Below are 144,179 nucleotides of genomic sequence, written 5' to 3'. Positions count from 1 at the left end.
TCCAACTATACAGCAGGTGTCAGGGTCCGGATCTTATCCACGATCTCCTGTATACCTGGCGAGAGAGTTAACATATCCTAGCCACCATGATGAGAGAGAGAGGCATGCAAACTCCAACTATACAGCAGGTGTCAGGGTCGGGATCTTATCCACGATCTCCTGTATACCTGGCGAGAGAGTTAACATCTCCTAGCCACCATGATGAGAGAGAGAGAGAGACGCAAACTCCAAATATACAGCAGCGGGCGTCAGGGTTTGGTTCTAATCCACAACCCCCTGTATACCTAGCGAGGTAGTCAACATCTCACCAAGCTCTACGCCACGGATCCTCGACTCCCACCAGCATGGTTGGCTACGTGCGGTTCCGAAAGAAGTTCAACATGCATACTGGAGACATAACAAGCATTGCTTTTTAAACATCTGAGCATGCATAAGAGCCGGCCATATTATCAGCATTGAACAATACGATTGGACAACAAGAGGATATCACTGCATATCATGGTCCCCCCCCCCCCCGATGTGTGACCACGGTGACGTGTCTGTCTAAAGCGTGGCTGTTAACAATGCAATCCCGCCCGCTGTTCTTACCGCAGGCAAATTTATTTAGGGAGATTTTCACCAGCCGAGCCATGAAAGGAATTCCTTGTCAGAGTCGGTGCACATCCAGCGAGCGATCTGACAGTGCGACTTTGTCCTCTGATATATGGGTAACATTGAGGAGCAAATGAGCGCCATGGCTTGTCGAGAACAAACGTTGTCCTTCGTAGCTGCGTAACACCGCTTAGAATTTACAACAAAAGGCCTTTATTTCCCACAGTAGGGAGTCCCGCACTCCACTGCACTGGCCTGCGCTGTCAGTTCCATAAAACATAAATTATCTACCAAGCAAAGTCTGGGTTTTGCAAACGGAAAGAACAAGGCATATCGCCATACGAAGCCCCACTCTATTGTTAGGTTCTGAATATATGTGTGTGTGTTTAAAGGGTCAGGCTCATGGCAAAAGTCAGAGGAGTTCCCTGGTCAAGCTCACGTGGGGCGATGCCAATCTTGTGTTGGAGGCCTCAGCAAGTGTTGGAAATTCCACAATCCCACGGCGGTTGTAAAGTCAGTCCGTATTACAACAGCTGTTGACGACCCCCCAAAGCAACACTCATTTTGTCAACAACCCAGAAGCATGGAATGACTGGGAACCCTGACCACAGCATCGCTTAGCTCCATGAATTTGGCAAAATTTTACGGACCGCCTGGTCAGCTCTTGGCATTATTCACCGAACATAATTACTTCTCTATAAACAGTGGAGGTCATCGGTTTATTATTGCAGTGCAGTTTCCACTCAACCCATCATCTCTCCTGGATTGATGAAATGAAATGAGTATCACTTGAGATAAGTCAGGAGAGGTGATCATATGGAGAAAGTGATCCCTGACATGAAACCGTGGAATTTCCACAACAAACTTGGGACCATAAATGCTACCCCGATGAAAGTAACACTTTTAATCACGAACCAACGTAGATTAGGAATAGTCGTAAAAACATTTTACATTTGGCCTATATCCAAATGTGGGGCGAATGTTGCATCATCAAAAGTAACTGTTAACCCCCTGGGGAAATTGCTTTTTAGAGTGAAAAATAAAACACTTCTAAAACATTAGGAAATGAAAATGACGATGCTTAATTCGCAAGATTAAAGCATTGCGAATGTGCCATGAAGATCACAAGAGATCTACACTCAAGAGCAATCTTGTACATGGGATACAAAAACCCAATTATCTCCCTGCTGGTTCGATTTCTGAGGCAGATTCATCAGCTGAAATTTTGAGACCTTCAAGTCCTTCCCAGTGATAGGATTTTAAATAGATATATTTTTAATTAATCTCGTGCATTTACAATTGAGTTTCAGAATTAATGGGGTCACGGTGTGTGTGTGTGAGGGGTAAGAATGGTGCAGTTGTTAGCATGCTGCATGATGAGTTCAATTCCAGGGTGCGGACATCACCAACCTAAATTGACCAGCGTGGTGAAGTATGGTCAAACAACCCCCATGACTGACGCCGAGTGAAGATGCCTTTAATCAGCCGTCAATGCTGACCAAGTGCCTTATTGTTGCATTATAATACAATCGCTGATTTACCAAGGAAAGCCTCACTGAGTCTCAATACTTGTTTTTGCAGGAGGGCCCTGCCAAGTTTTCGCAGGAGGAGGGGCTGTTGCTGTTGTACTCCCAACTGAGTTGCAGGCGATTTTTCAGCATTGGGATGTTTTGGCCAATACGAGTTACACCACGTGATATCGTAAAGGTGGAAGGAGATCGGGCAACCTGCAGCAGGAATCGCAAACAGACCTGGGGAGAGCATTCAAACTGGACGCGGAAAGGTGCCTGAGTCAGGCATCGAACCCAGGTACTTCTTCCTGTGAGGTACAAGTGTCAGCACACTGTGTCACCCTGCCCCCCCCCCCCCCTCCCCAAATGATGAGCACACTGAGATGTGGATATCGCTATCCCTGACAGCCAACGGCTCAGTGAGCATTCGTGTCAAATTCATTAAAACTCTCCACTTGAATGGGCTGACTGCTTGTTGTGTTTGGCGGCCTGCTAACGACTTGTTGTCACTCACTTGTTACACATTGGTTTGGCACAAGGTGCCAATGTTGACAACTGACCGTGCATTGCTGAGGATTGCCAGTATTACATTTATACACCACTCCTAAATGGCACAACCAATAGTTTGTGATTGATTTGGAAATGCAAATTCTAGCAAAATTCTTGATGAGGTAAAGTCAAGAATGTTATACTCAGGGTTTTACTTTGCAAAGTAATGTTAGAAATTTTAACTAATCCTCAGGGTCAAACACATTGTGACTCTTGTCAAGAAGGGATCGCTTTCATCCAGCAGTGGAGATATATCAATGGCCGATGATGATATGGGTAAGATGCAGCATTGAGCTTTGGGCATTGATTATCTCCACGGGTAACCTTGGGCCAATTCCACATTCCTCGGGAAAGATCTCATTTTTACCGTACAATGACCACAGGTGACATCCCACGATATGATACTGTCCTCACTTCATTGATCCTTGGGCTGAGTTAAACTTCCTCTCAAATCAAAACTCACCAGAGTCCAATGGTCAGCCAACTTACGCTAACCACAGCAACACCTGAGCAGATGGTTTGTCGTACATTGTATCAAATTATCAGTGTCAAGTGTACAAATGCGAGCCCTGCGCAACCACTTTCTCATGCCACTGCTTTGTGGGAAGGCCTTCAGTGACTCTTTGACAAACTCTTCCACTACTTTGTGAGAAGGCCTTCAGTGACTCTTTGACAAACTCTTCCACTACTTTGTGAGAAGGCCTTCAGGGACTCTTTGACAAACTCATCCACTACTTTGTGAGAAGGCCTTCAGTGACTCTTTGACAAACTGTTCCACTACTTTGTGAGAAGGCCTTCAGGGACTCTTTGACAAACTCTTCCACTACTTTGTGAGACGGCCTTCAGTGACTCTTTGACAAACTCTTCCACTACTTTGTGGGAAGGCCTTCAGGGACTCTTTGACAAACTCTTCCACTACTTTGTGAGAAGGCCTTCAGTGACTCTTTGACAAAATCTTCCACTACTTTGTGGGAAGGCCTTCAGGGACTCTTTGACAAACTCTTCCACTACTTTTTGAGAAGGCCTTCAGTGACTCTTTGACAATCTCTTCCACTACTTTGTGGGAAGGCCTTCAGTGACTCTTTGACAAACTCTTCCACTACTTTGTGAGAAGGCCTTCAGAGACTCTTTGACAAACTCTTCCACTACTTTGTGAGAAGGCCTTCAGTGACTCTTTGACAAACTCTTCCACTACTTTGTGGGAAGGCCTTCAGGGACTCTTTGACAAACTCTTCCACTACTTTGTGAGAAGGCCTTCAGTGACTCTTTGACAATCTCTTCCACTACTTTGTGGGAAGGCCTTCAGTGACTCTTTGACAAACTCTTCCACTACTTTGTGAGAAGGCCTTCAGTGACTCTTTGACAAACTCTTCCACTACTTTGTGAGAAGGCCTTCAGGGACTCTTTGACAAACTCATCCACTACTTTGTGAGAAGGCCTTCAGTGACTCTTTGACAAACTCATCCACTACTTTGTGAGAAGGCCTTCAGTGACTCTTTGACAAACTCTTCCACTACTTTGTGGGAAGGCCTTCAGGGACTCTTTGACAAACTCTTCCACTACTTTGTGAGAAGGCCTTCAGTGACTCTTTGACAATCTCTTCCACTATTTTGTGGGAAGGCCTTCAGTGACTCTTTGACAAACTCTTCCACTACTTTGTGAGAAGGCCTTCAGAGACTCTTTGACAAACTCTTCCACTACTTTGTGAGAAGGCCTTCAGGGACCCTTTGACAAACTCATCCACTACTTTGTGAGAAGGCCTTCAGTGACTCTTTGACAAACTCATCCACTACTTTGTGAGAAGGCCTTCAGTGACTCTTTGACAAACTGTTCCACTACTTTGTGAGAAGGCCTTCAGGGACTCTTTGACAAACTCTTCCACTACTTTGTGAGAAGGCCTTCAGTGACTCTTTGACAATCTCTTCCACTACTTTGTGGGAAGGCCTTCAGTGACTCTTTGACAAACTCTTCCACTACTTTGTGAGAAGGCCTTCAGAGACTCTTTGACAAACTCTTCCACTACTTTGTGAGAAGGCCTTCAGGGACTCTTTGACAAACTCATCCACTACTTTGTGAGAAGGCCTTCAGTGACTCTTTGACAAACTCATCCACTACTTTGTGAGAAGGCCTTCAGTGACTCTTTGACAAACTGTTCCACTACTTTGTGAGAAGGCCTTCAGGGACTCTTTGACAAACTCTTCCACTACTTTGTGAGAAGGCCTTCAGTGACTCTTTGACAAACTTGTCCACTACTTTGTGGGAAGGCCTTCAGGGACTCTTTGACAAACTCTTCCACTACTTTGTGAGAAGGCCTTCAGTGACTCTTTGACAAACTCTTCCACTACTTTGTGGGAAGGCCTTCAGGGACTCTTTGACAAACTCTTCCACTACTTTTTGAGAAGGCCTTCAGTGACTCTTTGACAATCTCTTCCACTACTTTGTGGGAAGGCCTTCAGTGACTCTTTGACAAACTCTTCCACTACTTTGTGAGAAGGCCTTCAGAGACTCTTTGACAAACTCTTCCACTACTTTGTAAGAAGGCCTTCAGTGACTCTTTCACAAACTCTTCCACTACTTTGTGGGAAGGCCTTCAGGGACTCTTTGACAAACTCTTCCACTACTTTGTGAGAAGGCCTTCAGTGACTCTTTGACAATCTCTTCCACTACTTTGTGGGAAGGCCTTCAGTGACTCTTTGACAAACTCTTCCACTACTTTGTGAGAAGGCCTTCAGAGACTCTTTGACAAACTCTTCCTACTACTTTGTGAGAAGTCCTTCAGTGACTCTTTGACAAACTCTTCCACTACTTTTTGTGAAGGCCTTCAGTGACTCTTTGACAAACTCTTCCACTACTTTGTGAGAAGGCCTTCAGTGACTCTTTGACAATCTATTCCACTACTTTGTGGGAAGGCCTTCAGTGACTCTTTGAAAAACTCTTCCACTACTTTGTGAGAAGGCCTTCAGTGACTCTTTGACAAACTCTTCCACTACTTTGTGAGAAGGCCTTCAGTGACTCTTTGACAATCTCTTCCACTACTTTGTGGGAAGGCCTTCAGTGACTCTTTAACAAACTCTTCCACTACTTTGTGAGAAGGCCTTCAGTGACTCTTTGACAAACTCTTCCAATACTTTGTGGCAAGGCCTTCAGTGACTCTTTGACAAACTCTTCCACTACTTTGTGACAAGGCCTCCAGTGACTCTTTGACAAACTCTTCCACTACTTTGTGAGAAGGCCTTCAGGGACTCTTTGACAAACTCTTCCACTACTTTGTGGCAAGGCCTTCAGTGACTCTTTGACAAACTCTTCCACTACTTTGTGAGAAGTCCTTCAGTGACTCTTTGACAAACTCTTCCACTACTTTGTGAGAAGGCCTTCAGGGACTCTTTGACAAACTCTTCCACTACTTTGTGGCAAGGCCTTCAGTGACTCTTTGACAAACTCTTCCACTACTTTGTGGGAAGGCCTTCAGTGACTCTTTGACAAACTCTTCCACTACTTTGTGAGAAGGCCTTCAGTGACTCTTTGACAAACTCTTCCACTACTTTGTGAGAAGGCCTTCAGTGACTCTTTGCCAAACTCTTCCACTACTTTGTGGGAGGTCTTCAGGGACTCTTTGACAAACTCTTCCACTACTTTGTGAGAAGGCCTTCAGTGACTCTTTGCCAAACTCTTCCACTACTTTGTGGGAGGTCTTCAGGGACTCTTTGACAAACTCTTCCACTACTTTGTGAGAAGTCCTCTAGGGACAATTTGACAAACTCTTTCACTACTTTGTGAGAAGGCCTTCAGTGACTCTTTGACAAACTCTTCCACTACTTTGTGAGAAGGCCTTCAGTGACTCTTTGACAAACTCTTCCACTACTTTGTGAGAAGTCCTCTAGGGACTCTTTGACAAACTCTTCCACTACATTGTGAGAAGGCCTTCAGTGACTCTTTGACAAACTCTTCCACTACTTTGTAAGAAGGCCTTCAGTGACTCTTTGACAAACTCTTCCACTACTTTGTGAGAAGTCCTCTAGGGACTCTTTGACAAACTCTTCCACTACATTGTGAGAAGGCCTTCAGTGACTCTTTGACAAACTCTTCCACTACTTTGTAAGAAGGCCTTCAGTGACTCTTTGACAAACTCTTCCACTACTTTGTGGGAAGGCCTTCAGAGACTCTTTGACAAACTCTTCCACTACTTTGTGAGAAGGCCTTCAGTGACTCTTTGACAAACTCTTCCACTACTTTGTGGGAAGGCCTTCAGGGACTCTTTGACAAACTCTTCCACTACTTTGTGAGAAGGCCTTCAGTGACTCTTTGACAATCTCTTCCACTACTTTGTGGGAAGGCCTTCAGTGACTCTTTGACAAACTCTTCCACTACTTTGTGAGAAGGCCTTCAGAGACTCTTTGACAAACTCTTCCACTACTTTGTGAGAAGTCCTTCAGTGACTCTTTGACAAACTCTTCCACTACTTTTTGTGAAGGCCTTCAGTGACTCTTTGACAAACTCTTCCACTACTTTGTGAGAAGGCCTTCAGTGACTCTTTGACAATCTATTCCACTACTTTGTGGGAAGGCCTTCAGTGACTCTTTGAAAAACTCTTCCACTACTTTGTGAGAAGGCCTTCAGTGACTCTTTGACAAACTCTTCCACTACTTTGTTAGAAGGCCTTCAGTGACTCTTTGACAATCTCTTCCACTACTTTGTGGGAAGGCCTTCAGTGACTCTTTGACAAACTCTTCCACTACTTTGTGAGAAGGCCTTCAGTGATTCTTTGACAAACTCTTCCACTACTTTGTGGCAAGGCCTTCAGTGACTCTTTGACAAACTCTTCCACTACTTTGTGACAAGGCCTCCAGTGACTCTTTGACAAACTCTTCCACTACTTTGTGAGAAGGCCTTCAGGGACTCTTTGACAAACTCTTCCACTACTTTGTGGCAAGGCCTTCAGTGACTCTTTGACAAACTCTTCCACTACTTTGTGAGAAGTCCTTCAGTGACTCTTTGACAAACTCTTCCACTACTTTGTGAGAAGGCCTTCAGGGACTCTTTGACAAACTCTTCCACTACTTTGTGGCAAGGCCTTCAGTGACTCTTTGACAAACTCTTCCACTACTTTGTGGGAAGGCCTTCAGTGACTCTTTGACAAACTCTTCCACTACTTTGTGAGAAGGCCTTCAGTGACTCTTTGACAAACTCTTCCACTACTTTGTGAGAAGGCCTTCAGTGACTCTTTGACAAACTCTTCCACTACTTTGTGGGAGGTCTTCAGGGACTCTTTGACAAACTCTTCCACTACTTTGTGAGAAGTTCTCTAGGGACAATTTGACAAACTCTTTCACTACTTTGTGAGAAGGCCTTCAGTGACTCTTTGACAAACTCTTCCACTACTTTGTGAGAAGGCCTTCAGTGACTCTTTGACAAACTCTTCCACTACTTTGTGAGAAGTCCTCTAGGGACTCTTTGACAAACTCTTCCACTACATTGTCAGAAGGCCTTCAGTGACTCTTTGACAAACTCTTCCACTACTTTGTAAGAAGGCCTTCAGTGACTCTTTGACAAACTCTTCCACTACTTTGTGGGAAGGCCTTCAGTGACTCTTTGACAAACTCTTCCACTACTTTGTGGGAAGGCCTTCAGGGACCCTTTGGCAAACTCTTCTCCTGGCGAAAACTAAAGAAGAGGGAGCAGAGCCATCGCTCAGGGCAAAGGCGAATAGGGGCGACCGCCCCGGACCTCGCGCTTTGGGGGGCTACCCACCCTTCGGTTTAGTTTGAAGGCATCGGGGGGGGGGGCCCACACGGTGTGAGTCGCCCCTTCTGGACGGCCCTGAGAGAGAGTACCCTCACTTTACACCACCACACGTGACCTGCCGATCGACTGACTGTGGTGAAGCCGTCGCTGTACTGCTGCTGGGTGGACAGAGATGCGTGTGGTGGGAGGAGCGAATTTAAGAAACTCGTCCCGGTCTTTACACTGCCACGCCGGGAGATTGAATCGGCGGTCTCTGGATTGTGAGTTCAACGTGTCATCCATTTACACCCGAGTAACATTCCAGTAGTGTATATGTATAATCAAAAAATTATGCGGTTAATGTCTACCTATAGTTTGAATGACTGATATACGAGTGCCCTACGAAACACGTACCAGCTGATCAAGTATTAAACTTCTGCGCCAAGAGTGTATAGGTTCTGAAAAAGGTTATAGAAACGCGGATTTATTTCACATTCGGCGTGTGTGTATGTATGTGTGTGTGTATATATATATATGTCTGTGGTGAATGAACACACTGTTATACTTTTCACATTTACAGACAAGCCTAATTTCTTAGCCAATAAACTGGCTGTGAAATTAATCACGTAAAAATTTGCAAATATTTTTTGCTTACTCAGAATATTTTTTTTTTGGTACGCGCGCAAAAAAATAAAAACACGGCTCAAAAAACCCACGCATGGCACAGACACGCACACACACAACGTCTCTTTGGTGTTTTATTAATGCTGAAAATCCCAAACGACACGTTAAATTACGGTGTTCGAGCTGAGCAGATGTTTGTGTTAACATAGAGCCAGTTGAGTTTCGCTTGAACAGGGAAAAAAAAACATTCAGACGAGAAGTCTGCAACAGCGCCGTTTGTGAGCAGCGGCCTTTTGTGATTTTTTTTTATACCGTGCAGGTTTTTTGCGCATCCCTGCACTTGCTCCTGCTGTCATGCACCTTGAATTAGTTTCCCGTAACGTTTCTTTCAACTTAATTCATTCACTTTTCTTTTTAACTTCACGAAAATACTGCATGACGTTTGCAAGTTGAGAAAAAAGCTAAGTGGGATTAGATTTTGTTTGGTTTGTTTATTATGAAGGTAAACCATTACAGAATATTTTCATTGAGAAAATAGAAAGGAGGAAATGTCCTAAACAAATGTGTACCTTTTAAAGCATTCTCAGAGTGGAAAGTTAAAATTTAAAAATATTTTAAAATCGCTTCACTCCCGTGAATTATTTACAATATTTTTGTAGGCAACAGAAAGAAAAACACATCTCGAGTATTTTTGCCAGAATGTTAAAACCACGTTTCAAAACCAACGAATTTTTTTTAACAAATATATATTCGACAAAACAAAAATACAGAGAAAAGTAATAAATACAAAAAAAATTATGCCCGCTTGGGTAAAGTAAACAACTCATAAGTTCAGGAAAGAAAGGGATAGAACAAGCACTGCAGATGTCATCCATGAGACTCTTTCGTGATGGGTAGGGCACGTGGGGCAGCTGAGTGACACAAGCACTCGCGTGGCAGTCAGAGGTCGATGACCCAATGGGTGGTGGCGAGGCTGGAGGAGCCACAGCCGGTGTGGTTGAGCGTCACGCAGAGAGGTGTCCTACACCGCCGGGCGTTAACCAGAACGAATAACCGCGTTCACGCATTTTGCGAACACCGCAGGCACTCGCCTCCACGTGGATCCTACGTCCCGAAGTGTCAGAGTGAAAAGGTGCGGCTCTTCACCAGCTCAACTGGCCACTTTTACCATGGATAGGTGTTTCTTTTTTTTACATGAACAGTAATAAAGTATGATAACAGCTGTCGGTCTTATTTAGTAATTTGTTATCTTATTCTTGGTTCTTTCGGTAAAGTCACGTAGAAGGGAAATAATAAAATAATAAAAATATCATTTATAATAAAACAATAAAATTCTCACCGGTGAGAATTTTATTGTTTTATATTTTTATTATTTTATTGTTTCCCTTCTACGTGACTTTACCGAAAGAACCAAGAATATGAATCCCTGCAGTCACGAAAGCTTTGCATAAAAATTTGTTATCTTGTTTAGTCATTTGTTGTCGTACTATTTAGCAATTTGGTCAGCTCGAAAGATTGCGTATTGCGATATTTCCCCGAACGCTGCAAGTTTGCTCTAAAGCAGCCTCTTTTACCAGCAACATTGGCTTGCTAATTGTGTTTTAACAGTTTTAGGTTCAGATGCAACATCAATCAATCTTTATTTTACGTGACAATTTCGCCCTCGATAAAGTCGGCATGAGTGCACGGCAGAACAGGAGCGGTGCAGGGGCCACAGAGCAACCGACATGAGAGGATTAAACTGGCCACGGCCTCGGCGTTTGACACCGGCTGAGCAACGTAAATTACAACCGTGAACAAAATAAAGTTCAACCGTGGTGAACGAATCGCGTAAAAAGGTACGTAGTACATACATACAAACAAACGCATGAAATAAATCGCGATTAAAGAAACTGTTTTTTTGTTTTTTTGAGATTTTACGGGAAGGCAAGTTTGAATTGGATGTGTCTTGCATAGATTCTTTTCAACAGTCTGTTGTCCTGTGTCGAGATTTGGTCTGCGGTGAGGAGTGTCCAATCGCCACCGCATCTATCGTGCAGAGCCCGGAGCAGCAGTGAGCACCTCCCAGGGTACATTTGCTCCAGCCCTGGGCACTTAGATTCTTTCAAAGCATGGTAGTAGTAGTAGTAATAATAATAATCATAAATGACATATTTCATGTGCCCCTCCACGATGTGTATACGACGAGATGGATTGAATAAAGACATCCTTGGAAACACAGCAAAAAAAACAAGATATTTTCCACTGCACGCTACACAATTCATATAAATTGTACTCTATTTGACATTGATCGGAAAAGTATTCTCGTGTATTAATAAGGGAAATAAGACGGGTGGAACTCGAAATGCCGTCTCGTAAAATAAGCGTATTAATACACCAGCAGTAAAAGTGCTTTCAGCTTGTTGAATATTTTATCTGACATGTACAGGTGCAGCATAGCTTCCTTTTTAATGTAATGGATGTACTTTTTTATTAACCTGATTTAATTGAAATGTAAAAGGTAAGACTTGCACGCCACAATGTTTTAATAACATACATTTCGCTTATTTTTCACTTACACATGTCAACGGCGACTGTCTTACAAATAGAACGACCCCCTGCCATAGTAATGTGGAATATATTGCACTGGCTCACTGCGGCCAATGGAGATGAGCAATATCCATTGATTGTTTGGGTATGAATGCCCTTTGTCTTCGTTTTTTGTTTGGAATGATTGAATCAACATTCAGATTATTAATTTTAAATCCCTCTTAAAATGCAATTCCTCGCACGGTATTGTTCTAAATCGATTGCAACAATCGTGGACAGCGGCTCACCAGAGTCCAGCGGAGTGAGCGAGCCCACGAGAACGATCGTGGACTGATGCGATGAAGTTCGTGCTCAGGAGGGAGATGGATCGTGACATCGCGTGATGATGAAGCATGTGGTTATGGAGTTGGGGAGGTTTTCATCCATCAGTGGATAGACAGTGGCTACTGCTGCTGATGATTACGATGATGATGTTGATGATGATGAATCGTGGGAATCACGGGAACAGGTCTCCTCGGCTCGGGGCAGCAGCAGAGGCCACAAACCACCGCCACAACGCACAACACCGACAAAGCTGCAGGAAATAAGTCAAATTACTCCCGGGAGCAGGGATCAATGGAGAATATTGTTCAAATAAATGTTATAACTGCGGCACGCACGCACGTGGGTGTATACCGATGCAAACGTTGCCTCGTTTCATTTTTCTTAACGAGTATGTATTTTCCCATTTCTCGTTAAGCGGTTCAAGCAGCACTCCACCTATCTTCAGTGCCGGATTATCCTAGTAGCACAAGTAGCATTTGCTACGGGCCCCGCATTTTCAAGGGCCCCGCGCTAAATGCTTTCAAGCTATCAATTGCGGTTCAGTGATTCTGCACTTGCTCTATTACTATAGTACTATACCGCCTTCAACTTTTATGAACGACTGGATGTTTTACGGTTAGCGATTTGTCGTATTATCTGGCTGTATAGAAAATGAAAAATACAATTACTTTACTATGCAAGTAAAAAAATTGTGTTTTAATATTTACGTGTTTTTTTAAGGCCCCTTCATAACATATGCTACAGGCCCCGCACGAGCTTAATTCAGCACCGCCTATCTTGCACATTTTTTGTTTTAAATTAGCCGCTTTTCCGCTTGCGTTGCTCGCTCCCAAGTAATGTTACAATGAAAACGTTGAACACGTGCGCGAGAATAACGCCAAAATAAAACAAACAAAAAGGCCCACACCATTCAATAGTACACATAATTTCAGAGTATTAAATTATGCGCATATATATGCAACAACAACAAAAAAAAAACTCGACGACAAATCCTAGCCCCGGTTTTTTTTTGTACGTGGCTGCGCGAACAATAGTTACTGTGTGTGTGTGTGGTTTTTTTTGTGTGTTGCAAACGGAATGTGATTTGGTGCAATGGAGATGGGGGAGGGGGGCACAATTGTGCGTACTCATACGAGTTGTGCAGAATTTTCAAAATTGCATTCACGCGGCGGTGCATTCCTCGGTCGTTGGCGGCCAGTCACGCGTCGTGCGGGCACTTTTCCCCAAAACTGATTTCCCAACAACGATGGATTTTGTTGCGCGTCGAAGGAGCAAAAAATGCCCCGATGATGGTCGTGCAAGTGTCGACGATTCAAAACAAAATGAAATCAACGGACGCATTTAACGGCGATGAGATGGACGGTGAAAAGGTTGCTCAACACCTTTGCGGAAAACGCTGCGTAAATGACGTGCGCATGAGGCCAAGGCTTCGGGCAACGGTTCCTGTTCAGAGCGGAAAGACGCCAGGAAAGGTGACTTACAGCTGCAGAGTAAAATAATTTACAGCGGTGGTGTCTTGCAATTCTAAGTTTAACTGTAGCCCTTCAAGATTGCTGTAAACTTCGAAAGCGTGGTGGAAATTCCACATTTTGATGGCGGCATTCGGTCTTTAGCGGACAAATGCTGAGAGAAACATTGGGCAATTGTTGTCGAACGTTGATAAAAGCCACAACGATTGCTGCCAATATACAGTACTTTGCGTTATTGTTTCATTGAAACATCGCTCTTTAATAGTTTGAATAAGATTCTAGTCATGCTTTTGAATCCAATACGTATCATGATTGGTGTCATCTTTGGATTTCTAGCAATATTTAACACCTACCAACATCATACCAAGGTCAAGAGGTCATCAGTCAATTGCGTTAATGCCACCACTGCTTGCCATGGCTTCCTTCCTTCTGCTGGATCACGTCGCTGTTGCACAGCTGACTCCTGATCCCCCAGGCCTGCCGTGACGGCGTCTCGCCATCTGGCGTCGGGCCTCCCCCGAGGAGACCGACCTGTGGGTGAAACTCGGTAGGCTGCCCACCTCCACCCTGCCCAGGTGCCCCCATCACATCCTCCTACTGTTCACCTCGACGATGCTTGATTGCTACATCCTAGTTGATGCCCCCAACGTGTTCATTGAAATTCCCTCCGTGCCATCAGACATGGCTCCGGGTCGCCGTGCGTGTGTGCGTCCGTCGGGCTGATTTGTATACATCAAGATAATGAAAGGCATGTTGGGATTCATCCATCCATTCGTTTTATGTATGTTGAACTTCTTTCGCACCGTACGTAGCCAATCGTGCTAATCGGAGGTGCGGGGGAAGGACAACAAACTAAATACAATACAAAATGCAATTCTAAAGAAATTCGTTTTCAATGTAGATTTTAAAGTGCATAGCTCCAATGGCTTCCTAATATCGGAAGGAAGAGCATTCCAGACTGCCGCAGAAGCGCATCTGAAAGCGCCACGCGATGTGGTGACCACCGCCTTTGTTCGATGGCCAGCAGCCAAAAGCCGCCGCTGCGAGGATGACCGAAGTCCACGTGATGGTTCATGCTTCCTGACGAGATCAGCGAGGTGTCGTGGCTCATTTGCGACAAGCACTTTGCGTGTAGTGAGTGCGACCTTCGAATGCATTCGTTATTTCATTCATTCATTCATCCATCCATTCATTGCATTCACACAGCGAAAGCAAAAAGTGTTTGTGAGACAGGCGTCTGAAAGAAAGGGGATGCGTTCAGTTGTGTCGAGCGTGGAAAGCCCAGCCGTGACACCACGCGAAGCACCCCGACCCTTCGCCACGAACGGTTTGTCACTTTCAATTAAAGCCGGCGGAACATTTTGCGAGGTGACAGGGTCTGGACAGTGGCGTCATTGTGTTTGGCACGTGGTCTAACGAGGCCGTGTTCGTGGCGAGCGACGTGCCTGGTGCACAGTGCTCACTGGTGTTACACACGCGCACACGCGCACGCACGCACGCACGCGCGCACGCACGCGCGCAATGCACATGTGGGGAGCGTTAGAATGTTTTTCCTACAACATCAGCTCAATTCATTTATTCATTACGAAGGTTAATCTATTGCAGAAGCATATTTTTGTTTCTAGTCGCTCCCAAAGTCACTTTGGTAAACAACGCGAGTATGAGCTCGTGTGTTTGTGTGTGTGCAATGACTGTTGGATGTGTCAACACGGGCATGTGTGTGTGTGTGTGGACTGCGGTGATCATGGATATATAACGGAGTGTTATGTAACCGGGTGTGCATTTTCATATGTTAACCAATATCCATGTTTTTCGCTGCAACATCATAATAATAATAACAACGGCGAGAAAATGTCACAGCAAATTAAGGTGTGCCTTGCAGAGGCATTACATCCCTTGACATGGAAATGTAAAAGTCAAACGTCAGCGTGTCTCGGTGCCGAAACTCTTCCCGTTGGCAGCCCTTGAGGCCCAGTGTCGGCGGGGGAGGGGGTGAGGGGGTGAGGGGGGAAGGGGGTGAGGGGGGGGTTCCATGTTCTCATCGTATGGGTCAGTCACGCCGTACGAACAGCCACAACGTCGACCCCTTTAAGAATTCACGGAGGTCGCCGATTCAGCACCCTACCGCGGCAGTTGAAACAATCGAGGGTCAAAGTTCTTAAGTCTCCCCCCTCCCCTCCATCCAACGCCTCTGTTCACACAGTAGTACAAATGAGTATGTTGCAGATAATCGATCGGCAGGTCACGTGATGGTGGAGTAAAGCGTGGATACTCTCACCTCTTTCTGAATATTTGGCCACTGTGGAAGCAGAGGTCACAATACCCTCGAGAGAGGGTTCTCTGGAGATCAGAATCTTTATTTAGACTGGAGGAATCCGATGAGCTATGAAGCTCTTTTTCACAGATGTCCAGATCCCTCTATTGGACGGAGGACCCCCACATGGGATCGAACTTGGACCCTTCCTGGCTGAGAGTCGAGCGCTCGAAAACTACCGCGCGACCACCACCTGTAACGCCCGGCAGAAAACATCAACGCGCGATCATAAATCGAATTGTCAGAAAAGGCTGCCGACCCAGGTGCAAAGAGCAATCGTGGGGCATTTGGCCTGCCGAGTGAAATATTCCTTCCCCCGATTTATGCACTTGAGCTGCTTTCCCCCAGGGAAGCGCCACAGGTGAACCAGAGAGGGGGGTGCAGGGGGGGGGGGCATGACTCAACGCGCCGCTGTGGGAACGCAGTCCTCCCACCCCCCGGTGCCTCGCTGTGGCGGGGAGCCCTCGTCGGGGGCTTGGAGGTGAGGGCTATCAATCAGCCCTCCTCCTCAACCTCAGCCTCCGATAATGGAGCAATTACCATTCCGCAATTAGTCAAGCAAGGAAAACAAAATAAAACGGGGCCATTACTCATTGCGCTCTTGCGAACCGGGGGCCGCTTTTAGAATCCCCATTTTTTTTTGTTTGGTGGTTGTGTTACCTTGTTTCGCTTGTGTTTGTTTGTCCACGACGGTCTCTCGGAAAGACGAGCGTCGTCGCTTGAGTGACTTCCTTCGGCCATCGCTACGATTACATACCATGAATGGTTCACGCGAAGCGACTCACCCCAGCAACACGTGCTCTTGGCCAAGCCAGGCTGCGCTCATTTAGATCCAATATAGGAATCACCTCCCCAGACCAAAATAACACCAGACGTAACTTTTGAGTTTGTTTGTTTGTAATCCGTGGAACATCCGTCGGTTGGCGCTGTGGGTGCATGTCCATGCCGCTTTGTCAATGCAGTTGCTGGGATTGAGTGCCTCCCCACGCCTGTGTGAAGGGTGTTCAACCATACTTCACCACTCTGGTCAGTGCGACTTAGTGTAGATGGGAAGGAAAGCAGGGCAATGGATGTTGGTGCACTGCCCTCTACTGCCCACAGCGCCTATCACACCTGTGTTGGGCACTTGGTGACTACCCATCCGAGCACTATCCAGGCTGAATTCTGCTTATTTCCGAGATATGCATTCTGGGTGATTTGGTCAGGGGCTGCTTATTTACGGGTGGATATATGGAAGGGGGGCAGGTTACTGAGACAAAATAAAATGAGCGGCACCCAGAGGTGGTCTTCCGCTTTCATTGAGCAAACTTGAAGAGCAACATTTCAAGGTCAATGTCCCGATATGGCCACGTGGAGGATCCCTGAAGTGTCGGTTGTGTGACATGGAGCCACGTGGTTTGCTCTGTATTGTCTGTGTGGTCAGCCCGTGAGTCTCGACACCGCCGTCTTCCCCACGCAGTCTCCCGCCGCTCGCCCATTCTTTCTTTGCCGAGAGTCGTGATGTCTCTTTTGAGCGCTCGCCTCTTTTTTCGCGGGATAATTGCACGGCGCGTTGCGAGAACGGCGAGCCACGTTGTCGACGATGGTCTCAGCACTCCCGCGACAATTCCAAAAATGTCCCCAGCCGGCCGATTCGTCGTCAGTGCACGACGCCGCCCACGTGGCCACGTAATATTCAGCTGTCGACAAGATAGTAATCAAAGTCGATGCCTTGGCAGCGGTCTTCATCGGATGTTGGATGAGGAAGATGGACATCTTCACGCGGCACGACGGTACGCCATCGATGTGGTGACGGGGCCGCTGATCGATGCGCCTCCCGGTCCAAGCAAAGGTGACGTTCTCAAGTCAAACGGCACTTGCTGATGTGTTCACCAATAAACGAAGGGAAAACCTAGAGCAGGGTAATAGAGGGAACCAAAGCCGCTGTACTTAAACTCAAGTATTCACGGTTGCAACATTTTTTTTTCTTTTAGCAGGTAAGGCCACACTGAGCTGTATAGCTCTTGTTTCAGAAGCGGCCTGGTTATCACAAATGATAGCTCAACGGAGTGGCTTATCACGTGGACATTTATAGCAGCCAAATACTCTAAACAGGCGTACATGGTCGGGATCGAACCCACAACCTCCTGCATACCAGGCGAGGGAGTTAACATCTCACCACCATGGCGCCCCTTCATGACACCACACTTTGCCCACCCCTTCCTTTCTTCACGCTCAATATTTTACCTTCACCTCCACTCTCAAGGTGTCCCACCATCTGACTTTAAGAGTTACGATAATAGGGATACATTTGTGCAGCGCTCTGACACACGTGACACTACTGGGTATTCAATTAATTAGGCACGTGGTCTCACCCGGTTAAGTCAACGGTGACGATTGAAATTAATTCAGAAAGCCATAACTACGTATGTAGTACTCAAAAACAAAGGGTTCATATGAAAGTGTCTGCATGCTCGCGAAAGCATTTGTATCAGTGGCAATGAGCCTTGCGCTTGAAATTCACAATCCCATGGCAGGAGCTAGACTTATCAGTTGAAACAACCACTGTTGATTTGCATATAAATTTGGAACTTATTTTTATCAAGCCCCAAAGGAGTGATTGGCTGAGTTGACCCTTGACTGGAATTTAAACTCAGAAGCACTTTACCACAGCAGCACACCCGGCTGCTACAAATTTACTGCGTGCATACACTACCGCATAAATTATTACTTTCGTACTGATTTACAAACTACCAACGGTTAAGCCTACACAGTTGGCAGCGGAATTTGGGAATGACGCCTATGCACTGGTGCTGCCAGAGGCCAACCGAGCGTACACACGTGGGGCTTAAATCTACAGGAATAGCGATCTACAGGAATAATATCTCGGCCAGCAAGATTCGGCATTAGAGGGCCTTATTTGCAACGACAAAATCGCGAGAGAAAATTAAATTCAGTCTGACTAGGTGGTGCAGTGGCAGAGTGATCGCCTCACAATCAGAAGGTCATGAGTTACATTCCCGGTTCGAGGTCAACTTGGGCCCGTCATACCCCTGCGGTGTTCTGCTGCCTTGGCGAGTTTCTCAAATCCCTCTGCGTGTCTCCACCCAACAGCAGCATTCATGGGAACACCGCCAGTTCGTCGATTAACAGGTCGCGCGTGGTAGTGGAGGCCCTTACGGAAATGCAGCGCGGTGAGCAAAAACAATGCAGGGCTGCATCTTTTCCACCTTGAGTGCCCACTTGATGGGCAGTCAAGACGGGGTTTGTCCTGTGGAGAATATGATTCACGCCATAGGAATGTGCTAGGCACGCGACCGGATCGGGGTCACTGACAGAGATGAGAAGCTACCTCGCGCTTTCTTGGGGTATGCGAACACGTTCACATTTTAACGAATACAGTCCTGTATATGGTACGAATAACCAGCAACAGAGTCGCGCTCTTTAACAGGGAAGCCGCCAAAATGATCGGAAACGTAATTCACTCGTTCATTTACCGTCCTTCAGCACTTCCAGCTGGAGAAACTTTGTAGGAATAACTTCAAAGCAAAAAAAATGTAAAAAAAATATCCCAACATTTTGGAGAACTCACATTAAAATAATCTGGGATTTAGTGTGTTGTCCTTCCCCAGCACCTCCGATGAGCACGGTTGGCTACGTACGGTGTGAAAGAAGTTCAACCTACATCCAATTTCAGTTTACTGTACCTTCTAGAACATCGCTACAATGCACGGCAGTCACTCCGTTATTATTGTTTATATCAGATACCATTCAACCATTCACGGCTATTAATCTGTTTTTGGAAGCATGGCCATGAATCCATGCAGAGCCTCCCACTCTTCCTCTCTCCGTCCGTCTGTCTGATGCAAATTGCATGGGAATGCAGTAGCCCCAATGCCCCTTAATTTAAGAAGGTATTCCCAATCCCATCGGGGACGCATTGTGTCTTTGGGAATGTAAAGGCGAGCCCCTCGAAGTCGTCGGCATGTTTTGTTCATGATTAGTTAGCGGCTAATTGTTTGTTGTTATTAATGCTACATTTTGAGTTATGGCTATGGAACACAACGAGACTGACTCCTGCGAATGATATCGCAGGAATCCCTTAACAAAGCCACTGCACAGCAGATGGCACACTTTGGTCGAAATTATTGTTCTAAGGAATGTTGCTACGTGCAGTAATTATACTCAGTCCCAGGTTTCCTTTGCAAAATAATAAAAACAAAATATAAAAGAAAGAACATGAAATTCAGTAAGTGGAGTGAATGGTAAAAACTGTTAATGGTACATCTGGACTAAATCAATCAGTGTCATTGTGTTTGAGTTGAATTCTAATTGCTGCTATTATTTCATACTTATTAACATGTGTTCTAAATGAGTTGCCCTTTTCAGATTAACAATGGTTGGCTAAGCTGGCTATAAAACACAATGTGCAGCTGTATAGCAATTATTCCGTGGTACAATCTATGAAATAATTAGAATCAAACTCACGGCTCCATTTCTTGCCCAAACCCCCCTCCCCCCAAGCGTGTAAAACGCCGTGCACGCGCGTCGGATAACAAAGTAATGCACTTCGACAAAAAAAAGCCGTTGAAGTCAATGTCATTATATGCCCTCTATTTAAACAGGTGAGGGACCACTGCGTTCATTGTACAGGTGACCCAGGAAACAATAGTTGCTTGAGGGCCATTCGTTCATTCAATCATTCGATTGTTCATAAAACAGGTGGATGCAAAAGGAGCAGCCCTGCAACCCCTGGCTCACGCCACTGCTGCCGGAAAGGCCTCGACTAGATGGAGCTCTCAGAGAGAGCCCCTCTAGATGGTGTTTTGGCCTATTCTTCCACTCTGGCCAGAAATCTTGAAAGAGGTGGGAAATACCCACATTTTTCCCCACCACACGTGACTGGCGATTGGCTAATTGTGATGTACCCTATAATTGTTTGTTGTTATTAATGCTACATTTTGAGTTATGGCTATGGAACACAACGAGACTGACTCCTGCGAATGATATCGCAGGAATCCCTTAACAAAGCCACTGTTCCCTATAGATTGCGTAAATATATAAATTGTTGTGTCGTTAAAACCCGCCACCAACCGACACAGCCAACTCGTAATGGGTTGTCACGTGACACATTCACATATTTACGCGATCTAACCCTAAAAAAAACCTTCTCATAGATGATATTGGTCGCGAAAGCCGAATACGTGTTATACCGTGTGATGTGAACACATTTATAAAGCTGGGCGGACAGAGGAGAGAGAGGAGAACGGGGGGCTTTAAAGAAACTTGCGTCGTCGCTTTAACTGCCATGCCAGGGGAATGAAGTGGGAAAACCTCTGAAGTGAAAGTCCAGCCTGCTAACTCTCACGACCACATCACCATCCATGTCATTCGCAGATCTGTGATTGATCGAAATCCAGTATGTACGCATGTGTGTTGAACTTCTTTCTTCCACTATACGTAGCCAACCGTGTTAATCGGAGGTGCAGTGGGAAGGACAACACACTAAACACGTTAGAACATACTCTTTGTTTTTTTACGGTAAAATCACGTAGGTAAAATAAAATAAATTAAAATAAAAGAAAACAATTGAAGATACAACTCAATTTGTATCTGCGGTGACTGCTATATCGGGGAGACAAAACGATATATTTCTGAGCGAATTCGCGAGCACAAATCAGATTTTAAACACGGCAGAACGAATTCGTCGGCCGTGGCTGATCATTGTCTCAACGCAGCGGGTTCTCATGACATTGTTTTCTCCGATACCAAAGTACTATGCAAAACTCCCGGTTATCACCAAAGATTTGTCCATGAAGCCATCCAGATTTACAAACATAGACACAACTTCAACCGAGAGGATGGTTTTAAATTAAGCAACCACTGGAAAGATGTCATAAACCAAGTCAAAACTTCAGCTACCTTATAAGAGCACAGCATATTCTTTCCGAACTTTTTCATTTTTGTTTCCATTTTTCCATTGCCCCCGTGCAGTGACCCACCGCATCCACCGCACCCTCAACATAACAAAAGACGGATTAACTTAGCTCCGCACAACATCAATGTCCCCTACTTGGCTCCCCCCCCCCCCCCCCCCTTTTAAGCTCGAGGCTCTCAGAGCCTCCCCACTTGAGGCAGCGATCTTGCTGTGACTGTTCCACCTGAAGACGGAAGCTTGTGTTGCCTCCGAAACGTCGTGATTTAATTGTTTTCTTTTATTTTAATTTATTTTATTTTACCTACGTGACTTTACCGAAAAAGCGAAAGAGTATTCATCCTTGCAGTCACGAAAGCTTCAAATCTAGAACGTTAAAACAGTTATACGGAAATGAGTTTTCAATCTAGATGATGGCTAAAAAGTGCATAGCTCCAGTGGCTTACTAATATCTGAAAGAAGAGCGTTCCAGACGGTCCCAAAAGCGCATCTGAAAGCTCCGCGCGTCGCTGTGACCACCGCCTTTGTCCGATGCTGTTAGAACACTCCACTCCTTCGCGTCAATTCAAATCCTGGTCCGAGTCTACTCGACTCATCTATTGGGATCAATAAAATCAGTGCGAGGGGTAGGTTGGTCCCTGACATGGCAATGTGGAATTTCCGTCACTACCTCGGGGTTGAGCGTGTTTTGTTGGTGACTGCTGAACACGTCTTCGGTCAACTTATCCCGAGTGTGCATCCTGTCCACTACAGTGGACTGCTGAGACATATAGGACTGCTGAGACCTATAGGACTGCTGAGACCTATAGGACTGCTGAGACCTATAGGACTGATCAGACCTATAGGACTGCTCAGACCTATAGGACTGATCAGACCTATAGGACTGATCAGACCCACAGGACTGCTCAGACCTATAGGACTGCTCAGACCTATAGGACTGCTGAGACCTATAGGACTCCTCAGACCTATAGGACTACTCAGACCTATAGGACTGCTCAGACCTATAGGACTGCTCAGACCTATAGGACTGCTGAGACCCACAGGACTGCTCAGACCTATAGGACTGCTCAGACCTATAGGACTGCTGAGACCTATAGGACTGCTGAGACCTATAGGACTGATCAGACCTATAGGACTGCTCAGACCTATAGGACTGCTGAGACCTATAGGACTCATCTTCTTTGGTTCTTTCGGTAAAGTCACGTAGAATGAGAATACAATAATAAATTGATAAAATAAAATAACACAATAATATTCTCACGACGTTTCGGCCACAACACAAGCGGCCTTCATCAGGTGAAGGGACGAGACTGTCTGGTAGGACAGCGCTGGAGTGACCAGACAGTCTCGTCCCTTCACCTGATGAAGGCCGCTTGTGTTGTGGCCGAAACGTCGTGAGAATATTATTGTGTTATTTTATTTTATCAATTTATTATTTTATTCTCATTCTACGTGACTTTACCGAAAGAACCAAAGAAGATGAATCGTTGCAGTCACGAAAGCTTTAAATCGAAACCTATAGAACTGCTCGGACCCACAGGACTGCTCAGACCCACAGGACTGCTCAGACCTATAGAACTGCTCAGACCTATAGGACTGCTGAGACCTATAGGAATGCTCAGACCTATAGGACTGCTCAGACATATAGGACTGCCGAGACCTATAGGTCTGCTCAGACCTATAGGGCTGCTGAGACTCACAGGACTGCTCAGACCTATAGGACTGCTGAGACCTATAGAACTGCTCAGACCTATAGGACTGCTGAGACCCACTGGACTGCTGAGACCTATGGGACTGCTCAGACCTATAGGACTGCTGAGACCCAGAGGACTGCTGAGACCTATAGGACTGCTCAGAACTATAGGACTGCTCAGACCTATAGGACTAATCAAACCTATAGGTGGGGGTGGGGTGGGGGGGAAGATTGCGTTGCCCCTTGGCTGTGGTTTTCCCGAAGTCGCTAGCGGAGGAGTCGGCGTGCCAGAGACTTTTTATTTTGTTGTCGCGAGCGAGACGCCACGGCGCCTACTCCGACGCGGGGGCGGCGTTGACTTCACGCTCGCTCAGCCTCCTGACTAGCGCAAAGGTGTAGCGCACAACACCTGTCCATGGTTAATTGTGTTTGTCCAGGTGTAGGGCACAACACCTGTCCATGGTTAATTGTGTTTGTCCAGGTGTAGCGCACAACACCTGTCCATGGTTAATTGTGTTTGTCCAGGTGTAGGGCACAACACCTGTCCATGGTTAATTGTGTTTGTCCAGGTGTAGCGCACAACACCTGTCCATGGTTAATTGTGTTTGTCCAGGTGTAGGGCACAACACCTGTCCATGGTTAATTGTGTTTGTCCAGGTGTAGGGCACAACACCTGTCCATGTCGCATTGTGTTTGTCCAGGTGTAGCGCACAACACCTGTTCATGTTTCATTGTGTTTGTCCAGGTGTAGGGCACAACACCTGTCCATGTCTCATTGTGTTTGTCCAGGTGTAGGGCACAACACCTGTTCATGTCACATTGTGTTTGTCCAGGTGTAGGGCACAACACCTGTTCATGTCGCATTGTGTTTGTCCAGGTGTAGCCCACAACACCTGTCCATGTCGCATTGTGTTTGTCCAGGTGTCACGCACAACACCTGTTCATGTTTCATTGTGTTTGTTCAGGTGTAGGGCACAACACCTGTCCATGTCGCATTGTGTTTGTCCAGGTGTAGCGCACAACACCTGTCCATGGTTAATTGTGTTTGTCCAGGTGTAGCGCACAACACCTGTCCATGGTTAATTGTGTTTGTCCAGGTGTAGGGCACAACACCTGTCCATGTCGCATTGTGTTTGTCCAGGTGTAGCGCACAACACCTGTCCATGGTTAATTGTGTTTGTCCAGGTGTAGCGCACAACACCTGTCCATGGTTAATTGTGTTTGTCCAGGTGTAGCGCACAACACCTGTCCATGGTTAATTGTGTTTGTCCAGGTGTAGTGCACAACACCTGTCCATGGTTAATTGTGTTTGTCCAGGTGTAGGGCACAACACCTGTCCATGTTGCATTGTGTTTGTCCAGGTGTAGCGCACAACACCTGTCCATGGTTAATTGTGTTTGTCCAGGTGTAGCGCACAACACCTGTCAATGTTTCATTGTGTTTATCCAGGTGTAGCGCACAACACCTGTTCATGTTTCATTGTGTTTGTCCAGGTGTAGGGCACAACACCTGTCCATGTCGCATTGTGTTTGTCCAGGTGTAGGGCACAACATCTGTCCATGTTGCATTGTGTTTGTCCAGGTGTAGCGCACAACACCTGTCCATGGTTAATTGTGTTTGTCCAGGTGTAGGGCACAACACCTGTCCATGGTTAATTGTGTTTGTCCAGGTGTAGGGCACAACACCTGTCCATGGTTAATTGTGTTTGTCCAGGTGTAGCGCACAACACCTGTCCATGGTTAATTGTGTTTGTCCAGGTGTAGCGCACAACACCTGTCCATGTCGCATTGTGTTTGTCCAGGTGCAGGGCACAACACCTGTCCATGTCGCATTGTGTTTGTCCAGGTGTAGGGCACAACACCTGTTCATGTTTCATTGTGTTTGTCCAGGTGTCACGCACAACACCTGTTCATGTTTCATTGTGTTTGTCCAGGTGTCACGCACAACACCTGTTCATGTTTCATTGTGTTTGTCCAGGTGTAGGGCACAACTCCTGTCCATGTCGCATTGTGTTTGCCCAGGTGTAGCCCACAACACGTGTCCATGTCGCATTGTGTTTGTCCAGGTGTCGGGCACAACAGCTGTCCATGTCTCATTGTGTTTGCCCAGGTGTAGCCCACAACACGTGTCCATGTCGCATTGTGTTTGCCCAGGTGTAGCCCACAACACCTGTCCATGTCGCATTGTGTTTGTCCAGGTGTAGGGCACAGCACCTATCCATATCGCATTGTGTTTGTCCAGGTGTAGCCCACAACACCTGTCCATGTCGCATTGTGTTTGTCCAGGTGTAGGGCACAACACCTGTTCATGTTGCATTGTGTTTGTCCAGGTGTAGTGACCAATGTGTGTTTGTATGTCTCCCACCCCCCCCTTTCTTTCTCTCTGGTACGAAGTGTGTTTGTCTTGTCGAAGCGGACTTATGGTCCCAAGCGTCTGCACGCCTGTGTTATCCTGGGTTTAATAAACAAACTTTGAGTAATCATAATGAACTGGCAGCGCTATTTCTCTACGTCCTCACTTTGCGATCAATACATCTTTTTTTTTTTACAAAATAACGTTTTACCCTTCCAAATTTTGTTCCTATTTGTGCTATCGGTGTCATGTCACGTGGTGAAAAAATTTCCATTCCTCATTTGAGCAGAGAGGCTATTTGTCTTAACTTGGCTAAACGGAGCATTCTCCCTGAATCGCATGAAACATAAGTCCCCAGAGAACCTCTACGCAAGACCAGGGGATAGCAGTTAAACTTTCTACGACTTGTGTATTTGCTCTACTACCTCCTCCGAGCACAGTTTGGGAGTCTCACAAACACAATAAAAAACACACATTACCTCTATAATTCTAATCATTCATATCCATATTTCCATTACAATGTTGTCATTCTGATTATAATTAACACCGAAACACTGCACGTCACAGACAGACGCCGTCGCCTAATTGTGCGCCATGTGATTTGACACAATAAGTCACGCAATTGGAATGCTGTGTTTTTCTTAAGGCATTTAATTTCCATTAGTATCCTTCCATTTCATTACGCAGACATGGAAAATGCCCAACAGTTAAACGTTCAAAAACAGATCTATTTTTTTTTGTTCAGCTCAACTGCAAATGCAGTTAAATACTCCCGTTTCTCTATCTGGCCAAGCGCTGCTGTGGTTAAAACCTCGTCTGGGTTCACTCCTTTTGTTGGTTCCAGACCACAAGATATGGTTCACGAGCCCCGGACCACTTGCCGGTACCAACGAAGGTGGCACAACTTTCGTTATTGCAATTTCTATATCTGGCCAATAACAGTGAATTTTACGCGATAATCGTTTGGTATGAATGGAATAACAAATAATTAGCCTCGTAAATAAAATCAGCGTGACTAAAGTCGTAACATATTCTGCACCCGCCCATGGACTAATAGCCTGAGTACCTCTTTGTTGGATGTCATCAGTAGTTGTTGTTTGGAGGGTTACCCCAGCCATAGAAATGTGGAATTTACTATTGCTGGCTCAGGGCTGAAAGTGGGAGGTTCGTACCGCCTCACGTTCGTTTGAGCGCGATGACAGACAGTCACCCTTCCTGCTTTCCTGACTCTCGAAACCAAATGCCGCGGGCAATCCGTTGCCAATGTGCAAAAGACCAGGTTTGAATTCACAGCGGTAGTCCTGGCTCTTAACGGCCCATGAAAGCCCAGTAAATGTTATTGGGCACTTACCAAGAATGTGAGACAGCCGTTCAAACAGCCCAGAGAGCCATTCCAAAACACACGGGCATGAACACAATTTCCACTAAGCCACCGTGAACCTCAAGCAAAGCACTGGCATAGACCATTGCGGAATATTTTCCATTTTCTGTAAATTCGCTTGTCTGCTAATCCAGTCGCTGTTCCGCTTAATGTCTTTCCTACAGGATACATAAAAAAATATCCACGGAGTTGTCAAAGGCAGGGCCTTATTTATCTTCAGTAAGATTACCAACTTCTCCTTCATAGACATATTTACACCTATGCTGATTGGTAAAAAAATAATTTGACTATTGAGAAGCATGTGGCTTTGGAAATCATTCGTCAAAAACAAAAACACAGCTATTTCATTAGTTGCTCAAACAAACATGTGGCACTGCTAATCTCTGCTGCAGGCCCTGAACTGGCGTTGGAAAGTCTTCGATATTATGTTTAGGGGGGGGAGTCTCTCTATGAAATAACTACCGTTGACTTTCCATAAAGCGGTACCTATTTTATCTGAAGTATGATTGGCTTTCCCAGGATTCGAACCTATAACCTTCAGGCCGTGAGTTGAGCACTCAAAGCACAGTGACACCGAGCGTTACGTAGCATTGCTCCTCTGAGCCAAGCAATGCACTGTCATTGAGACGTTTCACGGCATCTACGCACACGACCCAGGTCTGTGGTTCCACTTCAAATATAAACCGCTTGCAAGGACCAACTATTATTTGCAGACATTCATTATGTTAAAGTGTTATTGAGCAGTACAGCTCCACTCTGTCTCCATACTCAAATGCTCTTAAGGCACTGAGCCAAAGACCTGCAAGTCCACTTTGCCGGAGTGGAAGTGACCTTGCTCGAGAACGATGATAACATTCACACTTTAAAGTGATGCAGATTCACACCTTTTTTTAAAACGCACCTCAGTTGCCGTTTGTACTCCTCGTGACAGACCCACAAATTTGTCAGTTTAGGTGTTTTGCATTGGCGTTCAGATATTTTCTTCCGATGTTGTGTTCTTCTACACAGCGCTTTGTCAACCCACTGATGGATGAAGAGTTCCCAAATGTCGTGCCGGTCACGGCGTTGTTTGACCATACTTCACCGCGCTGGTCGGTGCTGGTTTGTGAAAAATCGATCATTCGAGCCAATAAATAAAGCAATTTATCCGTCTATCTGACATCGAGCATCGGCTCTCAGTGTGAGGATTTAGTCACAAAATTTGGATCCGATACCAGAGGGGATTTAGAGGATGTGGACACACGATCTTGTTGTTGTGGGAAGACGGATCCTTGCATGATGTCAGATGTACACCTGGATTATCACTTAGAGGTCATGCCCCAATGTCATATGTGGCTTATTTGTAAATGATACATTTCTAAATAACAAACCTGCAACAATGTAATGTGAAGTGCAGCCCTTTGTATATCCACTGCTGGATGAAGGCCTCTCCCCCCCCCCCCACCCATGTCTTGTCGGTCAAGGGAACCATACTTCACCACGCTGGTCAGTGTGGCTTGTAGAAGTGAGAGGTGCTCAGGACCGGGAACGCTTCAGATGTCACTCACGCACTGACGTTAGCTGAACTCAGGTGACCTCCTGGTTCAATGTGCGGCGTGCTGACCATCGCGTGCGCAGTCACCGCTGGGACCAAATTCGTGAATCATATCACTGCATGAAATTAAACCACCTCCATTCGTTTACACTCTGCAATTACAATCGTACGTTCGGTGTAATGTCATGACACGCATAAACTTTTATTAGGCCGGCGAGCAGTGTAATAACCACCCCGTGTCAGAGAACAGCAACTGAAGATGACTTCACAGGACTGCTTCTGCATGCCACTACACCTCGTAAATGCCCCCACAAAATGTTTTTGACGCATGGCAATAAAACCAAAATAACAATTCCTCTGTGCGCGAACCGGCCAAATAATGTGATCAGTCACACTTATCCAGATGGATTATTTTTTGTTTGTTTGTGAGGTCATTGGTGGCTGGACTGAGACCATCAACCCACTGCAGTCGCGGAGCTGTTTAATCGCTCGTGGCTGAAACCCCAGCGTAGAACCGATGATTTTAGCGGATCCGACTCAGGGAACTGACATCGTAATATGAGCGCCCCCCACCCACCCTGCCCCCCACGACTCCCCAGCAGCCACCTCAAAGAAAAAAAAAACATCTTCGTAAAATGAATTCCCCCAACACATTCTCATTCCAGAAATACACACGGCAGACTACAGGTTCAGCAGACAATCCCGTGGCGCCACTTAAAACTATATTCTACTGCTTCGGCAACAGCAAGCAATGCGTTGGAGACTCTACTTTTCTTTTCTTTTTAAATGCGCCGTACACATTCCAACGCAATGACTGCCCAAACATCCCCATTATCGTCTGCCTGCCTTCAAATGACGGGGACAAAGGCGGTATCTGTGTAATGGGGCGACGCGAAATATTATTCATTTCCTTAAACGGGATAATTTAACTTTCCGTTTTTTTTTTCACCGTGCCTAAAATCTCAGCTAATATTTATCAAGTGAGTAATCTCATAACAGATGTGATGCGTTTTGCAGAGAAAGGCACCTAAATGAGAATCAGACTTTCCAGACCTGTGTTTTGTAAAGGGATTTGCCATTGCCAATGCAGATGCCAGAGTTTTCCATCTGTGAAACATGCGAATTGTGTTTTAAAGATGCTCGAAGGAAACTTGAGAGCTCAGAGAAAAATCTAATAAGTGCTAACCGTGTAGCGAGCCTGAAACCTCCACTATATTACAGCATTAATATACAAATCAAAAACTAACGTTTCAATTTGAGTCAAGGTACAATGTGGGCTCTCTCCAATTCTGCAAAGGCCAAAGTGAGGAGGAAACAAATCGCTCACCACACGATCTGAAGTAAATGAGTGAGTGAGTGAGTGAATGAGTGAGTGAATGAGTGAGTGAGTGAATGCATGAGTGAATGAATGAGTGAATAAATGAGTGAGTGAATGAGTGAGTGAATGAATAAATTAGTGAATGAATGAGTGAATGAATTAGTGAATAAGTGAGTGAATGAATGAGTGAGTGAATGGGTGAGTGAATGGGTGAATGAATGAGTGAATGAATGAGTGAGTGAATGAATGAGTGAATGAATGAGTGAGTGAGTGAATTAATGAGTGAATGGGTTAATTAATGAGTGAGTGAATGAATAAATTAGTGAATTAATGAGTGAGGGAATGAATCAGTGAATGAATGAGTGAATGAATTAGTGAATGAGTGAACGAATGAGTGAATGAGTGGCTCGCCGTTGTGATGCAGGCTGCGTGGCGTTGCTGTGACGCGTAACTTTGAGCGTTGCCCCGTGTAGCGAGAGGTCGATTTTCATCTGCAATTTTATTCAGGCACTTCACTGCGCGCTGTCTTGGTGTGGCATGGGACTGTTGTTGCTGTTGTTGTTTTGCTGCTTTGCCCCAAGCTTGCATTTAGCGTTGAAACATCAGCAGGAATGTCTGTATTTACGCAATTTGGAATTACATTCTGTATTAGCTTTATTTATTTAGTTTTCGTGACATTTTCGCTATGTTGCATTCCTCTCGTTTTTTTTTCTTCCAGGCATTGTTTGTTGTTGTAACTTGCTGCCCCACCATTACTGGTCAGCTGTAAAAGAGAAAGAAAAAAAGCTTTAGAGCTCATAGGATTCCTCCAGTACGAATAGAGAGTCTGATTCTGACGTTGAGCGTGGTGTCCGACGTTTCGGCCCATGTGCTCGGGAGCTTGTTCCTGCAAAGGCGCCTGACACCGGGACACGTGTGACGCACGTGCCGAACAACGTGTGGCGCACCCCGAAATCACATTGCATAGCCGTGCAGCACAGCGGCGAAAACCGACGCAGCAAAACCAAAAAGGGCACGAGTTCAAATTCCAGCCAGGGGTCGACAGAGTTCAACATCAGTCTGGCGTAGATAAAACATTTGTCACATATTGGAAAGGCATCAAGAGATTGGGGGAAATGGGCCCCTGGCATAGAAATGTGGAATTTTTACCCCTGCATGACGTTCGCCAGCGCCAAGTGAGAACTCTGCTGCAGTGTTCTTGTTTGAGCGTGGAGAGAATTTAAAGGTTTGGCAACTCTCCTTTGCGCAGGCATTGGTGGCTATCAGAATCGGCAACTTCATACTGGAGGAATCCAATGGGCTATGAAGAAGCTCTCTTCCACAGACGTCCAGTAGGCTAGGCTGAGACCATCGACTCAGCACACGAGAGAACAACCAACGAAAGTCTCTGCTGGTTGTCCACGTTTAAATACAGGATCTCAGTGGTGCTGACTTATATACCCGGGCACGTTAAGAAGTACGGCTGTGAATCACAAACGTGTAACATTATAGGCTATATGGTGCCGATGGTGCTATATTGTCTACAATAGCTCATTTGAAGTCTTTAAAGATCTTCATACGAAGAAACTGACAAAACCCCGTGCAAACCTGTAGGTAAGTCACTAAGAGACATGTTTCCACTCAGCCACTCCTGACAATGAGAATAAGCAAGAGCACATGGCAGTGCCTTTAACGAGCTCTCTGTAAACTTTGTGAAACGTTACTGCTATTATCTTTGGCCCAAGGTGTATATGTGTGTTTTTTCTCACTCTCTCTCTAAGCTATGTCATTATTTATTCCAAACAATAATGCCCTTGTGAAAGTGTCTCCAAACTCCAATGAATGTGTTGCATCGGCCTTTCTGAGCCAGCGGTGGAAATTCCACGTGTTAGTGGCAGGGACGATCTGTACCGTACCATCATCGGGACTATCACACGGAAAAACTACTAATTTTCTAGTTGGAGATTATATCATGATTCAATTATACAAGGATTATTCTTAATACGATTTTAAACATGTAACGCACACCAGAAGAGAGAATGACTCAGAGCCGCGGGGAACCACAGCCAAAGTGGGAACCCATGTACACAGTGTGCGGTATACCTTTAGATGCACTTACTATTGGAAGCCATGTACACAATTTATGGTATACTTATTGATACACTTACTTTTGGAACCCATAGCCAAAGAAAAGAGGGAATGCTCCCATAAGGATATCCACAGTGGAGGCAGAGCGATGCAATGAGCAGTCCATGACATAGGGCGATGGCTTGGGAGGCCTTCATTCAGCAGTAGATTGATCATGGCTGATGTTGATGATGACGGCACTCCATTGGATTTAGTTCCACAATTTGTGCGAGTTGAATCACTGACGTCACTGATACAGTAACTACGGTCACATATCATACTTCAATGCCCACAATTTCAAAATAGGATTTTAGTTTCGTTATGAGCATAGATTTCACTATATTTGTTGCTAAATGTTAAGTTTGCGGTTCATCATCATTATCAACAGCCTTGACCAATCACTGCTGGTTAGAGGCACTCCGCATCTGAATGCTTCAAGTTTCCTTCCTTTGCTGCCATTCCATCACCACCTCTCAGCCATCGGCCGTCACCCTTCCTAGCGGTGTCACTGTCTAGCGGTGTCTCTGTCTAGCGGTGTCTCTGTCTAGCGGTGTCTCTGTCTAGTGGTGTCTCTGTCTAGCGGTGTCTCTGTCTAGCGGTGTCTCTGTCTAGCGGTGTCTCTGTCTAGCGGTGTCTCTTTCTAGCGGTGTCTCTGTCTAGCGGTGTCTCTGTCTAGCGGTGTCTCTGTCTAGCGGTGTCTCTGTCTAGCGGTGTCTCTTTGTAGCGGTGTCTCTGTCTAGCGGTGTCTCTGTCTAACGGTGTCTCTTTCTAGCGGTGTCTCTGTCTAGCGGTGTCTGTCTAGCGGTGTCACTGTCTAGTGGTGTCTCTGTCTAGCGGTGTCTCTGTCTAGCGGTGTCTCTGTCTAGCGGTGTCTCTGTCTAGCGGTGTCTCTGTCTAGCGATGTCTCTGTCTAGCGGTGTCACTGTCTAGCGGTGTCTCTGTATAGCGGTGTCTCTTTCTACCAGTGTCTCTGTCTAGCGGTGTCTCTGTCTAGCGGTGTCTCTGTCTAGCGGTGTCTCTGTCTAGCGGTGTCTCTGTCTAGCGGTGTCTCTGTCTAGCGGTGTCTCTTTGTAGCGGTGTCTCTGTCTAGCGGTGTCTCTGTCTAGCGGTGTCACTGTCTAGCGGTGTCTCTGTCTAGCGGTGTCTCTGTCTAGCGGTGTCTCTGTCTAGCGGTGTCTCTGTCTAGCGGTGTCTCTTCCTAGCGGTGTCTCTTCCTAGCGGTGTCTGTTTCTAGCCGTGTCTCTGTCTAGCGGTGTCCCTTCCTAGTGGTGTCTCTGTCTAGCGGTGCCTCTGTCTAGCGGTGTCTCTGTCTAGCGGTGTCTCTGTCTAGCGGTGTCTCTGTCTAGCGGTGTCTCTGTCTAGCGGTGTCTCTGTCTAGCGGTGTCTCTGTCTAGCGGTGTCTCTTTGTAGTGGTGTCTCTGTCTAGCGGTGTCTCTGTCTAGCGGTGTCTCTGTATAGCGGTGTCTCTTTCTAGCGGTGTCTCTGTATAGCGGTGTCTCTGTATAGCGGTGTCTCTGTCTAGCGGTGTCTCTTTGTAGCGGTGTCTCTTTGTAGCGGTGTCTCTTTGTAGCGGTGTCTCTCTCATTTGAGGCCAAGTCGAGTTTCAGATAATCATCACTGGGTGTTGGCCGTGAGCGGGATTCGAATTCGGGTCGGCGGGTTCGTAGCGCAGCGTAGCGCTAACCGCCACACCACCGCTCCCCACACGTGCGCAGACACGCGTCCACATAAGCCGTGAATGTGAATAACTAAAATTACGCATGCAGTGTAAGAAGCAGCGGGAGACACGGAGCACAACGCCGCGTTGAGCGAGCGGCCTGCCATTCCCCGTGTGATGTCCACACGAACGCACGAAGCCTCTCGACGGCTTCGCGTCCCCCGCTCGGCTCCGACAGTGCAGCCCCCATGACAGAGCGTCTCTTCAGCCATTTGTAGACTGCAGCTTCCTGCCACGTTCACATCTTGCTTCAATAACCGCTGCGAACGTCATGGGCCAAGTGACTTTCATTTTGACAGATCGGGAACATTACGGAGGGCTGGTGTCAGAAACACAAACGTAACGTGCAGACAACAGATTCGGCCTGCCGGAGAGCTTTTCTATTTTTTTTTTTCCGATGAAGCGTCAAGCGCCGTGCTGGCTACGGGGTTTGGTGGTCGAAGGCTTTGGCTGTGTCGGAGCGCTGAGCCGGTGAGGTTTAAAGGTATGGGCTGGGTGCGAATCCCTATGTGAATAAACCCGCTGCTCTGGACCCTGCCAAGTGGGACTGTGGCTCGGAAGGCTGAGAGCTCAAATCCCAGTCGGCGGTGGTCTCGGGCCGAATCATTCCTCGGGGACCAATAAAATTCGTCACACTCTGTGAGGAGTGAAGATGGATCTCGTGTTCAGAGTCGGTGGGAAAGCATTGCTCACAATTGAAAGTGGAATGGTGGTCACTTAAAGAGGTCTTAGAGGTAGCTCTGTAACATCCACTTCTGTGGGCTATTCACGAACACAAAGGGTTGCACTGCTCCGTGAGAGATCCGACTGCATTCTTCGTAGCACAGTGAGAATGAAACTGGGAGCATTTACTGCCAATGAAAGAAGAAACACGTTGAATGATTGAGCTATGGCGGGCCACCCTTTATGACACCATCGAGCGCCGAGCAAGAGAAGCCGATTGAATCGACTCCAGCAGCAGTTATGCGGTGTGGTTCTCCGAAGGCATTCCCTGACGCGATGTGATGCTCTGCCGATTGAAGACGTTCCAGAATGACATTTATGCAATAGGACTGCGATCACACAACAGGGAGATATTTGGATGCGTTGTGGTCTCGTAGCGCAGGAGGCCAAGGCGGTGGCTGTGTCAGGGCAGAACGCCAGCACCGTTGGGTTCCTCGGTTTAAAGTCAAGTCAGCTGTCAATAGATTTCAATAAAATCAAGTTACAATGTGGAGTTAGTTGGTGGTCTAGGTCAGATCGCCAGGGTCTACACAGCTACAGTGAGGGAAAAAAAGTATTTGATCCCCTGCTGATTTTGTACGTTTGCCCACTGACAAAGAAATGATCAGTCTATAATTTTAATGGTAGGTTTATTTGAACAGTGAGAGACAGAATAACAACAAGAAAACCCAGAAAAAACGCACGTCAAAAATGTTATAAATTTATTTGCATTTCAATGAGGGAAAAAAGTATTTGACCCCTCTGCAAAACATGACTTAGTACTTGGTGGCAAAACCCTTGTTGGCAATCACAGAGGTCAGACGTTTCTTGTAGTTGGCCACCAGGTTTGCACACATCTCAGGAGGGATTTTGTCCCACTCCTCATTGCAGATCTTCTCCAAGTCATTAAGGTTTCGAGGCTGACGTTTGGCAACTCGAACCTTCAGCTCCCTCCACAGATTTTCTAAGGGATCAAGGTCTGGAGACTGGCTAGGCCACTCCAGGACCTTAATGTGTTTTTTCTTGAGCCACTCCTTTGTTGCCTTGGCCGTGTGTTTTGGGTTATTGTCATGCTGGAATACCCATCCACGACCCATTTTCAATGCCCTGGCTGAGGGAAGGAGGTTCTCACCCAAGATTTGACGGTACATGGCCCCATCCATCGTCCCTTTGATGCGGTGAAGTTGTCCTGTCCCCTTGGCAGAAAAACATAATGTTTTTCTGCTAAGGGGACAAAGCATACTGTTTCCAATTCCATCTTTGACGGTGGGGATGGTGTTCTTGGAGTCATAGGCAGCATTCCTCCTCCACCAAACACGGTGAGTTGAGTTGATGCCAAAGAGCTCCATTTTGGTCTCATCTGACCACAAAACTTTCACCCAGTTGTCCTATAAATTATTCAGATGTTCAATGGCAAACTTCAGACGGACATGTATATGTGCTTTCTTGAGCAGGGGGACCTTGCGGGCGCTGCAGGTTTTCAGTCCTTCACGGCGTAGTGTGTTACCAATTGTTTTCTTGGTGACTATGGTCCCAGCTGCCTTGAGTAATTCACAAGATCCTCCCGTGTAGTTCTGGGCTGATTCCTCACCGTTATCATGATCATTGCAACTCCACGAGGTGAGATCTTGCATGGAGCCCCAGGCCAAGGGAGATTGACAGTTCGTTTATGTTTCTTCCATTTGCGAATGATCGCACCAACTGTTGTCACCTTCTCACCGAGTTGATTGGCAATGGGTTTGTAGCCCATTCCAACCTTGTGTAGGTCTACAATCTTGTCCCTGACATCCTTGGAGACCTCTTTGGTCTTGGCCATGGTGGAGAGTTTGGAACCTGATTGATTGCTTCTGTGGACAGGTGTCTTTTATACAGGTAACAAGCTGAGATTAGGAGCACTCCCTTTAAGAGTGTGCTCCTAAACTCAGCTCGTTACCTGTATAAAAGACACCTGGGAGCTAAAAATCTTTCTGATTGAGAGGGGGTCAAATACTTATTTCCCTCATTAAAATGCAAATAAATTTATAACATTTTTGACATGCGTTTTTCTGGATTTTCTTGTTGTTATTCTGTCTCTCACTGTTCAAATAAACTTACCATTAAAATTATAGACTGATCATTTCTTTGTCAGTGGGCAAACGTACAAATCAGCAGGGGATCAACTACTTTTTTCCCTCACTGTATCACCTAATGGCTATAAAATGTGGCTCTGGTGAATGTTACCGATTGTTCAACATTGCTATATTTGAAAGGCGGATCCTTTGACAAATAACAGCAATTGTTACACTGCACTGTAGCTGTTTTCCCCAAAACAAATGTGTCCGTAGTGTCCAAGCATCGCTCGGCGTGGCTTTTGAAAAGCAAAGCAGGCAACTGCTTTGTAGTCCCAACTATTTGAAGATAGTTTGTTCGACGTCGTTAACAGGAGTGGTCGTTTGGAAGGGTTCTGCTGCACTGTTTTTAACCTTTCCATTGTTGATGTTTAAAACGCAGACAACATCCGCCCATCGAGTTCCAGGTGTGTTGGTGTGAGCAGAGCTTTGGAAGATTGCTTAAATTTGTTGATTCAGGTCGGGAGAAAACGTGTTTTTTTATTGTAATTATGATGAGTAAAATATGCTTTGCATCATGTATATGTTATTAATAGAATTATAGTTATTAAAACAATTGTTTTATTGCTATTACTACAGGTAAATATTGTTAATTTTACGTATAATCATCATAGAAAATAGGAAATGTTGGCTCAAATTATATCTATAAATATATATGTATTTAATTTATTTATTCAAGTATGATAAATGTGTTATGTTCAGAGCTGGCAAAAGTGAAGACTGGGGGATTGAGTAGCAGGGTGGTGTTGTGGTGGTTTGGACTACAGCGGTGCCTCTTCGTCCCTCTCGCAGAGTTACGGCAGCGACCCAGGAGAGCACTTTTCAATGGAGTCTTGCCGTCACATGGCTAGGGTTGCCAACTCTTACTGAAGCTATTCCGGGAGACGTATTGTTTCCCACTGCTTTTCGTGTTTAGTTTGCTGTGTGTGTCCCCCCACCCCCCCCCCCCCCCCACAACTCCTATTAGCACGGTTGGCTACGTACGGTAAGAAAGAATTTCAACACGCACGCATAAACGTGGGATTCCGCGACCAATATTGTCCATAATAAAACAAATTTGGGTTAAATCATCGGGCAAAAATAGCCCGACGATGCTGGTTGATGTAGTTACCAGCGAAACGTCACGGCACTCAAATTATAAATGTCGTGGGTTTACTCTCCAATACAGCGGTGTGCTGAAGTAGTCACTAATTGACACGTTTTGTTTACGTGACCAACCTTACTAATTGGCTGTGTCGGGTGGTGGCGGGTTAACGACACGTTTATATTTCCACGATCTAACCCAAAAAAGCCTTCATAATGAATCCATGCAAACATGAACATCTCTAGGATTGCTTTCAATAGTCACCGGGAAATCGATGGCAATGCCGGTAAAGATTCCCAGCCAATCAAGGCAGGTTGTTAACCCTACACATGCCCCACTTGTGTTCCTGCTTTGTGAAGTTGTGCAGTCATCTCAACCAGCTGTGTGATACGGAAAGGCACTAAAGAACAAAATGCTACTTTGCATCAAAAGTCCCCTGAATGCTTTTCTTTTTTTAGCTGGCCTGTTCTCTCATTATGATCATGGCGGGAGTAAGACAGGTAAGGCCGGCTAATTCTCAAACCCGGTATCTGGGCTTCACAACCTCATTCAGGGCTCCCAACCTCACACCGGAACCTCTTGACCTCCATGGGTCAATCAACCACCAACTTGCTCCTCAAAACCTTGCTCTTTGTCCATGTGGCCTACTCACATAGCCTGACCTCGTGCCCAGGCCTCCTGGTCCTCCTTGGGCCTCAAAACTCCCTCCAACGAGCCTCCTTAACACGATTGCCTTGAAACCTTTGGCCTAGGTTTCAAGACCAGGCTTCTTGTACCTGCGAATGTTCTCCCCAACATGCTCAGGTCTCTTGACCTTGTGACTTGGCCTACGAAAAGGCAGCTCCTCGTAGGGGCAGCGTTTTAAACTCTTGCCAAGGTCTGCGAATTGCCTCAATCCAGCCTTACGGGTAATAGTGTCTCAAGGGTTAGCTCCTGTTTCCTCAAATTGAGCACTTTTAATTTGTGATTAACCGTTGCACCTGCAAAACCCTGGAGAGAGCGAGAGAGAGATGACGTGAGGTTAGGAAGTGGCCACCTTATTCCTGCACCCACCTACACCCCACCTATGACGCTCCAGTGGCTGCACTTGTGAGACCCAGAACTCGCGCTGTGCAACTGACCCCAAAGCGCCGTAATGTTTCCTTTGTGAGGTGTGTGCACGCGCGCACGTTACAAACGGTGTGTCTGTGCACAGTCAACAAGCACTGCCTTTTCTCAATTGAAATGCGGTGTGAAGGGAAACAACTCCAATGCAATGGGGGGGGGGGGGGGGTGAAGAAATTTGCTTTTTGTTTGTTTTCAACTGAAAACAATTAATATTGGGCTTCAGAAACCAAGGAAGGAAACACGCAATCTTGCATTTGTTAAAAAAAAATATGTACAAGTTCCAATTGTAATTAGCAGTTAATTTTAGAATGAGTAACGTCATAATATTCGCATGCAAGCCTGTAAAAAAACATTTTATGGAGTGCGTCATTCATTCCTGCGAGTGCTCGCAGGAAACAAATGGGAAACTGTATAAATATAGATTTGAAGAAAATAACCTTCAACTTATTTTTTCAATTTCATATCAAATATATATTTACTCCCTTCAATTTCAGAATATATAACAACACATATTTTACAAATAGCGTGGGTATTTAATTAAAGTATCAATATGAAATCTAAATGTCAGTCTCCCTCTTAAAGTAAGAGGATGGTTAATCTCTGTGGCGATGAGTTGTGGAAAATTCCACAATCCTATGCCAGGGACTATTTCCTAAAAAGACAACTAGTATTGCATTCCTACAATCTGGTGCTCATTTTTCGAACCCCATAGTGATGATGGGTTGAACTATCCACCAACTTGATTTAGGTTTAGTATCAATACTGTTAGTGTTGAGACTCGGTTAGTGTTGTCTGTGGGTTTGTATTGAGGCTTTGGGTTAGTGATGAGTGTGTGGGTTAGTGATGAGTGTGTGGGTTAGTGATGAGTGTGTGGGTTAGTGATGAGTGTGTGGGTTAGTGATGAGTGTGTGGGTTAGTGATGAGTGTGTGGGTTAATGATGAGTGTGTGGGTTAGTGATGAGTGTGTGGGTTAGTGATGAGTGTGTGGGTTAGTGATTAGTGTGTGGGTTAGTGATTAGTGTGTGGGTTAGTGATGAGTGTGTGGGTTAGTGATGAGTGTGTGGGTTAGTGATGAGTGTGTGGGTTAGTGATGAGTGTGTGGGTTAGTGATGAGTGTGTGGGTTAGTGATGAGTGTGTGGGTTAGTGATGAGTGTGTGGGTTAGTGATGAGTGTGTGGGTTAGTGATGAGTGTGTGGGTTAGTGATGAGTGTGTGGGTTAATGATGAGTGTGTGGGTTAGTGATGGGTGTGTGGGTTAGTGATGAGTATGTGGGTTAGTGATGAGACTGTGCATGGAGACCGGGGCATGAGCAAGTCTAAGGTTATCATCCGGAGGTACGGTTTACAGCGTCATCAGCACGCCGATGACACCCAGATACAAGCCCCCTTCTCAGGTGACCCAGATGCAGCTCTCGCGTGCTTAGCAGGCTGTCTGGCAGAGCTAGCCTGCATGGATGCAACAGAACTGGCTGAGGCTGAATCAGACGGAGCTGAGGATTGTGGGGTCAGAGAGTCGGTTGAGGATGGGTCAGGGGGAGCTTGAGCCTCCATTAATTAATGGAGTTACGCCCCCTCATCTGTAACAGTGGCGCACAACCTGGGTGTATTTGTTCGATCGTAGCTTGACCATGCACCCTTGCGTTGCAGCTGCGGCCAGAGCGGGGTTCTCTCGCCGGAGAGTGCATTGAGGGCTGTGGCTCCTCTTACTCGCGAGTGATCTCGAAACAGCGGTCCACGTCTTTGTGTCGGATTGCGGAAATGTTTTGTGTGCCGAGCTGCATCGTGGACTGGTTCTGAAACTGCGGCTGGTGCAGAATGCGGCAGCCCCGCATGCTGAGACGCGTTCGCCGTCTCGAGCAGGTAAAACCCATCCTCTGTGATACGCACTGGCTACCAGTCAGATATCGCGTGCAGTTTAAGTTAGCTGGTAATGACTTAAACAGCTCAAAACGGCCTTGGTCCCCAGTACCTGCAGTCCTGTCTGGCCCCGCAGACGTCTGGTCGATAGCTACCTACCTTGCACTGCTCAGGCCAGGCCCTGCTAGCTCAACCTCGACATTTGCATTCTCCGCTGGGTGCGAGTAGTAGTAGTCGGGGCCGTCTCCAGTGTGGTGCCCAAGATCTGCAACTCTCTTCCACAGGCCCTCAGATTGGCACCGAACACCGAACAGTTCATGAAAGTTTATTTTTCCTTTTAACTTTTCCTCGAGTATGTCCCCTCATTTTGATATTTTTATATGTGCCTTGATTTCATAGGTAGGACTACCTTGGTTTAATTCACACTGTAAAGTATTGCGATGCCCTCTTGAGTGGAGGTGAGTTTCTGTTCAAAAAAAATTTGAATGAATGAATGCCACGAGAAAAAATATGGCAATGATCCTGGAAGTCAAAATTTCATGAAAGAAATATATTTCCTCATTAGCAAAGACTAATATTTATGTTGGATATCGTCTTGATACACAGCTTAGGTTCCTAGCCACAGCATAACAGCTGTTTATTCTTTAGACTTAGTCTTCCTTGGCAGTTGTGTGGTGTGCACTTAAGTGGTCAAGGCTGTACACAGCATGACACTCTGTGATGAACCACTTTTACAGGACCGCATTAAAACAAAGTTGACAACTTCTTTAGGATATATCGCTCATGGCAGAGATATGTCATCCCGTCAGAAGAGTCACTTCCAACGAGATACAATATTATATTCTGGCATTTAAAATCCACGAGTTTGCCTCTTAGAACTGTCAGTCAGGTGCAGTGCCAACTTTCCAGGTTTTGCGCATCATGCCTGGCCAAATATGTACGAATGAAGCATCTGGCAACCCTTGATGACAACTCCCATTTCAAATATCATAGATGCACCTGTGCACACAGTCAACGCGGAACGTGTGCATGGCCGTTTGGAATTTAAAAGATGTTGGTTATGCCTGCAGTCCACCAAATCAAAGACAACGTGTCTTTACGCTCAAACGAGCGCTTCTTCTTGTTGTTGTTAAGTTCCACCGACGGTCCTGAGCCAGTGATGGAAGTTCCACATTCATTTGTCCAGGCCCTGTCGTAGGACTGCATCACAATGTGAGCTCACTACCAGACTGAGTCGGCCTCTCTCCACATGTCAGCGGACGCCACGGTGGCGAGATTTTAACTACCTCACCTGGTACACAGGAAGTCGTGGGTTCGACCCCGACCCTGACACCTGTATATTTGGAGTTTGCATGTTCTCCCCGTGGTCGCGTGGATTTTGCTCTGGGTCCTCCGGGTTTTTCACCTCCACATTTATAAACACGCGTTTAGAGTATTTGCCTGCAATATATTTCCACGTGATAAGCCGCTTCGTTGAGCCATCATCGGTTGCCAGGTCGCTTATGAAAAGAGCTACATAGTGGGCCTTTCCTGATAAAATAAGAAATAGTTTTAGTTTAGTTGAGTCGTCATTGTGGCGGCAGCTCCCATCGTCAACGTTTCCCCCCTTGAGCCAGCTGCAGAAATCAAACATTTCCGATGGTACAAGCATTGTTGATTCTCCACAAAGTGGTACTCATTTTAATCATCCACCCCCACAAGGATGATGAGCAGAGTTGACCGAGGAATAGGATTTCAACTCGTGACTTTCTCACTCTTGGTCGCGTGCACGAACTGCAGCGCCTCCAGGCTGAGAAAACCGCTGTGCAAGGATCTGACTTTCAGAGTGTGGAGAGCCTTGTTAAAAAAAAAACATTACATCATCGTCCAGGCCCGCACATTTCTACCGCTGTCGGGAGCGAATAGACATCAGCGCGACCCCCTCGGTCAAAAACTGGAAATGATGTCACACCGCACGACATAACACAATTTTTCCGCACAAAATATCCCAGCAGCGCCGGAGTAATGGGCACACGCGCACGCATGCATTGCGTAAAGGTAAGGCGGTATTGGTCACGGAGCTCGAATTTCTTTAAAAAAAAAACGATCTCCGATAAGTAGCAGCTGGTAAGGATACGTGTTGCGTATTCCTCTTGTTACAACGCTGGCATACGGCTCGGCTGTTACAGCATGGAGTCCCAGTTCTAATCCCATGCAAGGTAAACTCATCCCATCGCTCGTCTGGAACTATGAAAATAAGTAATAATTTGTGAGCAGTCAACAGTGATTTGCCATGTGGAGATATTGGTCCCCGTTATAGGAATGTGGAAATCCCATAAATGTCTCAAAATACCATTGGCCAATGTGTGCACCAAGGGGACAGTACAATGTCATCATCATGTCTATCCAGACATCCCAACGCCAGAACCATCCCTCCTGGTGCATCAAAGTGTAATGGATATACGTATAGTTTTACAAGGGTGTCTGGGCTAAAATGATCTCATCACACCAACCAAAGAATATGCTTCTAATTATCTAGGAGTTGCGACCACTCATTCATATAAATTACGTCCGTGTCTGTGCTATGCTGAAAAAAAAATTTCACTTCAAAATTCCCAATAATGACAACTACACTCCAAATATCAATAGGCATATAACCCGTGCTTCATTTTCACTGGCACACATTTTTTCCCCCAGTAGTTACAGTAGCAGTGATATTTCAACTTGGCAGTCGTGCACCTATTTTGTGGAAACAAATAATTTAGGAAATATTCCACAGCCGCAAATAAAAAAAAGGTAGGCGGAATAAATGTCACAATTTTGAACTGTCGTCTAAGAATAATTTTGGCTGAAAAGTAATACCTTAATGAAAACTAAATATACTCACAAAGAACGGCGTGGCTGTGTTTGCGTAAATTAATGTGGGCATTTGGAGAATAGTGACATTTAACACATGTGTGGCAAGTAAATATATATACACTATGTATAATGCTACCATGGTGTAATGGTTTGCATACTAGCCTTGCAAACAAAAAACATACTATGATAATATATGCATAGTATGTCTTTGTTTGCATTTTGACTGCAGGTATTGTGGTTAATGCAGACATGAATCCTTGTAAAAAAGGTTTCAGTTTTGTTGCCAGAAAAAAGGGGAAAAACCCTATTATTCCTTTTTTTACTGGCAAAGGAGGTCTAATTATGTAGATGCTCGCCCCGAGCCCTCATTACTTTGATAGTGCATTGTCTTTGAGCTGTACGCCTTCTGGCGTCATGTGGTCGAGCACCAATTGGGTCGAGGCTCAAAAGAAAGCCGTCCCTTGGTGTGGACCAATCAGTTTCAAGGACAATGCATATATTATCATAGTATGTTTTTTGTTTGCATTTTGACTGCAGATATTGTGGTTAATGCAGACATGAATCCTTGTAAAAAAAGGTGTCAGTTTTGTTGCCAGAAAAAAGGGGAAAAACCCTATTATTACAAGGGTCAAACAGTCTATTGACTGAGATAAGGGGTAGTGCTATACAGCAAGGGGCAATCTGGACACTTAAAAACACGTTTTCGAATAACAATTACCAAATTTCACAGCAACGGATTAAGGCGTTGAATTAATGTATTTTGAATGGGTGCAAAAAAAATAATGATGATTGTGTGTTAACTTCAACATGGATACACGAAATAAACAGAAGAATCTGAGGAAATCCCAGAGAAGTTTGTGCGTAAATAACCACACTCTGCGGCTCCCACGTGTTTCCACAATAAAGGGGCACCACTTGTGGGGAAAACAACAGCGTTCTGAGTGATAACGAAGGCGAGCAATGTGGGGGTTTTGAGCAAGGGATTTGAGAAGCGAAACAGCATTCTTCTTGGCCAGAGAACAAGAGCCCTGGGACATTGAAAGGGTCCCGCTGCACTGGCATGGAACTACGTAGACAAGCACTGCATTCCTCAAGGTCCCCCCAGTGCTGTCCATGTCAGTCTACAGACTTTTCAATGACCTCTTGGATATAGATTTACACATACCGTGTTACCCGAAATAATAACAGACCGTTATTTACCCAGAAAAGTCTCAAAATCGATGTTTCTTTTCCTACATTGGTGTTTTGGGTAGCTGCATTGTTTTTTTTTTTAATATGTGGGAGGAACGTGGAGTGCCAGGGGAAAACCTAAACATTCTGAGAGGGGATGACGACAGACGGGTCATCGACCCATTTCGTGTGCCGCCACTAACTGGCCACCTTGCAGCGGAGACGGCTTGGTGTGGCGCCACAGATGGATGCAGGAAGATTCAACAGCCACGTTTCGACATTGGCACGACATCTTTCCCGTGCGTTGTTCGGGTTGAACAGCGTGTTGCTCGGGCACGGAGTCCAACGTTCCACTCACAGCATGACACCTCGCGTCACGTTCTGGGACCCTTCCTGAAGCTCCCGGCACTTGGGGCAAAACGTCGGACATTGTGCCGAACAACACCCCCCCCCCCCCCCCAATCTAACAACACAAAAAGGCACATCGGAGCGCTGTACAGCACAACTACGCAATCCGCCGCTGTGCTGCAGTAGGAATATTCGACGTATTAAAACAGATAGTACGCAGGAAATGCAGGGGAACTTACTGCAATCCAAACTTCCAAACCACGTCGGGCACAATTCTTAAAGTGAAAATATTTTTTGGAAATTTCTTGAAATTTGTGGAGGTTTTTTTTTTCCCACCGCCACTGCCGCACGCCCACCTAAGTTAACGCGGACGCGGGGAGAGCTCCGATCGCGACCGGCTCAAAATGTTCTGCAAGCTGGGATAACAAAACCCAGTCGCGCCAGTCGGCGCACACACAAACTAAAAACCCATGAAGTTGAATCCCCACACGGAGAAAACACATATCAGGCAAATCAACTGAGGAGCTCTTGCGAAGTAATAAGAACATTTTTTGAGGCCCGAATGCTGATGAAACGGGAAAATTTGCAGAAAATTCCACTCGTGTCTCTTGCCATTTGTATCACAGCTGGAATGCTAAGTGGAACTTTCTTAAAGGAAACCTGAACAGGACTACTTAATACAATAATGCATTTCTGTCTGACATCCTTCAAGGTTCTATTGTACCAAAACCGACACAGTTCAGATGAGTAATGAGTAACAAATAATGAGTTGCTACATTTGGGTTATTAAAGGCAGGAGCTAGGAATCTGTGATGGGTTCAGGATTATGGCTCCGTTTTAGATGTGTAAGCAATCATAGTACACTGGCCATGTATCAGTTGATAATATTTATGGATTTAAATGTGAAAAGGATGTTTATTTGTTTTCATAAGTGTGGTAAATGACAGTGTTGGGAGCTCAGCTTGTGTGGCAGCACAGCAGTGACGCTCGTGCCTCACAGCAATATTCTCCTGGGTTCGATCCCTGACTCCTTTATGTGTGGAGTTTGTGTGTTCTCTCCCTGGTTCTGCACGGGTTTCCTCTCGGACAGTGTTCTGCACTAATTTTCAGAGTTGCGGGCCATTTTCGACAAGAAGACATCACGGTGTGAGGGCAGCCACACCGTCTGCAGATGGTTGTTTTCACATTCGGTGTCTTGTCGGGGGCCGCATTAAAAGACCAGAAGTTTTGGCGAGAAGTTTGTGATCTGAGAGAGATCTGGGCTATAAAGAAGTAAAGCAAAACAGCAGATTCCAATTTGTAAGCAACACACCATTTGATATATGTGAATATTTAATAGCATTACGATTAGAAAGCATGGAGTACTGTAAACAGTAATTATTTAGTAACATAATAAACGTAAAAAATTAACAAACTTGTGTGCCTCTCATGTCGAATTGTTTATCTAAAACATGTATATTCATGCTGTAGAGCTATGCACCACGGCACAGGTTGACATTGATGCCTTTAGTCCCAAGGACGATTGACTTAATCAGTGCAAAATTTAAGACGCATAAAAGTAATGAAGACATCACATTACAGTATTTAACTTTTACATACCTAACATGAAATTTATTTACTTAAATATGTTTTCATGAATAAGTAGTCAGGCGGATTACTATTCATATTAAACATTGTCAATACGCTGCACTACCTTTCTCCTGCTGTTCTTCAGAGCATTATAAACTTTTTGTTATTTTACCAATAAGAGACCCACTGACCTATATAGCTCTTTTTCAGAAGCGACCTGGCCACAAATGATAGCTCACCGAAGTGGCTTATCACGTGGAAATGTATAGCAGCCAAATACTCTAAACGCACGTTTATAAATGTTGAGGGGAAAATTGGAAGACCCGGGTAGAAATCCACACGCCCACGGGGAGAGAGAGACATGCAAACTCCAAAAATACAGCAGGCGTCATCGTTGGGATCGAACCCACGACCTCCTGTGTACCAGATGAGGTAGTTAACATCTCGCCACCGCGGCACCCATGGGTTCCCTGTCTTCAGCCAGGTGGCTCCGCGCTAGGGCAAACCACGATCCCTCTGGGAGTCATATGAACGTGGAATTTCCACGTCTGGCCCAGGGAGCTTCAAATGGGAGATGAACATCGCGCGTCAATTCTCTCGCTAGACGGAAGTTGCCGAGGCTCTTTAACTTATTTCATAGCGGTGTCCTTTACAAGCAGAGAATCGCCTGTCCGCTAAGTGCTCTTGACAACGAGGCCAGGTCTTGCCGGTTTAGTTTGGACAAACCGCACGAAGAAAACCGCGCAGCGTTCTAAAACACATATTACACGTCGTTACATTTAATTACCTCTGGCAGCTGAACCATCTGTCTTTATTTTCTAATTTGCTTCGTTATTACAGTCCAAGTAGGTTTATTTAAAGGTTGACGTGCAGCAGCAACAGCAGCAGCAGCAGCGCGCCAATGAAGGGACAATAACGGGCGCGTGCCGCTCAGCTGGAAACTCTCGCACGTGAGGACGTGGGCGCTGTCCAAGTGCCGGGGGTTTTTCAGCAAGGCGGAAACACGCGGCGGCAGTGGCTCAGCTTAACAAACAACACGGTACGAACAGGATGCCCACACATTAGCGGATGTGTAAGCTAAAATAAAGTAAGGGTTGCAGCCCTTGCAATTCCTTTGCTCGCAACACTGCTGGTGAAGAGACCTCCCACTAAAGAGCTGCTCCAAGAGGTTATTTTGCCCACTCTGACATAATGGCATCTGGGAAGAGGCGAGAGTGCCCACACTCTACCCCACCACACTCTACCCCACCACACTCTACCCCACCACACTCTACCCCACCACACTCTACCCCACCACACTCTACCCCACCACACTCTACCCCACCACACTCTACCCCACCACACTCTACCCCACCACACTCTACCCCACCACACTCTACCCCACCACACTCTACCCCACCACACTCTACCCCACCACACTCTACCCCACCACACTCTACCCCACCACACTCTACCCCACCACACTCTACCCCACCACACTCTACCCCACCACACTCTACCCCACCACACTCTACCCCACCACACTCTACCCCGCCACACTCTACCCCACCGCACTCTACCCCACCACACGTTACCCCACCACACTCTACGACATATGTAATGTTACTCTGTTCCCTGAGAATGCTATGAAAGCAACAGAGATCAATGTGTATTAATGCAATGGACCCCAGCCGTTCATGTCAACTGACAGACTGACATGTTTATTGCACGACTTGGAGGGAAAAAAACGTATTTAACGAAGCTGAGAATTTTATTTAAAAAAAACACCAAAAATTAACGTTATGCATTTGCAAAAGTAGAGACAATATGTACAACTTGCGTCAATGAACAAAGCTCACATATGCCAAAGCGCTCCGTCAGTTTAAGTCCAGCAGAAAAGCCTGAAAACACGTGTGTGTGTGTGAATCAATTCAACGATATATGAGTTGCATTTCAAAACATCGCATAAAACAGAAACTGCAGCTCGTGATTTGTGTTTATTGCATTTTCGCAACTCTGATGACCAAAGCGGGCGTTGGTTTATCTGGTGTAGATCTGGGCCTGTGGTGTGGGGGGGTTCGCACACTGCCCTTTGTTGAGGACCTGTGTTCACGCTCTGGTCCTGTGTTCACGCTCTGGTCCTGTGTTCACGCTCTGGTCCTGTGTTCACGCTCTGGTCCTGTGTTCACGCTCTGGTCCTGTGTTCACGCTCTGGTCCTGTGTTCACGCTCTGGTCCTGTGTTCACGCTATGGTCCTGTGTTCACGCTCTGGTCCTGTGTTCACGCTCTGGTCCTGTGTTCACGCTCTGGTCCTGTGTTCACGCTCTGGTCCTGTGTTCACGCTCTGGTCCTGTGTTCACGCTCTGGTCCTGTGTTCACGCTATGGTCCTGTGTTCACGCTCTGGTCCTGTGTTCACGCTCTGGTCCTGTGTTCACGCTCTGGTCCTGTGTTCACGCTCTGGTCCTGTGTTCACGCTCTGGTCCTGTGTTCACGGTCTGGTCCTGTGTTCACGCTATGGTCCTGTGTTCACGCTCTGGTCCTGTGTTCACGCTCTGGTCCTGTGTTCACGCTCTGGTCCTGTGTTCACGCTCTGGTCCTGTGTTCACGCTCTGGTCCTGTGTTCACGCTCTGGTCCTGTGTTCACACTATGGTCCTGTGTTCACGCTTTGGTCCAATACAGCGCCAGTGTAAATTGGTGTCTGAACCGGCTTATGGCCCCGATGTCTCTCCATTAAACGTGCGCGGGACGGCCCTCTTCTCTCTCTCGACGGGCTTGAAATTCAAGCCAGTGGTGGCAATTCCATATTCCTATCGCGGGGACCAGCCGATTGATACAAAGTCGACGTTTTGACTTTCCATAAAGTGTCGCTCTGTTTGTTTCGGCAGCAGAGGGATGATGGGGGGAGGGGGAGTGTATCAACCTCCCACCAAGATTTTAACTCGGATTGACCCAATTTAAGTTAAGTGCTCTGTTATAGTGCAACTTGGTGTCAACTCCCCAGACTGACTCACAGTCGGTAAGCCTTAAAAATGAGTTCCTCGTGCGGAGTGTCAATCTCGTAATGGGGAGGCGACACTGGTCAGACGTGCTGCGTGTTGCTGCCCACTGCAAGCATCCCTGGTGCTATGCCGGCACTCTCAGATGTCTGCAAACAACAGCACTCGCCCCATCCGGCTAGATGGCTACATGGGGGACCTTTGTAATTGTTTTAGACATTATATACAGCGCTGTAAAGACTATTTTATACATGGTATGGTGGCACGCAAATATGTATACCGTTTACCACATATATACAATGTTTTGGTTTGTATACACAGTATTGCAGCAATATACAGCAATATATACAAAACTGTACACAAGTTAGTGCACAATGTATACAATAACACGTACTTGATTATACATCATATAACGCAACTAACTTCGTGAAGGAAGACGCAAGTCGTCAAGGTGTATTATATAAACTTGCACCACTGTGAGCACGTGGGTCCACAAAGAGGCGGTGTCTTCGTAAACAACGTGGCTTGGGTGGACCACGTCCCACACGCACGGCAAGGGAACTCACTGACAATGGGGACCTCGGACGTTGGAACCGCGTGCACGGCGACGCTTCGCGACGTTCACGTCGAACTGCGGCGTCCGCCGCGCTGCACGACAATGTCAGGTGCCGGGGCAGTTTCCCCTCGCGTCGTGGTGGCTACGACTGCGACTCGACAGGAAGCGTTGGATGTTGCGTTTCGAAATTGGATTGTGAATTTCAGTGGCTTCGCCCTTTTATCTTTTTTTTAGTGTTGTTATACTAGAAAAGTCTGTATAAATAATATTACTAGCTCTACATTTGGTCTTCATAGAATTAGCTCGGTACCCCACTCCAGAATTAGCTCGGTATTTCTAGAACACCCTTCATGTTCTCAAACTGATTTTGACTTCTAATTTGCATACACAGTATCTTCAATTGTAGTGTTAATACAAATTATTCTATGCAGAATATGTAAGTATCCTGGCAAATGAACGCTGCATTTCAAACGTCAATATCCTTGTTTTTTCAGAGCAATGCTTGTTGATCTCCATTGTTAGTGCTGAGCCAGTGAAGAAAATTCCACATGGCTGTGAACAGGGCACTGATGTCCAGAGGACAGCTGCTGGTGATAGATGCGGACAACTTGACCCAAACTGGGATTTTAACTCAGAAATGTTATCTAACCCAAATCTCTCCCACATTTATCCACTTCAATTTTATTCAGTGTACACAGTATATATGTTATTAATAAGCATGCGTATTCTTTGTTTTTTTCGGTAAAGTCACGTAGAGATAATAAAATAACATAATAGTGTACGACGTTTCGTTATTTTATTATTTCTACGTGATTTTTCCGAAAAAAACAAAGAATAATTCCTGCAGTCACGAAAGCTCCAAATTCAAGTTTCAAGCATGCATATTATTAATCTGGCTGAATGGCACTGTGGCAGAGCGCCCAACTCTCCTTCCTATGGACAGCCTGGACCCTGCCACATGAATGTCGAATTTCCACGACTGCTCAGGGCCATCAAAGGTGAGGAGCGCCACCCCACGCTCAATCGAACAAGCTGACATTTGAGTATTTTAACGAACGATAGATACACGAATCGAAAAGGTGGACGCTGGAAGAGTAGCGGAACTCAATAACCATAAAATCGATGCAAATTACTGAGACATCGTATTGACTGCTAAGAAGCGTAAGTGGCCTCGAGCAGGAGAGATGGACAGAAAGGGTGATGGCCAATGGAGGAGCCTGGTGATGCATTGGCAGCCAACAGAAGAGACACGCGCACGAGACACGAACGCCACAGGGATGGGGGGGGGGGGATGAGCCAACCGCGTGTATGGCAGGCAGGAGCGAGGTGGATCACTCGCAAGGCCGTGACGGATGGTAACAATGTGGTTGAGGCCTTCATTCAGCAGGAGGCTGGTAATGGATGATGTGATGATTAGTTAAACCTTCAGTTCACCCCCTCCTGCATCAGGCCTTTAATCTGTTAAACGATTCAAGGGTTACGTAACATGTGTTGGTGCTCCCCCCCCCCCACCCTTAACATGTGGAATTTAATCCGCGGGGTCAGGGTCGCGCCAATGGATATGACCATCACCCCATGCTCACTTCAGCAGGGAGACACTTCGATTTTACTTTTGAAAGTGTTCCCAGGTCACATTCAGCAGCCCAGTATCATCTAGAATTCCCATTTGAAACACGTGAATTGCGGTTTCCCCACAGGTAGGGACTAGTTTCAATGCCGACACTTGAGGATAAACCCGTGTGCATGAATACATACGCAGCTTTCCAATGTATACTCCAAGTGCATAGCTAGTCCACTTTTCAAGTACGCTTTCAGTTCATTTTAATATTCACAATTCGGCCTCATTGTTTCAAAAAGTGCATATTGTACTACCCTACCAACTGTCTGCATTTGCTATCATAAGCATTCCCTTCGTTTTAATCAAAGTAAAAACATGTTGAGTGGCATCATCTAACACCAAGCGACAAAGGATTCAATGTTCGAAGCACAACTGGCAGTAAAGCTTTACATTCCTTTTGAGCACATACAAATTATTTGTTAAATATGTACATATTATATACACTTTATACAACGAACACGGAGGGGGGGGGGGGCACCATGTTAGTGGCGCATCGCACATAAACAGTGTCAGTAGCAAGCTCAATGAGAAGTCTCTGATCCTCTCGCTCCCACCATAGTCTCTCTCGGCTGACCGTAACAAGCTGTCCCTTGTCGAGTGTAGCGAGGCGGCCCCTTCGCCGACCGATATCAACAATGGCCTTCACCGTGAATGGTTATTTTGCTGCACCAGCACGTGTCTCGTCCGGAGACTCGCCACGTGGCCATGGACGTGGATGCAAGCAGCAGCTTCATCTACCGCAAGGGGAACATTGCCCAGGCCTTCCCATCCTCGGCCGATGCAGGCTTCACCATTCATTACAAGGATTTTGATGACATTCATCGCATTCTCCAGTGACCAGGATGTTATGGAAGCTCTGGGCAACCTTTCCGAGGATGTGTTCCGCGCGTACATCAAACTCGATCAGGGTGCAGGGCGTGGGCACGGTGGGCACAGCGAGCATGGACGGAACGGAGGGCACAGAGGGCATCCACTTCCCTAACTGGCAGCAGCAAGAGCCTCGCGCCTGGGCGTGGGTTGACGCCCCTCGGCCACGTGGTGCCCCTTGGCCACATGGTGCCCCTGGGCCACATGGTGCCCCTGGGCCACGTGGTACCCCTTGACCACATGGACGACACGGATGCCGTGGCTCCCAAGGGCCCTGACATTCCTTTGATTTTGGCTGCCATGCATGTTGGAGGTTGTGCTATCCCATGGGAGGGGATTTAGCACAAGTGCTGGGGCCTCTACAAGCTTTGGGAACCTCTATGCATAAAAGCTCAATTTTATCTGGAGCCACCCAGGCTGGAGAACCAGGCGCTGAAGGAGAGCAGCCAAAACCCTGCAGCGGACTTCCTGCAGAAAATCGGAGAGAACGTGGCGGCCATGCTGGGCCCTCGTGGCACTGACGTGAGCGTCGACGTAGAGCACGGTGGGCAACGATGTCGCTGTGGTGCTCGTGCCGGCTGTGGGACTCGGGAGACCAGGGGGGGCACGCTCAGGAAAGCAGAAGGCCAACGGTGAGGAGGAGGAGGAGGATCCCAAGGGGCAGGGAAAGGGAGATGAGGCCAAGGGGCAGGGTTCAGTCCGAGGACGATGAACTTGGGATGGAAACCGCCGAAGAAGTCGCCGACAATGACAAAGCCACGCCCCCGGCTCGGGACCGGGAGACTGGTGCGGGGCCAATGGGGTGGAGGTGCCACCACGGCTACGGTTGACAACACCAGAGACAGCATGCAGGGCTCACGGGCAGGGGGGGCGGCAGGGGGGGGGGGCGATGATGCAATGATGAGTGGACCAATGTGACACCTGGGGATGACGCGAGGAGGACGACGGAGGACCGAGGGAGGCCGCTGCTTACCCTATCCTCCCTAACGACGCCAAGCCACGTCCGGTCGAAAAGCTCTGCCGCAGACGCTTTCCACGTGCTTCTCGAGACGAGGGCGCATGGCTCGTCCGTCTGCTTCAGACCAAGGATTGCGATATTGCACGCTCATTCGATGCCCTGCAGCCGGGCCAGGCCACAAGCCCCTGTGACCACCACGAGTGCGAGTGGTCACTTCCGACTCATTCCCATGACCAGTTTTAGGCAGCCAATTAAAAATGGGTCACCTTGGCTGTTTACCCGAACAGCACCAGTGTGGGTTATTCGAATGGTAGGCATAGTTGTATTTGTATTTCCTAGGTGAGAAGCACAAGTTTACCACGTCGTTCAATAACCACATTTCTTTTAAAACAGCAACAAATGGAGAAAACAAATTCGATTTTAAAATTGCAAACTCAACCTTAATATATGAAAAAGTAAAAAAAAATGTTTTAGTTCATAGTGTAAGGTTTAGACCTAAGGAATTATTTGCAAAACGACAACCCGCCATACATTACCCCACCTAACCTCACGAAATCTTTCCCACCAAAGGTTCATCCTCGCACGGTCCGTTCCACCGCAGGGATTGGGGAATTGGCGACAACAGGCTGAACGGTCCATGGAAGCCTAAACCAGTGTGAATGTTGTCAGTTTAAAACTGGTCATGGCAAGGTGTTAATCATCTGCTGATCCAACACCTTTGTGTTATCTTCCTCCCACTCGCATTTCCTGCTGTTCCGCTGTCTCGCATATTCAGGACAACTCATTCTTGTTTTCCCCTCCCATGTACACTGCTCTGTTTTACCAACTATTTAAATGCTTATTCTCCATCATACTCTTCCTCGATGTCTCTTTTTGTATCTCGAGATCTTCAAACCTTAAGATTGGATGATTTTCCTGCCCTCATCCTAGTTCCATTTCCCATGCGAGCACTTATCCTGGCAGTAATCCATAACCTTGGCTGGAGGGCCCTTGGCTTTGTCAATGCTGTCATTTAATCTTTGCATGTTGCATTCAGCTTAAAACCACACCGTCTTCTACAGTTTGGGATGCATGGTGTTGGGTGTTAAAATAGGTCCTGGTTTAACATGTGTGGTGGATAATTTAAATATGTAATGCGCTGCATGTTTTCTGTGCATCGCAGAAAATAACATTTTGAAGGTGGATGTGATGTTGAAAGTAATGCTCTGTTAAAGTGCTGATGTTAAAGGTTTCTTCTGCTTACAACTATAGCGATAAACATAAGCTGACGGTATATACTTAGTTTTTTCGGTAAAGTCACGTTGAAGAGAAACAACAAAATAACAAAATATATATAAAACAATAAAAAATTCTCACGACGTTTCGACCATAACTCAAACGGTCATCATCAGGTGTGTCGGTTTGCATAAATTTATTTAAAAAAAAACGTTGGCGTCACGCGCAGCGATTGGCAGTTTGCCCAGGACTAGTCCATCTATTTTTTTTTGAAAAGAGGAGGGGGGAGACGAAATTTTTTATAATGTATGCTGTCTGAAAGCCACTGTAAGCGTGAACAATCAATCAAGAACTGAAATGATTTATCAAATCTTTCCAATGATTGCTAAGATAGAATCCATCTTCTCGGTTGAAATTGTCTCTGTGCTTGTATATGTGGATAGCCTCATGAACGAATCTCTCATGGAAGCCAGATGGCTTACAAAGAACCTCCGTCTTGGAAAAGTCAATGGCATGTGAGCCTACTGAATTAGAACAATGATCTGCTACGGCCGAGGTGTTGGTCCTACCGTGTTTAAGGTCTGCTTTATGTTCACGAATGCGGTCCGAGACATGGCGTTTGGTTTCTCCAATGTAGGACCAACACCTCGGCCGTAGCAGATCATTGTTCTAATTCAGTAGGCTCACATGCCATTGACTTTTCCAAGACGGAGGTTCTTTGTAAGCCATCTGGCTTCCATGAGAGATTCGTTCATGAGGCTATCCACATATACAAGCACAGAGACAATTTCAACCGAGAAGATGGATTCTATCTTAGCAATCATTGGAAAGATTTGATAAATCATTTCAGTTCTTGATTGATTGTTCATGCTTACAGTGGCTTTCAGACAGCATACATTATAAAAAATTTCGTCTCCCCCTCCTCTTTTAAAAAAAAATAGATGGACTAGTCCTGGGCAAACTGCCAATCGCTGCGTGTGACGCCAACGTTTTTTTAAAATAAATTTATGCAAACCGACACACCTGATGATGACCGTTTGAGTTATGGTCGAAACGTCGTGAGAATTTTTTATTGTTTCATATATATTTTGTTATTTTGTTGTTTCTCTTCAACGTGACTTTACCGAAAAAACTAAGTATATGAATTACTGCAGTCACGAAAGCTTTAAATCAAAAAATATAAGCTGACGGTGTTGATGGAAGCACTGTAAACTCAACGAGTGTATCCAGGGTGATTATAAACATGTGCTTCGTGTAACTGTACCAGATGAGAAAATAAAAGTAATAAAAAATGTACATATATACAAGCAAAATGAAGACATACCACCCCCCCCCCTATACAACCACACCCCCTATACACGTAGAGAAGATAAAATATGGACATATTCAAGTGCAATATGGAACAAACGATGTACATGAAAATCGCAGTCGTCCTTGTTTTGTTCTTAACTTTTGGTATTTAAATGCAATCCGAACACACTTGTTAACTTTGTTAACTACACAACAACTGCCATAACAATGCACCAATTGAAGGCCGTTTTCATCCATGCAATATAACAATTGCGTTTCATTATAATACAGTTAGGCACACGATATTTACACGGTGCATTCTGCGCGTGTCGTCACGCACACTTCAGTTGCTCGCATCGCCGAGATCGCTTGTTAGAGTTCCATGATCCCAGCCAGCCCTGGAGGGCTGGTCTGCATGGGAGACCTTCCCCCTATCAACATCGCGCTGTTCAGGCTCAGAGACCGCTTCATCCCGTGCCTAGACACTGGCTTTTCCGCCAACTTGGTGTTCACCAAGTCACACTCAGCGTTCCAACGGTCGGCTCGGTCGTCATCTCCACAAGCCCCGCGCAAGTGGACCCGTGCAGGCTCGCTGCTATCCGTGAACCCCAGTGCGCAGGCGAGACCAACAGCTGCCACCTTCGACTCGCGCGATTCAACTTCGTCGGGGCGGACAGCAGACCTCTTGAGGCCACTGCACGGCACTTCGGGGCCGGTGACACGACGGCAGGCGTCGGGATCCGTAATTTCCCTGCCCGTGCAACTATCGTGGTCTCCGCTGCTGTGATGATGTCCGCACTTGCTCTCGCCAGCTCCGCGAATCGAATCCGTCATGCCCGCAAGGGCAGGTCGCAGCCGTCCGGCGAATGACTGCGTGAGTCGCTCCAGTATCTGCACGTACTTCGCAGCCAAGGGCTTGGCAACCGCTGATGCTGATGTAGCAGCGGCAGCACCATCACAGCCATCACCATCACGACTACGACCGCTGTCGGCATCACCACCGTCATCGCCACCACTGCTTGCGCTACCACTGCCGCGCACGCCCACGTTCGATGAGCCGATGCCCAGCTTCCTCAGCCTCTGCACCAGAGTGAAGTGGTTGGCACTGAGCTCCGTCTGGCTTCCCGTGTTGCTCGTCAGCCTCTGTTGACCCATGACCTCCTTGAGGACGGCCGTGGCCGGCTTGGAGGCCAGGAACACCTCGGCCGGCTGTCCCAGCGGCGGGAAAGCGAGCGGCGACAAGAGCGGAGAGGGCAAGTCGGCACGCAGAGGCGAGTTGGGCGGTGTAGCCGTGGCCAGGGGCAACGTTCGGGGGCGGCTCGTCATGCCGTGCGCGGCGGCTAACTGCTGCCGTTGCTCCGCCAGGGGCGGCGGCGGCGGCAGCGACGCGGCAGAGATGCCACGCTCCTGCAGCAGCTCCGGCAGACGCAGGCTCGCGCTGCAGGTCCGGGTCGACTCGCGGGCGTTGGTGAAGGACTCGGCGAGGCTGGCGCGGCGGGACGGCACGGGGCTGGACGCTACGCTGTCAAACAGCCTGGTGGCGGGGCTGCCAGATCCGCTGCGGGGAAGAGGAGCGTGTGACAGGATCAATGTGTGAAGCAACGCCCATGATACGATGGGCAGCCAGGAGTTGTTATTAAGATTATTTAGATTATTTTACTGTCATAAAGTTCCACGTGGTAAGCCACTTTGTTGAGCTATCACTTCTGGCCGGGTCGCTTCTGAAGAATAAGTTCATAGTTCAGTGGGCTTTGTCTGGTAAGATAACAATTGTTTAGTTTTATTTGTATATTTATGAAATTGATATTTTACCTTTCCTATAGTTTGCACTCCTATCGTCTTTTTGCATTATTTGTTGTTGTAACGTTCTGGCCCGCCCCTACTGGATATCAGATAAAATAAATAAATATTCTGATTCTGAAGTTGTGCAGCCAAGGGAGTCAAGGTCAAATTGTCTGCATGCCCAAAACATAGCGAGTCGAGGACTACACGCACAATGCCACTGAGCCAGAGAGAGAGAGAGTGCATTGTGTGGTTAACAACGTCAAGTCGACGTGGTTTCTCATCTCCTGTTTCAACCCTGAGCCAGTCATGGAAATGTCACTTGCTGATAACAGGGGGCAAGTCTTTCCACAGGACAACCACCGTGGACCACCGTGTACGATGTAGCACTAATTTGTATCAAGCCTAGATGGATGAAGGGCTGATTTGATCCCTGATTAAATATAACCACACAGCTGCATCTGAGTAATAATCATAAATGTCCATTAATTGTTCTGATGATGAGAGCACTTGACCCACAACCAGAAAGTTGCGTGTCATCATCCCAGTTGTGGCTTCACTTAACATATCATCCCTCCACGTTCAATAAACCTGAGTACCATTTTGTGGGAAGTCAACGGTGATTATATGATGGGGAAAAAAACTGGTCCCCCTGCCAAGGGAATGTAGAATTTCCATCACTGGCTTGGGGCAACTGAAGGAGATTTTTTCTGCCCCATTTCTCGCGTGTGCAGAGACACCGGCTTCATTGGCTTGACTCACTGTAGGCGCACATCCACGCGTATATACACATTTATTAAGCATTGTCCTCCAAATATTGCAATGATTTTTCATCATCAACAAAGAGTACTGCAATAAGCGAAGCAGATTGCTCTGGCACCCTGAGCCCAAGATCACAGATGGCAATTTTCAACCAAGCTAATCTCTACTTGCGAGCGAAGTGGAGTTAAATCATTGTAAATCACGGCACCAAAGAATAACAGTCCATAAAATCAGCATTAATGAGCGTAGATTTTTTAAAAGCAGAAGATTTAAAGGCATATTTAAACAGGATTGTTTCCATAACCGTGTTAGTAGAGGTCTACCGATAGCACACACTACAGGAAGGGTTATAATCGCTTGGTCTAAAGCTACGCTCGGGCGGATTTGAATGTAGCAGTGTCTTACTGTTCGTTGTTGACCGTTTATAATTTAGACGGCTTCATGAAACATTTCAGCCAAAGCCTGAGTATAACAAAACAGTGAAGCGCATCAAAGATAACGTCGTGCAGAAAAGGCTACAAAACGACGCACAGTCAGTGGTAAAAAATAAAGTGTGAACTTAAGAGAATCACACGAAGATGGCAATTCCCCCATCCAGCGTTTATAGACGTTAGCAGCAAGTGCTGTTAGTGAGCACGTGATAATAGCCAGCATGGCACACGATGGGGGAAGGGTGGCCATGGCCATGCCCTTTGCTAAGAATTTAACTCCGGTTGAGTCAATCGAGGGTAGACCTCCGTCAGGCTCATATTCCAACTGTTAAAGGCTATGTGCATCACAGGAGGAAACATTCACTGAGATCTTAGTTTAGTGGATTAACCACTGCAACGCTGTTCGTCAGACGGATACATGCATATATGACAAAGACAAACATCGCATGTATACCCATGAATAGACTGTTGGAGTACGTGCTGTTAGCAAGCATTAATGAAAGCTCAGCATGGCGTGGGTGGGTGGCTAACACCATGCCCGGCTGCCTTTGTTTCTCCAGCGCTGATGTTCACACATGGTGCCGGGTACTCATTTAATGTTCAATCGACCTCAAGAGAGGCCCAGGACCAGTTCATATAATAACCACTGCACATAAATATATAAAAACACACCCTATATAACCAGGACAGCGCTCATTGCAGAAACAAATCGTTTTTCAAAAGACCTGTAATTCAGTTTATGGAATATACCGGTGGGTTTCCCGCAGCTATATAGCCATGGAACAGTCTGAACTTTGGGAAATAATAAAGAACACTAAGGTTTTGATTTAAAGCTTTCGTGACTGCAGTAATTCATATTCTTAGCTCTTTCGGTAAAGTCACGTTATTTTATTGTTTCCCTTCAACGTGACTTTACCGAAAGAGCTAAGAATAATAACACTAACGTTCTGAAAGTGTTAATTGTGGTTCTCTGAACCTCAGATATTAAATCATGAAACCAATACATCCCAAAGTTGTGTTGTACTCTGACCGAAAAACTTTAGTAAGTGAGCATCCCACGCAGTAAGGTGCTGATTTGCATGTGCTCTACTAACTTAGAGCTTGCACTTGAAAAATGTGGTGATAACTGAACACTTCTCACAGTTAGGTGTAAATTAGGCTAATAATAATTCACCATCTCAATGAATTGTCATAATATATGGTGTCACATTTAAACTCGTGATTAACTGATTATTTGTGAATTGTCATAATATGCGGTGTCACATTTAAACTCGTGATTAACTGATTATTTGTGTTGTCCCTGTGGCTCATGGTCAAACCTAAAGTAGCTGTCTGGTTTCCATGAGCCAATCACAAACAATACACATGAATATAATATAATATTGGATTGTTAATGTTTTGCATGCAATTGAGACAGATATTATGAGGAAAATACTCGATTTTAATGATTTTTTACATTCTTAGTACATATCCTGTAGGCACGTCTGCTGTGCATGTCAGCTTACTTATATATTACAGAAATATTCATTTGCAGCCGATTGTACTCAATGCCATTAATGTTATTTTTTTACATACCTTTATATATCTACTAATTTTAAGAACTCCACATAATGCCCAAATGTACCATTATCAAATCTGTAATTGTGTCTTGGAGAATTAACGCTTGACCAAATCTCCACCAATAAGCAGACGTCTAGGCGTCTTCATCAATGACTGAACTGGAATAATACTGACCCCTACAGGTGGGCTACTGTGTGTGGTAGGGGTGGGTTTAATCATTGTGGCTTCACTCAGCCCATCATACTCATTAAGTCAATATTGTGAGACTACTTTGTGGGAAGTCCATGGTGGTGATGGTACAACAAGACTGGCCCCCACCATGGGAATGTGGAATTTGCACCACTGGCTCAAGGCCACCTAATAGGGGTGTGGTCTTCCTGACAATTTGAGCAGGGAGACACAATTGCATGTGTTTTTTTATAATTACTATTTACATTTGTGAGATATAATACATTAATTTGAAATATTCAACTTATTTAATTCAATTCATTTCATTTTATTGTAGCCCATTTAATCGAAATTATATTCCGAAATGTATTCCTATTTGTAAATTAAAATATATTCCATGAGAATCTCCTTCAAAGTAAAGCCTTTTTCCTAGAAGTGACATCACTGGCTTCTAATTGTCATCCTTCATGATCTACATCGCAGAGCCACTACAACTTTGCTCTCTTTGGATGTACACCTCATGAAATGACGTTAAGACTCAATTATGAATGTGCTTTTGTGCAGACTTTGGTGACCTTACTGAGGCCATCAAACTCACTAAACATGAGAACATGCTTTACAGTTTGTGAAAAGCGGACTCCGATTTTAATTAACGATCTTTGTGGCTTTTGTTGAGCACTCTAAAATCAATTTAATGTCATCGAGTTAACTAGGTGGCAGCCTATTGACACACACGAGCAAGTTTACAATGGAAGTGTAGGTGACCGCAGCAACGTATTCACGATTGTGACAGTTTCACAATTACAGAAGGTGGATTTAACATTCGTGGCTGATGTTTCTACACTGACGCTTCATATCGTCCTCTTCTTGTTCAACATGCCACACGGTCAAGAGCACCGCACTACAAGGGGACTATGTAGAACAACAACAACAAAACAACAACAACACGGTTACATTGCCAGCCATCCCTCTCTATACCAGGCCACAGGCTTTTTGCCCATAGCAGCTTTGCCTCATTCACAATGGCAAATGCAGGAGCGGGGATGCATCTTTGGGATGGCACAACAGCAGCATCATCCGACACCAAGTCCCGAGCATCATCGCGAGTGCAAGGGCTCACCTGGTGGTGATGGCCGTCACATCCGAGGGGTGCATGATTCGACACGTGGTGAACGTATACGTGTAGTTGGTCTGGGACACGCACTTGCCGGGGAAGTACACTGGGGGCAGAACAGGGGGAACAAACGGTGGGGGGGGGGGGAAGGTCAGGGACGGGAGGTAAGGGATAGCAGTGGGTGTGAAACACATGAATTGTTCTCACCGGGGACTTCATGCTAAGCATTGGACAATGGTGGGAAAATGTGCCAGGCAGCCCCTGGTTACCATCAATCGCTACACTGAAGGTCACGGTCCAGAGGTCATTAGGGTCTATGTTAATGATTATGGCCAACCTTGTCATAACTTCATTCCTCATGCTAGATCTCACTTCTGTTGCATAAACGTGAGATGACGCCTCTTCACTGTTCTTGCAGTATCCCACCATCCAGCTTCACATCCCCTCCTGGGTCGCCAGCCTCTCGGTGTCACCCCCAGAAATCACATTGCAATACTTTTTAAAAATACCAACCACGTAATCAGCTGTCAGAGACTGGTTGATGACTTGGAGAATGCTTACTTTCCAAGTCACCCTCTAGAAGTGGCTTCCTGGAATAAAACTGCCTATTTTTCCCCGCACACGTGGAGTGGATCTGTGTCACCCGAGATGATGAAGGATACGCGAGGGATTTAATGAGACCACGGGGTTGGCATGACGGCAGGACAAAGTAAAATGGAACTTGGGCTACGGGCATATGCACTCGTAAAGTGTTTATACACAATCACGTCTTAAGACGGCATAACCAAGGGCAATGACGAGTAGGCAAGGTAAGGAAAGAGACAATGTTTGAAAGGGACTGTTTAGTGGGAAGGTAGGTGTAGAGTATGAGGGTACCAGGCACCGAGTAAAGAACACCATCGTAGCGTGTTAATGAAAAGAGAATGGATGAGGAGGAGGGGAACGTCTTGGCCTTGAACTTGAACTACAAGGGCATGAGACCCGCAGGTGGAAATATATTCCAATTGAGATTGCCCAGGGGATTTGACAGGTTGGTTGTTGGAACCACTGGCACGTGGACAGGAGAAGATGTAACAATTCACCGGCTGAAGCCAATCGTTACGCTCACAATACATGCATCGAACAGTGCATGTGAACATCAATTATTCTTTTACTCATATACATGTAGAAGTTATTTTTTACCTGCCAAAATAAGAATTGAGTCATGAACAGACTCGTGGCACTGAATAATGGCAATTGGTGAATCATTACATCCACGATTGGGGGGACGGTGGGCAAGCGCCAGTCCTTGGAGGATCATGAAGAGGGTGCGAGCGATCCTGTCACCGATCTGGGGAGGAGCCAGTGGAGAGACCTGAGGACTGGAGCGCTGTGGTCCGTGCTCGAGGACACGAGCAAGAAGTCTGGCAACAGCACTTCAGAGTCATCTGGAGTTTGGGGGGGGGGGGGCGAGGTCGCAGGGGAGAGATTTGCGGTATCCAAGGCGAAAGACCACGGGCCTCCGCAAGCGGACGCGCCGCGGCAGGGGGGACGGGCGGCCGGTGAAGTGGCCACGAAGCGGCCTCACCTGGCTCCTCCTCCTCGTAGTCGCTCATCCGGTAGATGGGATGACCCCACGAGGGCGGGGGGAGGGTCGGCCACGAGTCCTTGGTGATGACGCCGGGGCGCGCGTCCAGGATCCCGCCCAGGTGCGGCTGGGCCAGCTGCTGCCACTGCTGCAGCGTCATGGAGCCTGCTCAAGCACGGCAGAGGGCGACACGGAATCCCCCGCTCAGCCCTGCGGGACGCCGCCCTGTCACAGCAAGCGCTGCTGGAGAGGCCCCACACAGCCCCCGCCGCGCCCCCCCCCCCCGACCCCGGCCCATCGAGGGTGGGCACTGCAAAACGGTGGCCACGTTCGTCTGCCCGGCGCCGACGGTGTAAATACTGCGGCGAGTATTCATTTGTGTGGGATCAGGGGCGGAGCCAGGGGGGGTGACAGGGGTGACATTCTGCGTGTAAGTGTACGACACTCGGTCTGGCGGACTCCGTGCAACTGCATTGTCACCAGAGTGTGTCGCCAACCGATGGCGTCTAGTTCAACAGCCTGACTCTAATCATTCTTGAAATTAAAATTTGTTGAATGTCACCCCGGCCTGAAATCCTGGCTCCGCCCCTGTTTGGGATGACGCTAACCAGGACCAGGTTCAGATATCGATTGCCGCGTGTGTTACCCACGGCTGAATCAGGGCGGCTGGGATTGCAGTGTTGAACTCAAACCTCCAGTTGGCATACAGATGTATTCACACACAAATACACGTGCAAATGCCTTTAAGAGCAAATGGTGTTGGTCAACACCTATGAATGCTCGCATGGAAATTGAGTGGTTGTGTGGCCAGCATCACAAGTGTCTGCCTTTGTCTCCACAGTGCCACAGGTTACACTAAACCTGGCTAGGTTGACCTATAAAACAACCAAGATAGGTTCATACACCATCTGCCATTAAATGAAATTGAATCGACATATCCAGGTTCATACACACAAAAAATACAAATATCCCCCCCCCCTTGTGTAGCCTTTAACAAACTATTGGGACAAATACTTTAACAGACTATATTGAGTGAAGCACCTATTAGGACCAGCACAGTGCATGAGTGTAGCCAGCATCATGCCTGCCCACCATTGTCTCCCCACTGTCGATGTTTACATTTCGCACCAAGTACTCGTGTACGGAGGAGCTGTCCTCGCACAGGCCCCAGACTGGCTCAGATATCACTCGCCAGTGACGTCGGCCATAGCCAGGAATTCCAATTAGGTCATTGGGTTTGTTGCAGAGTGCACTAGCGACTGCACCACCGCTTCCCACATGGACCACACATTCACACACGTGTGTCGTCAGATGGACTCAAAAAAACAACCGGGGCAGAGTCACGCTGGGCCACAAAACGATGTGGTGGCAGTGACTGTTATGAACTTTGTGTAAAGTTAACGCTTCACGTAAACAGTCGTGTTGGATGTGGAGGGCAGGAAGTAATGCAGGTGGTCACGTTCACGACAGTCGATCTCTTACCAACGTTTTGTTATGGACATGTACACACACACACGTGTTCAGATGGAATATCTGGTCAGGTGGCATTGTGGTCGTGTGTTTAATTCACAAAAGGAGGGCTAAATTTCGATAAAAACTTTCGTGACTGCAGGGATTCATATTCTTTGGTTCTTTCGGTAAAGCTCACGTAGAATGAGAATAAAAGAATAATAATTGATAAAATAAAATAACACAATAAAATTCTCACGACGTTTCGGCCACAACACAAGCGGCCTTCATCAGCCCAACTTCCCTCTGGTGTAGACGAAATGTAAATCGCTTTGTGAACTGTGAACATATGGAGAGAGAACAGACACTGCCGCTGGGACGGGAAATATCCACCAGCTCTGCAAGTTTTTCAGACAATGATGTTTGCATGATTCAAGAGGACTGCCCCCCCCCCAAATGAATATTTTCCAGTTTTTCTCAATATACATTTCTTTGTGTATTAAAACGGTGAGATTTCTGAGCGAAAGTAGCACGTACAAATCACGTCTCACATATAACGGTATTGATTGGAGATGGACAAAATGTATAGAGCACCAGGCAGTGGCTGAGGCATAATTTTTAATCATAAATTAATGATAAAGAAGCCAAAAATAAGGTACAGAAATCAAAAACACACAAATTTAACAAAGAATGCTTTCAGGCTGAAAAGGACATATCTTAACATCTTTACAAGATGAATGCTTTAAAAAAATTCAGCAAATGAAATGTCATAATTTTGATTGCAAAAATGTAAAAAAACGAATCCAAAGCCAAGGCCTTATTACATAGCTGCCAACTTTTAAAAGTCAAAGGCAACACTGATTTTTGGCCATAATAGCACTCTTGATTTTGTTGGATTTTGTCTCAGACCAATGAGTGAGCAAATGTTCATAGCAGAGGGGACGGCAAAGGAGCAGACACTGAGCCTCAGTGATTCTGCGACCAAACCTGGATCACGATCGAACATTAATATTCGAGGAAGATGCCAGGCTCATCCAGCTAGGTTCATCCAGCCAGGTTGGCACTTTGGTTCCATCATCCAACTCGCAACCAAAATGCAATAAGTTCAACTCCTAGTTGTGGGTCGACTTGGGACACCATCCTCCCGTGCCGGCAACTGCTCTTGGATAGTCAAGAGCGGTTGTCCAGGCCGTCACCCTGAGAATGTGGAATTTCCTTGAGAGGCTCGGGGTCACCAATGGACATGAGCACTACTGCTCTAGTCTCATGGTAAAAAAAACGATTTATATCCAATTTTCTTCGATGGACGATATACATCTAATAAAAAATAGAGCTCAAAGCATTCCTGTATATATCAAATAATGCACCGTCAATTCAAAACAGTTGGCAGCTACAAATAGGTGATTAGATAACATTAAAATAAAACAATGCAACAAAAGACATTCAAAGAAGTTCAAGCGATAGGCAAGAAAGACAAAATCACATTGCTAATAAAATCCAAAGACGATTTAAAGAGAAAAACAAGAGATGAAGAATGCATTTACAGATGGACGTGGCGAATGATTTGAAACGTGATTGGTGAACAAAAAAAAAGCTTCACATATTCATGTGAAAGTGACAAACGACACACAAGCACATCAGACGCAATCATCAGCAGCAAAAGCTTTCACTGACCAATGTGATTCCTTTACTAATTTTAGTGTAAAAATGGTCGTATGGTTTTCAAACAGCCATAATATATACAGGTACATGTTAAACCATCTTCATAACAAAAAAGATAGGAGTTGTTTAGGATGTAAATATATTTATCTAATCTGCAATTTTGCATGTTCCTGTTTGGCATACGAAACCTTGGCTTGTTTAGAAGAGTTGATGAGAAATTTTAAGTGCTCATTTGTATGAAGTCAACAGCAGTTGTGCCATGGATAGACTGCCCTTGCCATAGCAATGTCAACCACTGGCTCAGAGAAGTCGATGCAGAGGAGTAATGCCCAATGAATAATTGAGCAAGATGACACTGCTGTTTAAACTCCTTACATTTGTAAGTCATGATCAGTGCTCAGGCAATACGTACGGGTGATGGTCTACTCATCGTGTTAATATAAAGAACCGATGCGTGGATAATTCGAATCTCCAAGGATAGATTTTAGCGAATCGATAAGCTGGTATTTGGGAGGGCAGACGAGAGGAGTTTCACATTTCATACGCTTGCGCACTCCAATCGGCTGCATGTACACGATTCATCTGAAACTGAAAAAACCGAGGCAGAATTTCGTTGACTCTTCAAACTGGAGGGGGGGGGGGGGCACCACCTCCTGCCTCTAAAGCCGACAGCGAGCACCGCTCGTGGCCCGCGGAGACGGAGCCCCGGCGCCAACCCGCCGCGTCAGAGGATCTCAAAGAGGCAGCCGAGCGTGCTGTCCTTAAAGAAGAACGTGCGGTGCGTGGGGAGGCCGTGCGCGGCACGCGCGGGCCGGCTAAGGGGGGACGGCGGCGACCGGAGCCGCAGGAAGGACAGGAGGGAGCGTCGCCCCGCGCGCGGCGCGTCACCTTCCAGCGGCTTGACGATCTGCAGCTTGTCCGGCAGGTACGAGCGGAATGCCAGCGACATGGACGAGTGCGAATCGACCGACGCCGACGAGGCGGACGAGGAGCGAGCGCCGTCCGACAGTCGGCCGCCGTCGGCGTCGTTGCCGCTGCCGCAGCCCGGCGTCGGGAGGCGATCGCTTCCGCCGCCGCCGCCGCCGGCGCGACCCGAGGCCAGCTCGGCGAGACGGCGCTCCCACTCCTCCTCCATGAAGCGCCGCTCGCTCAGGTAGGCCTCGCGCCGCAACGACAGGCGGTGCAGAGCAGTCTCCAGGTCGTGCGAGCCTGGCGTGCCCGGCTGGCCCGGCCGCCTGTCGTCGCTGGGCGGGAGGGAGGGGAGGGAGGTGTGGGCACGCGACTCGCTACGCTCGAGGGGAATGACCCGAACAAAAAATACGAGCCGCTCCAAGGCAGCGTGCCAAGCTGCGATATGCCATATCGAAGCTTCGTTAAAGATAAAAAAAAAAGACAAACTTCCAGCAATCAATGAACGTACGAAAGAACGCGTGCATGAACGAAACGATACTGCTTTTGGGAACCCATGAACGCTGCTGACGGAAGGTTCTGGGTGAACGCTGAAGGAAGCTCGGAGGAAGGGGGCGGCAGGGGCGGGCGCAGGAGGCTGACGAGGGGCAGCACTGACTTGTGGTTGAGGGCGTCGACGTCCAGAAGGAGGCTGCGCATGCGGTTGTCGAGCAGCGCCGCGGAGGAGAAGTCCGAGCCGTAGAGGCCGGACCGCGGCGACGCCGTGCCGCTGGGGGGCCGCGATGCTCGCGCCGACGTCTGGTTCGAGCCCGGGATGGGGAGCGGAGAGAGGCAGCACGAGGCGGAGCGCCGCGCCGTCTGGTTGACGATGCGCACCGTGTCGAACACGCGCTTCTGGTGGCCCCTGCGAGGAGAGCGACGAGCCGGGGTTGGCACCGAACTGGAAGTTTTTGGCAACCGGGCATTTTGCCCGTAAGCCAGTCGTTGAGTTGACTCACCACACACTCGGATTTAAATAATTTGCCGGCTGACTAAAGCTGACGTTTATGTTGCGAAACGTGCGTGATAGGCTAACTGCAAGATTGGCTTGCGGGTGAAATGTTTGGTTGCCCGGCAGCCCAGTCTAATCCTGCTGCCTAGATCCCAAGTTGCAGCCAGTGCTTAAATTACTCATTGGGAAGGGTTCGGTTTGGCATGGAGGTTCATCATCGTCATCTCATAGCAATGACCCAGCTCCAAATAGATCCTGGCTTTATCATGCCGGTTTCAGACATCCACAATAAACTTGGGCTCTCAAGAGTAGCCAGTTGACTCAGTCTGATCACAGAAGGACTCCCAAAAATGGCATTGTATTAATTTTAACGTGTCAATTGCGTCGATATATTACATCTCTAACGAATAAAAAAAACCTGGTTAATCTCAATGTGGCAAGCACAATGTGCCAGACATTTAATAATACGGAGCACCGGGCGTGGAAAAGAGGCCTACTGAAGCCACTGCAGCAGTAGTTCTGTAACGTCACCTTCCAGTGGCCTTTTTTCTTGTTACGCTGGACATTAACGTTCACTGTGAGGTTTCCATGCTAAAATGACGATGTCTCATTATAAAATTACACCATTAGTTTAACCTGAATATATGGAGCAAAAAATAAAACCTTCTACCATGAATGGCATTGATATGGGCAAGTCTGCTGGCACGCGGGTCTCTATTGCAAAGCAGCCTTTGGCTGAATATTACTCGGCCGTGTCACCAAGTAAATCTGAACTGAACTGGCACGCAGAGCCCAGCGTGAGCTATGAAACTCGCAAACTGCTGCACCGCGCCGTGGCCAGGAGGTGTCAGTACAGCAACAGAGCCCATACCCCGTGTGAACACAGAGTTTCATTCCCTGGCGTGCGTTGGTTTCCGTGGGTACGCTCATTACCTGCTAATTTAAAAATGCACCTTAACAAGGGATTGGCAAAATTTCCGCTGCAGGGACCTTCCTGAAAGAAAGTTCATAAATCTGCATGAGCCCCCAGCTGTTGCATCCATAGCGCTCGATCAAAGGCACGTGCCACCAAGCCGAGCCTTCTACAGAGTCATTCTATCGACCCTGAGGGAATAATTCAGCCAAAACCAGAGTAGAATATTTCTCATTGTAAGTCAGAAGCTCTATCGACGAGCCTCTGGAAATTCGGCGGTGGTGGTGCAGCTGATGGTTGCCAAGGTGGTGCTGGGGTGTGCGTGCAGTCAGCGATGTAAAATGGCTGCGTGGCGCGTACTTGTGACCCAACTCGTCCCATCGCAACTCCTTTCTCATGGTGCCCTCGATTTCAGCCGCCAGCGAGTCCTGCAGCATCATTAACAGCTTCATCATCATCATCATCAACAGCTTCATCATCATCAACACCGCATGTAGCAGACAAACCTGAAGCATCAGTACAAATTCACGAGAAAAGAATCATCACCGTCAGCAATGAGCCTATTTAGTATCAGTGACGGCACCATCATTGTCATCAAATACCAGATTTAATATCGACAGATGAGTCTACAGCAGACAGCATCATCATCATCAGCAACAACATCACTAAGCAGCAAAAGCATCAATAATAATGTCTCCATGCTCGAATGAGCATTGGGTGGTCCTTACTCTACTGATGTTCAAAGCTAGTAGTGGAAATTCTACCTTTCCATGACAAGGCAAAGTCTCTCCAAAATACGATCAGCCTTGAACCAAATAAAATGATGCACATTTTATAATTCTTGAAGATGTGATGAGGTCGAGTTGCACCATGTTTATAAAGCTAAACCTCGATTTGCAGAGTTAAAATCCCGGTTCAGATCGACGCAGCCAATCATTCCTTCTCAATATTCGTACCACTTTGTAGGAAGTTCAGAGTGGTTTTACTGAGAGTAAAGGGACCATCGCAATGGGAATTAATAATTTTTGACACTGGCTCAGGGTCTAAAATATAGATAAACACTACCCATGGGGACATTTTGATTATTATGTCTGAATCCCTCATCTATGTCTTTCGGCGAGCCACAAAATAGTGTGAGCGTCTGCTGGCAGGCCACGTGACGTCGCATGTCACATGCACAGGGACTATAACTTCACGTGGCATTGTGATGCCATAACGGCTGTACGCGTGATCACTCATCATCAACCCTTGTCGTCTCTATCCCTTGTTAATCTCTCTTTCATCGCACCGATCTGCATCGCTCGACGGGGCCATCCCACCAGGGGAAGAACCATGATCAATATCAAAGTCAGTGCTTTCCTGCTCAAATCAACATGGGGTGCCTGCTGCTCTCTTTACAGCTTACAACCACTTGTGCAAATTCCATATTCCATTGGTAGATTATTTTCTGTTACCTTTCGAATCGTCGTCGAATTCTCAAAAAACTGTAGCCAATATTATCTTCTCCGAGCGATGATGGGGCTGCGTCTGTGTCCACTTCAAGACCAAAATCTTAATGGAACCTCTCTCACGTGAATAGCTAAACGGGGCCACAGGGAAGGAGCTGAAGGGGGAGAGAGAGGCGTGTTGTTTCTCTGCGATGCCGTTACCCGGGGGAACTGAGCGAGCGGGTGAAACCAGCGGTACGGGGTGGTGCTCGGGGCGATCTGGTTGCGCAGATTCTTCGCGTCCTCCTGCGCCTCGTGTAGCATGTCCGTGCACTCCGCCAGCTTCTCCTGCAGCTCCCGCACCTGGGCGACAAACACACACACACGCGCACACACACACACGTTTACAAAGACCGAAGATTCCCCCCCCGCCCCCGTACACCCTTAACAGGCTGTTGGGGCAAGTGCTGATATCACAACAAACTGACATTGAGTGGACTAATACATCAGGGTGTCGTTGCCTGCATTGGCTTAGCAGTATGGCTGAGTTGCAGCTCATCTGTATGACCGCCAGGCTGCCAATTGTGAAAGGGCGACTTCAATTTCTTTATCCAAATAGATATTTACACACCGCACTAGGTACTTATTTGAATCTGAGTCGACCTAGCGGAGGCCAAGGGCCGGTTGAAATATAGGTCACTGGTGTTGGTCGTAAGCGGAAATCAAACTCTGGTAGCCGGGTTCACAAAGGGCAGAGCTCTAACCGTTACACTACTGCTGCCGACGTACGTTAAAGCGCAGACATACACACAGGAACGCATAGATAACAGCGGCCACCATTCACCACTCAGTGATGGTGACATCACCACAGTGCTTTTGCTAGGCTAGATGCACTTTGAGGCCACGCGAGGCATCGAAGGCGTGCTGACAGGCCTTGGGACATGCCCAGGTGTTATGGGTTGACAGACTGAGATGACTGGCAGATGCAGACACACACATGTGTATAAGACTCACGTACGCACACAGGCACACAAAGCATTTCACTTCCCTTCGTGATATCCTTCGTGCTACGAGCATGGTGCACAAGCTGGAGAACCGGCTCACGCGAAGGGTCGCCGTGCCTTCTGCTCTACGGCTCGCGCAGAGAGAAAGTGGCGGTGGTGGCGGTGGTAGCGTGGTCACATGACAGGGCACCTCGCCTGGGAGCGCGCCCTCGTTTTGGTGTTGTCCTCTCTGCAGAGGGCGGCTGCCACCGTGGGAAGGCGCTACACATCCAGCTCATCTACCCTGTGCGGGCTCCAATATTGATAACTAACAACTGAGGATCCAAATGCGCAGAGGTGATGGTCTCTGCCTGGTTTCCAATGCACAAAAAAACATCACATTTAACATTTGGTGTTTTGCTTGGTTTTACATATTCTGCCTTTGAAAATAATGTTTATAAATTTTACCATCTGAGAATACTGTGTCACATGGTGTGGGTAAAGAGGCCAATTGAAATTATTTCAGAAGTAGTTGTCACATCTTCCAGAGGCCATTCCTCGGTATGACGTGATTTGTACACTGCTCGCTATGACTCTGAAACGAATAGGAAACTTTGAATACAACTTGCGTATAAAATGCACGTGCAAAAACAATGTCCAAGTGTGTTTAAGGGGACGTTCGCTGTATATGCATGCTGTGTGTGCAGAAGGCACAGACCTCAGCTGTGAGCTGTCTCTGAGCGTCCTTAGCTGCTCCCAGATGCTGTGACAACTCCTCATTTTCGGCCGAGTACTGCAACGACACAAACCACCAGGCTGCAATGCAGTGCGATAACACAAATAGGATAGAGCATACCTGACCGGATAGCCGTGTGGCTGATGCCAATGCAGAGCCAACGACTACGATTTTAAAACGACCACGGCTGAGTTTCCACCAAAGTGGTACTCAACGAATGGTAAAGAGATTATTTGGAAAATACGTTGAGATGAGAATCAAATTTCAGTAGATCCTTGTCAATCTGGAATTCCGTTGCTGTTGGTTGAAAGCCCAACAGACTGGAGTTCAATTGCCCGTTAGGAGTCCACCAAGCCCTTCGTCTCTACATGGTTGATATAAGCAATATGTTGTGGGAAGGACTCGCCCCAGCCATATCACTGTGGACTTCGCACCAATACCTCAGACAGCTGTAAAGAGGAGGTGGCTTCCACCCCACACTCATTTAATCTGTAAACTGCTTTCATTAAAAACAATGATCTAGTTACCATCTCGAATAACATATTGAACCCTATGATATGACATTTAAGCATACCGTAAAGACAAGAAAATAATGAAGGTGTGTACGAGGGCTTGTACCATTTCCCTGCCAGATCCCCAAACTGTTGCAAAGTCAATTCTAGACCACCAAGATTTGCTTCAGGGTCTCATCACCACCATCTGGTGCTCAGTCTTCCCCTCGGTCTTCGACTTTTGGATGCCCCCGCTGATGCCTTTCCTGCTTGACATGGCTACTTGCTTCCTCCAGTCCCATTCCGCTCACGTGCCATCCCACTCGTCACATTTTTGTTTCGCTCTTCAGCAATTGTACTCGCGCTGCTGCCATGCCGTCACGAGGTGGATACTTTCCCTTCAAAACTCTCGCAGCCATGGTCCTGTGTTGTACCACAGCCACCACAAGATGGCATCACAGAACCACTTCTGAAGTGCCTTCAACACGAGGCGGCTCCTCTTAAAGGTCACACGCTTCCGGAAGTTCAACTGAACATTTGAATCCACAGAGCTGGAATATGCCGCAATACGTGACAGGGCTTCACACCACCAACCGAAACCGCTGCCAGGATAACAAACCCTCGGCTTCACAAGTGGCGGCTTCAACGCTCACGGACGACATCAGTTCCGGCGAGCCAACCGGCCGGCCGCCCCTTCATTCCCTGACGCCACTCACCGTTTTGACCTTCTTCTGCAGGTCGACGATCTGGGAGAGCAGCTGGGTGATTTCCTCCTGCTGCCTCACCGCGTCCTCGCTGCGCCGCGACAGCTCCTCGGTGAGCTGAGCGATGTGCGCGCTCGAGGCCCCTGCGGGGGTTGCGGACGCAACGCGCGAGCAGCGCCGTCAACGCTCGAGCCGGGACCCGCTGGCAGAGGCGTGAGAAGGGCCCGAGCAGGGCCCGGGCAGGGCCCGAGCAACGCACGGTCGGGCTCTCGACCGTGCGTGGCACGCGTCAGAGGGAAAGGAAGCGACGGTGGCGGTGCTCAGCGGCAACCACAGCATTGGCCGCTATGACCTCCTGGTCGACGCCTGAAACCTAACAGTGGGTGGATGAGTGTGTATTGGTATTCTCAGTATGTTGGTCGTAAGCCTAACAATACGTTGGTAAGATTGTTTTTGTTATCAGCAGTCTCGGTAGAAGTAACCCACGAAGCAATGCAAATAAAAAGGGAAAGCCAGGTAGATAAATGATAGACAGACAGATAAGTGTAATTAATATAATGATATACAAGTAAATTGCCAAATTCATTAAACTGACTGATTCTAGAGCTGTTGTACACAACTAGAGCAGGATCGTAAGTTTCCTTGGGACAATCAGGGTGCTCTTCTTTGGTTCTTTCGGTAAAGTCACGTAGAATGAGAATAAAATAATAAATGGATAAAATAAAATAACACAATAAAATTCTCACGACGTTTCGGCCACAACACAAGCGGCCTTCATCCAGACAGTCTCGTCCCTTCACCTGATGAAGGCTGCTTGTGTTGTGGCCGAAACGTCGTGAGAATTTTATTATGTTATTTTATTTTATCAATTTATTATTTTATTCTCATTCTACGTGACTTTACCGAAAGAACCAAAGAAGATGAATCCTTGCAGTCACGAAAGCTTTAAATCGAAAAATCAGGGTGCTACTATGGGAATACGGATGGTTTAGCGAACCTCAGCAAATGAGTAAATGAGGAAAAGAAAAAACAAAATCCAGCATGGGATGGGCACGCAGGATGACACACTCACGCATTTCCTCCTGGAACATACTTAGTTCCCGCACACAGTCCGTCACCAGCTGCTGCTCTTTCTCCTCGTAGTCCAGAGTCTCATTCTTCAAGTGAGAGGCCTATTAAACGACAACGAAAAGTGTCATCATGTATTGTATAGGAGAAAGTCACACTCAGGTCTCAGGGCTCACTATCTACAGCGTACTGAATTGGAATGTTTGGGCAATTCATTTTTTTTATCAAGTGTTATCTTTGTGTGGGAGGAGTACTCAGAGGAGCCCCGCGGGTCCGCAGGTTGAAAGGTCATGTACTTGGCCGGAGCACTTGACTCAATCGGGGAGAACTGCACGATCACTTGCGGTCGGGAGCCCACCCAGCTCATCATCTTTTCGTGGTCAATAAATCAGGTACCAGATTGTGGGAAGAATGATTTTATGGAGAATACAAACATTTTGAGTTCTATCTTTCTTCAGTTACAGTAAAAATGGTTTTACTAAACTGATATTCAGTGTAGAAGTGCACTAAGGAAGCAAATCTGTACCATTTAGAGGGACTGGCCCTCAATAAGAATGTTGAATTTCAACCACCGGCTCAAGGCCGCAATGGGGATTAGTGTGGCAGAATGTTAATATGAGAAGGGAGAGCAAGATGGCACATCAGTGTCATGACAACTCGCCGCATCACTTGAGTTCCCAGATGGTCAAACAAATAAACTTGGCTTGAACGGTGGCCTCTGCAAAACTGTGCAGCTGAGCTCAAGTGACTCAATGGCAAGCGTTGCAAACCACACAGTTATCCGACTATTCATTTTGTTACCTTCATTCTTTCCACCAGAGCCCATTTACAATTTGCAAACCACATGGTCATCCAATTGTCTATTTTGTTTCCTCATTTTTCTTGTTCCATCACAGAGAACGTTTGCGATTAAAGCAGCAAGTCGCATATGCATGGTAGGACCCCCGGGTCCTCACGTTGTGAGTGTCACGCAATGGAACGAAGCCAGGATTCCTTGCCAGCGGAAGAGAGGACGAGTGAAGGAGATTGTAAGGCCCCCCCCCCCTCCCACCTCTGAGAGCAGTGAAAAGTTCTCATCCTCCAGCTCCTTGAGCTTGCGGTGGAAGCTGTCCATGTGCAGGACATTCTGACCGATGGACAGCGAGCAGCCAGAGCTCTCCATCCTGCACCACCCCCACACAGGTTCTTATTATTATTTTGTTGTTGTTGTTGTTATAACACGTTTTTAACCAGGAAAGCCTCATCGAGTCTCAAAATTATTTTTCAATAGGGTAGTGTGTCAATTTTTTCTTTTGCAGTCGGGGGGCAATGTTGCGATGGATAATCCTAATCGAGTAGTTTTCAAATATATATTTGGTAGCATTGGGATGTTTGGCCAATACAGTTACATTGTATTTGTTTGTTTATAACAATGGAAGGAATCCCCTGCATAACACGGGGAGAATATACATACTCCACACAGAAAGGCATTCAGGTCGGGAATCGAACCCAGCCCGTGATTGTTGCGAGGCTCCAGTGCGACCGCTGTGCTACCTTGCCGCCCAAGTAAACGCCACGACCACAACAGGGAAGTTGGCCAGGTCCGAGAAGGTTTTACCCCCAGCTTTTAAACCTACAAAACCACACACTTGTGCACACATCATGAGCCAATGAGAATACTTGCTTTGTGCTATAACCCTTATCTTTACGACGTAAGGTGGCATTACTTGAGAATGCATTTAACGAAGAATTAACCAGCGGCCGTTTACACGATGAAAAAAAAATCAGAGTTCTCAGCAAGGTTTGTGTACATGATGACAAGGTCAAAGGCCATCATTGGTAATGCTAGTGCTGCCACCACACGTGACCGTCGCTTGCTTCCTTCTGCCAGATCCCCGAGCTGTTGCACAGCCAACAAGTGACCTCCCTGGTGCACACCTATAGTACCCACATCTGACTTTAGGTATTTTCTTTGGTTACCAATCTATGGTTGCCACTCGATTGCCATCGAGTAGGTCAATGGCATCCATAAAAAAAACTAAAATTAGAGACGGGTTAGCCGTTGCTAAGTGTCTGACCAGGCACCAACCACCACACCGTCAACATGAGCTCTCAATGACAACTGAAGCAGATTAAAACACAATTAACTCCACAACCAAACATCATTGTCAAGTGGATATATAAAAAATAAATGCCAAACAGTGAGACACACCACCTTTTAAAGACACAACCCCGATAGAGCGGACCGGTTTTATTTCTAGCCTGCAGACTTCTCCTGGGTTCCCCTGGTTGTGTGCCACAAGCGACCAAACAAGAAGAAATTACTGAATGACCACTGAAGCTCTCAATGTGAGGGCACTTGGCACGCGCACAGTGTATGCTGCAAGCCCGCCACGTGAAGTCAATCGGGATGTGCCAGAGATTTAGTCCATGAGACGATTAGACGGTGTTTCATTCGAGGTGGATTGTCAAACGACTGTGGGACAATGTTGATTTGATAAGGAAATAACAAAAAAACACATTTGGTTTGTTTTGGGGTTGCACATTCAATTAAATCTAGAACATTCTGGAATCACGTTTCCCAGCAGATTATGTTTTTTTTGTTGTGATTTGCTTACCTTTCCTATAATGTGCACTCCTATCGTATTTTTATATTGTTGGTTGTTATAGCTCTCTGACCTGTCCCTACTGAACATCTGCCGTATAAAGATTCCGATTCCTTCCTGCTGTGAGTCTTGCATGCACCACGCACGCGCTCCCACGCCACAGCACTTGCGTTCCGTCGGGGTGGCGAGATGTTAACTCCCTTGCCTGGAACGCAGGAGGTCGTTGGTTCGATTCCGATCCCGACGCCTGTATATTTGGAGTATTCCCGTCTCTCTTCCCGTTGTCGCGCGAATTTTTCTCTGGGTCCTCCGGTTTTCCCCTCCACATTTAGAAACATGCGCTTCGAGTATTTGGCTGCTATAAATTTCTAAGTGATAAGCCACTTTGCTGAGGTATCAACTGTGGTCAGGTCGCTTCTGAGAAAGACCAAATATGGTTGAATAGTTGAGTGCTTACGGCGGCGGCGTGGACTCCCCCGTGTCGTTGTCATTCTCGTCGGCCGTGCTCGTGTAGATGTGCAGGAGCTCTTCCTTCAAGGCCAAGTCGTGGCGCAGCTGCGCCACCTGAGGAGGCAAGGTTCTGGCTAAATCGCGCGCTCGCAATTACCCACGCAGTCAAAGTCAAACGGCAAAGTCCAAACCGGAGTAGGCCAGGTGTGGTCACTGTTGATCGTGATTCAGCGGTGGAAGTTCCACCTTCGTTTTAACGATGGAACCGGCATAAAGCAAGGGACGTCTGTATTTATGGAGTCACTTAAATGAGTACCTATTGCCTTCACACGAGCCAGAACTACTCCATCTTGATATCTAAAGTTTAGTTTGTAAAATACCATTCATCAGATATACGTATTAATTTTAATCAACAGAGTTGAGCTGCAGAAAATATATAAATACACTGCATACTTGGCATGGGCTAGAGAACAGATGGGCAGATGTGTGGTATTGGAGGACATGACACTAATTGGACTTGCCAAAAGTGGGTACAGACAATCTCAAGATAGCCCTCCGTGGAGGAGGAGGAGGCAGTCAGGCTCCAGCAACAACAGGAGGTGGCTGAGCAACTAAAACAACGTGATTCGGCACATTTGGGAGCGCAGGTGGATCACTTTAGGGTCACCGCTGTCTGTTAACCCACAACACCGCCCACGCCGGACATCTGTGAAAAAGAGCCTCATAGCTCATCGGATTCCTCTTCCAGTCGAAATAAAGATTCCTGGTCCTGTCACGCGACCTCCTGTGGGCGAGCCATTCACACTTCACGCAGCCTCAGAGTGCACCTAGTTAGGCAAAAGCCAACGTGGTGACCGCCACCGCCGCTTGGTGGAGAGTTGGCGGCCGTTGTCGAGGTCCCTCGTCGTAGGGGGGTAGGGAGGGGGCCACCCCCTTACCTCCTCCGTGGTGTGCTCGATCTGCTCCTCCAGGATTTCATTGCGCACCGTGAGCACTTTGATCTTCTTGAGGAGCGACTGCCCGATGCGTGCTGCCAGCTCCAGGTCACGCTCTTTCTGCAAGGCAACAACAATGGTCGCGCGCCACCACCACCACCACCACCCCACCCCGCATCACTAGAAGGTAAAGGTGCGGCCCTGCAATGTCCTCCTCATGCCACTACTGGCAGAAGGACCTCAAAGAGGAAATTTTTGGCCCATTCTTCTATACTCGTTCGACGGTCTTTTAAAAGAGGTGAGGGTACCCACACTTTACCCCACCACACTCGACGTACCGATGTACTAAAGTGCCTGCGGAGTATACTCTTTGGTTCTATTGGGTAAAGTCACGTAGGTAAAAAATAAAATAACAAAAATCACGACGTTTCGGCCACAACACAAGCGGCCTTCATCAGGTGAAGGGACGAGACTGATGAAGGCTGCTTGTTTTGTGGCCGAAACGTCGTGATTTTTGTTATTTTATTTTTGACCTACGTGACTTTACCCAATAGAACCAAAGAGTATGGATCCTTGCAGTCACGAAAGCTTCAAATCTAGAATTGCCTGCGGAGTGCCCATTCATAGCAATGGGTGGACAGAGTGGACAGAGGTAGGAGAATTGAAGAAATGTTCCCATTGGGTCAACTGCCACACCAGACGCTAACAAATTTACTTTTTCTTAAAACACTCATAATAGGACATGGTAATCACCAGTTTACACAACACACGTGCACCATGTTATGTGTCCACTGTGTTAATACAGTGTACACAACACATACACAGTGGACAACAACCCCTCAGTGGCACGCTGCTGCTGTATGGACTGTCAAGCCTGACTGTGTCGTGTTTCATGTACTCAACACAATCGCCATGAAGCACACATTCTGCCATGACGTCAGCGGCCCTAATGATGCGGACTGTTTACACATGCATGTCGAAAGACAAAGATCCCCCATATAGCCTGTAAAAGGCTGTTGGGGCAAGTGCTGTTAGCGAGCACCTGTGAAGGCCGGCACGGCACCCGAGGGGGTGGGTGCCCAACACCACGCCCGGCCGCCTTTGTCTTCCCACTGGCGATGTTTACACACCACACGAGGTACTCACTTGAGGCTGAGTCGACCTAGGGGAGGCCCAGGACCGGTTCAGATAATCGTCACTGGTGTTGGCCGTGTGGGGCAAATCAAACTCGAGTCGCCAGGTTCAAAACGTAGCGCCCTAACCGCTTCACTGCCACTCAGCCACACGCACACATCACGCGTGCCCATAATGTGTGCTCACACACGAACACAAGATGCCCTTGCTGGTTTGGTTAAATAAGTATGTTGGGAAATTACCAATCAATTCCATGAGCATGTGGTAGGGTCAGTACCACGCCATCTGCTTGTGTCTTCCTAAGGCCGGTGTGTATTCAAACACATTAGCACACGCAAAAATACAAACACGCAATCCAGATCCCCAATACAGCCTGATAGTCTATTAACCACAGTGCTGTTAGAGAGCATCTATTAAGGCGGTGTTCTTCAATAATTTTCAGAGGGGGGGGGGGTCCACTTTAGCCGATGAGACATCATCAGTGCAAAGGGTTTAGTTCTCACCATTTGTATATTGCCGGGGGGGGGGGGGGGCACCGGGGGCCACCAATGGCCCATGGGCCTTGTGATGAAGAACGCCGTGCTAAGGCATGGAATTAACGAAGAGGGAGCCGTGTAGCCAAGACCACGACCCACCCCCTTTGTTTCCGAAGTGCCGTACTGACTTTTACACAACACAGCAGGTACTGCTTCAAGGTTAAGTCAAATGAGGGGAGACCCAGGGCAGGTTCAGATAACACTCGGTACTGATGATATCCAAGGCTGGGGAGTTAAGCAATATAACTGGGTTCGAAGTCTGGTCTCTATCCAATGCATCACTCACACAAATTAACACAAATTAACACGTACGTACACAAATTAACACGTACACACATACACTCACACAAATTAACACGTACATACACTCACACAAATTAACACGTACATACACTCACACAAATTAACACGTACACACACACAAATTAACACGTACACACACACAAATTAACACGTACATACACACACAAATTAACACGTACATACACTCACACAAATTAACACGTACACACACAAATTAACACGTACACACACACACACAAATTAACACGTACATAGACACACACACTCACACAAATTAACACGTACATACACACACACTCAAACAAATTAACACGTACATACACACAAATACGCACACATACATCAATCCACAAACACAAATGTATTCCAATGTACGCACATGACAAACGTATGCGTACGGTAGCATGCGTTCACACACAAACACACCCATTGACATGCACACAAAAAACCACAGACACACAGACACCCTCTGGGGTGACTTTGAGACGGATGATAAAAATAATTCTGCACTTCAACAGAATATTCCAATTATTTTCATTATGCAGCACATGACTGCATGATCAATGTTCTTCATCTTATCATATAAATGTCCATTGAAGTATCAACTATCGTCATTTTGGGAAATAGCAGCGAGATGCAATGAGATGCGTTACAGTATTGGCATATAAAGCACCCTGTGAAAACCAAGTTACAGGAACATTAAAGATCTGTTTTGCAATTTCCCAAGCAGCTGCGAAAACAAATGATAAAACAATATTTTTAGCCAATTACTTATCAATTTTCCATACAGGAAAAACCTGGAATATCTGCAGAAAGCCGACGCATTAAGGATAACTTAGGGGCAACGTTTCATTTGGTAGTATTGGCTGACACTCACCGAGGCAAAGGGATCCTAATGGGACAACATTTTTGTCGTGCAAAGGATCAATACCTCTCATAATAGAGGTTTTTTTTTGGGGTTAGATCGCGTAAATATATAAATGTGTCGCTAAACCCTCCCACCACCCGACACAGCCAACTAGTAAGGTTTGTCACGTAAACAGAACGTGACAATTCGTCAATAGTACAGCACGCCGGTTGTGTGTTTTGTAGAGCCAAGCCACAACATTTACAACCTGAGTACGACGTTTCGCCAGTAATTACATCTAGCTTCATCAGGCAACAGCCAGAAATTGCCGCTACACGTGAGCGCATGTCACTAGGACTGTAGCGCATTGTGCAACTACTGTGCCACAACAGCAGAAAACATACACAAAAATCCGCTGTAGAGAATGAACACACATTTGGGGCAAGTGCTGTTAGCGAGCACCTATGAATGATGGCACGGTACATGAGGGGTTGGGTGGTCAGCACTGCGCCCAGCTGCCTTGGTCTCCACAGTGGCGATGTTCATACACCACACCGGGTACTAATTTGAGGCTAAGTCGACCTAGGGGAGGCCCAGGATAAGTTTAGATAAACGTCACTGGTGTTGGCCGTAAACAGGAGTCGGACTCAGGTCACCTGGTTTGTAGCACAGTGCGCTAACCGCTCTTCTATCAATGTCACAACACCACCCACTCTCACAAATACAGACATACGTGCAAACACGCACATGCACATGTATAACAACATCCATTTGGATGTATAATGCATCTCATTGTCAATGCGCCTCAAGACGCTGTACAAATATTGCGAAACGACATAAATGTGCGAACTCGTATACGTATGCGCGCACACGCAAACCCACACTTACATATAAAATAAATGAAAAACTAATTATATTCTTGGTTCTTTCGGTAAAGTTACCGTAGAAGGGAAACAATAAAAAAATAAAAATATAAAACAATAAAAAAATAAAAATATAAAACAATAAAATTGTAAAAATATAAAACGATAAAATTGTTTTATAAAACAATAAAATTGTTTGATATTTTTATTATTTTATTGTTTCCCTTCTACGTGACTTTATCGAAAGAACCAAGAATATGAATCCCTGCAGTCACGAAAGCAAACGAATTATTTACTTGCTCAAACAAGCAAGTAATATTTTACCTCCCAGAGTCAGTGATATCAATTCCACATTCTTATGGCAGGGGCCAGCATGGTCAATGGACACCCTCAAGAGAGTTCCCACAGAGTGGTACTAATAATAACGACCACAAAAGGATGAAGGGCCAAGTCTACCGTGACTTGGGTCTCAAGTCGTGACCTTTATATTTTCAGTGCGACGCTCCAACCAGTGCCACTTGGGTGGATATTACCAGCACAATAATATCACGAGCCGTATACATTTGAGAGGGAATTTAATTTTCCAATGCGCTGAAGCAAAACTGTTTATAGAAACAAACAGAGTGTTTAACCAAAAACAGACTCAGGCATTTCGTAACCGCTGTGACGAACACTCAAACTCAGGAATAGAGTCAAGGTGTCACATCTTTAATATGTGGGTAAACAAGGCAATTTGTATTCATAAAAATATACGGTTATCATCACTAGCCATCTCATGGAACATGCCAAATATTCAACTCGTGACAGATTTGCTTCCTAAACGGTGCACTTTGCATTGTGGAAAGCTACTGCCGGACCACAAATCCTCCAGGTTATTATCCATCACTGGGTGACTCCTCTTATCCACAAGTCAAGAATTGCGTGACTATAATGCTTCCAGGAGACCACTTCCAAACTACGGATAGCAAGAACAATATAATACATTACTCGCTCCACTGCCATTATCTACAAACAACCCCCAGGAATAATAGTCTGCATTTAGGACTTCAAGGGACCACTTCGAGACAGAATATATCTGTGTATAACGGGAGTTTCTAGAGATTGATTGGTGGTGCAAGTATTAGCATGAGTGGATAAGAGGGTCATGATTGGAGGAAATATCACAGCGCCCTAAAGTCATACATTTAGAGCGCCAACTCAGATATCAGCAATATTTGTACACCCACACAGCAGCCTACTCTTATGAATGACATCACAGGGTAACGCGTACATTACGGCATACGCACATCCAGCAGGACGATGCTGCAGTCAGAGTGCTTGACTCACAATCGCAACGTCGCAAGTTCAAACTCTGGTCAGTGGTAAACTTAGTTCGTCATTCAATGAAGGTCAATAAAGCGAGAATCAATGTGGGATGCTGTCCTATCGCGGTTGTCCCATGGAGAGACTGAGCCTTGCCAGGGGACTGTGGAATTTCCAGGAGAGGTTATGGTTCTAAAGAAATGAGCACTGTCGCATTGCTTGTTTGGCAGAGGGACTTTGACGCCTCTTGATTTACAACCAATAGTTGAAACGTCAATGCAGTGGCAAATTGAATGCTGTGCATATTGTGTGTTATGTATATTGGACTTCTTTGTTGCATTATAACTTAGCCAACAGTGCTAATTGGAGGTGCAGGGGAAGGAAGAGCAAATTAAAAACACAAAAATCAGTTTTGACTGAAAAAAACTAATGAAACTAAATGTTTACCACTACTTTGTACTGAATCGTACAGCCCTTTGTCAATACATTGCTGGATGAAGACTTCTTTACCTCCTTGGGGTTGAAGGTGTTATTTGACCATACTTCACCACGTATATATCACACCTTAGCAGCCACCATCACAGTACCGGCGCATTGCTATTTAATCTTGACTCGAAGCTTTCGTGACTGCAGGAATCCATACTCTTTGGTTCTTTCGGTAAAGTCACGTAGGTATAAATAAAACAAAATAAATCACGACGTTTCGAACGCAACACAAGCGCCCGTCTTCAGGTGAAAATCGTGATAGCCGCGACTTTACCGAAAGAACCAAAGAGTATTGCTTTTTAATTTATAAAAAAAATCATAACCACACCAAAAATGTAACCATGCAGAAGCACCGTAGCAGACATATCCAAAGGCGAATGCGTGAGTAAGTGGTGGCTATTTCCACATTTCCACTACGGGGACCAGTCCTCTTTGTACGATCGCCGCTGTTGACTTTCCACAAGACGGTAAACATTTTATGAAACCCAGAAGGATGATGGGACATTTAAGGTGTGGCCGTGTAGGACCTGATAGGAGAGTTTTACGCAATCCGCAGAGAGGATGGCCGTTGAAGCGAGGCGGTGTTTGGTGCGGACGTGCCTACCTCCTCCAGCAAGCGCGTCACTGCGTCGATATCGCTGTAGGTCTTGGTCATCTGCCCCACCCTCTCGGCACACAGCACTGAAGGAGAAGAAAACAGCAGCAGCAGCAGCATAGCGCGCACGTCAGCCAGGACCTCGAACAGACGATAAGTAGTGGAGGTTCATAGACAAATGGATGGCTGAGAAGGGTCATTGACCAACACGTCACACCTCTTTATTGGCGGTGTTGTTGACGAGCGTGTTGAGTCTTTGTTCATAGTTCGGCACGGTTAAAATATAAGTGAACGTGAATACATGACGGTCGACTTTCAAAGATAGGTTAATGATAAACATAAACTAATTTACAAGAGGAAAGCGGATGATTATCGCACTCCTGTGACATCACTGTAACATCACTCCAGTACATTTCAACACGACTCTAAAAGCAGTGAAGTCACCACCGCAGGGTGACTTAGCGCCTGATTGTGGTCCTCATTATCAAAGCACCAAACTCATTCGGGACAGCCAGGAGCTGCGTCTTCACTGAAGCGATCAATAAAATTCACCAGGTGCTTGACGTGTGTGCTGTCATGGGGGACTGGGGTGTGGTTTTAAATACTGCCACACCTAAAAACTGCCTTGGTCTTGGAAGCTTGGGATTCGAACACATGGTCGCATAACTATAGTGTGTGGACTTTTAAATAAGCTTGGAATCGCATTTTTAGTCATCACGTGAAATTGACAGCGATTTGAAAACACGACGAAATATTTTCGAACATACCACGATTACAACCGTAACCTATCCTCAATCCCCAACCCTTCACCGAATTCTTAGAACCTGACCCTAATCCCTATTCCTAATCCATAACTCCTAAGCGCTAATACAACCCCAACACCAAATCTCTAACCCTTAACCCCTATTACAGGCCTTACACTATCAAGCAACATTGCATGCAGTCTGTGCTAGCCACGGTGACACATGTCCCTTATGCAGATACCCAGTCCCTTGCGGAAAACAATCGATTTTTGTAATGTATGCAAGTCCTGTGTATAGGATTAATCCTGGGCTGATTGCATTGACAAGGGGCAGTTTGTAGCCACGAGCCCAGCCACGAAGGACAATCTGCTCTTGAGCGAAGGGTGACAGAGGAACTGAGCCAATCAATGGAAAGAGTAACCTTGAGGCATCCTTCAGACAGCCTGATGTTTCAAAATCATCACCCAACGTGAAAACGTTGCGTTCACCTATGTACAAAAAAAAGACAAAAAGCCCCCCGTATAGCCTTCAGAGACTGTTGGGGCAAGTGCTCTAAGCGAGCACCTACGAAGGCCGGAACGGCACACGAGGGGGTGGGTGTCCAACACCACACCCGGCCGCCTTTGTCTCCCCAGTGGCGATGTTTACACACCGTACCAGGTACTCATTTGAGGCTGAGTCGACCTGGGGGAGGCCCAGGACCGCTACAGATAATCGTCACAGGTGTTGACTGTGAGTGGGAATCGAACTCGTGTTTCCAGGTTCGTAGCACAGCGTGCTAACCGCTACACTAGCGCTCCCCACCTATGTACAGGCACACACACACACACAAAGACAGAACAGTTCAGCTTAGCCCTGAAGACTATCAGGTCAAACGCTGGTCGGGTCAAAGTGCCTCCCAGTTCAAAACAAGCAACAACTCATCACTCATCTCCTATGGCAGCCCTGGGCAAGTGGTGGAAAATGACACATTCCCAAGACACGAGCAACGGGATACACAGAACAGCCCCTGTTGACGGAGATCAAAGTGTTACTCATTCCATCAATCCGAGAGTAACGATGGGCTAATCTGATTCCCGACCGCGATTTCAAATCTCGCCGATTGGCACGTTCTAATTACAGTGCTCCCTGGCCGTATGAATGCTCTCAGGAAGCACCTGGTTAGGCTGTCATGGCACGTGACAAGAGGGTGATAATCAAATGATCGAACTTATTTAAATTTCAAATCGAAAAATATACTTTTTTTGTCAGAGAGAATCAATACAAATCGAAAGCTGACAATAATACCTACTGTGCATTTAAAGACACATAAAACAAACTCGGTGCTATTTAATGTAATTTGTGTTACCCAACCAAAGATTCGCGGACAACATTGCGGCAGTTAAACATCTTCTGCCGTGAATAAAATGAGAATAAATAATAATGATACACGTCAGAGAGAGAGTGGCTCACAGCTGCTGATGTGTGTGTATGTCGAACATCTTTCGCACCGTACGTAACCAACCGCGCTAATCGGAGGTACGGGGGAAGGACAACGAACTAAACACACAGCAGTTTTAATTAAATACGTTTTCAATCTAGATTTCCAAGTGCATAGCTCCAGTGGCTTCCTCATATCGGAAGGAAGAGCGTTCCAGACGGCCGCAGAAGCGCATCCGGAAAGCGCGCGATGCGGCCATCGCCATCTTTGTTCGATCGCCAGCCAAACGCCGCCGCCGCTGCGAGGATGACTGGAGTTCGCGCGATGGTTCATGCTCCCTCTGACGAGATCAGCGAGGTGTCGTGGTTCACTTGGGGCAAGCACTTTGCGTGTAGCGAGCGCGGCGTCTTCATGCACTCGTTCAGCAAACCTTGAAGCCAATGTCGCCATCGCAGGATTTTGAACCCCGCTCCGTGCGTGCACACCGAGCGAGGGACACGCTTGCCGGGTCGTCGTCTTGCTCAGCAATCACAAGCACGAATATTAACAAACGTGCAAAATGTATACAATATTAAAACATTCACAAAGGGAGTAAATGTGAATGATAAGGTAGTAAATGTGCATAATAGGCCGAGGGTTGAGCGATTACACTGCGTGAATGCTCTTTGGAGTATATGGATGTGAAGAGGCCTTAGATGAAGGACGTTTTTCACAGCGTGACTGGAGTGTACGTCCTGGAAGGCCACACGGATGACCTCAGAGCCTGAGGGTCATGGTGCACTGTAGACTGTCGGGTGACGGTGTTTCAGGGAATGTTTAACAAGGCAGGTAACGTAACAAGGTCTGGTAAACACAAGGCCCAGTGTGAACCTTATCAACATTCCAAGATTTGACGCCAATGCAGTGCGTCGACAACAACAACCTTACGGTCAAGTGCATTGGCGTCGTGCATTTCGATGGTACGAGCCTAAAGCCAGGGTAACGGGATCCTCACGCTGGACGTGTGGGCGAGGGGCTGCCAGCGTGGCTGTGGACTCACGTTCGGCCTGCGTGGATGCCTCACTGTGCAGCTCTGTGATGCGGTGTAATTAAACGTGATTACAATGAAGTCGAATTGATGATAATACGTGTAAATTAATCAGGAGGGGGAATGGCGCCAAGAATATCCAAGCGGCAGTCCCTCGTATGTGCACCGAATACTAACAAAGCCAGACTAATTTAATACGGCGGAGCGGTGGAACAGAACAGTGTGTTTGCACGTTGTGTGATGGACTCGGTTATCTCATTTTGATTCCTGGCAACGGCTGAAATCAGGGGCAGATGATATGAGAACCGGTCCTACCCTCCCCTCCCTTCACCAACCCATACTGACCAGTGTGGCGAAGAACAGGACGGGTTTTTTTTTTTTGTTAAAAACCTCATGACCGACATTGCGTGGGGAGGCTTCCACTGGCGAATTGATTTTTTTTGTGACACCCGGGTGACAAGTGTATCCCAATCGCACCACGAGGAAGCAATTTTGGCAATGCTCCGATAACTCATGTTTTGACACTACGAACATTTGTATTCTCATTAACAGAGCTTGAGTGTACACGATAACAGCTACAAAAATGTGCGTTCACGTGCTGCATTTGCCTTCAAAACAACGCCGTCAAGCAAATCACGACAGGCAGGATTCGAGACGAGATGTTACGCTAAGCCGATTCTGGTTTAATCGCCATACTTAATGACGTAAATACTTGCCAGCATTGTAAGCGCACCTCGCCAACTGGTGTTTTGTGAACATTTCAACTTATCTTATTTTATATTTAAAGAGCACCTTAGCTCTATAAATATAAGCAATGTAGATTCCAACATCTTCAGGTAATTTTCTGCAAAAACGAGATTTTAGTGGCTGATTTTTCTCTGAGTAACTCAAAGACAAGAATGCTGTTATGTCATGGAAATTATATCACAAACACAAAAAAGCATATCAGACATGTCTTGGAAAAAGATTCTACCTATCGCACCAATACACCACACATTCCGTCTCTTGTAACGTCGACAGCATGAACGGTAAGATTTTGTCTTTTCAGGTTCAACGTCTTCTCCGACTTTGGTCTTGCATATGGCAACAATTTCGGGAGCGAAATGTCAACGTGAAGGTCTGCTTAGCCTCGTGAAGGCTTCAACAGAGAGTCAGTGTCGTTTTGCTATTCCTCCTTCGATGAAGGAGCACAGACTACAGTGGTTTACTCCGTGGTCCAGGTCGTCCCGACTGTAATTTCGCCAGGGTGCAGCTTGAAATCCTTCCCATGTCATCGCCACTAGCTCACGCTCCTGCGATGAGCGAGTGAATAAACACATTCTGTGCTCACTAAACGGTATTGTAGTAGGCCCTGTCACTAACAGTAAAAGCAGAGTAGGAATTACATGTTATATTCCTGAATAGCCACGTTTCCCTTAACTGTAACGAATTAATTAAATCTGTATCGTATGTATGTTGAACTTCTTTCGCACCATTCGTAGCCAGCCGTGCTAATCGGAGGTGCGAATTGATATCTTAACATGACCAGCTCAAAGCCCGCTCATTATTTAAATAACTGCATATTTACAGCTGCCACACAGTGTTCTACTCTTGCATGTTACATCACAGGGTCTTCATTAATCCACTTATAACCACACAGGATATTCAGGTAGTCTTCTGCAAACTTCACCAGGCTACTCACACTAGTCGAAATCAAACCGTCAATTCCATTCTCAATGGGTAAGTTATAAGCACACTTACCACCAGGCGATCCAGCCATGTAAAGATGCCAAATGAATGCTTTCTCATCCCAATGACGTACACGTACATCATAAATCAGGTCGGAAGACGTACCGAGGCTTCCACAAGGCCATTCGGGAGGGCGTGCGGCACGGTTTGGCACCAGCTATCGTAGAGTGCGGTCGTGTCGCTACAGTTCTCTGCGGTGAGTACAGCGTCTTTAAAAACAGCGGCGCTACGCCTACAAATAATTTAACGCTGAGCCGTTTGCGCGTTCCGAGATTTAGCGGTGAATGGGACACCCACCCCGCAACTTGCAGACGTCTCGTAACGGGAAAGGGTTAAGACAGTGCCATTCATTATTACTTTATACACCACATGCCCATGTGCACGAACAAACTTGCAGACACAGTAGTGTAAGCGGCAGCCCAATTGGCAGTTGATGCAAGCGCGAATGCTGCCCGCCTCATTAATCGGAGGGGGCCATGCTGTGGCACAATCAACTGCTACCACTGTGCAATGAAGCAAGGAATATCAAAATAATTGGGGACGAAAATGAAGAGAGAAATTCCGTTTCCATTGTTATAGGTCGACACACACTCTGCACTCAAGAGTCTCAGGAAAGCTTTGGGAAACCAAACACAATTTTTCGAGGAAATATTTGTGAATGTGCTGGTATGAGTATTTAAACATGTTACCATTTCAGTGGCAGTGTAACCGAGGACGCCAGTTAATCGATCGGCAAGTCGCAGCGGTAGCATGCGTTCTAGCACAGTCTAACAGTGACATTGAATAGCATGCACGACATTTGCGAAGTTGTGTTGACAATTCTTACGCGGCAAGAAAGCAACATGTCCAGTTAAACTAGGCAAACATTAACACGAGTTCAACAAAGAGCGTGCTTCAGTTTGCTGAATGAAAAAAAAACTGTTCACACTTCGAAATGGAAGGCAGCTCATTGAGAAACCGCAGACTAAAGCAAGGCTGTGTGAGGTATGCAGCCTATTATATGGTAACAAACGGCCTACAGTGTACTAAATGGGAGGAATTAGGGTTTCCCCAACTGGTAATAAAATGTACCAAACGAACCACCAGACAATGTGGTAAGGATGACAGTGTGAAGCAACTGAACTTGCCTGCATTGAAAGATGTGAATAAAGTCTGAGGTTGCCATATTGCCCTGGTGGTTACCCACATCTGTGAGGGCTTCGCATGCCGCACGCTAACATTACCACCACGACAAAACAGTTACCATCTTGCCAATTCAGACACACACCCCGAAATCGTCGCGCCTCGCACCATCTCACAATAATAACCCAAGAGTAACGGGCTGTGTCCAGCGCCCCTTCGTAACGCCGACGACGCAAACAGCGGCGTCACGATGGAGGGTGGAGACGGGGCGACACTCATGACTGCTATGAACCTTGGACCGGCGTACCCTGCATCGTTAGACCCACATCACCCCACCCTCTCCGCAGTCACGGAAGCAGGGGCAATCCTGGCACATTGATACAAACCGGTGGCGTGTGGACTCACAGTGGGGGGGGGGGGGGGTGTTTACAAATAACGGTGGTGGCTATGGTGTCCGGTAGACACCGGGGGGCTTTGCTTGGAGATGACACAATGTGCTGCAGGGTGTCACAACCAATTACGACTACAGGCAGACCCCCCCCCCCCTTATCTAACAACTATTTACACGTCAACTACTATGTTCACACACACAACCAAGGTATTGTCGTGTTGTCATTGTGCTGTAGTGTATGTTACCCGTGTGTATACAAAGTAAAAATGTTAAGTAAAAAATAATAATCAGGGAACGCTGTGTCCCTCTTTCTGGAAATTACAAAAAAAATGTATGACTAAGTTCACATTGTTAGTGCTGTATTGCATAGTTGTACACGTGTGCAACAGCACGTTGCAATGTCACACAATAGATCCACGACCATTCACAAGGTGTCCACTTCCTCCTGTTCACCAAAGGGCTGCTCGCTGTCGGTATAAGTGACGGTGGCGAGATGTTAACTACCTCTCCTGGTATGCAGGAGGTCGTTGGATCGATTCCAACTCTGACGCCTGCTGTATATTTGGAGTTTGCGTGTCTCTCTCTCTCTCTCTTTCCCCGTGGTCGCGTGAATGTTTTCTCCGGGTCCTCCAGTTTTTCCCTCCACATTTAGAACCATGGCTGCTATACATTTCCACACAAGCCACTTCGTTGAGCTATAATTTGTGGCCAGGTCACTTCTGAAAAAGAGGCTTATAGCTCAGTGGGCCTTCCCTGGTGAAATAAAAACAAAATGTTTAGTTCATAGTTTGCAGCCGGTGAGCCTTGCGCGTTTTATGCGCGTTGAAGCTCGCGTCGATTTTACTCAGGTCAGGCCGATGGCCCCGGCTTCACGTCATATTCGCATCGGAGAAGCGTCTGCGTGCTCAGCAACCGTGGCCAGCGCTAATCGCCAGCCGGCGGTGGAAATTCCACGCCGCTGGTTGTGGGCGCCGGCGGTCACTCCGAAGGGACACCCCTAAGTGTAGACCTCTCGCAAGGTGCGACCCTCGTTTCATCACTCGCAGGGGAACGGTGGGCCGAGTTAAGAAGCCAGCACCAGGATCAAAAGTTGAGCACCCAAAGCACAGCGTCACCCCTGCCAGATAATGTGAGAATTACAGAATACCAAACTGTCAATTAACGGGGCTAGTAGTATCCCATATATTAAGTTTGGAATAACAATATATTTTGGTCAATATATAAGTACGGTTATATCTAAAGAATATAATTTTGGTTAATAATTCTACATGCTACCAGGTTTTACAGGAACCATTTGCCATAATGGATTCTCGCACACACATCACGTGTTGCATGAATCGTGAGCGTTAATTTGTGTTTCCATCGATAATTACCGGATGAATAAACAACTAGGAAGTTGGCAATAGAATGTCATAAAAAACAGAAAGTCATCGAAATGTTAATCAGGGAAATGAGATTGTGATGGGTGAGCCACTGGTTCCGAATTGAGGGAAGAAAGTAATTGGGACAGGCATTGGACTGGCAGGCAGAAGCCACACAAGACGAAGCCAGATGGTCGATCTTGTAAGAGTAGACCTTGGACGTTCCAGGTGTCGACTGTTCAACAGTTGCAGCATGAGCAAAAGGAGAGGTGGCAAGTTGTGGTGGTATATTTGAGAGTGTCCATAATGACCTGTTGCTGTCTACATTTTATAACTTGGCTTTGTAAATATCTCCCCTAGGTTGAGTGGAACACTTTACCATTTATGCAGGAATTACGCCGTGTGAAAAAGTTTAAAACAATCCTGATGCTGCTGTCCGCATTGACGATGACAATGATGGTACTGCTGCTGCTAATGATACCGCTTCGATTGATGACGGAGGTGATGATTTTGATTCTGACGACGATGATGCTCATGAAGCCGCTGATGGCGTGAACAATATTACTGCTGCAGCTTACCATTTATCTGCGACATCTGCCACACCGAAGCTACAGTTAACACTGATGCTGACCCCAAAAGAAAATACACAAAGCCTTCAAAGCTCCTCCAACGACCTTTCAATAATCACTCGGTCTGATGCAGTCTGCTGAAAAACGGTCTTCTTGGTGACTGCTCCCTCATTTTGGAATGCTGCTGGATTACACTTGGGAGGTGAATCGTTGCCAACCAGGAGATACCTCCGTTGACTCCTGGAGCTCCAGTTCCTTCGTAGATGTAGTGGTAGTAAATACATTGGCAAATAAGTGTAAGCTCAAGTCTACGTGGATCATACTTTAAGTTTTCGGTTACTGCCTTTGCTTTGTTACGTGACTTTTATTTTTCATGAAAGATTGTAGTCATGTTTTTTTAAGAACGGCTCGCCATTTACATAACATGTAAAGCACGTATGGATACTTACGATTTGTATCGTGACCTATGAAAATGTGACTTTAAATAAGATCGGGACTGTATAACATCTGTACCATCGCAGGACACCCATGAAAAAGAGCCTTACGGGACACTGGGCCCTTCTTGCTGATATATATTACAAATCTGAAATCCGATACACATGTTGAACTTCTTTTGCACCGTACGTAGCCAACCATGCTAATCGGAGGTGCGGGGAAGGACAATAAACTAAACACAAAAAGCTTTTCCTAATAAATCACATTTCAATCTACAATTAAAAGTGCAGAGCTCCAGTGGCTTCCTAATATCAGAACAGCATTCCAGACGGCCGCAGAAGCGCATCCGAAGGCGCACAATGCGGTGACTGCCTTTGTTCGACGGCCAGCCAAAAGAAACATCGTTAAGCATCGTCAAATGCTTAACGATGTTGCCGAAGACGATGACGACGACGACGACATCACCAACGGTTGAAATGGGAGAGAGGCCCTCACCTTCGTTTATCAGATGCAATGAAATTTCGTCATTTTCAGCGGCTTCACGACAGCCATCGTCGGCTGGGCACGGGGAGCCGCGCACCTCGGTTCGGGTGCCCTCGTCCCCGCTGTCACTCGGGTCAAACACGCGACCCCGACGCTTGCCGACACCGCCACCAGCCGCCCCCTCTCCGTCGCTCTCGTACGACGCCGTGTCGGACCACTCGGCGGAGGAGACGTGCTGCATGGCGACTCCGCAGAGAGGCTCATGCCAGCCCCTGGCCAGCCCGGCGCACGCGCTGAGTCTCACGACGCTGCTCGTGCCGGCCGGGCGCGCCGGCCGGGCGCGCGCGTTATCGCCGATTTAGCCGCGAGCTGTCCAGGTGCCCGGGCTATGTCGATCAATGGCAAGAAGAACGGTGTTCCGTATCATGCGAAATACACAGGTCCAGCGTGTATGTCTGCGCGCGGCCAAGTTTGTATGCCTTGAGAAAACACCGCCCGCGTGCTCTTAGCCTGTGCCACCCACGCCGCGCCAGCTCGCTCTGCTAAAATAAAGCAGCGCGCAGGGAAGGCGTCCGCTTGCTCGGTAAGAGCAAGCGAGCGCCGCATTCCCGGCCACACGCACGTTCTGAGCAGCGTGCGCGCGTTGTCGAGGCTGACGAACTGCTGGCCACATTGGGAGCACGACACCAGGCCGAGCCTGGGCTTTTAACTCTACACACGCAGGGACGAAGAAGGTGCGGATTACAGCCTAGCCCCGATCGGCGGTAACCCTTCGTCGCGGCGATGCAAACCGACCGTGCACTCATAATGAGCGTCAGTGGAACTGCCGGCTGCTCAGGTTACACCTGGAAGAATCCATTTCGCTGGTTAGGGCGTGGGTGGGGAGCGGGTGGACTTGCTCTGACACTGAATGGGTCGTACCACTTGGTACGAGCGAGACTATCTGGTGGTATGATGTTTGTTTATCAAGCGTCCGCTTGAGGAAGGGTTTCCGATATGAGAGTGTTATTTGAGTGTTGAATGCTTACAAATTAGGTGCATATTAAGGAATGCAACGTGTTGTGCTGTTAATATCTAACGAATGCTGCTGTCATCAAATTTTTTTTATAATTGGTTTAGCACACGCTTCCCTTCTTTTCTAATGTTAATATGCAATAGATTAACAAACTCGTGGTGCACTGTCGAGAAATTATTGTGAAAGTATAAACTTTTTTAAATGGAATGGTTTACATTCATTAACGGACAAATGTCCACCTGTACAACCCCAGGTTGGCGCTCATCTTCATTGGTGGGTGCAGCCTCTCAAAAAAACACAACCACTGCAAAATGCCAAAAATGTGAAACTGATATACTCTGTAGAAAGTAGATTAGCCACGTCCAAGCTTACAACTTGAAAGCTATCTTTAACTACACCATATTTTAGCATAGTGGTTAACTTCAATAAAACGTGCATGCATTTCAAGAGGAAACCCCCATTAAGGGTACATAGCGCGAGAAGCAACCCTACCGATAAGTGTAGGCCGGGCGGTACGAGAATATCAACCGTGCTCGACACATCTGAACGTCATGTGACACCAGGAGAGGTGGCACCATCGGCTGCGAGAACACGGTGTCGCATTCCAAAATGAAACGCGTTCCCTCGTCGTTTGTACGGCAGCGACGGCACCACAGAGAGTCAAAAAGGTCCGAGTGTCTCTCTGCTCAAAAACCAGCAAGAGGTCACAGCACCTGAGCCAGCAGCAGGAACTCCACGTTGCCATGGCAGAAACCGGACAGTACGATGGCTGTGGACCCTAAATCGTGCAATAAAACACGGTATGTCATGGTAACCTTACCCCTAACCATAAATCAATGGTAACCTTACCACTAACCCTAAATCAATGGTACCCTTACCACTAACCCTAAATAAATGGTAACCTTACCACGATCCGTAACCCTAACTGCGTGTTCTCGGCCTAATCCTCGCCAACCTTCAATGCCCAAAAGGTAACCCGAACGTAAGGCAGGGCACTACCGCAGCAGACGCCTTGACTCGTCATCAATATACAATGCAGTTAAAATTCTCGTTGGCAGTCAGATAAGGCTATCGTGAACCCCAGTGAAAATGAGCACAATCCCACAGCTGATTGAGCAGTCGGACCACTTTGACTCATGATAGGTTACGCTAAAATGGATGCGTCAATTATTTTACAGTACTTTCAAACGTAGACCCCCTTTAATTAATCCATGGCGTGCGATATAATCATACTATCAGTGTATTACTGACAGCCACGATAAACACCAGAACGAGTGACGGGCGCGTCGATCGCTTGCGATTCGCACTTGTCGCCTATTTTCACCTTGGCAGCCCTGCCCCAACGCTGCCTTGCAGAGCGCGCAAGCAAGACGCTTCCTTGCAAAATGCCCTAAATCGGAGTCGAGCGAACCCGTAGGACTGGCGAGTGAGCAACGTGGATCCGGATAACCTCCTGTCTGGTCTAGAACTACCGGCTTGGGGTCAGCTGTGGTCAGTGGCCCACATGCACAGCTGTTTGGGCACATGTGACTGCTTTAGTAAGGTAGGAGCGGGGGGGGGGGGTTACTTATGATAAGCCCCCATGGCTTTTTAGAGGCCAGATAGACCAGAGAATTCCAGCTCTCACTGCTCGTAGTGGTTGCACCACCCTGCCTGGTCCAAAGGAATGCACAAAATAAACCCCCTTCACCTGCACTGCGGTCAAGGTCGGCTTGAAGTGCTATCCCCTAATCACAGCTCTAAATAGACAGTCCTTATGAATAATAATTATATTCATGAAGTCAAGAACACGTCACTGTGTCCCTGCAATCTTTTTCAGGAGAATCCAGCAATTCCATGTGATGGGAGAATTTAGTTTGTGGGGCGAAAGCAGCGTACCCATAAAAATCTACGTATAGGAGGGGAAACCGCGAATTGGTCTGTATATATGGGTGACAATCCACTTGCTGTACTGCCCTCCCTTGGCCATCTCAGTGTTTTTGTAAAACATAATTTTAATACAGAATGAAAAAAGCAGTGACATGCTGTTAGGTCCGTACCAATAATCATATCACATATTGAAAAAAAGGAGGAATAATATGTGATTTCGTAATATAATTTCACTCATGTGTGGCAATACTGTGACTCAATGCGAGAAGCAATATTGGACTCCAATGCTGGAGAATAAAGGAAGACAAAAGGTGAAATGATGTGCCACATAAGGCAGAGAATCATACTTTAAAATAAATTTGGACAAATTTCCACTTTTGGGATAGATAGCGAAGAAGAGACGTATCGTGCCTTCCATCGCAAGGATTCATTCGCTGACTCAACAAAGTCGACAGTACAAGACAATTCTTGAAATTGCCTCGTCTCAAAAGAGCCAGAAAAAGCCAAATTCAAACATATCCAAGAAATCACTGCGCTGAAAGCCCCAACTCAAGTCTATTCTCGCACACCATTATAAACCTGTGCCGGCTGACAATCTCTAAAAGGATAAGGCCCGTTCTGCCTGCTCCCAGCGCGTGACAATGCAGCTAAAACCCATGTGTCATGGTCACGTGCCTTGCGCAAGCCCCTGTGCATGTCGCTGCACTAACAGCCATCCAATGGCTGAAACAATGCATTCTCGGAGGGATTACTTTAAATCAAGTTGTGGTCCACTGAGAGAATGCTGTAAAAAATAGTGTTCTTAATCTATTTGAATAATGCCGTGTGTAGGTGCCAGGTGGTTTATTCCAGCGTAGGAAAGTAAGAGTCGGTGGTGGCTTCGAAATGTCTTTATCCAGCAGTGGGTTGAACATGGCTGATGATGAAATAGATTAAATGCATTAACTAACACCGATAAAAAAATTAAAGCACGAGACAATTAACCTTGCAAACAACCATCGTTTAAAAAAGGAGATGGATATTAAACATAAATCGAATCTGAAATGTCAAATTTCAATGTCACCTTGGCTCAAATGTGCAGGCTTTGTCTCATAGGCAGCCCTGAGCAAGAAGTGGAAATCCACATTCCTACAGAGAAGGCCAGACACAACCCCGTTGATGATAAGTCGAGTTGTGACTCACGACCAGGATTTGAACCCCGTGACTTTCCAACACTGAATCAAGCGTTATGAGCCGAGTTGCACCTGCCAAGTTTGTGAGTATAGCAGATCAATTACAATATAATCAGCAAACGTACAAAGATTTACCCCCCCCACATGGGCTCATGAAATGTCAGCGCAAGTTCTATTTGTGAGAATCTCCTCGATCTCGCAGAGGTAAGGAAGGCGACAGTGTGGCCAGGACCACGCCTAGCACCACACCCAGTCTGCCCACTGCTGAGACGCTCACGCACTGCACCATGTCCTAATTTACGGCTGAGATGACCTAGATATACCCCACGATCAGCTCAGATACAATTTTACAGAAGCTGGGTGACCGTCATCACAGTACAGTGCACCACTCCCCTTAAATTATACATTATCAATTTCAACATTTTCCGCACTTACGCTATAAAACCAAATGCTGTATTATAAATGATAGAACCACATGCATGCATGTAGATACGATAATAATGAACTCATTAAACATACATGGGGAAAATTTAGTAATAAATGCAATATTTAATGGGTATAATCCAGGCTTCCTTTCGCTGTTTAAAGTAGGTCTGCGATTAAAGAGCACCATCACGTAGCTACATCAATGGCAGAACAATGCCACGTCTACTCGTGAAAAAGCGGCAAACATCAATAACATGCCGAGCAGCATGACCGATTTGGTCCAGATTAAATTACAGGCAGCCGACTTATAACACTGCAGTTAAAGCAGACGCGTCTGAGACTATGGATGCAGGTTAAATCTATAACATCAACATTGCAAGTGGATTTCTCAATAAGCACGTGAACCACGAACCAAACAAATTCACGCGACCTCAATAAGCTTCGGTAATTAACACAGAAATATAGTCATGCATTGGTACTTTAGTCCAGATGTGACCTTGGACTCTACAAATTCAAAAGCCCAGGACTGTATATCCAAAGCTCGGTTATTAAAAGTAACATTATGAATGTCTTAAATTGTGTTGGTCTGGCAAGGTCAGTCTTAGAAATGACTCTGCATGAAAATTCTGACGGCAGCAATTAGTCAGTCTGATGCTTTGAGCCTCGGGAATTATCACCAAATCCCAAGAACCATAAAATAACTGAAGTCTGGTGTTGTGAATCTCAGAATTTGACAAAAGTGTCAGATAATTTTGAATATTGACAATCACGAAGGCTTTACTGACGAAATTTGTATTTTTAGGACAAAGGAGGTATTTATTTTTACTGTGAATGTTGGTGTAAAATGACATGCACTTACTTTTTAAATTTTTACATTAACATTAAATAATAAATACAACAACCACGGGCATGACAACAGCTGTTGCAACTTTGGCAGGTTCAGTTCATGAAGGCTCATTGTTCTTAGCACTATATTTTGTACATTTTAAAATGAGCATCTGCATAAAGTGAAAGGTTATTTAAACCTATGACTCATTGCAAGCATTACTTATATCATACATAACCACCAAACAGACTGTCTTAAGGATTGCGTCATCCACATCCCTTTCACTGCAAGGACACTGATCACCACATTCCAACACAGCCACGTGATTATTCACTGCCTCCTCCACTTCACATCCCAATCGGATGTCCGTGCGTGCACTACAAGCTTAATCTGACAGAATCCAAGATCAAATTAGTGCGGCAAATAACAATATAACTCGAAACGCAAAAATGTAGCAATATTAAAACGTGACGAAGTGTGCCCCCATGGTGAAATAAGCCTGATGGCGTTCGGCACATGGTGGAAATTCCACATTACTATGGTATGGGCAAATCTCCACATAGGTCGGCCACTGTTGAATTCCTAGTGGTGCTGATTGTATTCACAATGCAGGGATGACAGGGCTGAAATACCAACCAACCAGGGATTTAAACTCATTCCCATCGGATTGAGCCGAGCACCACCCAGTCAAAAATCAATAATACGATTTCTTTAAGTCAAATGTTGTCCCGACTCTTATGAGCGTGGCACAGTGCTCATAACCGAGCTAACGGTGGAAATTCCACATTCCTATGACATGCTTAATTTCACTCCAACGCACTAAATATTGACATTTTCCACGACTAACAATTGCAATTATCGTTAAAATTATAACTAGCGCCGCCGCGATGCGGCACACGCGATCGCGCGCTGCATTTACCCTCCAGATATTCGTAGTAGTAGTCAAGGTCCTCCACCTCCCACGGCTCATCGTCCTCTCCATCCTGCATGGTCATCTTCCCGCACGCCACCCGGTAACGTGGCGCTGCCAGCGCGGGGGGGGGGGGGGGGGGTGCGGTGGCACCTCGCCACGCACGGCACGACAATTGCGCAAAAAACAAGAGCCGCGAGCGAGGGCAGGCAAGGCAGGGACGCGCGATGGTGCGGGATGCGACGGCGTGGGATGCGCTCCTGGGCTTCGGGGGAGGGGGGGTAGAGGCGGGAGGGTGTGGCTGGCGGCCGCAACGATTTTCCTCCGTTCCCACAAAGCGCCGTCGAGATCCGCTAGCCTACGGGCGGATGGGACGCCGGGACCGCTGCGTCTGTGCCGCTGGGCATAGCTGCTGCTGGGAGCGCGGGCGGACGCCGGTACGCGCGCGCGCGAACCCGTGGGCACACGCGGGCGCACGAGGCACGTGAGCAGCACCACCAGACCCCACGGGTGGGGGGGAATCGTGCAAACCAATGGATAAAAAAAAACATTTCGTGGTTTATTTTTTTTTATTAAGAAGTCGTGACCACAAGGGACTGTTAGGTTGATGCTTTCTTTAATGTAAGATTCCTATGAAAAAATGTTTTAGGTAAAAAAAAATCCAAGGTCAGCTGTCCAAACCCCAACCCAGCATTATAATACACGAGCTTACAAATTCTGAATATACTTATGCTAAGACATATGATTTATTTCATCATATTCCATCATTAATAAGATTAAAACAAAAACGCATGTTTTGTCACGTATTAAAACGTTGTAATAAAGGTAATTCATGAGCAAGTATTTATTTTTACAGATAAAATCTAGTTTGTAAGTTTTGAGTCTTCCGGCCAGAAAAAATGTCTGCAACAATTCCTTCTTAAGCTGAATTTGGGAGTTAGTGAATCTGTACGTGATTAATGCTGTGTGATGCTCGGAGCATTTAAACTACCTCATTGTGTCAATTTTAAAATATGCTCTCGACACCAAAAGGTAAAATCCCTGATCTGGCAACGAGGACTCCAACATCCGTTCCTGCTGACGTCAAAATCCCGCGTGGGACCGTTCATTTTTTTTCCCCTTCTCTGCAGCCAGTGAATGCAGAGAATGAAAGAACAAAACCCGCCCTGAATCGATGGGATGGGTGCATTGCCATGGAAACGGTATCCTAGCAACAAGGCAAGAGAACATGCAGCGTAGGCGGAGGGCGCCTTGAGATTATTGACTATTATTATTACTACTACACTGATGTGGATTTTCCTGGACATTCATTTAGAGGCCATCAGCGCCACGATACGACAAGCAGTGTAAAATAAATCACACCGCCTTTGTACGTGAAAGTGTATGCGTCGGTGAGATTCCGGCATGCAATACGGCACAGCTACATTAATATAAATACTGCGGCTACAGTTTTTTTTTTACCTTTCAGAGCCACTGGGGCTTTGCATTTTTTGCAGTCATGCAAATGTTCAAAGCAGAGAGATATAAATTGCGCATTCCTACATTTGGACGCTTTCGCAATATGCATGTATGCAATAAAATGCAATTCACTGCAAACTAAAAATTGCAATATGCAATGTGCCAACAAAACACTGCAGTCATATTGGATGTGACATCAGGAATTGTATGTTGAATTTTATATTTTAAAAAATCAGCTGAGAAAAAAAATCTGACAAAGCCAATGCTTGCTACAGTGAAAATGTAACCCGAGATGAAAATGCTATTAAACATTTTGCTGCTGCTATGGCAAATTCAGTTCGTTGAAATTATTATACAAAAAGCTGAAAAAAACACAGTAAAACTGAGAAAGTGACAACACTGATAACAATGAGTAATCTGCACTTATTAACACAGCACGAGTCATTAAGCCAGCCGACAAAGTGGCAAAATGGTTGACTCACAATTGGAGTCTCATGAGTTTAAATCCAGATTCTGGGTGAACTCCAACCACCCATGTACACCAGCAAAACTTTTTGGAAAAACCAAGAGGAGTTGACCTCCAGAGAGAGCCTGGTCTCCATGACAGGAATATTGAAATTCCACCACTGGTGAATCCCAAAACACTTTTCATATAGACCGAATTTACAGCCCTGGCTCAGGAACGCCAACATAAATACAGCACTGATCAATTGAGTAGAGAGACACTTTTAAATCCTAAACATTAGGTCAACTATATTCTTGGTTCTTTCGGTAAAGTCACGTAGAAGGGAAACAATAAAATAATAAAAATATAAAACAATAAAATTCTCACGAAGTTTCGACTGCAACACAAGCAATCATCATCAGGTGTGAAAACCACAGCAATAAATTTTGAAAAAAGTGGCGGTTTTTTAACGTTTTCAAATTTTCTTGCTGTGGTTTTCACACCTGATGATGATTGCTTGTGTTGCAGTCAAAACGTCGTGAGAATTTCATTATTGTTTCCCTTCTACGTGATTTTACTGAAAGAACCAAAAATATGAATCCCTGCAGTCACGAAAGCTTTAAATCAAAATTAGGTCAACTGTGATATATCTGTCACTTACAAGGTTTCTCATTTTGACGCCTGGGATTTTGCATCTCTGATGAGCCTTTGGCATATTACCAAACAAAACCGCCACATCGAATACTAAAATTATTTGTGAGAATGTTGCTTTTCAGCTTTCCAGTGAGCTGAAACGATAACAATTGCCGATTAACAGCGCTGGTACGCCACGTGACAATTTAACTTGTTTGGCTGGGTCGTCGTGGTGGGTGAAGGGTTTCACGACAATTAATTGGTCAGATATTTTAAGTGGCCCAACCCAAAAATGTATCTTGTGTACATACACACATGCACGCACTCTGACACAACCACAAACATGCACTTCTGATCGTGAAATGAAGGCTGCTTGGCTGAAAACCAGTTAAGAAGTCAACTTGCATATGTTACAAATAAACAAACATCCTAAAGGTTAAGCATCACTAACATTCTTTTGCGAAACTAAAATCGCAAACACCATTTTAAAATGTGCCAATGGCTCGCTGTGTGCGATTGTAAAATGAACAGTAAAAAAAAAAACTCTTTCACCGAGGACATAAACAACACCTTCTCAAGCTACAACAGTAAACCTTGGAAGTGAACGGAGGTGCACCGCTGCACAATACTCAGCAGTTCATGCATCTCCAAGGAGTGTTAAAACCACCGCTCAAACTCAACAGGGCAAGGCCCCTTCAGAGGATAACATTGCCCATCGGATAATAAAATATAGATGCAGAGACGAAGATATACATGCACAATGGAGAATAAGCTGCATGGCATTTGGGATAACACCCACAATACCTTGCAAACCACACAACAGTACAGTACATAGGGTATACACCAAAATCTTGCCCATCGTGGATTTGACCATTCACACCAAATGTAGAGTTACAGATCGCCAATCACGCCCCTGTAGCTCTCGACCATTCACGGTTTTATCGGAGAGGTTCCTGTAGAGTACGCATCGTTCAGGACTCTTTTTAACTGCTCGCGATGATGCTGCCGCGGAAGAATACACACGCCATCGTCATCATCGTCATTACTAGTAAAAGTCGTTTTAGTTTCTACTTTTTAAAACTGCGTATTTACTGTACATATGTGTGTGCTGTAGATCGATCTACCCACTGGTTTAAAAATTGTGAAAGTGTGGCTCTTTAAAACTTAGCGGAGAATGATTCAGTGCAATGCGGTTGCGGTTTTGTGAAGGAATCACATTTGGTAGGCTGTGGATACAACTCCCTTGTCAAAGGTCAATTCATGCCATCATTACTCCAAAGCCATAAAATGGGTATCACTTTGTGGAAATCCAACAGTGGCCACCTTGTGGCTAAACTGGCCCCCAATACGCGAACGAGGTTTTTCCACTAACGGCTCAGGTACACGTTCATGGCCTCGCGGGAATATACCAATGCATAGGATAAAAAGAATCCTGTGGACGGCGGCAATGACGTAGACAAATGGACACTGCCCCTTAGCTCATTTGATAAGAGCAGTGCACTCTTTTGATTTGAGACTGTGACATCACTTGCAAGATGAGGCTACCGTTGCTTCGCTTCTGCAGCCGTCTGGAACGCCCTTCCTTCCGATATTAGAAAGCCACTGGAGCTACAGACTTTGAAACCATCTAGATTGAAAACTCATTGTTTTTGAACTGCTTTTTTGTTGTCCTTCCCCCGCACCTCTGATTAGCACAGTTGGCTATGTACGGTGTGAAAGAAGTTCAACATACATACATCATGGTAAACTGTATACCTTTACTCAAAATGACAATACGCAGCGCTCATTCCCATTGGTATAAGCCAGTTGTGTATATGACACATGCCTATGGCAGGTTTCAGTTTCTCCAAAGGACAACTAATGCTGTCATATCCAAAACATTAAATTACAGCCCCTGCAAGTAAATTGGCATAAATGCCATAATGTTTAACCCTTGTGACAGAGATATGACAACACCTGGTTAAATTAAGGGTATTAATTATTAATTAGTTTTGGTATCCACTTAAACTATTTTACTAAACATTTTTTTTATTTCACCAAGTGAGGCCCACTGAGCTATACAGCTCTCTTTCTGAAGCTACCTGGCCAAAATGATAACTCAACAAAGTGGTTTATCACGTAGAAATTTATAACAGACAAATACTCTAAATGCCTATTGATTATAAGTGTGGAGGGAAAAACCAGAGGACCCGGAGAAAAATCCACACGACCACAGAAAGAGAGACGTGCAAACTCAAAAATACAGGCGTCAGGGTCAAACCCACGATCTCCTGTATACCAGGTGAGGTAGTCAACATCTCACCACCGGAGCACCCACTTAGATTCAGTCAGAGTTAATCACATTTGAAAATTACATTTATGTTAATGACCAGATTGCGAACTTTTAGCGCAGAGTGCAAGGGGCACACTTGTCACAAACAGAACACTAATAAGATACACCAATACAGAGGGCATGAACTTGCATTTCATCATGGGCAAGTCACTACCAACTGAGCCAGCACGTGAGCCCAGGATTAGTTCCTGCAAAATGTCAGCGGCACAGACATGTCACGTGCATAGCAGGGTGTGCGGTTGTAGATTGGTTACAATGTACCAGAATATAACCCTGCACCTTTACTAAGACCACTGAAGGTCCGTTGGCCGTATGTGACGAGACAGAAAGCATCATTTGTTTTCTGCAAAACAAGACATATTTTCGTGACACGATGTCTATAAAATGTCTCTTTATAGGCCAGTAAGCAAGACTTGAAATAAAAAACAAAACGTTTGGGCTTAAAGTATGGCTGTATTCAGATTCCAGGAATTCTTCAGCAATAGAGGTTATACAACTTAATATTAAGAATAGAATGAGGCAGAAGCAAACATGATCAAGCTGTGATAGGTAGAACACAAGTTCAAGAAGAAGGAGAGCAGGTAACTGAGACAGGCAATGGAGTGGCACCTCGAGGTAACTGATGAAGAGAGAGACCAGACGGTGAGACACCAGTAACTGCAGACCTTGCAGGTCAGCTGTTGACTGTGCAACAGTGGTGACGTGTGATTCCATCACTGGCCGTGATAACATGTTGATCTTTGACTTGATCGATGGACAACAAAAAATCCTCATGTCCTCACAAGACGACGATGCACAATGTGTTTGTTTCACATTTAAAGGCTCTGTTCTGAGTAGGGCACATTGCTGAGCTGGTCCTGGTCAGCTGTTTAGCCCACATGTTGCTCACAAGCGGCGGATTACAGCGACGCTTCCGTCTCAATCCCCGCTTAGCGCGGCCAGCAGAAGTCAGATGAGAAAATAGGACACGATGAGTATGGTACACCAACACAGCAATGGTAATAATACAGGACAGGATAATACACCTATAGAGATAAACACCGTCTTCAAACAAGGAGCACTATCGATGTTGGACGTGCATATCCAAACAAAATAAATACAAAGTACATAAATGTTTCCCAGTCAGAATCAACAGGGTTGTTGATGAACTTGAAAGTAATGCTCATAATTGCAGGTAGCCATAAGCTAGTTATGGTAATCTGGAGATAGCACAGACTTCGGGCAGGGTCCTTGTCTCTCCGTACGAGGGATGACCAGTGCTGATGTCCCAGAAAGTGCCACTCATTTTACCAGCCCTGTAGGAGTGATAATGATGGGCTGAGCCAGCCCCTGTATGTACGCTGAACTTCTTTCGCATCATGCGTGGCCAACCGTGCGAAAACGGAGGTGCGGACTGAGATATGAACTCTCAATCTCCCGATTTTGAGACAAGTGCTTTAAGCACAGTGCCGCTGGGCTGGATATTACACATGCTATAACTGTGAAATAAACAATCCATAGAGGTTTTTAGGTTAGATCGTGTATATATAAATGTGTCGTTAAACCCGCCACCACCTGACACAGCAAATTAGTAAGGTTTGTCACGTAAACAAACCATGCCAATTCGTTACTAGTACAGCACATCATTGTGTCGGAGAGTAAACCCACAATATCGGTTGCAAGAGCCAACGTGTTAAACTGAAATGAACGCCTGTCATTTTTTTATTACGTTGGCATAAATCAAAGACACCTGCTACGTGTACTTGCCCATATTTATGGGCAGGTGTGTACGCGCGGTCTCATTATTCATTAATTTGGGCTTTAGAGCTTGTTCTCCACTTGGCATCACAACAATAGCAAATAGTCTCACCTTGCCACGTATTGTGACGTCTGTATTGCCTTGAGCTATGTTTGCAGGGTGCCTATCTTCTTCCTTCAAAGGCCAATGAGCTCGGTGTATTTCAAACAACTATTGTGGATGTAAAACTATTGAACCTTGAACCCAATGGTTAGTTATAGTCCACCAAATCTGCTGAGATTTATTCCCATCTGTTACACGTGAGGACAGGTTCACTTGGAGACAACAGGATGGCTAAGAGGGATAATACTGCATCAGCACACTGGACCAGCAGCGTTTAAAGCCTGTATTCAAATCCAGGTTCCAGCCATACATCAGTCTGGTTGCCAACGACAAACGCAATAATACACCACAATAAATGTAGGTGTGCACTTAATTTGTAACATTTCTTAAATATAAATATTTGACCACTGGCAAGTGTAACACGGTTACACATTTCACTGCAGCCAGGATTTTTAGATTTGAAGTTTTCGTGACTGCAGGGATCCATACTCTTTGGTTCTTTCGGTAAAGTCACGTAGGTATAAAATAAAATAAATTACGACGTTTCGGGCGCTTGTGTTGCGCCCGAATAAAACATACCAGACGAATAACGTTGTATTTTTTTATCGAGTAGGATTATTCTTAAAACATCAAGTGGTTACAACAAATAAAACAGCCCATTTGACGCTGAGGTCTAACGTGCCTTCATTATTCCCATAATTGCATTCCTGTGGAACCGCCCAATTACAATCTATACTCTCGTCAAACTCGACAGTTGTCAAAATCCCCCCACAGCGCGACTTTCACAAACAGGCGATGAGCATAACTCCGATGGAAAGTGCAATTCGGGGCGGCTTGAAGGTGGCGGCCCGGGGTTTTGTTTTGCAGCGCCGCTGTCGCCGCTCCACGCCCCAGATTTGACGCGCTCGGGTCACGGCTCTGCCAGTCTGTCAGCAGCTCTCGGTCACTACGTGTCGAGTGCCGCATCCCCAATGGCGGAGGGCAGCAGCAGGATTCACAGGGCAAGGTGCACGGCCAGGCGCGGCGTCGACACTGCGCCCTGTTAACGGGCTATTAATAGCCGGCACCCTGGGCCAGCATTGGTGTCGCTAGAGCTGTGGAACTGCCGCTGTACTTTGAGCAAAACTCTACGAGCTGGGGGGGGGGGGGAGGTAACCCCCCCCCCCCCCCGTACATAGACATTTTTACTAAACGACCCAAAACCAAACATTGCCCACATTGGAATTCTTGTTCAGTTTACCCGTAGTGTTGATCTTTTCTATTAAAAAGGCAATAACAAGTTGAGCAATGAGATAAAGCGAATGTCACCGTCTCTGTGCTAAACGAGCACTGGTGCAGCACTCAACTGCGGTGCTCGACCGGAGCCAGCACTCGAACTTGCATTTGATGAGGGCAGTCATTCCATAGCGCAAGGAGTATGGAATTCCCATGACAGAGTACTCATCAACTCCAGCAAACACAAAACACTGAAACTCCCAACCTTTGATCGGAGTTCAACTGTCGATCTTGTAAGCATCCATAAAGTGCTCCGATCAACAACACCTCGTCAATGATTAATTATCAATAAGCGACTATTCAAATAGCATTCATGACTAATATGATACACTTAACCCTAAATGCAAAAACGTTACACCATAGTTATTGTCACGTACGTAAGCCACGAGTTCGAGTGCACTTTTCTTGATGCGCATATAACTGTTGGTGTTCGTTTTCACCTTTTTAATTAGTTTGGAGCTGTGATTTAACCATCACTGTCACCTTTCCATCACCTACACATGCCTGTGTCAACCCCTAATGAGTGCCCTGCCTTATTACAGACCAAATCGGACCTTATTGGTCTCAACATTCATCCTACAAAGTCCCATCGCAAGGGAGAAACACTAAATTATTATTTTTTACTCAATTTCCCTGTACACGAATACGGGTAAACCGTACGAGTTTACAGGTATGCTCACAGCAAGCAGTGTACTACCTCGTGCAATTCCTACCAACCTATGTTCACTCACACATATATACAAATGTCATCGGAAGTACTATCCTTGCTTGTATATGAGATGACAAACACAATAGATCTGACTCGTGATCATGTAGAATCCTTACAAAAGAGAACCGTGACTCTTGTACCATTTGTGCTGTGAATTATTTTCCCATTTGAACGAATAACCGCATTCTTGGGCATTATCAGACAGGTAAGGTCTCATTTTATGACCCAGTCAAGTTCACTAAGGGATCTTGCACCCAACGAATGTTTACCAAGCAGAGCTCTGATAATGAATACCAAATCATTTATTGCATACACCTCACCAAATTCTGCCACTTTGTAAGCAGAGTTAAATGTCAACTTCGAGAGTATGCAGTCCGATTTTCCCAGTCAAAAATGCATTGCATTTACAAATCTGGGGTTGCATGCATCTACAAAAGCATCTCAATACTCTTCCAGGAAAGTCCTGCATTGGGAAATTTAAAAAAAACAATTACCAGCTAAGGCCCACTGAGCTATATAGCTCTTTTTCAGAAGCGACCTGGCTACAGATGATAGCTCAACGAAGTGGGCTTATCACGTGGAAATTAGAGCAGCCAAACATTGTAAAAACGCATGTTGATTCTAATTATGGCGGGAAAACCTGGAGGACCTGGAGAAAAATCCATGCGACCACGGGGACAACGTGCAAACCACAAATATACAGCAGCAGGAATCAGGGTCGAGATCGAACCCACGACCTCCTGTATACCAGGTGAGGTAGTTAACATATCTCCACCGTAGTGCTCACATTTCAGGGAACATTCAATTTGGGAGAAAACCAGAGAACTATGGGCAAACCCACACATGAAAATAAATAGGTCAAAGATGCACACATACAGGCCCAGAAACAGCTCTTGTGCCCTGCCATCTCCTGAACATCTCACAGCCCAGCGAGTGTACGCGCTGTACAATCCAAGGTTATCTACCGATCTTTGCCTCCACAGAACTTCGTTTGCTCTTGTCAAAATAGAGCCCCTCAAAATGCATCTTATTTACTCTGCAAACATAGCAACTGGAAAACTGCTTACCCACCTGCACAATGAAAAGGCACACCCTGTAAATAGTGGTAAGTCAGATACGCTATTACTCTTTTTTTTCTCCAGCAAATATTTTATGTTATGCAGGAAAGCCCCAGCACGTCTCAAGCTGTTTTTCAGGAGGTTCCTGCTTGGGATGGTTTTTTTTATTCCTTGAACATGCATTACTTATTTGAAAAAATATCACAATTTCAATCGTTATATTCACTGCGATCTGGTAAGATCATGCGAAGTGAAAGTGCTCAACAAACAATAGGAAGGTTATATGATCTTGCTTGGAAGTCGACTCAGCCCATCATCTCTCTCAGGCACTGGTTCTTCACCTGGGGTGCACGCACCCCCTGGGGGTGTGAGATGCCCTTTCTGGGGGTGCGAGACATGGCCAAATTTTTTAAGAAGGTAAATCATAAAAAAAAACACAGAACGTAAGTACAACTACTTTTTTCTTCTTTGGTTCTTTCGGTAAAGTCACGTAGAATGAGAATAAAATAATAAAATAAAACAATGAAATTCTCACGACGTTTCGGCCACAACACAAGTAGCCGTCCTCAGGCGAAGAAACAGGACTGTCCAGAAGACAGCGCTTGAGTGAACCCTGTCAAGCTTGACAGCGTCTTTCAAGCTGTGTGGGAGGAACAGAGAGCCTTGACAAAGGAGCATTAACTGAGAGATTACTACTTTGTTTTAATCAAACCTATGTATTTATTAATATTAGAAAAAAAAATCTCGATTGAGAACCAAAGGAGTGCAAGGCTACAGTAAAGGTTAAGAACCACTGCTCTAAGGTCAATACAATCAAAGGTTAGCCAAGAGAAAGTGGCTCTTGTCAACAGAATATACAATTGCTTCCACTGGCTCAGGACCCCACGCATTGCTTTGAGCAGACAGACACTTAGACTCGATGATTTTTCACAATTGTTTAATCTCTGGTGGGTGACCACAGTTCAAACCACTGTATCCAATGCTGCTGCTTGAGATGGTAGCTTTCATTGTACATTCTCAGCTTCAAAATAAGTGCCAGATTGTGAAAGTATCACTGCGGAGCAGGAAGCACGGGATGAATGTGCAGGTGAATATCGCCGAGCCGGCAAACTCTGTCAGGCGTGTAATCGCTGTGGTTTCGAGGCCGTCCCTTAAATAAAGACGCGGCGAGTGGGGTTTTTAATCCCAGCAGCCACGTGGTGAATCCTGTGGCATCAACTCCAAAGATCCCCCGTATAACCTTAACAAACTGTCGAAGCAAGTGCTGTTAAGCGAGCACCTATGAAGGCCGGCACGGCACACGAGGGGGTGGGTGGCCAGCGCCATGCCCGGCCGCCTTTGTCTCCCCAGTGGCGATGTTTACGCAAGCCACAAGATACTCATTGGAGGCTGAGTGGAAATAGAGGAGGCCCAGGGCCGGTTCAGATAATCGTCACCGGTGTTGGCCGTGAGCGTGAACTGAACTCGGGTGGTCGGGTTCGTAGGGCAGCGCTAACCGCAACACTGCCACCCCCACCCCGCATCAACTCCACACACACACACAAACCTCCGATTAGCACGTACGGTGCGAAAGAAGATCAACATAACATACAAACCTCGGTGTTTCAAGTCAGATCGAAATAAAAAAATGCAAAGTAGCTGTATGCCTAGGCTGAATGTTTGAGGTTGTCTGACATGAAGGCTAAGTTACTAATTAAAAAAACACTGAATGGTCAAATGTTTTGGTCATAACACTCAAGGGTTGTCACTACATTGATCTTTTTTTTAGAAATGTATTGCAATGATTCAAAGTGATGCAAAAAGAGTGCTGGAATTGCATCATGGACTGTGTTTTTGTGCTTTAAAGACTGTTTTTTTTTGGTTTCCCATTGAATAACCTTCAAACTCCTTCAGGTCAGCCTGGGACACGCGGCAGATGTGCTGCTCTACACGATCAGGGTGATTACGTTGTTTTTGGTCACAATTCCAACAGATTAAATAAACTAAAGCATTGCGCTGCGTATAATGCTGCAGTGCAAACACCTTGAATGGGCATGGGCACTCCGGCGAGCCTATCTACAATACACCCTTTGGGTAAGCCGGATAGATGTCAGGATACACTCACACGGGTATTCTACAGATATATCTGAGCAAAGCATATTCACTGGGCTTCTTTAGTACATGTGACTCCCGTGTAGCATCGCTATGTGTCGCTATGTGCGTTGCTATATTGGCTGGGTTATGCGATAGGCAAGGATGAAATAGTCATCGCCAATAGAGAAAACCGCACGTTGAAGAGCGAAACTTGAACACGTGCGAAGGCTGCCACTTAATTGGGAAAGTGACGACTCATGTGAACATATTGCCATACACAAGAATAGAATGACCCACGTGAAAGACATCGGTTTCACCGCTGATGTTACACCCTAAATCACACTCTTAAGCATCGTTGCAAAATTTTTGTGAATTGTTCACAAGCAACGCAAAATTCTACAAGTTACTCTAGCGATCAGGTCACAGCAGCGACACTGTCACCATTTGTAGTGCATTACACCAGAGTTTATTGCATTGCAACATATAACTTTCCTTCTTGTGGTAATATAATTCATGTACTGGGTGGGAATGTATGTTGAACTTTTTTCAGCAATATGGGGAACTACTAATTTTGGGGCCAAAGACAAAGATCCCCCGTATAGCCTTAACGTACTTTTGGGGCAAGTGCAATTAGCAGGAACCTATGAAGGTCGGTGCGGCACACGAGGGGGTGGTTGGCCAGCACCACGCCCGGCCGTCTTTGTCTCCCGAGTGGCGATGTTCACACACCACACCAGTTACTCATTTGAGGCCGAGTCGAAATAGGGGAGGCCCAGGGCCGGTCGAGAAAATTCGTCACCGATGTTGGCCGTGAGCGAGAATTTAACCTGGATCGCCGGGTTCGTAACGCAGCGCGCTAACTGCTGAATTACCGTTGCCTGTACATGCACGCACACACGCATACATACATACATCTGCATCCCTACATCCTCCGTACACACGAGCCGAGAGGCCACAACTTTAGCACCAAATTAAAGCTAGGACTGCGCTGTTACTTTGCAACCACATACTAATTTAGAACTTTCAAATATTTGAAGTTTTGCATTAAAATTCAAGTGATCGGTGATAAAATAAGTGGTAATTGAATACAGTACACCAGTAGTTAAAAGCACGCCGTTTTCGGTAGCCATGGCAACCACCGCCCATCTGTTGCCAAGTCCAGGGGAGGGAGTATGTGTACTTTGTATCCGTGCGTATTTATTATATTGTCTGTACATGCGTATGTATGTGTGTTACCCTAGTTGAATTGTGATCAATAGTTTACAACCGTCTGTCAATCCATGCATGATAAAAGCCTTCCAACACATGACATGGCAGTTGTGTGTTACCATGCTTCACCCCACTTGGCAGTGGTGGTTGGTGAAGGGGCGGGGAGAGGGGTGAGAGGTAGCCAAGGTCCGGAAATTGAACTCTGATGGCTGCAAGTTGTCCAAGTCATACCAGGATCATGTTAGAAATTCTGAAGATTAAATGTGCATTCGAACTGAATCAGCCCAATAAAAGCAACTCATTGAAATTCCTAAGAGTGGTGAGAAAAATTATTCCTACCATAGGCTGAGGGCCTACATGAGATGAGTGCCACCCTATAGCTCTCTTAAAGGGGACAATGCCTTTACCTTGAAAAAAAAATGCTACAAAAGTGTCCATCTTGTCGGTAAATACCTGCGCTGTGTATACCGGGGATGTGCAACACGGGCGTAAAGCTTCGTTTTTGAGAAACATATCTTTAAATTGAATTCCAGGCTCAGAGCCATAGCACTTTTGCAGCGGCGTTGCATTACAAATGACGGGAGCCACGTCACACGACATCGCTCCCACATTCAAGTCCATTTTCTCACAAACAAAGCTTGAAACCAAAAAAACAAAAGAGGACTCAGAGGTGCGCGAGGACAAACAGACAAGCGGCGGAAAGGCAGCCAGGCGGCGGCGAGCCGGTGGCAACATTCGTCCATGCCCTGCGCGTCCGCGCGCCCGCGCACGGCGGCCGTGACTTACGCATGTACTTGAGCGTCTCCTCGATGAGCTCCAGGCTCAGCTCGAGGTCGGCATCTGCCGGCTGCTGCAGCAGCGGTGTGTGGAGCCAATCGTCGTGGTCGTAGCCGAGCGCCGTGTCCGCCCGCAGCCGGTACAGAGGCAGCTGCTCCTCGATCAGGCTCACAATCTCCACCTCGGCCAGCTCCTCGCTGCTGCACACGTCTGCGACGGCATCGGCCGGGTCAGTGTTCTTCACAGCAAGGCCCCGCTGGCCACTGGCGGGCCCCTGGTGCCCTTTAGTGCGGCCCCAGACAATAGACAAATGGGAAAATACCCCCCATCGTGATGTCGAACCCCAATGGCTTCACATTTGTGGCAGCCCTCACAATGACGATGTCTTATGGGCGAAAGTGGCCCCCATCTGAAAATCAGTGAACAACACTGGGCCAAACCGTCAACCGTGTTGGCACCAAGCAGCTGTAGGTGGTCAAGGGGGCATCACAGACAATGCCGCCGATGGCAACATACGCCACCGTCATTCCCTTCCCTTGTGCCAGTTCATCTCCGAGTTTCCAAGGTCTGCTTGCTCTTACAGGATCCCACCACCTGGTTTTAGGTGTTATACGAATTAACAAATAAAAATGTGGGTAAAAACAGGTTCCAAAGTCTCGCTCGCGAACAAGGTCACGAGTCTACAAATGGGCACTTACATGCAGGTTGACATAAATGTGCAAGGTCAGAAGACGCTCGCCTTTGTATTTGAGGCAAGAATTAGATCATTGGCTAATACCACGCATACCACCAGAACAGCCTGCCATCTGCTGGTTTAAATAATAAATGGCTATGATTCAGCTGGCAGTGTCCCACCCCAGCATCTGGCTTTTGGTCTTCCCCCTGGTTGCAGTCCTCTCGGTGCCACTCCAGTGCCAGTGTTGGTAACCTGCCATGCTCAATCCTGCAACTTCCTAATGACGTCTGCAATGTGATCCGTGCTTCCCATTCGTTCAAGTGCCTACCCAATCTGCAAAGTTGCTGACCCAGCCACCATGATCCACTGACTGTTACAGTATCCCCACAACTTCGCATTGCTATTTCCCCTTTGCATATAAAACAATACATCCTTGGACCGATTGGCCCAGCAGTCAGAAACGTTTTACACTCGAAACGGTGTGGAGGGACTCCGTGGGTCTGGCGGTTCCCGGCACCCCCACTTCCCCGTGGGGGATGAGGGGGTGGGGTCCCCCACCCGACCCCAAGGGACTGATCTGTCAACACTTTTGATTGACTTTTAACCATTTTTATTTTACCAGGTAAGGCCCACTGAGCTCTGTAGCTCATTTTCAGAAGCGACCTGGCCATAAATGATAGCTCAACGAAGTGGCTTATCAACGTGGAAATGTATTGTGAAGTGCCTGGCACAGGATGGAGATCAATGGCGATCAATTGGAGCATGATGGTGACTTCCATATAAACAACATCTTAACACACTCACCGCCTGGCAGCCTTTCCATTTGTCTGTTTTCCTCACACCTGAGTCGTTCTCTCCGTTTGAGAGGGAGGGAAAACTGCACGTGTCACATGTCTGAATAATAACCATTATTACTCCGCTTATTGTAAACAGCAGATGTTCTAGATGTTGAATGATTCGGTCCATGTTAGCACCACCTATCTGCCATTTCTGACAAATGCCTTTCCAAACGCGTAGCAATGGTACCACACAGTGGCAGAGAATGTTCAATGCAATCAGGAGCAAAACACACTGAGGTTTCATATGTCAAATCACTACAGCATCATGCAGGAAAAAGAAAATTAGTCTCACAAAAAATGTATACATATACACGACAGCCAGACAACAATGTAAATTGTGAAAGTATAGCCGTTCGTATTTTTCACTGCTAAAAAACCATCGTATGTGCGTACCGGTTTAATCGCTACGAGCAGTTATGAGCGACAAACAGCCTTGCAGCTATCCTGCTGTCAAAGATCCACACTTAGAATGGCTAATCATATCAGATGTGAGGATCAGATATGACTGGTTGGCGCTACGGCTAGAGCACGCAGCTCGCAATCAGAAGGTTGCGAGTTAAAATTTTGCCAGACATTGACTCAAGACATTCAGCCATGTAAGCGAAATACGGCAATATAAGAACTTGGTAGGAAGTCGATAGCCATTGTCGTATGGATTAACTCTCCACAACCATAGCAACGACGAATGTCCACCACTGGCTCAGGGCTGTGATTGTAAGATGAGATATTCCCCATTCTCATTTGGACTTACGAGGAATGATAGATGCGAGGTTGAATATATGATAGTCTAAAATGGAACAGCAGCAAGCCTGACAAACACCAGGTAATGCAACCACTGTTGTAACATCATCAAACGAGTCTACCACTACAGTTACAGGATATAGCCAGAGTGCAGAACAACACAATGCAGCTTTGCTCTGTGTAAACAACATCAAATGGGGGGGGGGAGGGTTATAAAACTTGTATCTCAGCAAAAAATATCCTCAACACTTGGCATGTTGCACATGTGAGTTGCGTACTTGTCACTCGAACATTACGAAATAGAAGCCAATGGTCAATATGAAAGACATATCTGTTCGGTGAAATTGTGAAACAATATAAATTGACAAAGGTGAGAAGGCTGTAAAGATCAACGCAACCGATCCTATCGCACCGAGCTCTCACGGCCTTCTGTCTGCCAGAGCCCACATCCGTCGCACAGTGAACACCAAACCTCCATTGCATCCCCTCACGGTATCCCAACATCTGGCTTTAGCTATTTCCCGTGCTCTCGGAATTCTGGGCACCAATCCAACGGCTGTCTCTCTTAACTTTCCCTCCTGTGTCTCCCTCCCCTGCATAACTTCATTTTTTCTGATCACATCTGCGAGGCATTCCCGTGAAATTCTAAACCAAAATTCCAAGTTGCTTTCTATGCATATTTAAATCATTAGATCGATACATGTATTGAATTTTAAAGCGTGCGAATGGATTTTTTTTTAATTCAAATATGTTGTTTGTAAACGGTTCATGTAAACACAGCAGCAAATAAGAGGCACTATATACATCGTCAGCATAAAAAAGTGCATTCTCTGAATTAAAACATAACCTCTAATCAAGACAATTGGTGATGGTGAACCATTAAATGAACATCGCTTGCCCTATATTTTTGTTAATAATGACAATTGGCATCGCACGTGTAACAAATGTAACATCATGCCATTACCTATAATGATACAAATTTAAACGTACGCCGTCAATGTAACCGTACAGAAGCGGGACCAATCGTTGCGGGGTGACCTCGCACGATCGCACGACCCCAAAAACAAGAAGGGGGGGGTGGGAGCTTTACCCGTGATGGTGCTGGCATCTCTGAGCGTCGTCCGTCGCGGCTCATTCCCCACGAGCGTGCCATAGCGCCGCTCCGGCTCGCACCACGTGCCCTCTCCTCTGCTCGGCGTCTCGGCGGGGCACTCCAGCTTGCCCTGCGTCACCGCGCCGCCACCACCGCTGGGGCACAGCCCATGGGTCGCACAGGACCTGGGCGGACTGTCGGGCAGGCAGAAGAGCCGACCAGGAGGACAGAGCTCGCCGCCGGTCAGCTGCTCATCAGGGCACCTGCAAGACAGGTGGTCATCGCTGTTATCGCCATTATCGTCGTCGTCAGTGAAGGTCAAGAGGTCATCACACAGAATGCGACTGAAGCCAGCACACCCCGCTTTCGCATTCTTCTGCGAGATCAAGTCGCCACTGAAGAAATGACAACTGACCCCCTAGCTCTGTTCTCACAGTATCACATTGTCTGTCGCCTTGGTCACCAACCTCTGGATGCCACTACAATACCATAATTCTTATTAATGTCAAGGTCAAGTGGTATTCATGACCAGTGGTGGTTCAGTGGACTAATGCACATGCCAGAATGGTGGATTGGCCCTGCCGAGGTTCTAGGGTTAAATCCAGGTTTCAGCCACCTGTGATTAAACCAGGATCTCTAGTGAAATTAAATTATCACTTTTGCAGTCACGGATATGTGCACAAAATGTACAATTTTAAAGTTGTATAATTAAATTAATTTGTAATCTTGATATTTTGAGAACTATACAAGTTATCCATTTATTGCTTCAGTGTACTATACTGTACCCGAGTGAGTTCCATCACCTAGCATTACAGACCTCATCAATATTTTGGGAAAAAAGGCCTTTCAGCTGACATGTTGAGATCTTCCCTTTTCTCTGAGTGACAGTAAAAATAAAACTGTTCACCATGCAAACGTACATTCACGCCTTCTAGGACTGTCCCACCATCAGGACAATCTATGATTAAATCATCGATCTGTACAACGTGATGTCTGGAACAGAGATACTATCTAGCATTGAATCCTCTGTCCTGGGCATTAAACCCCAAGGTATCACCAGGCACCAACATGCCCTTCTCCAAGCATTTAACATTTCGGTTAGAAAGAGCATCCTGAGCTCATGGAAGAATCATGGGGCCCCCTCATTCACCCTCCGGCATAACTCCATATTCGCCCTTGCAGCTTTAGAACACCTGAGCCTGAAACGGAAGAATAGGGAAGGGGAGTTCACCCAAATCTGGGGCTCCCTCGTGAATTCCACTCCAGAGACCCTCAGTTTACTGGACTGAACTTGAAATGTGACTGACCTCCCCCCCCTTTTCCCCCCTTCCTTTCCCGAAAGGATCTGACGCACATAACACATAACGCTCCGGTCCTACACGTCCGCGTTGGTTGTCTGTCCGAGCTGTCTATCCCACTATGCACCACTCACCTGTCGCGGAAGTTGTACAACCCTCCCTCCCCCGTGGTTGGATCAATAAAAAAATAGTTACAAAAAAATGTTGCTTTTATTAACCTGTTATTTTATGACAAACGTATGTTTTTGTTTGATTATCAAAATGCAGTGCATTCTATAAACACGCTGCATGAGAGGACTTGTTCCTACGACGGTTACCAGGCCATATATAGAGGCAGGCAGACCACGGAACACCACTGTGAACATTCCATGGGAAAGTCATAACTGCAAGTTCTAAACAAGCCATGACTTATTCTGTGCAGAAATGCCTTAAAAGTCACAACGTTATTTAGCAACGGCAAAATTTATTTTTTTTATTACTAAAAGTGAGGAGGTTGGGCGGCTCTGCATGGCTCTGCTATATTCATGTCAGTGTGCCAAGCCAGGAACACCGAGGCCCTGGGTTTGAATACCAGGCAAGAGACTGACATTCGGTCACGTGGTCACGCGGTGTAAATTTGACATCGACCATGGTGTAAAAGTGGTTTAAACAAAACTGTTAGCATGCGAAAAAAAGGCAAAAATTTAGCTGCAGAGTACCGGTGTAAAAATGTGTTGATCGTTTAACCTTCTACAGCATCACTCGTCTGTACACGTGCGGGCATTTTTGTCAATCCCCTGTTGGATGAGGCGCTTGCCCACACCGCGCAGATTGTGGGGGATTTCATTGTACCCTACTTCACCACGCTGGTCAGTGCGGGTTGGCGAAGGCAGGGAGCAAAGATGTTGCAGCATAGTACACTACAATTTATATTTGCTGTACTGCCCTCTGGTCATGCTGAAATATGTATAGCATGCTGGGGAACTTGGGGCACAATTTAATGACAGTGCTTTGAATGAGGCTGCTGCATTGTGCAGAGATGACTGTGCTACCCACTTGCAGGGATATAGCAAGAAATATGGTTAGTGGGTTGCCAACATATCGGTGGTTATTTTGAGCAGTATTCCATCATATACATATGTTTTCTTTGGGCATTCTGGTTTCTTCCCAGAGGCAAAACTACAAAAAGGAAATTGCCTAAACATTCCAAGTAGGAGGACCTCCTGAAAAACATTTCAATGGCTTAGTTGAGGCTTTTCCAGGTTAAAAGATAACCACTATAATATCCTGCAGAGTGGCACTGTGACTGAATAATGCACTCACAACCTGAAAAATAAATCAATACGAATACCATGTTGTACTTTGTGAATATTTAACATGTAGTTTTCTCATGGAACTTGCCACAGGAATGCGGAATTTACACCAATGGCTTAGGGCCTTCAACGGAGATGATTGCCTCTGAACAAAAGGAAATAATCCATAATAAATATGTTTTTAGGTCAGATCGCGTAAATACATAAATGTGTTGTTAAACCCGCCACCACCTGACACAGCCAACTAGTAAGGTTTGTCACATAAACAGAACATGCCAATTCGTCACTAGTACAGCACACCGGTGTGTTGGAGAGCCAAGCCACAACATTTACAAACTGAGTATGACGTTTTGCCAGTAATTACAACTAGCATCAGTTAAACAAATGGAAATAAATTGGATAAAGAAAACTTGCTCCTTCAAGCAGTCGAAGGTAATCCCAAGCTGCTGCAGCCACAAACTGCACTGCTGTGCACATTTTGTTTAAATCCCACAATTATATTCCACTTGTGTCATAGGGATTACATCATGAACACATTAACTTTCGTGTTTAGCTCCTACGACGACCAGTGGCAGTGCAGTGGTGCATCGTGCCAGATAGCGCAGGCCAAAAAAGGACTTCCAGAACTACTTCTGCAGTAACTTAAACAAGCCGCTTGTTCACTCGATAGTTTGATATGCCCGTGCTTATGTCATTCATTGCACGCTGATTAAACCAATCATTTTCAACTCCCGATGTTAGGATTTGCCGAATTAAGTGAAAATCAAACTGCAGCATCAAGGGTTTTCTTGTGCGATCTTTGGTGGCTGGGCTGATGCCACCAACTGACGGCACTTGAGAGCCCCGTTTAATACAGGTAGGAACAACAGGTTCCACACTGCCCACCAGGGATTATTTGTCTTTCTGTCTGTCGTGCATATCCGGAATTCCATCCGCATAATTGGAGTTTCGGCACTAATTTTTATCCGTATTTGGTGAGTGTTGTTTTTAGCTTGAACAAAGTATGATATCCTCCGTACGCAAATACACAAATCATATTTAGAGCCCGCGAGGAAGAATGAAAACTTGGTTTCGAATTGGCGTGCGCTGCTTACACCAATAAAATACCATATAAACCATAGTACATCTCCAAACATTCCTAACCATAGTACTTAAAAAGTTGTGTGGAGATTGCGTACATATACACAAATTTTACAGGTAGGAACAACAGGTTCCACACTGCCCACCAGATTTTATTTGTCTGCACGAATGCGCTGTCCAACCAAGTTCCTATCTGCCCACTCCGAAGGAACGTGTTAACTATGGTAGACTCAAACCCGGTTCCGAACCTAGTTACTAAGAAGCGCTGTCGGCCTCGTGTTACATGACCTGAGTATTGGTCCCTTCCTGGCACACGTGCAGACAATTGAAAACTCATTTCTTTATAAATCCGCTTAGCACAGTTGGCTACGTACAGTGTGAAATAATTTCAACACGCACCCAGAACTGCTTTTTGTATTTAGTTTATTGCCCTTCTCCCACACCTCTGATTAGCACGGTCAGCTACGTACGGTGCGCACGAAGTTCAACGTGCATGCGTACATACGAAGCCCATGACAGCAACTGCAGCCTCCTCTTGCCTGTGCCCTGCTGAGAACAAACGAAGGGAGGCTGGAGCTGAGATGTGGAGGCTGGTCAAGTGTTGCATACACAGTGGGCGGAGGGGGGGGGCTTGGCAGACTGCCAGCAGGATGGAGAGAAAGGGCTGCCTAATCAAAATGCCACACACAAGCCTGCTCCCACCACACTCACATCCGCTGCAAAACGTTTGACGAAATGTACCTTTTGCCACCTCGACAAGGGCTCCAAATTACCAGAGGCGCTTTTTGAACGTCGTGTTTATGAGACGCCAAATGCATCTGCGGGCCCCCTCTGTTTGGGACGCCCAGCTCACGGTCGATCGAACGGTCACTAATCTGACACACTACTAGAGACTTTACTTGGCCCATTGTTCATTCAGGGTCGATAAAGTGACATTCACTTTGTGCAAATTAAAACGATGTTGTCCTGTGTGTCATGAACTCGGTTAGCCGAGCGAAATTCTCCAGCCACGGCTAACATCAATGTCGAGTGTTATTGAAACTGGTCCGGACATTTCACATACCCGAGCTAAAGGACATACCAAAGTATGGTCAAACAACACCCGAGATCAGCAAAGCATGATGTGTCTTCATCCAGCAGTGGATTGACCAAGGGCTGCAAATTATTGCTACTAATAATAAGCAAGATAATTATTTTATTCAAGTTATAAAAAGCTAAAAGTGGTCGTTAAAATTTGAGCTCTCTGGAATAACCATATGTATTTGTCCAAACCTACTGGACATCTGTGAAAAAGAGCTTCATAGGTCATCGGAGTCCTCCAGTGTTAATAAAGATTCTGAAATAAAGATTCTGATTTTGACATATTGCTGGATCAATTAACTGATTTAGTACTTATTCCTAAACTCGTGACACATGCATCAAAGTGCCTTTGTAAAAAAAATCGATGTTTTTTGCTTCATATATGTTGCAAAATACATAACAAAGGCACAACATCGTTGTGACTTGGACCAAAAAATCATATAAACTTTAACTGGAGGAGGCCAATTCTCGAGAAACCATGCTCTTAGTTCCTTCCACATGTTTCCACAGGAAGAAAAATGCATCGCGGGAGAATTAATTTAACTCTCAACCGTGACGTGTGGTTTGGTTTGAGGAGTGGTTAGAGGAGCAAGACAAAGAGTTCTTCCAGGGAGGGATTAAAACCCCAGAACACCGATGAAAGTGCAACGCACCGCAAGGGGACCTTGCAAAAGCACAACGCATCGCCATCACAGTCGTCATTGTTTTCTATGTGAGACCGTACACTTGTTAAATCACCCCTCGTAACAGCAGCACAACCACTTTATGTAAAGTTAACAAGGGTTGTATTATGCAGAAACGGTCTGCGCCAGAGTAACCGGTGGAGATGAGCAAAGGACAATGCACATTTGAGCTGGGATACACATGGGCTTGCTTATCGATTGGGGAAAAAGAGTGAAGAATATTGATGATCCCCGATTCCCAAAACACCGTACGCCTTATCAACAATAGAAAATGTCATCATTTACTTCAAAACATCCGTCCAGGTGCTTTAAATCGTCACCGGAGCAGCGCGCAGCACGCCAACCACTACGTGGACACACCGACCTGAGAGAGGAGCAGAGAATGACTAATCCCCGCGGCGATTCCCGAATCAGCGCGAGCCCCTTCCGAGCATCGGAGGCCGAGCGTGGGGCTTCCTGCCACGTGCGTCTGGGATGCGCGATTTAAATGGTCTCCGCAGCAGCTGCGCTCCGAAGGGAAAGTGGGCACCGCTGTGAAGAGGGCTTCCACATCACTCGGCTAATTATTCCGCTCTCGGCCAATGGGGTCTCGGCGCACCGAGGCACTTTTCATGCAAATCGTGCGGCCCGTGCTTACGTGCAGGTTTACACACGCGCGGGTTTACACACGCGCACGCAGCACAGAGAGTGGGGGGGGGGAGACGGAGAGAGAAAAAAATCACTGCTGCTGCATGAACTTGACTCGAGCCGCTTTGGAGTTGCAGCTTTTTTGCGCTGCGTTTTGTTCCTTTTCATCCCCTCTGCCGCATTCCCCAGACCCTTGGCAATGAACGTGGAAGAAGCGTTAGAGGGTGGATGGTGATGCCGCTAAAATTGGACACTTTCATTCGGACTTGTGCGCGCTCTCATCACGCCTCCGTCAGCCTCGTGACCGCTTATTTTTAATGATGACGGCAATGGTGGTGGTGGTGGTGGTTATGATCGCATAATGTAGTTGTATGAGCAGAAGGCGCATCTAATATGTGATGAGAATGTATGAAAAAAATTCATAAGCATACGTTTAAACCCCCTCCACATTTTATATAAAATGAGTATAATGACAATGGCCATGTATATTATCAGTAAGCTTCTAAGTGTTCCCAATCTTAAGGATTTATTCATTTTAACAACAGAGATTAAGCAGTTTTGCCCTCTCTCTTGTGCATGTACGAAATTGCATTTGCGCTCATTGCTACGTTGGGGCCACGGTGGTTAGAGTGTGTGACGTGCCATCGAAATGCTGCGAGGTAAAATCCTGATCGGAAGCGATTCCCTTGGTATGTGAATCTGTCGTTTCCACCGCTGGTTTTAGTACCACCAATATAGATGAGCACCATCCAACGCACATCCGAGCAGGGAGACACTTTTAAAGATGCACTGAACCTTGCGAGAGCTTATTTTGGTTCATTATCAGTAGTAACTTATACGGGGAGATGAGTGCGCATCATTGCTTAATTGTACAACGGAGACACTTTTACTTTTAACAATCGGATTGGCATAAAGCAAACTTGGTAAACATTCACACTAAATGCTGACTTGAAATTGCAGAAAGCTATTGCTGGGGCACTGACATCCACTTGCATCCTCAATCAATTCCACTCACTATGCACTTATAAGTTGAACACTGCTAGAATAACCAGTTACAGTAAACCACTACACATGCACACTCCATAATTTGTCGTCCTTCCCCCGCACCTCCGATAAGCAAGGTTGGCTACGTACTGTGAGAAAGAAGTTCAACATACATATAAAACGGCAGTCATCACAGAATGCGAAATTAATCTGGGAAATGATCTACATTTAACTAGGACAGATAACATCCAGGTTATTTTTATTGCCTGGCTAACAGCAGCCATGCGAAGATTTATTTTTACAAATAAAATAAAGTGTCCCTGCTAAAACTAGCTTTGAGGAACTACTCCTCTGCATTGATGGTGCCGAGCACAAGGTGGAAATTCCACGTGCTTATGGTCGGGGCGAGTCTATCCATTTGTATGACAACCACTGTTGCTTCCCACAAAGTGACAATCATTTTATTAACCGATAAGTTATCTGGGGTCAATTAAATGAGTACGACTTGGTAGGAAGTCAACTGTGGTTGTCCTTGGTAAAAACTTTCCCTGTCATAGGATCACAGAATGTTACAATTGACTTAACATATACAGTACGAGTACCACACCATATTCACTCGAGAAAGGAGACACGGAATCAAACCCAGGTCCCCGGAGGTCTTAGTGCAATACACTAACGGTCACCCAGTCTCCACAAAGATAAAAATCACCCGGATAGCCTTAAAAGACTGTTGGGGAAAGTCTTGTTAGCGAGCACCTATGAAAGCCTGCACGGCACACGAGGGGGTGAGTGGCCAGCACCACGCCCAACCGCCTTTGTCTCCCCAGTGGCGATGTTTATACACCGCACCAGGTACTCATTTGAGGCTGATTCGACCTAGGAGAGGCCCAGTCTCCACACATACACACACACGCCAAGCGTCCGGAGCACATTCAACACTTCCTGAATACAGCAGGAACTTCAAAACTGTACACACAACGGCTGAGCGGGACCAATGCTCAGCAGCAGGTGAAACATAACACTTGGATACTTACAGTGGCTGGGAGCGAACGTGTCGCGTGTCGTCCGCAGAACAATTCGGCGAACTCATGACATCGCTTCTCGACGCCGGTCACCGCTCTCGCCGTTTAACTCTTTGCAGCAGAGACGAGGTCATCGGTTGATAGCCAGCGTGCAGAGCTTGATAACTCAGCCTATTAATACCACGCTCTGGCCTGGCGCTCGAAAATGTGCAATAACGAGAGAACTCCAGCCAGGACAGTTAAATCAAGGCTTCATTGCAGACCCAAAAGTCCAAGTCAGTGTCCCTCTGCTCAAAGCAGCAACCGGATGGCACTCATCATTGCGGTGAGCTGTCATCCCCGGCAGTGGAAATTCCACGTTATGATGGCAGCAGCCATACCCATAACCTAAATACTACAGACTAACCTTAAAGTGGTATTTATGTAATCTATAACTTTGCAGGTAAAGGCCTGCGGTTGTTGTAGATTAGTAAAACTCCCAAACTCACAGAGCTGTCAGGTGTCCATATGATAGCAGTACATCAATCGGGATCATGAAATTAATTCATGCAGACCTTATAATGTTGTCGTCATCCCCATCTGCCGCTAATCGACTACTGCAAATCTCTCCTCTATAGCCTCCCTAAATTGCTCACGTACATATTCCTGATGCAGAATGCTGTCGCTAAACGTGTCGTTCGCACGAAACCACATCACCCCCCAAAAAAACACTATTATGGATAATAGTGGTCGCGAATGTCTACGTGTTAAACTGATAGTAACTCAGACCACATCCCCCTCACCGTTGCTCCAGATGTTCCAAAGACTTGACCCCACCTTCCTCTTCCCCATTTACCTCCCTCTGCTCCAGCAACCGAGCATTCTGATAACGCTATTAACAATAAAACAACACAGCAGGCAGGAGTTCAGACCCCCAAGTAGACGAGTGCTGGAGCAAATGTTATGGTTGTGGGGATAAACTCAAGTTATTTTTGGCGATTGATTCTGTTTCACTAGGACAGGACGTGAGTAAAGGATACACCTCTGGAAATGGAAGCAAGGATCTTGGCAAGAGGGATTTGTTTAATATATATAGAAAAAGTTCAACACACATGGGACAAATCATGTGGTTTGGTACATTTTTCCTTTTGCATGAAAATTACTGTGAATACATTTCCACAATGTGTCTTTGTGAGAATTGTTTTGTGAGAAGTGTCCATTATTAAAATGTTTGTGGAGTAATATGAATTGATGCATAAATAAAAAAATAGACATTTTTAATGTATGCAATACAATAACCGGGAATGCATGAACAGTATAAGAGAAGATGATGTACATTGCGCAACTCAACTTATATCTGAGTTGTTTTAGTTAAATATTTTCAACAAGTCGCACAACACCAGTGGGAGTTGGAATCCAAACATGTCCTAGACCTCCCTTAGGTTGACTCTTTTCCAAAACGAGTACCTAGTTTGGTATGTATACACACACCGTGGGGGTGACTATTTTGGTCAGACATGCTGCCCGCCATGCATTAACCTTGTGTGATGTGCTGGCATTAACGAATTTGCACCTCAAGCGCTTAAGTCTATATCTTTGTCTTTACGTGTGTGTGTGTGTGCGCGCGTAAGTGGGAAGTGGTAATGGAGTGGTTAGCGCTAAGCCACGCTATGAACCCGGCGACCCGAGATCGATTCCGGCTCACGGCCAACACCAGTGACGATTATCTGAATCGGCCCTGGGCCGTCCCTCGGTTAACTCAGCCTCAAATGAGTACCTGGTGTGGTGTGTAAACATCACTACTGGGGAGACGAAGGTGGTCGGGCGTGGTGCTGGCCAACCACCCCCTCGTGTGCCATGCCGGCCTTCATAGGTGCTCGCTAACAGCACTTGCTCCTACAGTCTGTCAAGGCTATACGAGGATCTTTGTCTTTGTATGTGTGGTGGCATAGTGATGAGTACATTGCGGTACAAACTCAGTGATCGGAGCTTGATTTTCAGTCCCAGCCAACATCAGTGGCTATCATCTGAACCGGTTCTGGGCCTCCCCTAGGTCAACTCAACCTTAAATGAGTACCAGGTGCCGTAGGTAAACATCAGCACTGAGCAAAGGCGGCCAGGCATGGTGCTTGCGACGCCAACACCTCGCGCGCCATACTCGGCTGCAGAAGTGCTTGCTAACAGAACTTGCCCCAACAGTCTGTATGACTATACGGTGTGTCTTTATCTTTGTGTGTGTGCACATCTGTGTAATGGGTGTCTGTATATGTCTGTGCGTTTCAGGCATGATTGATTGAAGCACTATCATTCAGCCAGGTCAGCATGGTGACCGAGTTGCTTAAGTATTGTTTTGGCAACTCGGCATCAACATCACCGCCACAGGGCAGTAACCGTGGCCAAGAACACATTCTGCGGCCTAAAGAACAAGTCCCAGCTTCATAGCCGCTGTTGGCAGAATGTGGCCAAACTCACGTAACAAATTGTAACAATGAGGCGCACACAACATCCCTTAACGAATATTCAAACATTATTTGTTTAAAAACAATGCATTGGTTGCATGGCAGGGGGAATTATGACAGTTGCGCCAATACAAGAGACATGGCATACACAATAGTTGAAAATATCAAAGCAACTAAATGCACAAACGGATAGAAAACAGACAAATAGACAGATAAAGAGGTAAACAATGACCCTTTTTTTTACAGAGATGGAAGATGGCAAAATGATAGCTGCCAATCGAAGAACCCCACACAGTAGCAAGCCAAATTGACCATAATGTCAGCCAACATTCTCGCCAAAACTACACCCCTATCTTGAGCGTCCTTGACACGACCTACAATGTACTACCAAGGTCCTGTGAACACGATGCCTTTCGAATTCCGTTGTACATGACCAGCTGTGTAGCTGATAATATTATGAATGTCCTTTGTTTATCCAGGAAAGCCTCGCCCGAGTCTCAAAAAAGCTTATCAGGAGGGTCCTGCACTGGAGTGCTTAGTCAATGCCATTTTAAGGAGTGTTGGGGTTTTTTTGTGTGAGAGTATCTGGGGAAATCCCAAAAATATACTAGGGGTCAGCACAAATATATGGCTTCACATACAAGAAGTGGTGCCACAACACCAAGTAAAACAACTAAGTATAAAGTTACAGAATTTTTAAGGGTTACCAATTACTATAGTCATTGATAAACTAATTTAAAAACTGTTGAAAACACATGGCTTGTGTGTAAACTGAAAAAAATGTATAAATCTGAACAATCCTGAGAAAATCCATACTCACTAACTAAACCTGGCTCCAAGATACTTGCGCATGTGACCACAGTGAAAGTCACTTGAGGTGAAAGCAATTTTGTATCAGCAATATGAGTGGTTTGAAGAATAAAATGAAACAGTAATCCTGAGCAGGGATTAACGTTACATCAATGGGCCAAGTGCATAACACTCGAAGGGCATTCTGGAGAGCATTTACAAAGTTTCATGAAAGTTGGTCACCACTTTCTATATCACGAAATGGACCTAACCATCACCCCCTGTATACCGTGACAGCACTGGAAACAAAAGCGTAATCGTGACGAGCTTCCTCATTGTGTTATCATGGAAATGTCCTCGTTGCCAAGAGAAACTATGACAGAGTCAACAAATAAATGTGGAAATATGTCAATATGTTGTTCAGCAGTATTATATAACCATTAACATTACCCGGCCAGGTTAAAGCCGCGGCGACACCTCTCAATCCAGGTTTGTGAATGCTAATCTCAGTCTAGAGTCAACTCGGCACACCGTTACTCCAGGCTTGATATTATTAACGCCAATATGTGGGCAGTCAAGAGTGGTGGAATGACTGGGAGAATGCTCCCCACTATAGCAATGTGTAATGTCCACCACTGGCTCAGAACTAAGGAAAGATGTGCACCAAATGCATTTAGTGACACTTCAAATTGTCTTTGCCTATATATAAAAAAACGTACAGTATACTTACGAGGAATATTATGAATGTTAAACACGTTGATCTGCATGTCTTAAGTTACTCATAACCATTTGAGATAACTGAATATGTATCTGGTTATCAGTGGTGACCAGTGGATACATACAGTATATTGGCAGGGTAGGGAAGGGGATAGGGGGAGAATGGAAGTTGGGGAATGAAAAAGGGGCGTGTATGCAGGTCGTAATGTTTATCATAAGCAGGTACGTGTCGTTCAGGTTTGTTAAAATTATTTAGTCACGAGTTGGGGGCCCGGTCCCACCGTCGCTGCTGGCCCCGCTGGCTCCTAATGGCGAGACGCCACTGCTGGCTATGTCCACTCTTACCTTGGCTGCTGCTGCTGGTTCACTTCTTGCGGTTGCACAGGAACAGGGTGTGTGGCGTTTTGTTTCCTGCACTTGCGCTGCAGCGGCAAGAGAAATTACACGTGGAAACATTGGTCAACAAGAGCGTAGAGAAAACAGCACAATGCCCCCTTTCCCTCCAGCAGACTGGATAAGAGGTTCCTAGGTGTGGCCGTGTAACACGTGTGGCCCAATGCAATGAGCAACCAGCATGGTCCAATAAAAGATGGTTGATTAAAATGAACGATCCAATACTACTGCATTGTATATATGCAATTGTGTGCTTTTGTATTGTTTAGCAACCACATCCATGCTGTGTTTACGTTATAAATCAGGCCCAATGTGCCTGCTGCCCAGCAGTTTTTGTAAATCTATGGTTTATCCATAACGCACTTGGAAAAGGGGCTATGAATTGCAAACAGGTCAAAATGTTCGAATAAAATGCAATAACTGGTTACTTGGTTTACCACGTTGGCTTTCGCGAACATCCCATCTACGCCACTATTTTAGCATTGAAACAGTGGACTTTTCCACAAATCTGGCTGTCGCCTGATGAAGCTAGTTGTAATTGTTGGCGAAACGTCGTACTGAGATTGTAAATGTTGTGGCTTAGCTCTCCAACACACCGGTGTGCTGTACTAGTGACGAATTGGCATGTTCTGTTTACGTGAAAAACCTTACTAATTGGCTGTGTCGAGTGATGGCGGGTTTAACAACACATTTATATATTTACGAGATCTAACCCAAAAACCCTGTATTATGGATTGCTTACTTGACTGGTACACATCCCTGGGCACATTGAAAGACACACACACACACGTGTTACTTTCACTACCACACATGCAAGTTTCAACTGACCAGAGACCGCGCTTGGGCACTGCCATGAGTCACAGAGTTACGGACAAGTGCAGACATGTGTTCAGTGAGCACGGGTGCATCTGCCATGCCAAGGGGACGTGCAACAGAGACAGTGTGACATTATCCGTCTGGTTTGGGCACGTGGTGGAAGTCCCAGCGATCGTAGAACAAAAGCTCTGGCGAGTATGCAGTACACTACTGCCATCTTTGGCTTAGCAATCACTGGCTTTGCTCGCTCATGCATAATCATCCTTAACAGCTCTAATTAAAGAGAGACCAGACCCCCTTTTGTCATCATTATTTTACAATTTACTCAGCCAGGTGGCCATGTCGTGAGAGTGCTAGAGTCGCACTCAAATCCAGGTAATGGGATTAATCAGTCTGTCAGCCCTCTGTGGTCAAGAAAAATATAACCACTTTGTGGGAAGCTAGCAGTGGTTTTCCATTGGGAAGGCTGGACCCTGCTATGGGAATGTGGTAGTCTCATTGCTGACATGAAACTGCCTATGGAGATGAGTTTTGCCCCATTACTCATCTGCAAAAATCTCGAGTTTTGATACACATTTTAATTGTTCTCTAGCTGTGTTGCCACGAGATGATAAAGCAATGCAATTCAGAGCTCTAACGCCAGGACATGTAACATCACCTGTTAGAGAATGGCACCAGAATGTCATGATTATTTCTAAAATCTCTCTTAAGCCCACTCATACACACTAAGTGGAATACTCTTATATACCCAGGCATGTTTGTTGTATGGAAGTAAAACACAAGGTGTTCATTCATTATAAGTAGAATATATTGAACTAAGTGAAAAGTCAAGCAGTATATACAAATGTTGAGTGGTCATTTAAGACTGCGCTGAGAGCTCATAAAGCTTTGCCAATTATGATCTTTAATTTTTTTCATATAAAATAAAAAAATATATAAACAAAAGTGTGAACTATAATATACAGAATATTATTCACGTGTGCATTTAGTGGTGAGCTGGCTGAGAGCATTACTCTTACTGTACATAGGACCATTAACTTGGACGGGCATCAAAATGAGACCAAACTTTTTACAATCTCAAACGAACACAAGACAGTGTAGACTGTTCGTGTCGAACCAGGAGTGGTACTTCAACATTCCTATGTGAGGCATCAGTCTACCCATATAATAAGTATTGGATTTCCACAAAGTAGGAGTAATTTTAGCAACGCCCAAGGAGTCATAGGCCAAGTCGACCTCCAACCAGGACGTTGAACTTGTGACCTTCTGAGAGTACAAGTGCTCTGCCAGGATGTCACCTGGCCACACCGTGCAGGTGCAATAGGATGTGAACCCCATTCCTCAGCAATGCTGGCGGCTCAGTGTCTTGATGTGAGCAGTCACTTTCTGAGTCACTCGAACACAGACCATTTCCTTCACATAAACTCACCCGGTTGAGCAATGTGAAATATTAATCGAGTTCAGGCCATCACATGAGTTTAGACATTACTTGCTTTGGTCTAATGTCTCAGGCTGTATTGTTTATACATATTAATGTATGTTGTTTGAAGTACACGGTGAAAGCCCATGTGGTTTGTAAGTGTTGCTCTGCGTTGCCATTAACACACATCATACTATGTTGCTGATAATCCCCAATACAATGTCAAATCAAAGTGTCGAAGCGCTCAACTTTTTGTTGAGTGCTGCTCATCACCATTGTTGGGTCTAAGCCAGTGGTAGGAATTCCACATTCGTATGCTGGGCACTGGTTAATCCATGACAATGTTGAATACCGATATCCTCCCAAATGGTACTTGTTTTATCAGCTCCAGAGACACTGTAATAGACTTAAAACGCGCAAGCTTAATATGCTCGATATTTTAATACTGAAGATACCCAATGCAAATTCAAGCAGTATAACACTGGCATATGTTCTGCCGCAATATTTTAAACCACCACATTCTCAGCTGAACCTGGTAAGTAGATCAGGCTATGGCACATCATACAGTGCACTACTAACCTCATTACAATGGTGGAAGACTATTGTTGGTATTCCCATAATTCTGTACGACCCAAGTAAATATATTTGACATTATCTGATTGACATTTTACTTACCAAAGAGCTCATTTATGTGTGTCTATGTATTCAGCCGACTGCAGTGTTTGATAAAGAGATCTGCACTAAATACGATTTCAGCATACAACCAGTTTATTATTTACTTGTGCGAAATGGTGCGCGGGTCCAAATAACTCGATTAAATGGCTTAGCTTCACCTGGCAAGATCGGTGCTCTTCTGGAAGACTGTATATGTTAAGTCTGTGGCATCGGCAGCTTAGAGTGTGACTTATGATTAGGATCAGCAGGGTAATCCAACTAGAGCAATTAAGACGTGTTTTTTTCCCCTTTCTGTAGCGCATTGCCAACCAATAATACTTGGCACAGGTGTTGTAAATAACAGCGCCACCTAGAAACGTGTGATATGAAGCCGGTTCATTTTCTTAAGTGTTTCATGAATAAGATATAGGTTTTTTTTGTGCGTAGAGATCACAGGTGGCCAGATAGCCTAGTAGCGAGACGCTCACAACTGAGCCACAATTCGTGGGTGTGAACATTGTATTCCCATCGCAGGCTACGTGGCGGTGGTTTACCATCCATAAGAGGTTTTTTGGGGTTGGATCGCGTAAATATAGAAATGTGTCGTTGAAACCCGCCACCACCCGACACAGCCAGATTTGGCCAGATTTGGCTGTCGCCTGATGAAGCTAGTTGTAATTACTGGCGAAACGTCGTACTCAGATTGTAAATGACGTGGCTTGGGTGTGCTGTACTAATCACGAATTAGCACGTTCTGTTTACGTGACAACTTTTACTAGTTGGCTGTGTCGGGTGGTGGCGGGTTTAACGACACATCTTTCTATTTACGCGATCTAACCACCCCAAACAAACCTATATTATGGATATTGGTCGGGAAAGCCTACGTGGTGGTTTACCAATTTTAGCGTCGCTACACAAAAGGAGTCCACCAGGGCGAGGTTAGAGCATGTTGGTGTTGGACTGTACTTCACGGGTGATCGCACAACATACCGGGATCGAGGCAGTACAAAGGGTCTGAACAATTTATTTTAGGTTCAGCCAAAATTAAAAGGGTGGTGGGGTAGTTCGTGATCACTGCCACATTCTCTCTAAGAAGCAGAGGCACCACGCCTTGGCTTACACTAGTACACACACACACTTAGTCCCTATGCAAACCCGTCATGTGCACACACACACAGCGATACTTTTGCTGTACCCATTGTTGCCCAGGCACAGGGAAACGAGCATCCAGAGACTCAAGTCCGTCATGCTCTGGCCTGGGTGGCACACAGGTGCAAAACAGTTGCATGCTCATGGTCACCCTCCAGACATTCCATACAGAAGACCCCCTTCGTCTGCTGTATGCTATAGCGGCCACTTCTCCACGCTCACCTTGAGAGTGGACAGCAACTCCCACGGTACACCAGTACCCTTCTAGGGAAACAGCAGCAGCAGCACTAGCAGCACGATGTGCACCACATAGCAGCACTAGCAGCACGATGTGCACCACACAGACAGCACTAGCAGCTCTTGCAGCACGATGTGCACCACACAGCAGCACTAGCAGCACCTGCAGCACGATGTGCACCACACAGCAGCACTAGCAGCAGCACGATGTGCACCACACAGCAGCGGCACGAGCAGTTGGAAGCAGATTTGGTTGGGGCAAGCAGCGGCGCCTGGTCGCGCACTCAAGGCCGCCGACTTTCGAAGCAGTCCACCCGCCGGGTCACCAGGCGACCCATGCGTGTGGTCTAATTAAGAGCGCCGTTGACATGGACACCGGAGGTCAGAGTGCACCAACATCCATTGTTTGGACTGTATTGTGGCACAAACCGCTGTGCTTCCCACCGTAACGGATCTGCACCGCAGTGTTGAGGAGCGCTCTGAACGAAGTGATGGCGCAACCCACGGACCGCACGCGCGTGCACGAGTATTGATTGTTCTTGCCTCTCCGTTGTTACAACCACGCAATTCCGGCAAAAGCTTGCAACAAAAAACAACAACATCGGCTGCTCGAAACACTAACAATGAAACGTGGCTCGGATCGCTGTTGTTCAGCCACTAAAGTCACCACCTCCACCACCTCCACCACTGAAATCTCACAGCAGTCTCACGGACGTTCCATACCGACCAACTTTAATAACAAGGGTCGAGACGTTTGTTTTTTTGTTACGGCATCAACTCGCCTCAGCACGTGCACAACGCGAAAACCTCGCCGTCTTTCATTACCTTCACAACTCCACAATCCCACGCATCATCATCATCATTAAAACGGGGGGCACTTCCGTTCCTGCCTGCCCCCCACCCCCCCCCGGGGTTCTTTTAAAGCGGCAGTCCCAGAGTCGCGCGTCTCACTCATCCGGCGCGCGCGCGCGATCCGCTTGCCGAGCACGGGCACCGAAACGCCGTGCGTCCAGCAACCGCCAGCACCATCGGGGTTGTAACAGATCTAGGGCCGTGGTGTGAGACGTCTAGACACACGGAGCACGGCTAGAAACGCATGGGGGGTTGGGGGGGTGGGGGAAACTAAAAACGAGAGACTGGCGCAAGTTTGTTGGGGGGAGGAGAGGGGGGGGGTGCGTCTTACTTTCCGGTGCGCGTCTTAGAATCCGGAGTGGACCCCCCCCCCCCACGACCCCCCCCCCGTCACCTTGCACAGGCGCGGCCCTTGGGTGGCGCAGCGCGCGGCTCCTCGGCTCCGTCAACTTGGCGCGACTTCTTTACGCGGCCTGAGCGCGCGTGGCGCCGCACAAAGGGACGGCGACTTGCTAACAACAGCAGTACAGTAGTAGGAGTAGCAAGCGTGAGTTAATAAGAGGGGGCAATGCTAAGGCGTGCAGGGTGGGGGGGTGGTGGTGGTGGTGGGGAACGCCCTGGGTCCTAACGGGACCCCTCCCGTGCCACCGGCACAGCTGTGCGCCTCGTGACGTCGGACCCGCTCCTGTTGTATTTCCCACGCTTGATAAGCGGAGTGCGCCTCTGGCCCCGGCCCCGCCCCCACCGCTCTTCGCTTGCCCCCCTTCCGCCTTGTCGGAGTTGACCAATCGCGTTCGGTCATTTCGGCGGGTGCCACCTGTCCGCGATGGGGATTGTAAACAATGGGCGTGGATGGGTTGTGAGATGACGTCACGCGACAAGCACCCCAACCCCACCTCCCCTTTGATGTTCAGAATCAAAATCTGTATACTGCAGCAGGAATCCGATGAGCTATAAAGCTCTTTTTCAGAGACTTTCAGTAGTTTTCACAGATGTCCAGTATTTGAAAAATATCAATATTTTTTTTATGATTTGCCTAAAGAAAGACTAATCCCCACCACGGGGAGATGGTTCCCAAAAGCTCCTGGGCTTAAATTGAGGTTTGTTTTTTTTGCCAGCCCTGAACAAAGCAGCTCCTCAAATGGAGACAAGAGGTTGGAGTTGGGTGACAGAAGAGAGATTGAAACAACATTGGGAAGAGAAAGACTCATTCCCTGTTAACGTTCCATGCATTCACGTTTCAATTTTATGAGATTTAAATTTGAGCTGATATTTTCCCTACACTTTTATTAATGAATCCGTGGGGAGGGAGGCACTTTAGCTGCTTGGGACCCTAAGTCTGAGTGGCGCTGCCACCACCAGTGCCGGATGAAGCTCGTGCGGGGCGTGTAGCATATTGTTATAAAGGGGCACTAAATTAAAATAAAAACACGTACATATTAAAACACAACTTTATTTACTTGCACAGTAAAGTAATTGTATTGTATCATTTGCTATACAGCCAGATACTACGACAAATCGCTAACCTTAAACACTCAGCCGTTCGTAAAAGCTGAAGGCAGTATAGTACTATAGTCATAGAGCAAGTGCAAAATCACTCAACCGTAATTGATAGCTTCAAAGCATTTAGCGCGGGGCCCTTGAACGTGCGGGGCCCGTAGCTACGACACATGCAGCTACTACACACGTAGCTACGACACATGCAGCTACTTGTGCTCCTACGATAATCCGGCACGGACCACTGGACCAGGCCCGGGCTGTGCACAAGACGGCAAAGCCACCTTTGTCGGCTCCTCGCCGAGTGGCGCCGAGCTCCACGCGACAAGCCCGGACGCTCGGAGCGCCGCACGCGCGCGCGCGGGACGATTCCGTGCTGGGCGACAAGAGACGGGGGCGCGTGGCACGCGCACGTGCCAGCAACTCTGCGGGGAGGCCACGCGCCCTCCGTGGCGTGTAGGGCTGAACGATTTTTGGGGGAAATATCTCATTGCGATTTTTCTGACAGATATTGCGATAAAAAAAATTAAGTCAAGCTTCAGTTCAATATTCCCTGTGTAATATGTTTTAAACACGTAATGGAGCATTACCACACGATACCATCAAAATGTGAACTGCTCTATATATTCTAATGCAAGGATGAGAACTTAAAAGATATGAATTACTTCCAACATGTATTTGTTAAAATGTTTTAATTTTCGATTTAAAGCTTTCGTGACTGCAAGGATTCATCTTCTTTGGTTCTTTCGGTAAAGTCACGTAGAATGAGAATAAAATAATTCAATAAAACAGTAAAATTCTCACGACGTTTCGGCCACACCTGAAGAAGGCCACTTGTGTTGTGGCCGAAACGTCGTGAGAATTTTATTGTTTTATTTTATTATTTTATTCTCATTCTACGTGACTTTACCGAAAGAACCAAAGAAGATTTTTAATTTTGCCCACTTCAGCAATTGTTTCTTGCTGTGGTTGTCCCACCTGATGACGGACGCTTGTGCTGCGCCCGAAACGTCGTGAGAATTGTATTATTATAGGTTTTATATTTGTATTCTTTTATTATTTCCCTTCTACGTGACTTTACCGAAAGAACCAAGAATTTGAATCTCTGCAGTCACGAAAGCTTTACATCGAAATCAAACATAGAACAATTCCTCCTTTCCATCTCTGACCCCGCCTACTTACCCTTGGGTGACACCCACCTCAAACCTGTATATAACCTCTTGTTGCAAAGCCCTTTCTTGTTCAGCAGTTCGCCTGCTGTATCTTTCTTTCTTGCTTGTGCTGCGATCGAAACGTCGTGATTTATTATTCTTATTTTTCTACCTACGTGACTTTACCGAAAGAACCAAAGAGTATGGATTCCTGCAGTCACGAAAACTTCAAATCAAGATGGAACAATTGTTAAGTTAAATGAATAAAGTTAGAATAATAATAAAAATCAAACAATTCAAAAAATAAAGTAATGGGACTTTTCAAATCGCTAAAAATCGCAGCCTTTGCGATTTGCTAATCGCATTGTTTCAAATTGCGATTTCAATTTGAAATCGATTAATCGTTCAGCCTAATTGCGTGTCTGTCCCTCCACGTACAAAATAAAAGTTTTTCTTTTATATTCCTTGCACATCCCAATAGCCACGTGGCCATCTGGGAGTGCGTCATTGTCAGCGGCGTTCGTTCAACGCAACTCACTCAGTCTCTCTCCAACCGTCAGAGATCTCAACCAGAGCTGGCGAACTGCCAGATGTGTGTAGACTTGAGATGTCTGTGGTGGTTATGTTGTGAGTACTGTTGTTAATTAATGAGTACCGTGCTGTCGTTGAACGTGAATCTGGCTTCACGTCGCTATGGAAGAGGGACAGAGAACCCCGCGCGCATTCAATGCGAAGTTAATTTTATTCTCTTTGGTTCTATTCGGTAAAGTCACGTACCGAATAGAACCAAAGAGTATGGATCCTTGCAGTCACGAAAGCTTCAAATCTAGAAGTTAATTTTATTGTTGGATGCCTCCACCACTGACGTGGAGCCAACGGGTGGCGCCATTGAGCCATAAAACACGCACATACGCGTGATTATACAAATACAAGACGAATGCAATACGCTATTGTTCTATACTGTAAAGTGATTATAACCTGATGAGACTCAATGGGAAACAGGCAAGAATAATGGAGCAACATAATAACACGCTGTCTGTAACGGCTTCACAATCATTAAGCAGTTTTAAGCTAAATTTAAAAACTCACACTTTAAATTTGCCTTTACTTAAGATTATTTTATACTGTAGTGTCATTTTTTACTATGCCTTCGATACTAATTCATTATAATGCAATTTAGTTTTGTATGGAATTTGCTTTTATTTTTCTTGTAATGTAGTCTATTAACATTTTTTTATCTGTACAGCACTTCGAATGGCATCCTTTGCACGAAATAGTGGGAAAGAAATAGAGATTTTTTTTTTTATTTAAAGTTTTCGTGACTGCAGGCATTCATATTCTTGGTTCTTTCGGTAAAGTCACGTAGAAGGGAAACAATAAAATAATAAAAATATAAAACAATAAAATTCTCACGACGCTTCGACTGCAGCACAAGCAATCATCATCAGGTGTGAAAACCACAACAAGAAAATTTGAAAAAAAAATATCGTGTGGTTTTCACACCTGACGATGATTGCTTGTGTTGCGGTCGAAGCGTCGTGAGAATGTTATTGTTTTATATTTTTATTATTTTATTGTTTACCTTCTACGTGACTTTACCGAAAGAACCAAGAATAAGAAATAGAGACTTGATTGATTGATGACTCCACCAGAATTTCCTTCGGCTATGAATCCCGTACAGTCTGGATATTTAATGTGCACGCAGATAAACTCAGAACGCTGTGGAGTCATAGCCCACAGGTGCGTTTGTCGGCCACACATTTTGTTTCCATTTCACTTGAATGAAACCGAGTGTCGTGAGAAATGTTCCAATGTCCAGAAGAATGTTTGGTTATTCAGTGGTTGAGCCAGGCTGGACCAGGATTGGGAAACGACACAGCTCCACCAATGTTCACCAAGCTAGAGAGCACAGCCTTAGATATGTATTCACTTATCACACCAACACCAACTTTTACATGCATTTAAGGATGCACTTTTTTTAAACATATACAATTCAGAAGAATTACAATAACAATTTTTGCAAAGTTCGAATCTCATCAATGATTCTCACACTGTCTGGGACACGATTCCAAAATATTTCCTGCATTATATTTTGTAATTAGACGTATTAACAGGTATTGAAATTGGGGGTGGCGCAGTGGGTTGCGAACTTCACTGTGGGCCCATCAACCTGAGTTTGATCCCTCGCCTTGGCTTAGATCAGTGGCGTGCGAAGCCTGACCTGGCACTGGGGCTCCCAATCATTAACCCGCACTGACCTGTAAAATTAAGTACTGTATATTCAAACAACCCCTGAATGTGGAGAGGACTTCATCTAGCAGTGGATTTAGAAACGGCTGAAAAAGGTTGTCATGATTCAATTATCCTTAAATAGGTTCATAAAAATTTCCCTGCTCAAACAATTGTGGAGTGGTGCTCATTTCCATTGGAAAACCCTGCGATAAGAGCAGAATATCTACATTTCTGTGACAAAGCTAGTCCATCCATTAATGGTTATCCCACTGGACTTACAATCTTGAATTCGCTGGTTCGACTCAATCTTCCGGCACAGAAAGTGAAACAATGGGCAAAGCTATTCATTAAACAAGCGATGTTCTGAAGCGAAAAAAAATCTCGATTGAAAGAGGCAACGCCGCAGGCATCCAGAGTTTGGCAGCCAAAGCCTGATTGGTGGGGATGCTACAATAGCAGTCCTTGGAGATTTGGTGGCAAATGCACAAAAATTGCAGTCTGACAGAAGAGAGGAATGAATGGCGAGGAGTGATGGGTGATATCAGCGACGCTGATCGTGAAGACTTCGTAATCTTGAGTCTCAGATGACTAGGCCTGCGTATGAGAATGGGGTTCATGCAAAATGCAGAGCAGTTTCAGGCGGTCATGCAGCTCAAAAGTCAGAGAGCTGAGTTGGCACTGCCGAGTTCCTGGTTTGAAATCCAGGTTGTGACTCATGGTTAAATTGGGTTCTCAACTATGGTTATTTGATTATCTCATCCCAGCTGCTTCTGCACTAAAGTTGGATAAATTGCAGCCCTGACAATGAAAATAGTGTAGTGATCATAAATATTGGTTTGACTGTCTCGCCTACTGTGTAAAGGATTAATAGGCCAATTGAATGATTTTGTTTTTATTTCTCTGAGACATATCTTCCAACACAAGGGTGCACTGCCCCATGATATTTCCAAACGGGTTCTTGATCTTAGGGCATGGCACCATTTCCACCATTGGAATATACTGTGTTGGAAACATAACACAAAATATGTTTAAACCGTGGTAGTGTCTCTGCTGTGGAATGACACCGCCTGTTCTCATGAGCCAAAATTGTAAGTTGTAATTCCCTTAATTGAACGAGTAATCAGTGAGCTACTGGTTACACCCTTGACATTTCAAAATGCATAATTCTGGCCTGCGATATCTTGCCCAGGCAGCTGCCGAGTGTGCCCACGCGGGTACAATCCCAACTTCTCGTGACACAGATGAGTGGCTCCCTGCTCAAATGAGCAGTGGGATTGAACTTATCTTCATCGGTAGTCGGGTTGCCACCTGTCCCGGACAGAATGGGAATTGTCACCTTTGTCTGGGTGGCAGGAATTGATTTGTACTAAGATCTGTTGGTATTGTGTTGAGGTTTATAAACAGCGCACTGTTCCGTTTTGATAACACTCGGCTGACTGAGGAATATATCCGGGTTTGGTCTGTGGAAACGGTGACAATTGTAGTTTGCAGCCATGAGCGATTGGTGGAAATTCCCCATTTCTATGATGGGGCCCAATCTAGACATAGCGAAAATACTAATTCTGCAACGTATGAATAGAAAATTGCATTTCAAAGGCAATTAAATAAAACCAGGCTTGTTTGAGTTTCTGGGCATTCCCATATCCACCACATATCCCCTGCTCCTATTAACATTACATAATCGATGGAGATCCAAGAACTCATGTTTTCTAAAGATCACCAACCATCCTCTGTCCCCAGCAATACCAGTGCAGTGTAACTGCCAGGACATTGACACTTTTTTCTGAGTGTCTCCAGCATGCCCGAACAGACAGCGGATTTTTCAGGGTAATCTGGCTGGCCAAACCGTCTGCGTCATATGGGTGCGGCGACACGCACACACCCATGCCACCTGAGACTTGGAGAGTCATACTGGCAGCTAACTGCATAATACCCGGTCAGCTCAATGGAAGGCTAATGAGAACCACATAAACGGGGGGATTTTTTTAATGTACAGTACGTATGTTGAACTTATTTCGTACCATACGTAGCCAACCGTGCTAATTGGAGGTACGGGAGAATGCAAAAAGCAGTTCTAAAGAAAGTAGTCCCCTTCCATTAATGAAGTACATGTAAGGGGACCTGTTCGAATTATCTGAAAAGCAAATTGTATTCATGCTTGAATTAGCCTTTGCGGCATTGCTAATCTCTCTGGAAATTCCACATTCCTATAGCAGAAACTACTTAATTGAACGTCCGTTTCCTAGGCACAAAGTCAGTCCCTGACTGGGATTTGAAGTTAACCGTACAATTGTGAAATACTGTAATGAGAAATAGCAAAATATTCCAACACTCGACTAGAAACATACATCGCGCGGCATTTAATGAGAGTATGACATATTGGTATGACTATATGGGTGTTTTAAAATAAGTGAGTGACAAGGGCACTGAGATCTTGTTTTGAAGTCAATAAGATGAGCACCACTCCCTGGAAAGTCAACAGTAGTTGTCCTCAAGTGAGACTGGTCCCCGCCATATACAGTGGCACAAGGCTCGAAGGCAGAGATGAGTGCCACCCCCATCAACAGTCGGCACGCATATCTACAAGGTAAAAGTGCAGTCCTGCAATTGCTTTCTCGTGCCACTCCTGGCAGACGGCCCTCCACCAACCGTCCTAATCGCACCTCCGATTACCCGAGTTGGCTATGTACGGTGCGAAAGAAGTTCACCGTACATACATACAAAGCCCAGGAGGCCGTGTAGTGGGTATTTGGCCTACTCTTTTACGCTGGCCAAACATATTGAAAAAGGGTGGGAGTACACATTTTACCCCATCGCACACGGCCTGACAATTGCCTGTGCGGTACCCAATGACAGGGCTGGGTGGACCGAGACAAGGGGACGATTCAAGAAACGTGCCCCGTGTTTCAACTGCCACAGCGGGAGATCGAAACCTGCTACCTCTGGATTGCAAGTCCAGTGTGCCGACCATCACACCTAGGCAGCACACGTTTTGCACTTAATTGAGCCACGTGACATTCCGTGCCCTTGATTTGCATGTGTCTGTTACGTCGAGCGTAATGCAAAACCGTGCGCTGCAATGTCACACAAACGTGGCATCCACTGAGAAGGCTGCCTAATGAAAAACACCACCGCTGCCTTGCACCGAACACTAATCCAGCCTCCAGCAGCCCATTGCATCCCTTTCCAAGCTCCCCCCTGCAGAGCCATTGATGTCTCTTCCCATTACGAATATCTGGTACAGCTGTGCCGGTGACCTTGATCGATGTGTTACAGGTGACCTTGGTTGATGTTACAGGTGACCTTGGTTGATGTGTTACAGGTGACCTTGGTTGATGTGTTACAGGTGACCGGGTGAGGCAAGGATGACATTTAATGGCAAAGAGTCAGAAGCAAAGGTTGGCACGAGGCCCATTCGTTAAGATCCCATCCCTGCTTGGATGTCTCAGGGCCTCAATTAGAGTGACCTTGATAAAAAAAAAAACTGTTGTTTTTCTGCACCATTACCTTGAAGCGCAATGCACTTGGTTGGTGGATGTTCCGAGAATTGTGTGAAATAATCCTTTTTCTCGCTCTTCAAACCCCTCATTCACACGTCCCACACTATCATCAGGTGATTGTCTTTTTTGCTGGCCATCGAACAAAGACGGTCACCGCATCGCTTGCTTTCAGATGCGCTTCTGCGGCCGTCTGGAATGCTCTTCCTTTCGATATTGGGAAGCCACTGGAGCAAGGCACTTTTAAATCTAAATTGAAAACGGATTTATTCATAACTGCTTTTGTTTGTAGTTGTTGTCCTTCCCCCGCCCCGCCGATTAGCAAGGTTGGCTACGTACGGTGCGAAAGAAGCTCAACATACAGACTGTGGGAATGCGTGGAAGTGACTGAGAGCCAAGTCTGGTGAGCATCGGTTTTCTTCATATTTCTCTCAACTTACTTTTTTTCGAAGGAGGTTGGGGGCTCATGGTAACTATTCCTTGAGCAATGAATCCCTGAATAATGTGCACCACTTTCCGAAGTTGCCTGGAATGCGGGGAAGGAAATACAATCAACCGCGGTTTTGTGATTAAGACTCTAAATCGAATATTTGATGACGAAAATAAAAAAAATATATAATAAAAACTAACAAGGTGGCTTCAAAGGGCTCTCACAAACTGCCAGTTTGGAACGGGCAATACCGGAATAGAAATGGCAGCAAATGTCCTCACGTGCGTGCGCGCGTGCTCATTACGTGGCACATTCGACATCACACAGAGCGTCGGGCTCTTTCATGTTTGGCTGGCGCGGGTCACGACTGAGCCGTGTGGCATCACCGCGGCGTGAGCCTCCTGCAAGTAGCGCAGTAGCGACATCATCAGAGCTCATGGGGTGGCGTCAATCGGTCAGTAGGCGAGGGAGGTTCAAGGAACTCGCCACGTTGTTTCAACTGCCCGCAACAGGAGACCGGTC

General features: G+C 46.1%; 1 protein-coding gene across 5 annotated transcripts; it reads right to left on the bottom strand.

Moving 5' to 3' along the window:
• Positions 1–48,109: 48,109 nt before the first annotated feature.
• Positions 48,110–135,284, bottom strand: LOC116940829 (trafficking kinesin-binding protein 1-like). 5 transcript variants are annotated; one of them, XM_032951060.2, is made up of 18 exons: positions 135,245–135,284; positions 129,675–129,751; positions 117,317–117,582; positions 113,980–114,180; positions 84,674–84,750; positions 78,602–78,718; positions 77,671–77,777; positions 75,680–75,791; positions 74,633–74,732; positions 73,573–73,703; positions 72,348–72,422; positions 70,869–71,009; positions 69,580–69,647; positions 67,974–68,219; positions 67,295–67,650; positions 63,296–63,460; positions 61,735–61,834; positions 48,110–57,469 (listed from the first exon to the last, which is right to left on the bottom strand). In XM_032951060.2, exons 4-18 carry the CDS (start codon positions 113,981–113,983, stop codon positions 56,284–56,286), a joined length of 2,985 nt encoding a protein of 994 aa, XP_032806951.1. In that variant the 5' UTR covers positions 113,984–114,180; positions 117,317–117,582; positions 129,675–129,751; positions 135,245–135,284; the 3' UTR covers positions 48,110–56,283. The 5 variants fall into 5 exon arrangements, with proteins under 5 accessions (XP_032806951.1, XP_075922318.1, XP_032806949.1 ...); XM_076066203.1 differs by having other exon boundaries at positions 74,654–74,732; XM_032951058.2 differs by lacking the exons at positions 113,980–114,180; positions 117,317–117,582; positions 129,675–129,751; positions 135,245–135,284 and adding an exon at positions 100,171–107,998.
• Positions 135,285–144,179: the final 8,895 nt, after the last annotated feature.

The sequence above is a fragment of the Petromyzon marinus genome, chromosome 10, assembly GCF_048934315.1.
Source record: "Petromyzon marinus isolate PM22_M1 ecotype Great Lakes invasive population chromosome 10, UKy_Petmar_22M1.pri1.0, whole genome shotgun sequence".
In the NCBI taxonomy this organism is placed as follows: domain Eukaryota; kingdom Metazoa; phylum Chordata; class Hyperoartia; order Petromyzontiformes; family Petromyzontidae; genus Petromyzon; species Petromyzon marinus.
The sequence above is the reverse complement of the archived record's forward strand: the minus strand, read 5'-3'. Positions and strand labels throughout refer to the sequence as shown.

What these genes read in the sequence shown, in the direction of transcription:
- LOC116940829 (XM_032951056.2), bottom strand. Translation starts at nt 94,184, where the DNA reads ATGCAGCACGTCTCCTCCGCCGAGTGGTCCGACACGGCGTCGTACGAG. An exon ending in TGCAGAAGAAGGTCAAAACG is followed by an intron (nt 72,423 to 73,572) that starts GTGAGTGGCGTC and finishes GTGTCGTTGCAG; the next exon opens with TACTCGGCCGAAAATGAGGA. An exon ending in GTGACGGCCATCACCACCAG is followed by an intron (nt 57,470 to 61,734) that starts GTGAGCCCTTGC and finishes TCTTCCCCGCAG; the next exon opens with CGGATCTGGCAGCCCCGCCA.